This window comes from Scleropages formosus, chromosome 9, assembly GCF_900964775.1.
Source record: "Scleropages formosus chromosome 9, fSclFor1.1, whole genome shotgun sequence".
Lineage (NCBI taxonomy): Eukaryota > Metazoa > Chordata > Actinopteri > Osteoglossiformes > Osteoglossidae > Scleropages > Scleropages formosus.
In genome coordinates, this window is record NC_041814.1 from 2,846,190 (window position 1) to 2,972,211 (window position 126,022).

Below are 126,022 nucleotides of genomic sequence, written 5' to 3' on the forward strand. Positions count from 1 at the left end.
CTGCTGACTGCACTGGTTCCACCCCAGTGGTATCTTGTCAAAAACTACCCAAGTATGTGTGTATCCAGTGTCAGATTCAGTACATACGACATTGATCAGAAGACTGCCAGCACTTTCTTCTGCTGTATGAAATAACACAATCATCAGCCTTTTCCCTCTATATTATGTTGGAAGGATGACAAAACACCACTGGTTAAGGATATGATGCCACTGCAGGTGACATACTAAAAGCACATGGACCTGCTGAGTGGGGACAGAGTAACATGCTCATTTTTTTTTTTTAGCATACCTTGAAACAAGAATGAAGTTGTTACGGAGAGAACAACACCAACCCAACCTGTAAATAAAATCGTGTGTTGCTGTCTGGGCTTGAAAGAGTAGGATTGTGGTTTGTTCACTTTTCATGGCAACTGCAGAAGGCATGTTCAGTGCACATCCACAGCGAGAAACCCATCTCGGTGCAGCATTCGCACTCAGCTGACACATACGCCACTACTGACTCTGCAAAGTCTTCCACCACTATGTGTTTTGAGAGGTTTTACAGGAGGTTCATAAATACAGTTGGAAGACAGATTCCCAACTGCAAAATCCTTCACCTGCTTCAAGCTAGTATACAAAGTTACACTCACTGGGCAATTTACACTGTACTATTAAAAATAATTTAATTCCATCTCGAGGGGGGCAGCAGAACAGCCTGGCTAGAGTTTAAACTGAGTCTGCAACACTTAGCATGTCTATTTCATCTGCTGATGTCAGCTTAGCAATCTGACACCAACACTGTCACCTAGGGAAGAAACAGGATGTTTCAGAATTTATCATCCTTTCTTGCGCAAATGTAAACAAAATCAATTGCAAGCTGACTACCAAGTTTTACAAAGAAAAACTCGGTAGTTCAAGGTTGAATTTTGCTCCGCAACCTGAGAAGCTGTAACCTGTCAAGAGAAATGCATCACTGTTTGCTAACTACAGCTTGAACAAACGAGACCCACAAATGTGGACCCAATTCGCATTGATGTTTTGTTAACAATTGTGAACTCTACGTTTACTTGCGTAATATAGTGTCGATTGCGATGCATTTCGACTTCACCTTGTCAATTTGATCCCCTAGTCCCTCCAGGATGAGTCTGACTGCCCCTCTTGTTCACCCATACAGCTACATGTGCATGCAGGCATGCACACGTACCCACATGTGCATGCACGCACACAGACACATGCACACGTACTCCCGCACGCACGCCACGCCTTGACTGCCTGCACTCTGTGCAGGGTTCAGTGCCGTGTTGACAGGTGTTGAGTTTGTGAGCCCCAAGCTGGTCACCTGCCGGCAAGCCCATGAGCACCAGTCAGCGAGGAGAGCCCCTTGGTCCACATCAGTCCATTGCATAGGTTACATTGGGTTGAGGTAGATAGCTTCAATTGCCTGTCATGGAAAGATGACAGATGGATTACATGCGTTAAAATACAGGGGAAAACAAAGGGAAAGGCTTCTAACTATAAATGATACAACAATGGAATGTGAAGTGAGCATTTGTATCTGGCATTCTCTATTTTTACTGGTGGTAAACTAGTAAACTAGTAACAGCACATCTCTTGCACTGAACGCAACACATCTGTATCGTCACTTACCTTTTCTCAGACTGAACAGCAGCCTGGGAAGCAGGGCTTCCCCGCCAGTCTCTCCCCACCCCATCCCATGTCACCCTACTGCCCCCTCCCTCCTCCCTTCCCTTCCCCTCCCTGGGTCCTATCTGGGCCGAGGCCCGGGGACCTGTGAAACTGTATAAGGGGCCTGCATACCCAGTGCGCGCCACATACTCCCCCCACTTGCAACACTGCGGCTGTGAGGCAGGGCTGGGGCCACCGACACAGCGGGCGCAGAGGGAGTGTGGTGTACTGTGAAGGACGTACGGGAGGAGGATGTGGCAGTCGGGGGGAGTGAGGAGGAAGCAGAAGAGGAGGAGGACACAGAGACTGCAGATGAGGTGGAGGCAGAAAGAGACGCAGGTATTCTAGAGTGCTGAAGGGGAGCAAGGGGAGGCCGGGAGGACAGAAAACCCTCCGACTGGGAGGAGGCAGTCTCCGGTGGGGATGTGACATTGAGCAGAGGAGGGGGTGGGGGCAGGGAGAGGGTAGGAGGGGGCGGCGTGCGTAGCACAGTGTGTGTGCGGTTGTGGGGAGACTGTGACACTGAGAGCAATGGGGACACAGAGGCCAGGAAGGTGGAACCCGGCTGGGGGCTACTGTGCTGCTGCTGCTGCGGCGGCGGCTGCTGCGGCGGCTGGGAGGGGGAGGAGGAGGGAGAGGAGGAGGAGAGACTGATCAGAGAGCTGTGACCCCCAGAGGCTGGCAGGGCGGCCCCAAACTGCCGGGAGGAGACTGAAGGCACCACGTGGTGAAAAATACCTGCAGATACAGAGCATGAACGGGTGGAGGGGAGGGAGAAAAAGAAAAAGAGGAAGGGAGAGAGAACCAGGGGCTCAGCCAGTGCACAGCAGCAAGCCATACAGACAAGCACACAGAAAGCAAGCAGACACTCATATAAACAGTGATGTAGAGCAGTCTGAGTGAATATCAGCCCCAATGCAATAGGAAACTTCATTATTGTCGCTGTTCTAATGAAGTTTCCCAACAGGATGTCCTCTGCTGACTAACCAAACATTTCCGCTAACATCACAAACACGCAGCGCAGGTCGATGAAACCTCGCGAGCAGCAGTCCCCAGCTTCTACAGGGAACTTGAAAGCCTATGACTGGGTTCATAAACCATAAATCTGACAACAGCAGATGCTAATAATACTTAAATCCAGTGACGGATAGCTTCATAAACGGTGTAAACGGTATATAGCTTAGATCAGAGGTGTCCAAGCCACTGCCCACAGGGAACACGCAGCCAGTCATCTCATGTAATTTGGCCTGCGAGAACATTTCTAAGAAACTACAGTATATATGCACTATAACTAAAATACACACTATAAAATGTATTGGATTACCTGGTAGTAGTTACAGTTAGAAACACCGTGTCCAAGAAACAGAACAGCAGATGGCACAGTGGACCTACTGCCCCCAGTCGGGGCTCCGCTGAGCATGAGAATGTTGTTCAGCTGCAGCTCAGTCATCCTCAAAGGCAACAAAGTAGTCCTGCTTTGTGCGTTTTTCGCATGTCGTGACTTCATCGCTTTAATAAAAATTCCTACAGGAAGTTAATTACTCTTTGCTAATAACATTTGTATTTACTAGAACTAGAGTGCAGAAGAGATAAGTCTGAAGTGGGACATTTCAAGCAAGACGAACAAACTCCCACTTTATTGAAATGAAGAACAATCCAATTAGTTTGATATGCAACGAAGCGGTTTAATTTCTTCTGGAATAAAACCACTAAAAGACATCATGGCATGAAACATGCATCTACATCCGACAGTCCAATTTCATGAAGGCAAGATATACAAACTAAAAAGCTTTGGGGACAGGGATGTCTTTTTAGATGCATGTTTTCCCAGTTAGAATCGTTGCTCAAAGCGAGCTATGGAGCACCTGCATATATTGGCAGAAATATAAAATTGCTTTCAGATGATAAATCTGTAAAATATGTTGAGTGGGTTTACTGATATATTCAAAGTAAATTTATTGTGACAGACTATGACATGCCACAGTGATACATTAGCAATTAGTGTTAAAAACACTAAAAACAATAAGGTTACACTGTTGTTGTTATTAATACTAGACTCGTTCACTATCCATAAGCGATTGTTCGAATCACGGTCATGGTTTTCCAGAGCCTAATCCAGAAGTACAGGGTACAGCCTGGACAGAACACCAGTCCATCGCAGTATTATTAAAGTGTGTTCATTCTCAGTATGGGTCAAGTTTAATAATTCTTTGCTGGACCTTTACAAGAATTATGTCTGGTCAGACAAGTATCCTATATCCATCTTTATGTCACATAAATTACTTATTACTGATGATATGTTTCTCCAAAGTAGGCAGTGTATTAAGTAATGTTGCATTATACGTTTTTCCTACTTAGCCACTTGGACAAAAAAGGCTGGACACCCCTGATTCAGATAATTAAAATGCATCTCAGAAAAGTTGTTAGCGAGCAACGTCCAATTTTGAAATCCAAGAGGAAAATTTCAAACCTAGACAATCAAACAACAAAAAGGACTTTGATGCCCAGTGACAGCACATCCCGTAAGAGACATCATTCTCTCGCCATAACTCAAATGCCACACATACTGCAAATGGAAACCAGAGCGGAGCTTTTCACACTGCCCATTTTTATAAGGTCAAAGGATGGCTTGTGTGAACTTAAATAACTGACAAGGACTTGGTATTCACAGTGAAACATTTAAGCATTCAAATAAAATTATAAATAAAGGACAATGGCCAAAGAAAATGACACAGATCAACTTTTAAAATCTAAAATGACACACACCTTTTGAGAAGGCACGTGACTTGAACATAACTATAACCAAATTGTACCACAAAAGTGACAAAAAAAGGATGATGTTTACAGCTATCCTCAACGTAGGATGCTGGCTTGTTAGCCCACGTGCCATTTTAAGGCGGAAATGGGTTTCTGGGACTAACACCAGAACAAAACCATCTTTTGAAGGTGTGTCATTTTCTCTGGGTATGCAGCTGTGCTTGTAAACAACCAGCCAAACTGGAAGCAAGCAGCAGGGGCAAAGCCAGGCAAACTCTGGACTACTACTTACCTCTACCCAGCTGGGGGCTGTCTATGCCATGTCTTACCAATTATAATTTCACTTTCACCAACAACGCCTAAACCTTTGGTCTATATCAACAAACTAAACACCACCACCACCACCAACATGGAGAATTAAGGTGGCAGGTAGGGAAAGAGAAGAAAACGTCCACAGTTTCAGGACTCACCTCCCGCGGCACCCCCTGCCAGACCTGCGTTCGAGAACGTTCCCAGCGATGCGTGTCCGTTAACAAGCCGAGGGGCCCCGGTAACCGGCGGAGAGGTTGCTTGGGCACCAAACAGCACTGAAGTCCCACCCAAAGGAAACTGCGCCCCCAAGTACTGCCCAACGGAGGACCCAGGGGAAGAGGTTGCACCTGCAGGGGTGCCTGCCTTGCTGTTGAGGATGCTGCTGGCGGCGGCGGCCGAGATGAAGAGGTTTTGGCTGCCCAGGGTGCCAGCAGCCTTCAGCTCCCATTCCCGGGGCTTCTGTTTCGGCTGCCTCTCTGAGCCGGGGCGGCTCGCCGACTCCTGGGCCAGGAAGGGGTTGTGGTTTAGGTAAGGGGATCCTGTGGAGTGGGCCTGACCACATACTGAGTCTGGGCCCCCTCCATCCCCCCTCCGCTGTTGCTGCTTGTGGTCAGAGTCAGAGTCCGTACTGCCCCCACACCCTCGGGACCCCCCAACTCCGAAAGGGGAGCCTCCCTGTCGGAAGTCAGGTGGGGGCTGTTTGGGCTCTGATATGGGGGAGAAGGTAGACTTCCACTTGCTGGAAGAAGATGCGGAAGATGAAGTTGAAGACAGTGCTTCACTGGCAACGCTATTCATGCTGTTGCCAACTGACTTTCGCACAACTCCCCCACCTAAAAGAAAATGGCTCATGTCACGCCAGCACTAGTGCGCAGTTCATTCAAAGAATCCGGTTAGTTCAAAATGTACTTTTTGCAGTTTAGCAGAATCTAATAATCACTAGTACAACATAGTCTAATGTGTAAAGATTCAGAAATACCATTATGGCAAACAACACAAAAACTTCCACCATGACAGGTGTCAACTCACCCCTACCATTTTCTCCGGCTTTAACTGGACCGTCTCTGCTTTCCAAGGAAATGGTAGCAATCTTCCTCTCGATTCTAACACAGAAAACATTTATGCTATACAACCTGAGCAAAAGCAAATATCTGAGAAATTCATCCACTACAGATACACAGAAACACTGTGGGGAACAACCGCAATCAATACACACAGAAACTAAGACAGTTCTGAGGGAAAAATGTGAACTCTGGGTAACTCTGGATTTCTGAATAATTTCACTCTGAAATAGTTATGCTTGTTAAAAGGCACACACAAAATGTTCCTTGTGTCTTCGTTGAACATCTAAATATTAATCAAGGATGAAAAAAGGATGTTAAAAGCTTAGATTCTGTAATGGGTGAAACCAGCTTTAGCAACAATAACTTCTACCAAAGGCTTCCTGCAGCTGCTGATCAGACGTACAAAGTGGTTAGAAGGTATTAGAGCCCATTCCATAAAGGAACTGAAGATGAACTGCTTGCTTCGGATGATGCCACAGCACCTCAATGAGAAGCGTTTCATTAAAAATAAATTTTCAATAAGATTGAGGTAAGGACTATGACTGGGGCAGTCCAAAAACCAGAATCTCCTCTGTATGCGCCACTCATTTGTTGATTTACTCCTGCACTTGAGGTCACTGGCACACCACATGACAACTGCTTTTGAGCTTCAGATGCTTGACAGTCTCCTGAATTCCAGATTTTCTGGAAACACCTTGAAATGTAGCTTTTGGGCGTCTCAGTGACTGCAAGTTGCCCAAATCCTGAGCCAGCCAGGAAGCCCCACACCACTCTAGCTGGCATATAGAGTTGGCACAAGGATTTGGTGCTGGTATGCAGCATGTTGTTCCCTCTGAATGTACCACTAAATTCTTTGGAAAAAAATTAAGTTTAGTTCATCTGTCCACAGAAATAGTGTTGTGAAACATCCAGGTGGTCTTTGCTAAACTTGGTCCGAAAAGCTTCTTCCTCCCTCCTTTGGAAGAGCACTGGTTTCCTACATAACCTCCCACGGTCACCATTCTTGCTTTGCGTTTTTCTTATCGTACGCTGATGGATGGAGATATTACCAAGTAAGAGATGCCCACAGATCCTTAACAGTCACTCTAGGGTTCTTTGTCACTTGTCTGAGGATTGTACAGCATGCCCTTGTACCACCCTTTAAAAAACACCCACTCCTAAGAGAGCTGCAATGGTGCTGAATCTCTTCTATTTGTAAATTGCCTGACTGCAGACTAAAGAAGTCCTTAGAAATCCTTTTTGTGATGCTTTACAGCTCGATGAACTTGTGAGTTCAGCTCAACAACTCTTCTGAGGTCCTCTGTAACTGTTTTCAAATGGGTTGTACTGCAGTTCAACAAATTTTCGTTATGAAGGGCAGGTAACCAGCACTGTGGGATTCTTTTATAGGACAAGGCACTTCAGACCCACACATGAACATAATCTTATTTATTGGAAAACCTGACTGCAGTTACCCTCTTTCTGAGAAGTTCACATTCTTTTGCCACACTTGTCCTTGAATATTTGAACAATATGTTCAATGAAAACATGACATTGTACAATTTGTGTGGACTTTTTAAAATACCTTAATACAATTTAGATAAGACCACCTTTCAAGTCCTTCATGCAGACATTCAGATAATTAAAAAAGGTTTACAAAAGTTGAAATTTACTTAATTTTAGGTGATACATACCGTGAGCTGGAGGAGTCTGCCAAGTATCCGGCGGCTTCATCTTCAGAGCTGGGTGGGGAGGAGAAACGACCTGAGCCATTCAGCTCCAGAGGACGCTCTCGCTTAAGCACAGGTGGCTGGTCCAGGTCAAGGCCACAAGGACTGCGCACACACTGCTCTGGGGATGAGATGGCTGCAATCTCCAGGGGCTGGTTGATGTTGCTCACCTGCGTGAAAAAGTAGGGTTCATGAGACCAGCGCTCACCACAATTTAACCCCATTAGAGACACTTAGAGTGTCCCCCCAAGCCAGTGTGGCTCCCTGGGCTCACCATGGAGTTGATGTTGAGGGGGGAGCCAGATGGATGACTACTGCTGCCAAGGCCAGGGAAGAACCTCCTCTTGGGTGACCCACCTACAGCTTGTGCCCCAGCAGAACTGCGCTTCCTCCGACCACGCTTTCGGCTTTCGTGTGGGCCTGGGGAGTGTCGCCTGCTGCTGTGGTGGTGATGCTGGGATGATTTGTTTGAACTAATGTGTTGTCGGGACCCTGTACCAACTGAGGATGATGATGATGAAGAGGAGGAGGACGAGGAGGAAAAGAAGATGCGACGCTTGGTTTCACTGTCAAGAAACTCAGGGTCTGACTCTCCCTGCTTGCTTGGGCCAGCTTCAGGAAGTATCCTTGGGGGGCCATCAGCATACTGTAGCACCCCACCAGTTGTAAGACCTTGTAACCCTGCTGATGGCGAGCCATGTTGTGCTGGGGAAGAGGAGGTGGAGTCTGGGTCCATGGAGCCAGAGTGGGAACCACCATTTACCATGATGAGGCCAGAGGAGAATCCTACAGGGTGACAAACTCAATATGAAGTACATTCTTCCAATTACAAAATTTAATTACAAAAACAAGAACAATTGTCTCAAACTGCAATGGGATTATGAACATACCTGAGGTAGGAGTGTGGGGCTGCTTGCCATTGCTCTGATTCAGCTTGTCCGGCGGCGCTGGGTCTCGAGCCTGAGACACTGGGCTCGGTGTGTTCCTCTGTAAAAAGTGGACAAGAAAAGATACTTTGTCATTGTATGCAATACAATGAAATTTTGTGTGGCAGCCCTCAGAACAGCAGCAGCAGAAAGAACACTTAAGATAAACAAGCAAGAATTAGATTAAAACTTTGAAGTCCTCAGCAGCCTGGTGGGGGGGGGAGTATGGAGGTGGCAGCAGGCTTTTGTGATCAGTTCTCTAGTTGGGCAACGGGGTTATGATGGAGGCCACAGCTCTGGGAAAGAAGCTATTCTTCAGTCTATTGGTGCGGGATGTTATTGTCCTGAAGCGTTTGCCAGGCGGCAGCAGTTCAAACAGAGAGTGACCAGGGTGTGTGGGGTTCTTGATTATACTGCCAGCCTTCTATTTCAGTCGGCTAGCATACGTTGCATCCAAGTTGGGGAGCTCCACCCCAACAATGCGCTGGGCTGCCTTCGCCACGCGATGCAGATCCTTTTGCTCAGCGGCTGTACAGCTGGCATACCACACAACAGCGCAGTTAGTCAGAATGCTCTCAATGGTGGTCCTGTAAAAGTTTAGCAGGAGTTTCTGTAGGAGCTGGGCCTGTTTCAGCTTCCTGAGGAAGAAGAGTCTCTTTTGTGCCTTTTTGACCAGGCGGGAGGTGTTACAAGTCCATGTCAGCTGTTTTGACATAGACTCCAAGGAACTTTAGGCTTTTTACTGCTTCTCCTTGTATGTGGAGGGGGAGGTGGTCTATCGCCCTTGTTCTCCTGAAGTCCAGAATCGTCTCCTTTGTCTTAGATGTGTTACGGACCAGGTTTTTGTCCTTACACCAGCCAGATGTGCCACCTCAAGTTTGTAGGCCATCTCTGCATTGCCAAAAATCAGCCCAACTACTGTGGTGTCGTCTGCAAAATTTAATTATGGAGTTGGAGGTGTGGAGGGGGTGCAGTTGTGAGTGAAGAGTGTGAAGAGCATGGGGCTCAGCACACAGCTCCGTGAGGTTCCTGTGTTTAGGATGAGGGTGGAGGAGGTGTGGTTACCAATTCTGATTAGCTGTGGTCAGTTTGAAGAAGTCCATGAACACAGAGAAGAACCCAGGCCCAGATTATCCAGTTTGTGAGGGATGAGTGTTAAATGCAGAGCTAAAGTCCACAAATAGCATCTTCACATAACTATTTGGTGCATCAGAGCGAGCAGAGAGCTGTTGTGATGGCATCCTGTGCGGAGCGGTTTGCCTGGTAGGCAAACTAGTGCTTATCCAGATCAGGTGGGATGGTGGTTCTGATGTGTGAAAGTACGAGTTTCTCAAAGCACTTCATGACTATGGGTTTTAGAGCCACTGCGTAATAGTCATTCAGACACTTCACAGTTGATTTCTTGGGCACTGGAACGATGGTGGAGGATTTAAGGCATGTTGGAATTGTAGCTCGTTGTAATGAGAGGTTGAATATTTTAGTAAACACCTCTAAGTTTGACGACACGTGTTTTCAGTACCCGGCTGGGCACTCCATCTGAGCCTGCCGCCTTGCCTGCATTAATTTTCTTCAGGGTGGTCCTCACCTGGTAGTGCTGTGGAACCAGTGTCAGCTCTCCGGCAGGTGGGTTGACGAGTAGAACAGACTCCTCACTCTGAATGTCAAAGTAGACAAAGAACTGGTTCAGAATATCAGGCAGTTTGGCATCATCAATGGGCAGTAGATTGGTGGTCGTGGAGTCAGTCGGTGCCTTGATGCCGTTCCACATGCTGCGGGAGTCGTTGTTGAATCGATCCTCAATGCGCTGTTTTCACTTGCGCTTTGCATCTCCGATGCCTTTCGAGTTTCCCCCGTGCTGCACTGTAGGCTTGTTTGTCACCTGACCTGAAAGCTGTATCCCGCTACCCAAGTAGCATCTTCACGTTGCTGTTTATCCATGGCTTTTGGTTAGGAAACACCTTTATTGTCCTTTGTTTTAACACATTTTCTGTGCAAAAGTTTATATATCCTAGGACTGATCTAGCATATTCCTCAAGGTCTGTTTCTTTTATAAACAAATCCCAGTCTTTGTTATCAAAGCAGTCTTTGCAGCATTGAGGTAGGTTCCTCAGACCACACTTTGACTGTCCTGAGAGCTGGTTTTGTTCTGAAGATCCGTGGTCTGTAAGCTGGAGTTAGGGATCGAGAAAAATGGTCCGATTGTCCTAGATTTGGAGATGGGGTTGCTTTAAATGCACCTGGGATGTTCGTGTAGACCTGGTCCTGGGTGTTCTCTCTTGCTGGGAAATTCACATTTTTACAAACAAGACAAGAAGCTGTGTGCAGTGCTGTGCTGACGGGTGACAACCACTGAAAGCAAATCAAGTGAAAAGGTACTTACCAGCCTCTCTGCACGGCTGGGCAACACCACACTGTCCAGTGGGATGCTAACTGGGAGCTTGCTGGGGTGCACAGTGCTGAGGGGGATACTGATGGGCAAGCTAGTAATGGTGTCACCTGAGCTTGCAGGGCTTTTCTCCTTGGAGGGCTGAGGGCAACATATTGCACAGGTGCTAACTGCTGGATCTGAATCAGTAAATTCACAAGTGCAGCAGCTGACACAGAACACCAGAGGTGGCCAAAAACTTACCTTTTCAGTAACTTTAGGTGCAGTGTTCTGTTGCATGTCTGGGGAAATGGGTGAAGGGCAGCTTTGTTTGTTTGCTGCCAGAGGTGATGAGACTGTTCCCATGTCACCCCTGTAGAAACAAGCAACGCTCAGAAAGAGACCACTGACAATACATGCACGTACATAGCCGTTAAGACTGGTTTACAGATTACTATGCAAATATTTACCGTTGTTGGCTTATATGTCTTAAGACAAACTTGCTTAGTGATTTAACTTGAGTTTCAATAAAAATTGGAACTTGTCATCACGAGTCACAATGGTCAGGAACCCAAAAGGATCTACAATAATGACACTGTTCGAACAGATATGAAATATAAACTCAAACTATAACAATCATCGTCAACACAAGATTTTACATTTCTATAACCAATGGTTAGGTCTGCTGGAAAATTACAAGAGATACACTACTAAGCTGCAAAAATATGACTTGACTGAGAATTTATTACCCCAGCTTTGGCTTTCAATTCATGGCAACAATTTGGATTTCACACTCCTGTCAGCTGAGAGGCAGAATACATTTATTGACTTAGCACACACACTTTTCTTCAAAGTGACTTACAATGATTAACTAGTATTTGGGTGATGCCTTTATCCAAGGTGATTTACAATGCTGTGATACACTGTGATAACTCCCTACTATCATCCATCCATTTATTCAGCAGAATAATATAACACATGCTACCAGCAATTTAAAGTCACCAATTTGCCTGAACATGTCTTTGGATTTTTAGGGGGAAAAAACCCACACAAACAGAGAGAAGGTGCAAACTCCACACAAACTGAGTAGGGATCAAACCTACATCCAATAACACATCCCAGAAGCTGCGAGATACCACGTCCACTTTTTCCAGTTCAAGTTCATTTGCAATGTTTGTAGATTTTTGTCTTTACTGTAATTTTTTTGTATTGAAGGTTGGATTAACATCACAGATAAGTATTATGGTTTGTTTGTGAGTGTAAGTGTAACGGGGGGTGCGATGGCGCAGTGGGTTGGACCGGGTCCTGCTCTCCAGTGGGTCTGGGGTTCGAGTCCCGCTTGGGGTGCCTTGCGCCGGACTGGCATCCTGTCCTGGGTGTGTCCCCTCCCCCTTCAGCCTTACGCCCTGAGTTGCCGGGTTAGGCTCTGTTCCCTGCGACCCAGTATGGGACGAGCAGTTCAGAAGGTGTGTGTGTTGAAGTGTACATACATGATATGAAAGAGCTGAATGACCACAGGCAGGCAGCCACACGGTATTACAAAGAAATTAATGAAGGGAAACTGCCTTGTTACATTGTGTTATAACTGTGATAACTAATGTTAATTATTGAAGTGAGATTCAATTTCAATGGGATTTGATAGTATTTAAGCATGAATGGGTACCAGTTTTGAGGCTCGGGAATATGCATAAAAACTCTTACCATCGAAACTAATGAAACTTTTGTCTGAGTTAAGAGAATGCACCTTACAAAGGGTTTTTCAGGAACACATTACCTTCATAAGAGAAGGTAAAATTGTAAGTAGTTCTTTACCTAATCTCCCACACTAGCATTCTCTCAGCAGGACACTCCATTTTTCTGTGACTGACTGCCTCCTTTTAGGAATTAGCAAAGTCGCAGACATACCTGCAAAGCCATTTCCTCAATTTGTAGTGATTGCATAAACATTAACTATGTCTACAGTCCCTGTACAGCAAACTTTACTGCCCAGCAATGGTTTTTCTACTCCATGACAGATAGACTAGCCTTTTGCACAAATGTAAAAGGTGTCTGGTGATTTCCTTAAACTTCAAGTGCCTGACCTGTTAAATGTGGCTCCATAGCCGCGGACAGCAGAGGGGCTGGAGTCCTGGTTGAGGTGACGGCGCAGGACGATCTTGGCAGGTGAGAATCGGGTGTAATCGGGCAAGGGGTTGCCTAGGTGGCGGTGGCGGGCATCAGGAGTCGCAGGCACAATGTCATGGTCAGGGGACACCGGCAGGTAACGTCGCAGTAGCTCTTTGGAACGACACCTGTCGAAGCCTGGAGAGCCAGTGCCATTCATGGAGAGCTCTGGGCTGAGACCATTGGCTGCCGGGGCTGCGAGGCCCAGCTTCGGCATATCTGAGTCCAGCAGGGACGGCGGCTCCAAACTGGGCAGGCTCTTGCGGTAGGAGAAGTCTTCACATGCACTGTAAGACTTGAGCTGTAGCAGCTCCTGCTGCCGCTGACTCTTCTGCAGTTCAACTATGCTGATCTGAGATCATACACCAGGGGGCACCATTATTACAGGCTGGAGCTAAACACACTTAAAAAAAAGTTTTACGATTTATACACCGGTCAGTGTCATTTATACTTTTTGGCTGTTTTCACTCCTAGTTTATTTGCTGAGGCCAGAACCATAGACTGATTCTGTGGAAAAACCTGGCCTGGTTAGGTTTCTACTATTTTTCAAGTACCATATACTAAAGAATAATCCTGTGCAATCCACCAGAAATACCGTGGTTTTTTTTTTTTTTTTTTTTTAAAACACATTACATATGAAGGAATATTAGGGTAATGAGCACTGTTAGGATACAGCTACATACACTTCTATACTTGCCCAAAACATACAAAAAAAACCAAAATATTCATAATGTTTAATGGAACAGATGCCATTGTTTCAGTGTCACCAAGCCGATTGTCATAGGTACAAGTGCCATGTACAAGTATGTCCCAATCAACTTGAAATTGTACTTGTGTAAGTCAAACCACGCATGATTTGTCTGCAATGTACCCAAAACCACTTATTTCAGGTTACTTGGGTGTGTTCAAAGGGTAAAGAACTTCATCCAATCAAACTCAGAATATACACCAAGTGTGAAAACAGCCATAATTTCAACATAGCGAGCACTACAACATCCATCAATAAAGTTGCTATGGCCACAAACAGCTGGCAGCCTGTAAGTCTATAATGAGCGTAAGCAATACCTGCAGCTCGAGACAGTGACGCTGTTTCTCTGAGATCTGTCTGCGTAGTGCCTGCTTCTCCTTCAGCAGAGTGTCCAGGCACAGAGAGCCCCAGTCCAACTTCAGTTCCTCACAGCGAGACTTCAGCTGTCAGCCCACATGCACACCAACACCCATCAGCTTGTACAAAAAACCCTCAACTTCTGTTATTACAAACACGTTTCATGATCACACTAGAATGCACAAAATCAGTCAAAGCAGCTGCTGTTAAAGCTAAAAAAGGGTAAAGGGTAGCTTTGCTTATGTCGCTGATAGTAAGTCATGGTATTCCAGAGCTGTGACGTAAACTGCTTTTTATTTCAGGTAATGTTAACCAAGGGCCAATACCTCTGGCCTTCACAAGCCATGAGATGTGCTGGCTTTCCAACCAGGTGAGGGAAAGTGTGTCTCTTTGTTTGGGATTTTAAGAGGATATGTCACAGAGCTCATACACATTTGTTGAGTCAGCCTTTCATGTTTAAGGTCATCAACAAATTGTTTTGCCTAATGTTTTAACTGGGGACTAATTAAAGTGAATTCTCAAAAACCTCTGGGACCAGGGATGATCACCCTGACTTATGTCATGTGGTACAAATACAATGCCCTAGGGTGATCACTCCTGATTCACTGTAACTGAACCAATATTTTGCCACTGTACCAGCATTAAGCCTACAGTAGTAGGCAACTGTGGCAGGACAACCAGGACTGAAAGAAAATTGCCCCTTGTCACCTTGGACTTTGCTAACGGTTAATCAGGCATGTGTCGCATTAGTGCTTTTATTTTTATTTTTTTTTTAATAAAAAAAAAAAAAAAAAAAAAAAAAAAAAAAAAGATGTCCTTAACTATTTTTGAATTTTCACCCCACCCCAAAAAAAGATCTTTTAAAAAAAACCAGATTTACTGTTAACGTTCAGCTCTGTGAAAGTCACCCTCCTACAAAGAGCACATGGAAAAACCCATGATTCGTTAATGCTCTGATTGTGCCGTTCAAACGGCAGTTTTGTCTTATTAATATCTAAAAAAAAAAAAAAAAAAAGTGAGCACAAACAAATGAGCCCGAATTTGAGCGTCTACATCACAAAACGGCACAAACGTAGCAATAACGAATCATGCAATTTTTTCCCCCTACTTGTACTGTTCGTAGAGCTTTAATGTTCATGCATCAAAGATCTCAAGTATACCGAGAAAGTGAAGCAAGCTATCTTCAAGTAAAGCTAACGAGGCAATTTTCTGAAAATGTACACTGCATCCTGTTGGCCTCATGTTTATCATAAACATAAACTGAAGGCCACATGAGAAATTGTGTAGTCATGTGCCGCTTAACGACTGACCACGTATATGACAGTGGTCCCATAAGACAATGGAGCTGAAAAATTCTTGTCGTCTAGCGACGTCATAGTGCAACATGTTACGTGTTCTCGGTGGTACTGTTGTAAACAAACCTACTATGCTGCCAGTCGTAAAAGTATAGAACATACAGTTATGTACAGTACATGATAGTTGATCATAAACACCAGTTACTGGTGTATGTATTTATTGAGCTTATCGTTATTTTAGTGTACTCTTTCTACTGCGTCCTTTGACTGCATCAAGGCTATACCATCTAGGTGTAAGTCCACTCTGATGTTCACAAGACGACGAAATTGCCCAACGACGCATTTCTCAGAACGCATCCCCATCATTAAGCAATGCATGTCTGTATTGACGTTTCATGGATTCATGAACTAAAAAAAAAAAATTCCCCAATTACAAATTTTATAGTCAAATTTTATTTAAGGAACGGTTAATTCACGAGAAACAATTGGGTGTTTTTTCTATGCAAGTGTATCATCGACCTGGGAATATGAGGTAGTTTTTCCCCATAGAAGCGACAGATGAAAAGCCTAAAACCTCAACGCAAGCCCAAGCAAGTGTTAAAAAGTGCTAAGGTGTGAAAAGGATGAACTTCTCCTTTAAACACAGAGATAAGAGTCACTGTGATTCTAATTTTAATCCAACAAAACCATGGAGCTGCCACTGAACCAGCAGTAAGATCGCAGGGAAGAGTGTTGGAGCCTGCAGCCACACAGAATCAGCGTTAGGCTCGGAGCAGTGGGAGTCCAAAACAACGGCCACGCGGACCCTGCATGAGATTCACAGCGACGAGTGTCTGAGCCCACGGCTGCAGAGCACCAACATCATATTTCCAGCAGCAGGCATCCGAGCCTGTGGCTGCACACAACCGGTGTCACATCCGCAGCAGCAGGCATCAGAGCCTGCACCCATACAAAACCAACTTTAAGCCCACGGTAGTGGGTGTCAAATTCTGTACAGAACCACCTTAAGCCCACAACAATGGACATTGGTATCTGCACAGAACTAGTGTTAAACCCACAGCGGTGGGCATCTGTGCCCATTCCCGCTCAGACCACCCACCAGCAGCAGGCTCTGGTCCCGCAGCTCCGCCATGTCTCTCTCTAGCTGCTCCGTCTGCTCCCTCAGCCGCTGGTTGTGAGCCAAGATCTCCTTCTGGGCCTGGAGGAGGTCGTCCACAGTCAGAGCCCTCACTCCCAGCTGGGAGGGGCGGGGGGGCAGGAGAGAGACACGAAGTCAGAGGGACTGTACTGATAAGTGTGTCACACCCAGCAAGATGCTGAATATGGATACCATATCACAGAGATTCTAAACCCCCACCTTGGCATAATACCCCCATGTACGCTAGTTTTAGTTCTCAATGAGCTCTTAATTAGCCTGATCGAACCTGTTAAAAGATTCACTGTTGATTCACAAAAAAGAAAGTTCAATTATTTATTTAATCTGTATTTACTAGACTGTAGACAAAGCTTGAAAAACCAACAGCGAGTCTGAAGAATTCTCCTGCTTGGAAGTATATAATTAAGCAGTTTGTGATTCTTTAGAAAACAGGAAACCCTGTGTTAATTGGACAAAGTAAATATTTTCCACAAACATGAACTTAACCGACTGCCCTTTTCATGTAGTACCCAACTAGCACAGATGTGTCAATGTAGGGAATATTTCGCAAATGCTTTAAGTTTTACATGACTTTAATGTTTCCTTCTACAGACTACACTAATATGGCAGAAGAAGAGCTCAGCTCGATGGAAAGCCAGCATACACGGGGCTACAACAGGATGAGCGTCAAGAACCGCTGCTGTATCAGACTAAACCCAGCATCATGCAGCAAATGGACACACTGAAAACTGTTCACAGGGAAAGTTCACCTCGGGTTAAACTGGATACATCCAATAACTGGTCAATAACTGCCACCTATTCCAGTTTTTTCCTGAATCACACCAGGAATGTGGTATGGTATGATATTCTTTAAGGTCAATAAACATCATTGCTTTAAAAAGCTCCAACACAAGTTCTAGTAACACAGCAGCAACAGCCACTTTAATGTACAGAACACAGCAAAATTTAAAGCAATAATATTTTCCACTCAGAAATTTGCTGGTGGACAAATTACTAGCAAAGTTATGCAGAAAATACACATCTTTTTACATAGTAACAATTTTCCATATTGCACTGCTGGACAGAATATCAGAACCTCTCCTCCGCAATTTATAAGCAAACTGTCTAATGAATCCAGTTGTACCTTGCCTAACCGTCAAGTAGCTTCTGCCATTCAGCACAAGCAATTTCACTATTAAAAGATGAACTGTCTACCATGATTACCTCAAAAGCTGATTAATTCATAATAGTGTTCTACTGAATAATAGTGCCCAAATTTGCAATGCATCAGAACATCACAAACTATTTCATTTTAAAGATTATCAGGAAGCACTCCAGGTTTATGGGGAATATGGGGGAATACTGCTGTGCAGATAGTTGTGCGCGCGCGCGCGTGTGTGTGTGTATATATATATAAAAAAAATACACACACAGAGGTAAACTTTATGAAAATATTTTGACTTTGTAAGGGCTCCAGTGCTTGGGACTTTTGTAAATAGATGAACTAGTCAGTAAGACCTAGGTCAACAAAAAACACTTCTAAATGTTTTTTTCGCCACTGAAAGAGAGTCCTTACCCCCAATCTGTGATATATACACAACTTGAATGACCCACCTCCTCCAGTTTGCTCTGGACGAGCGCTTTGATCTTGTCCTTGTGGGTCTGACACACACTGTGCAGCTGCTCTGCTTGCCCTGACAGCTCACTGTGTCTAAGCTGGGTAGATGGGTGGGGGGGGGGGGGTTGTTAGTGGTTTGTAATTAAATCAAAGACCCATGCAGCCTTTAATTCTTGGTCAGTAAGCCTGTCTGCACAGGCCAGAGAGAATGGAAGAATGTGAAGAAATTAAACAGCCAGAAAAGGCAAAACATGATTGCATCCTGAGTAGAGGGCAAAACTCTCATGACTGAAGTTACACATATCCCAGTGCATACACTATACAAGTTTCACACCAATGGTGAAGGAACGGGAGAAAGTAAACATGTCTTTTGGTTGCATAAATTAGACAACACTGGACTTACCTTTTCCCTTTCCAAGACTTGCTGCAGATTAGCTCTGTACTGAGGTGTCTTCATGTAAGCCATGAACTGTAGGTACTCGACCTTTGCATTATCTGTTTGGTGAAGACACAAACATTCCAGTTGCATCCAATTTACCGTTCGCAGGCTACTGTACCTACCACTGAAAGTCCAATGTGAAACCAGACAGACGCTATATTAATGGGGGGGGGGGGATTTGGGAATGGGGCCTCTTACCCAGAAACTGCTGCAGGGCAGGCGGAGTGGGGCCCAAAAGCAGTTGCCCTGGCCCATAGTGCTGAACTTTGGGAGGTAGCTGGTAAAAAGGGCTTTGAGGTGACCGGTATGAATCTGCAGAAGGCAGACAGAAAAGTTTATAAATAAATAAATAAATGCTGTTTAACCAACTGTAATGCAACTTGTGAAAGACAAGGGTAGTACTGTGCAATGGTAAATGAGGTTCTGCTCTCACCCTGAGGGGGCACCGCAGACAAGGTCTTGGCATGGAGCAGGTCCAGGGCACTCTGGCTCTTTTTGCTCTTACGCTCAGCCGCGGCTTTCTTGGGGCGCCCCCTCTTCCTGTTGCCGAGCTTGCGGCTTTTGGCCATAAGCCTGGCACGACGGGGCTTTGGGGACGGCTTCATCACTGCCGGCAGCCCGGGCCGCTCATCTTCTCCGCACGAGTCCTGTGGGACGGCTGCACTGCGAGTCGGTGACTCCCCCAAACACCTGCTCTTTAAAGCCTGTAAAAGCCAGCATTTAAGGTACTAAATCCTCTGCTGATAGTGGTTCTCAAAGAAGCACTCCACAAGTAGCCATTACAAAGCTTCTCATCAATTACAGAAATAAAACACCAACATGTAGAACCTAGAGATGACACAAATCAGTAGACTTGGTAAAAAAAAAAAAATAAATAAATAATACGTCACCATACAGGTTAACTCAGTACTTGGTTAAATGGATTTTAACATTTTGTTATGGTTTTTACTGCATGTGGTGCACAACTAAGTGCTGAAAAGCAAAGACTAAGGGAGAGCATCACACCTTCTATATTACCCTTCTCTAATCTGAGTGTCAAATACCATACACACCAGCATACCTTGTGCTCCTTTGCCTTAGTTGGTGTGGTTGTGTTGCTTTTACTGTCTTTTTCTTTCTGGTGACGACGCCTAGCTGCCTCTTGCTCCTCCTACAGAAGAATTACAGCAATTTTCAAACTTTGGAAACATTTTGACCATTTGGCTCAAATGTTTATGTTAAAATTTACAAGACCGCTGCCAATGTCTTTCGGTGCAAAGCACAAAAATGGCAAAAAGGCCACTGTACAGGATAACATGCCTGGTGCATGAAAAGGGACATTTTCCATAATCTGCTGTACTGTGCAATGGTTCGAGTGTACTCTATCCATCTAGTACATTGGTTAAAAGAAATCTGTTTACAATTACAGAAGATTTTGGACATATAAACAGTACTCTTTACTTAAAGAGCATATACTTATACTGGACAACACTTAACATCTTATATTAAATTCTTCAGTCAATACAAATCAGACTACGCTCTGTAAAGTTGTTCAGTGCAAAACTTACCCTGAGTTTTGGATTTTTGAGACTAGAAAAATAGTTTTCAAGCTGAAAAAGAAAGGGTTGCATAGTAAGTTTGTGAATATGTTCTCTGGCACACTTACACCTCAATAATGAAGTCTCACTTGAATAACATATTTGCTTCTAAAGGAGCTAAGTCACTCATAATCAGGACTTAATCATACAGAGGTGCGTTAAAAGACCTTTTGAGACCTGGGAAACTTGTCTAACACTGCAGGGGGGGCCCTCTTCCTTTCTTTTCCACACACATTGCAAAACCAAAGACAGGTTCTCCATCCGATACACAAACTCTGCACCACACTGTTTTACACTTTCAAGAGTTACACAGCCAACCAGCGTTGTACTATACTATGCAGTGCAGCAGGGTAAGGATGGACTTGAAGAGAAACAAGAGCAGTACTCACTATAGTGCGGTCTATCGTATGCAGGTAGTAAGAAACTGGCTTCCCAGTCCAGGAGACTGAGCCCCTCAGTGGAGAGAGCTCCACAACTCTCATTATTGTGCCAATGTCTGCAAAGGGAGACAATAACACAAAAACATGTAGTAAATGTTTAAAGTACAAGTACAGTTAAACTTCCACACTAACAGTTACTGCTAGATATTTAGGTTAGAGCATTTCTTACCACTCAAGTTTCGGCTGTTTATTCTGAAGTTTAGAGGTGCAAAAGGTTTTGAAGATACTATTTTCCCACCTAAAAAAAAAAAAAAAAAAACAGAGGGATAGAAAATTTAGCCAACTGTTTATTATATACTATACAGACATGCAGTAAATATTGATTTCTGGACCAATGGCACATCTGATGGGCAATGCAGTGTTACTCATTCAAAAGGGATTTGAGCATGACCACAAACAACTAGTGATAAATTAATTTTTCCACAGACACAGTGCATCAAGTGAAAGGTTGAACAGCCGAAATGTCCCAAATCTGGTTTCTAGACATCTGCTGTGAAGTGCCTTTAGGTCCCCCCTTCATTTCTATAGTGATTACAGCTGTCCAAACAGCTTGTCAAAGTCATCGGGAAACGTTGCCTATGATTGTGCACAATTTTGTGGTTTCCTGTCCAACTCTCTAGATACCACATGGAGAAAGATTTCCCAATAGATGCAACACAGCAGCCCTGAGCCACTCACCTTCCTTCATATTAGCAAACCTCTCCTTCAGCTGGTGATCCACCTCGGGACCAAAGGCAAAGTTATTCACAAATATCACACTGCAAGAGAATACAAAAGTCAGAAGCACTGCCCATTCAATCTCTGATCTACATATGGTTATGTACATAAGGCTATGTCCCAGTGTCAGATTTACACAAGTATAAAAAGCCAGATTGTGCACAACATCAAGCAGGTCTGAAGCTCCCTGCTTGGGATCATGAGACAGTTAACTGCATTCCTCTACCTTGTGTTTGCTATCCTCTCTTTCCACTCTTCAGACAGGAAGTCTCCCTTCTCCAACTTCACAAGAAAATAAAATCAATAATGCTATCAACAGATTTAAAAGTAATCATCCAAACCACAGTGTAGTATACTGCTTCACTTACTGTGTACTCTCCATGTTTTTTCCCATACCACTTCATCCACTTCTTGAACTCCTTGTCCATTGACTGAAAAAGGGCCGAGATGCAAATTTCACATTACTATCATCTTTCTGTGTTCACTTATGCCATGGAAAGTGACAGAAGGCACAGAGATAGTACCTCTGCATAGCTGGCTGGAATGTCTGCTTTCTCAACACCATAGTAATGCTTGCAGTTTGTTGCAGCAGCTACCTGCAGCACAACCTGCCCGACTCCTGGAATTGAAGTTTGGGGGGTGAATAATGCAGTCATTCCTAAATACACATTACAGTCTGGAGCTTGAACCTGAGATGTATCATTCACAGACTGTGTCCACAATTCCTGCAGAACACTGAACTGTCCAACTGCCACCATTGCACTGCTGCAGAAAGGGTTTTAATGCACCAAACTTTTTAGGATGCCCATGGCACAGGAAACCTCATTGGTTTGTCAGGTGCCTGCAAAGTATAGGACTCTACCAGTGGGCTCTAGTTAGGCCTCACATAGAGTACCTAACAAGTCCCAAAGAGGAGGGGGAAAGCTGACCTGCAGGGTTGAGTCAGAAGAGCCCCTGTGAGCTTGCTTCAGCCTTCTGGCACGTATGGAGATGTAGTGGTGAAATCTGACATAACTACATACATTTAAAGAGCAGTATGTTCATACCTGTACAAGTGGAAGAAACTTACCACTGCCCAAGTCAACGAAAGTGTCATCCTCCATCATCTCCATCTCATCTATAATCTGTGCAACCAGGTCGAAGGATGTCTCGCCATAAACTTCAGGTGAGAAAGGCTCGTAGTTATTGAGCTTCTCAGGATCTGTGACCGAGTGGTTGTACACCTGCTGCAGGATGTGTCGGAGCAGACCATTGGATGGGCGTTTGTTCAGCTTCATGGGTTGGGTGGTACCTTTCCACTGTGGCACAAATGTCAGAAAGACAAGGTCTGGGCTTGGTGTGGAGAGTGCAGCTAAGAAGAAGCTAAGAAAGATATTGACGGAAACTGTTGCTTGCACATGGTGGGAGTTATGAAAACTGTCATTAAAAACAGCTTGTTATTTTAAAAAAATTATTAAAAAAAAAGGCAAACAGTAAACACACACACAAGCAAGAAAAAAGCCATGACAAATTTCTAGCCATGAACAAAGGTGATCTCTGCTAGATAAAACCTACAATGCTTAAAGTGGAAAAAGCTTAGTGTTTGATTAAATTAAGCCAAAAGCATTTTTTTTTTTTTTTTTTTTAAAAATAGAAGTGTAATACAAACACAATGTAAAAACACTAAATTTAGATTTAGTAGTGCCAGTCCCCTTGGGTTCCTCCAAATGATTTGGATCTTACCAGCTGGTGGATGCTATCAATAGCTCTGTTATACTTGTCACACAGCCTCTGCATACTCTCAAAGCTGTAAACAAACATAAGATGCACATATAAGAAAGAATATTTCAAATCATTATGGTTTGCCATTTACAATACAGTCCCAGTCTGAAGACACCCCACAGATAAGTGCCAAGTTTGACATTAAAGTGTGAAAAATGCCCCTCCAGAGCTCATGGGCAACTGCTACAGCATGAGGCAAAATAAATTCTTGCAGGTGGTATTATGAGTGTGTAAGGACTCTCATACCCAGGTGTCAGCACATAGCTTGACAGGAACCAGATTATTCATAGAAGTTTGTCTTATTATTGAAGTAAACAATGAAGGCCACACAAGGTGTTGCATTGCTAACACATTGTATAATAGTCCACAACATTAATCTCTTTTTAAACATTACTGAAATTTTTTTTTTTTACAAAATAGTAACATCTGTTTTTTAAGCACAAACTGGATAGACAGCTTCAGAAACCACTTATACCTAAGCAGTAACACAGTTCTCAAACAGCAGAGGAAATCCTGATGAACAAAACAACAAATGAAATAAATGTCAGTGCATTTGGCTGCATGTGGCTACCATGTCCGCTGCTCTGTGATAATGGCATAGCCCTTACCTCTTGGTATCATAGTCAATCAAGACATAGTTCTCCATGGCCAGTTTAAGGTCTGGGATTTCCTCACACACCCACCTGAACAGGAATGGACAGGTAATTGCATACTTCATTGGCTAACACCATAGGTTCATGCATAGGTAAAGAATATTGTTTCTTACCGTATAGTTTCAATAATTTCGTGAGCAGCGTCATGGTGTTTATCCTGATAAAGACAAAAAATAAGAAGGGTAAGTCGTATACAAAGCGGAATGCAGTTTTAAATATATAAACCACCAACTGATGGTAACTCTGGTCTAACTCACATTGGAAACGTTTAAGAATTAATGATCTTTTAATGAACAACCTTAGTATTTCTCCTTCACAGTTTGTTAATTACACATGGTGGAAGTTTCCTGGTCTACTACTTTGCTAAATTTTCAAGCAGCAAGTAAAACACCAAATGATTTCTGGATTCTCTTAAACATCTTCCTCTTCACCGGTGGAATAGCAGACTAAGGTTGTTTATTCCCTATTGGGGTCGGGGGCGCAGTGGCGCAGTGGGTTGGACCACAATCCTGCTTTCCGGTGGGTCTGGGGTTCGAGTCCCGCTTGGGGTGCCTTGCGACGGACTGGCGTCCCGTCCTGGGTGTGTCCCCTCCCCCTCTGGCCTTACGCCCTGTGTTGCCGGGTAGGCTCCGGTTCCCCCGTGACCCCGTATGGGACAAGCGGTTCTGAAAATGTGTGTGTGTGTGTGTATTCCCTATTGGTTGCAAACCCATGATTTAACTTCAGCACTCGCTCACTCACTGTGTAAGTCAGTTTCCTCAACAAAATATCTCCCATTATTTATAACAATTCAAAGAGTGATGAGTCATTTGCCTTCCCGTTCTTAACTTTTTTCAGCTTGTAGGTACAAACTAAATGAAATACAGTGGGTGGTTACAGACTGCAGTAACAGTTGTGCAGTTAGCTCCAGTAGGACGTTTGACAGGTACATATAGCAACACACAGGGAAGAAAGGCTTTCTAAAGCCTATGCAGCATTTCAGAATCAGTGACGAATTACAATGTATGACAGAATCACACACACTGGCTGAAACCGCTTGTCCCAAGCGTGGGGTTGCAGTGAACTTGAGCCTAACACAGGAAGCAAGGCTGGAGGGGGACACACCCAGGACGGGACGTCAGACAAGGCACCCCCAGAAAGACTCGAACCCCAGACACACCAAAGAGTGGGACTCTGCTAACCCCGCTGCGTCACCGCGTCCGCTATAACAAAACCAAAAGTGGCAAATTTTTGGGAAATGGTAGTATCACAAGTTAGATCACATAATGCAGGAATAGAAAGCAGTGAATGCTTAAAACTTACAGTTTTAAGTTACCTAACTGTGAAAAGGTTTAATTACACTGCTAGAAATATGAAGTTCCACAAAAGAAACTTGTGAAACTATTTGTGATCACTATATCCACTTTTCTCCATTCAACTAATGTTTAACAACTCTGTTGTGCTCAAAGCACTCCAGACCACTTAATATGTAACAAAAATAAGAAAAGAAAGCTAGGATAGTGGCATGTCCCCTCCCAATCTCTTTTTTAATCATAGAATTGACCATTTTAAAAAGTGTCAAAAGTAAGCCACACTGATAGTAGGGCTGCAAAAAAGCAAACAAACAATGAAAAGAACTGTATCCAGAAATAATCACAACAATGCAAACGGTATAATCTGCAAAACCAGGTTAACTTGTCACAGCAACACAACTACCATGCAATTTTTTCAAGAATAAACATGGGGTATTCAGCATGTTACAAATGATCAAGTAGCTGTCAAAGAAAGAATTTTCCAATTAATTTTTAATGGCATTTTCTTCACTTACCAACTTATTTTCTTTATTTTGCAGAAGAGTTAATGTGACCGGTGTTTATATGCCCAATAAAATAGACGTCTTTAAATCAGTCTGACAGAATTACAATTTGTGAATGGATTAATTTATCTCAAGTCCACAGTATCTACAGTATGGTGTCTCTGAATGTTAGTGATGTCACGAAGAGGAAGGATGCATGTTTACAGAATAAATCAATAAAGATTTCAAACTTAAGACTAAGAAGACATTTTCAGACATTACATTTAATAATTCAGATAATACTTCTCTCTAAAACAGCTCACAATGTCAAGCTACTTACACTGATTTACAAATTTGTACAGCTTGGTAATATTTACTGGACCAATTTACCATATGTACTACAGCAGAAGGCAGGATTTAAATCGATGTCCTTTAAATACAAAGGCAGCAGCTCTGACTATGCCAGCTGCCATCCCAATATTTATATTTATTCATTTAGCAGATGCTTTTCTCCAATGCGACGCACGTCTCATAGAAAATGTGTACATTACATTAGCAGGAAGAGAAATATAGATGCAGACATGTGATTCTTAAGTGCACTTTGTTTCTTTTCTCCACATGAACCAATGTTCATCACATGAGTAGCTGCATAAAACTTTTTCAGCTTTCTATGCACACAACTACATAAGAAGAATGTGCATCGAGATATAGTGGTAGGAACAAATAAACTTACTGGAATCACAACAAACTGCAGCAACAATCCTCCAATACAGAATATAATGCACAATATAGTTTCAACTTTATTTTATTATGATTTATAGCAGGAAGTCAAATCATTATTTATAGAAGGAAGTCCTATTTCTGTGGTTTTTACAGAACCTAACCAGCTACTAAATCAAGGACATTTGTTTATTAGCCTTTTATTGATCGGGACTTACACAGTAAAAATTACTTTGCAGTTACAAATAAAACAAACTACAGATGTTTAGTTCCAATTGTGTTGAGGAGCAGTGCAAATATTAAGAGGGCAAGCTAGCTAAAGTTCCAAAGAAGTTATTTGTCTTAACTTGAAGGATCCTGTCTCACTTCAAAAATTAGCTAAGAGCTAACAAACTTTGTATTTAAAAATATGTTAACCTCTCAATTCGCTTGGAATTTTACCTTAAAGTCACAGGCACACATCCATTTTAGAGTTGCATACATATAATCAATGCAAAAATATGTAAGTTAAGGTGTTTTTCTTTTTTTTTTTTAAACTTTACAAGGATTTACATGAAAACAATACTTGAATATGTTTAAAACATAAAAATTAGTCAATTTTGCAAATTGTATTTACATGATTACATTGGTAAAATGATATAAAGAATAAGTCAGCTACATTGAAGAAATTGTTTATTAATATTTTGAGTAACAGCAATATTCACTGTAACCGAATATGCAACAGTCCAAAGGGGAGATTATTTAGTCAATAAAAGACACACAAGGACCAGTTAAGACCATTTAGAAGAAGTAAGCAACTAGTTTTAACTATGAACAGGTGGTCTGGTGGAGCTCTTGTTCTTCTCCTCTGCCTCCCTCAACTGGTGTCCTGCAGGGCTCGGTACTGGGTCCTCTTCTCTTCTCGATCTACACCTCCTCCCCCAGCCTGGTCATAGCCTCCCATGGATTCAAATACCAATGCTATGCTGATGATACCCAGCTCTTCCTCTCCTTTCCACCTGGAGCATCAGACATTTCCGCACGCATTGCTGCCTGCCTGTCAGACATCTCATGGATGTCTGATCATCACTTCCAACTCAACCTCTCCAAAACAGATTCTTCACCTCCCAGCTGGCCTGTCCTCCTGTCAGGGTCTATCGATCAAACTGGGCAACTCACTCATTTTGCCTACTTCCTCGGCTAAGAGTCCGGGAGTGACGATAGACTCGAGTCTGTCTGTCTCTCAGCACATCGAAGCCACAACCTGGACCTGCAGGTACATCCTGCATAATATCCACAGGATCGGTCCTTACCTCACAACTGACTCTACCCAAATAGTTGTCCAGGCCATGGTGACCCGACTGGAGTACTGCAACTCTCTCCTATCTGGCCTTCCTGCTACTATCATCAAACCTCTACAGCTGGTACAGAATGCTGCTGCACGAGTTGTGCTTGACTTGCTAAAGCGCTCCCATGTATCTCCTCTACTCATTTCTCTGCACTGGCTTCCTATAGCTGCTCGGATCAAATTCAAGTCCCTGGTTATAGCCTAGAAATGCATCAACAGAACTGCTCCTACTGTAGCTATTTAGAAGTCTTGATCAACCGCTACACCCCAACCAGACCCCTTCACTCGTCTGCTTCTGCTCGTTTGGTGGTCCCGCGCACGAAAGGTAAAGTGCGGAGGTTCTCGGTTCTGGCTCCGTTGTGGTGGAATGACCTCCCTCTCTCACTCAGAACTGCAGAAACTGTCTACATTCAACAAGAGTCTGAAAACTCACCTTTTCTGGACTCACTTCGCCCATGATCTCTCAAGCTCGTGAATGGTGGAAATGTTCACGTACCGTAACTTTATGATCATACCCAGATAAGCATTTACATAGCTGCTATTGTATTGTACTGTATGTAAATGTTTGTGTACCTTTTATTAAATTGTAGGAAGGTGATCAGGATTAGTCTATCCTGACTTTTCTGCACCTACTCGTGCGATGAACATTGGTGCATAAAGTGGAAAGAAACAAACTAGATTTACTTAATCACATGTCTGCAACTACGTCTCTCTTTCTCCTAATGTAATGTACAAATTGTATTTTCTCTGAGGTGTACATCGCTTTGGAGAAAAGTGGCTGCTAAATGAATAAATGTAAACTAATCACTAGTGGAATTTTGAATATATCAGTTTATTTGGATTTTTGCCACTTCTGCTGTGTTGTACTTAGTCTTCACTGCAAACATTTTCATCTTAAGGGATGTTTTTTTTTTTTTTTAAATGATGCACAATAAAAATCACTGCGGTGAAGACTTTCGCAGTAAATTCATAATTGTATTCTGCCCATTGTTCACCAATAACTCTCGATTCTTGACACCTGCTATGCCTAACCTGATCTGGACGGAGACAGGCCCTCTCCTGTGGTTTCAATGAAAAGTTCAATTGCTTGGTCCAAATGACAGAGGTTGCCATCTATAAAGAGTACCCAGAAAAATCCAAGAAGTTATTACTGATTTCACAAGAGGAATGCATCTACAGTATTTAAAAACAGGACTCCAAAAATTACATTTTTCTATTTAAATCTATGTAACCATGAAATTGATTTGGGAAATTTTATTAAAATGGCTAACAGAGAAGACTAAGGCCGAAGAAGGTAACACTGGCCCTTTGTAATTAAAAGAGGCAAATTACAACAAATTCTTATCGAGATGTAATGACTAGTAATGCTAGACTAAAATGACAAAACTTGAAAGCAACGTAGCTCTTCTTGCATCCCTATCAATCATGCACCATTTCTCTTTTGGCAATGACTTAGGTGCGTAAAGGCACACTGTAAAAGCAAAACAGACGCTGAACCTTGGATGAATGAGTTTGAGACTTCGCCAACTACACTGCCCTCAAGCATCTCTTGTTGCAATGCTATGTTGCAGATACTATCAGGAAGGGTCAACTAAATGAACACATATCAATCAGGATCAAGACTGTGCAATCCAGATCCTTCGCTAAATGATTAAGGATTTCAACCTTTAAGACTATCCTATCTGATGACTGCTGATCAGCATAAGAAATTACAGAAATACTGCTGATTGACCTACTGACCCACTTTTAGCATCCTACCTCATAGTAGAGTGTAACAGAGCCACAGTGTGAGGACCTGAGACAGCTGTAAGACAGAGCTTCCAAGCCCACACATCAGTCCACCTTCACTGGAACAACCTACAGCAAACACCTACTTTGCTTGCCCCCGACACCTCCACCCTAGCATTTGCTCACAGCCAAACAGCCCCACCTTCCACCCCCAGCAGAAATTCAAATACACTCTAGTACTTGATTCCTGACATCTGTGACAGAGCATACTGACGACTGATACATCTGTGTCCTGGTAGAAAGAGACAATAAAAGGAGATCAACTGGAGCAGCAAAGTGTACTGAAGAGCTTATAACACATCGCTGACCATGAAGAGGATAAATCTTAAAGAGAACATTCCCTGTGGGTTGTGTGAGCACATCAGTATCCACTTTCCTATGCAAGCCCACGAGTGGGGGACGGGCAGCCAGGGATGACAGCTCACGCAAAGAAGGCACACCACAAACGGCACAGCTAAAAATAGTTCTGCCTGACAAAGAACGTAGACTGCAGCCAACTTCCCCCTCCTGTCTGCTTAGCACAAGCAGCAGGGACAACCACGAACGTGAGTCACGCTCTTTCTCCACGTCACCTTGTTTGCAGAGTGACTCACAGCCGGTGCACTTCTGACACATCACACCTTTTTACTACAGATTACTCAAGAATCGTGTCTCATGTGCGCCTGGCAGTTTAACCCAATAACATCACGAAAACAATCGCTACTAGAATGTCCCACCCCCTTTAAGTACTGGACTTTTCCAACTTGCTGTATCAGTTAAGTTCTTGTTATCCAGTGTGGTCTCAATCGGACTGCTCCGAGTGGCTTCCACTGCGTTTATCTTTTTTGCGAAGCTAAATGTTTACAGGATCATGTGGAAACCTATAGTCCAGAGAACATAACAGTGGCACTGGGCTACAGGCAAGTTACTCAGTGCCTTGCCGTTATTTCTGTTTTTTTGTTTTTTTTTTTTTTAAAAACACGGAAACCACCAGCCTTCACAGGCAGCAGATAACTTTCAAACATGTCATTACAGGTTAATGTGAATCATGGTGCAAGGGAGGCTTCGGGTGACTCAGGGCTTGTGAGGGCATTGGGATCACAAACATCCGTGGGATGAAGTCAACAGCAAAATGCCTGACATTTACCCTTCAAAAAAAAAAAAAAAAAAAAAAAGTAGGTTGTTCTTTTTCCACTATGACAGTCTTGTCAGAGGTGCAGCTGAAACAATACTGCAATGTCTCCAATGTATCAGTCGTGTGAATCATATGGAAGCATTTTTGAACAATTTAAATTCACAGATGGGAGCCAGCTGAATATGTACGCTATTTTTCATCTTGCACTGGGAGCACTTTATTAGGAGCACCTGTACAACTGCTCATTCATGCAATTATCCAATCAGCCAATCATGTGGCAGTAGCTCACTGCATGAAATCATGCAGATATGGGTGAAGAGCTTGGGTTAATGACAGGATCAAATACCAGCATGGGGAACAACTATGGCCTAAGTGACTTTGACCATGGCATGGCTGTCAGTGCATTAGCATTTCAGAAACTGTTCATCTCCTGTAATTTTCACGCACAACAGTCTCTGGAGTTACACAGAATGGTGTGAAATACAAAAAAAACATCCAGTGAGCAGAAGTTCTGAGGGTGGAAACACCTTGTTGATGAGAGGTCAGGGGACAATAGCCAAACTGGTTCAAGCTGACAGGAAGGCTACAGTTATAATCACTCTGTACAACAGTGGTAAGGAGAAAAGCATCTCTAAACACATATGTCGAACCTTGAGGAGGAAGGGCTACAAAAGCAGACGACCACATCGGGTTCCACTCCTGTAAGGTAAAAACACGAATCTGGGGCTCCAGTGGGCACAGTTGAAGACTGGAAAAACATTACCTGCTCTCAGGATTCTCAATTTCCAATGGGATATGCAGATGGCAGGGTTAGAATGTGGCATAAACAGGAGCAGCTGGTAGTGTAGGGGTTAGAGCTGCTGTCTTTAGACCAAAAGGTCGCAGGTTCGAATTCTCTAAATTGTTCTTAGCAAAGTGTCAGCTAAAACATAAATTAATCCATGGACCCAGCCTTCCTTGTGTCAACAGTTGAGTCTAGTAGTAGTGTAATGATATGGGGAATGTTTTCTTCGCACACCTTACGCACCCTAATACCAACTGAACATCACAACCATGTGCATATCCCTTTATGGCCACAATCTTTTAATGGCTATTTCAAGCAGGATAATGTGTCATGCAAGAAAGCATGTGTCATCTCAAACTGGTTCCATGAATGTGCCAATGAGTTCAGTGCAGGGTAGTGGCCATCCTGATCACCAGACCTCAATCTTACTGAATACCTTTATAATGCTGTAGAATGGGAGGTTTGCAGCATGAATGTACAGCAGACAAATCTACAGAAATTACATGATGCAATCATGTCAACATGTACCAGAAACTCTAAGGAAGGTTACCAAAACCATGGTGAATCCATGCCACAGAGAATTCAAACTGTTGAGAGCAGGAGGGGGGGGGTCTTATGGAATATTAGAATGGTGTTCTTAATAAAGCATACATTCTCAATGCCTTAACTTCAAATACATTCACACCAACTGTGTTTTTGCATCTTGAACAATCACAGAGCACTTTGTGTCTTACAGTTGTAAAGGGTAACAACATTTCATGAGTCTGAAATGTAAGGCAGGAACGCAAGGTAAAGGCTTCAACAGCAAGCCAATTAGTCACAACAAAGACAACTTCCAGGGAGTTTACTGTCATTTCCTTTGCAACAAAATAATCAACTGGCAGTAGAAGCTAAAATGTTGGTTTGGCTGAAATACGCAATAAGAAATATGAAAAAGTATTTCTCTGACTGGCATGGTAACTAAACATTTTAGCTTATACCCTTGTTAGCTTCCACGGTCAACTGGTTATTTCAGCCCGAGATCCACCAGTCGATCAAAGTGCTCTGCAATATGGATCTTATCTTCTTTCCTAATCACCTCCCCTCCCAGTCCTGGTATTGTTTATAGGGGAAAAGTGAAGCAAGCCAATGTTAGATAAAGAAACGGGAACGCACCCTCAAGCACAACCAACCACCCATGGCTCCTATCACAATTCACATTTACTGTAATCAGTGTGTCAATAGTGACTCTCAGAAATTAACCAAACAGCTACAGCAAAACTATTCTGTATTATTTTTTTAACAATTTTCAAAAACTATCACAACACTGATTGGATGATGCAAGCCCAAAACACCTAAGCCTATAGAATTGGAATTGTATTTTACATCCAGCAAGTGGTGGGTCTGAAACAAAAATGACCAACATCTAGAATATTTACGGTTAAGAGAAGCCAGCATTAGCACAATGAAACCATTTTCCTTAGAAAACATTTGTATGCATCAATACCAAACTTTATTACATATGTATTTTACCCATGTCTCTTCCAAGAGGAAAACTGAAATTGTGTATCAGTAAATACATGATGTAGCACCATGTCAACAACTTTGAGGGGGGATGTGGTCAGGCCAGTGCAAACCAAAACATGCCTTCCACGCCAAACCAGTGTATTGAATTCTTATACCATATCATCACTTAAAGGATTGAAACTACCTTTCCTTGCTTCAACAAGCACTATGCAGAAGACCGCTACCTACTACAGATATGCTTTTGTGCAGCAAGAACTGTAGGTTGTACACATGCCAGCGATAAATCCATAACAAACAGATACAAGGGCGTTCCTGGTGTCATGATGATGCTGCTTTGGAACAGTCTATGAAAATAACTGGAAGAAACATCTATGGAGTCAACTTTCCAGTTTCATGTGCACCAAAATCTTTCGCATAAAATCTCTGGAATCTGTGTCATGCCTTCACCATTAAATTCCATCCATTCTTGGATGCAAGGAGGAATCCTACAGCCCCTCCAGTGGCCAGTCCCAGAAGAGCTGTATTTAATGTCTTTCAACAACACAGCCTTTATTCCTCCCTTGCTTTCCTACAGCCTGTATTTAAGCTACAAATTTCAAACCCCAAAGCACCATTTTTAAACTTTAAGAAACTTCTACAGCAGCCAAAAACATGTAGTACGAACAATTATGAAAAGTCGGAATGCATAATTTAAAACTGAAACGCTTCATAATTTTAGAGTTTTTTTAACGTTTATTCATTTAGCTGATGCCTTTCATCCAAAGCATCTTACAATTGTAATGTTACAATTAGTACAGTTACAAACTTAGCCATTTATACAGCTGGGTAATATTACTGCAGCAATTTATAGTAAGTACCTTGCTCTCAGGGGTACTACAGTCGGAGGTGGGATCGAACCTGCAACCTTTGGCTCCAAAGGTAACAGCTCTAACCGCAACGGTACCAGCTGTCCCCAGTTATGAATCCTAAGGGGCGTGTCCAAAAGTATGACGATAACTTGAATCTCATTATTTCGCCTCCCAATCAGAATTCTGGCTTCGTTGGTGCGGAGATCTGTTCGTTTTCCTCTCTATATTATGAAGAAGTCGAGTACATACAATTATACACACAGAGTCAGCGCAAGAAACGCGCCTCTGCCTTGCACAACTTCCACTCTGGCTACAAGCACGTCTAGATCGCTTACACACGACAGAAGGATGACATCAATTAAAAAAAAAAAAAAAAAAAAAAAAAAAAAAAAAACAGGCGAGCGCACCGTGCGTGTCGCGTGCCTCCACGCACGCACGCGCGCGCGCGCATACACACGAACCACTTCTCCGTAAAAATAGCTACAACATCCTCCCCTCCCCCCAGCGCGAGGCGGCGCGTTACTCCGGAGGCGTAAACCATCACCCTACCAACGACAACAAGAACTGTTACTGAACAAACACACACCCCGGTTTCTTCATTAATCGATCATTCCGCGAAGAGGAGCGACTAGCTGCAGTGTACTCTCACACACACACACACACACACACACACACACACACACTCCGGGGGGGGGGTTGAGTGCAGGCTCTCGACTCGTCTCACTCACGCCGGGCTGTTATTGACTTCCACAACCGTGGCCCGATTACAGCTGTCGAAGAGCTCTCGAACAACGTTGAATGAAAGCGAACGAGACCCGTGTGTGTCAGCTACTCTTCTTCGGCCGCGCTGAAGTGCTGGTTGTTGTGGAGCACAACGAACGAGCCGAACCACAGTCAGTGTACAACACGGCACCGGGGGCGGCACTTGTCTTGAGTTGAGTCCCCTGCTGAACACCTGAACCAGGGGCTCGCCGAGCCACCGTAAAAGCCCGTGCCCGTGTGAGAGCGGGGAGGACAGCAGGCGAGTCAGTCGGGTCGGTCAGACCGTCTCCGAGTTCCACATCACATGGCCGGAGTAACGCCGGGTGACGAAGAGACGGCTAGCTTAGCTAACACAGCCCCGCTGTCATTCGACTGACCGGTCACTGAGTGACTGACGGCCGCTCCCTTCAGCGAGTGACAGAACCAGGCAGGGCAGAGTGCGGCTATGGGACGGACGGGGAAGGGTGGGAAGAAGACCACCAAGACGGGTTCCAGTCGCTCCCGTGGCAAGTGGACCAAGCCGAGGTGTTCAATTGCGAGACGATTGATTGTTCGCGCGTTCAACGTAACGACTCATCTCCAGTCCAGACTGTCAGCTGAGCTGTTCCGCGAGCGCTCCGCGTGCCGCCGCACCGCCGACGTCGCCGGGTCGGGGGAAGGCAAAACGAGACTAACTCGTTTTCGTAAATCACACCTCAAGAACCACATAAAGATCCTCTCCTGCCAGGCTTAATTCGACGCCTCCTGCTCCCTCGATTCCCGTTTCGCCACTTTCTTAGTAGGTCCGAAGACAAAGTTGAACACAAAGGTGTCGGCAGCAGCAAGCACAAGAAATGCGCGTGGACACTTACATATACTGGTAAGGGCCAGGGGTAGCCCGCCGCTTCGGCTCCGACCGGCGACTTGAGCTTCAGTTCCAGCTTCTCTCCCATTCTGTCCCTTTCTCCGGCGTCAGCTAGCTACAACTAGCTAGCTAGAAGGTGACCATTTTTGACAGAAAAACATGCAGCCCTGTAGTAGAAAAACGGTTTGTGGATATTCCGTGGGAGATGGGCGTTGTGTAAAATCTCTCCAGTCCAATTTCCTCCAATTCCCTATTGTTTTGTGTATATCTATTTAGGTCGAAAAGTATTCAGTCCCGAGTTCCTGCTGCCCTTCTATTCCACCGCCGCCATCTTGAACCGGCGTGAGAAGGCGAGTGAAATCGGCCACTACCAAAGGAGCACGGACGGCGGGGAGGAAAAGCTGCTGTTGTGCGGAGAAATGTGCGATGTCAAGAGCTAAATGTCGGAACTGAGATGGCCGGTCGCACTACAGCACCCTCCGCTCGTCGACGGTGACGACAAGCGGGGGATAGTACCCTCCACTGGAAAAGTTTGAATCGAATTTCCCGGTGCCGATAACGGCCGGTGGGCGGGCTGTACCATTTCCCGGTTAGAGAGGCCCCGCCCCTTGGATGAGTCGCGAGGCACAAACAAAAGCTGATGTGGTGGAGTGTCCCTTGAAAGCCCCGCGCGCGCTCCCCCGTCTCAGACGTTCGCGTGTAAAATGTTCTGCTGTAAATGGAAAAATATCATATGAATTCTGAACTCAAGCGCGTGGGGAGAAGTCCTAGGGTTCGTCAGAGGGAGCCCATACCAGTTCCATAGCTGTATCCCAGTGTTGGTGTCACAGTTCCAGCTGTACGTAGCAGTTATACACGAGGGATTTTGTACTTTACTACTGTTTTCATTATATTATAATATTTACAGTTATTTATTTATCAGACACTTTTCTCCAAAGCGACTTCCAACAAACTCTATGTAGTGTTATCAGCCCACACCTGCCTAAGGTGTTTATAGAAGTTATAGATATTTCTATAATACATAAATATTGATATACAATTATTAATTTCTATATTGTATTATATATCTATTCTGAAATACATGTATGTACATATATACTGTATATTAGACATATTTTTTATACTATAAACATTTTTGTAGTATATTACTCAATATTGGGTCATTAGGACTATGGAATTATCACTGATATATATCAAATGCTGCAAAACACTAACAGTAACAACAATAATAATTATACTTTAGAGGACACAGTCAATGTTTAAAATAATTACACGCGTAAAAAATGTGACCAAGACCGAGGTGACTTACACTGCTAGATACACTACTTACACTGGGTCACTCATCCATACATCAGTGGAACACACACACTCTCTCTGTCACTCACACACTATGGGGGAAACAGCATGTCTTTGGACTGTGGGAGGAAACCAGAGCATCCAAAGACTTACACTGCTAGATACAGTACTTACACTGATTCACTCATCCATACATCAGTGGAACACACACACACTATGGGTGAACCTGAACAGCACGTCTTTGGACCTTAAGACTATTTCGGTGGCAGAGAGACAAAGCAAAGAAAGTGTGCATTTCTTTCATTCCCACTGTTTCACAGCTCACAGCCCCATTTTACACAAGAGCAGGAGCTGGTGTGCTCTACACGGTTAACCATACAGTATTCCCATTTGTTTCTCCATGGCTACATGAATGATTCACATATAAGTGTACATTTTAATGGAGAACAACTATAACATGGGAGTAATTTGTTAGCAATTACGGAATAATAACTGCTATAAACTCGGTTAAGCTGATGCTATTGTCCAAAGCTGTGGACAGACAGTACATTTGTCTTTCCAAGTGTCCTGAGCAGGAAGGAGCACAGGAAGGGCAGTTAAGATTATGAACAATATTACGACAACTGTTGGCGAAGTACACGACAGTGGATATCACAAGATAAACCTAGGAAAAAAAACAATAGAGATGAAGACAATGTAACAAAGTTATTACATTACGGTATTATGACAAAACTATTAAGTCAAGCTATAACCAAAAGCCCGGTGGTTCAGCTATGTTATACAAAGGCCATTGATTTCAGATCAGTAACATTTCAGGAGAAAACGCAGAAATCTGGACAGCGTGTAATCAAAAATGAAACATAGTTCATTGTCATATTTCCATAGTATATTACTCAGTATTGGGTCATTGAGACGACTGAATTATCACAGATATATCAAATGCTGTAAAACAGTAACAACAATAATGATATTTTAGAGGAAATAGTCAATCTTTCAAAATAATTACACACTTAACATTATGTAATTTATAATACAGTATTTGTAGGAACATTATGAATAACAGCTGGTATAAATACATCCAGTAAATCCATTTACAAGACCAGGTTCGAGAATTTTTTTAAAAAATTTGTACCGATTATTATAATCTGACCATTTTATTGTTTCTTTGTGACGTTTTTCAACAGTCGTGTGGGTGTAACGTATGAGCAGCTATTAACATCTGGGCACCAGGGTTAATCCTAACTTCTTTCCTTTCCTCTTGTTGACAATTTGTGTTACCTGTGTAATGGGGAAGGGGGGGGGGGGCACAGTGGCGCAGTGGGTTGGACCGGGTCCTGCTCTCCAGTGGGTCTGGGGTTCGAGTCCCGCTTGGAGTGCCTTGCAATGGACTGGCGTCCCGTCCTGGGTGTGCCCCCTCCGGCCTTATGTCCTGTGCTGCCAGGTAGGCTCCGGTTCCCCGCGACCCCGTATGGGACGAGCGGTTCAGAAAATGTGTGTGTGTGTAAGAGGGCTGTTTTCCATCACCCCGTCACACTGTTACTCTGAAGTAATAACGTGTTAAGATGCATATATTGTCACTTTACCATTGACAGAGTTTTATTTGTATCTTTTGTTCCAGAGATGGTCACACACATATTTACAGGAGCGACCTCATACTGAGTGTTTACGGTGTTTGAAAAAACACACCTCGATGAAGAGTAAAAATGCAGTAAAAAACTACTCAGGAAAATGTTATTAAAATATAGTACATATAATACTGTAATGTACACATAAAAAATGTATGAGAAAGTAAAAACAATGACAGTAATACCCAGAATCCTCTTTTACAAATTTCAGATACATGTAATTTTACCTGAAGAAGTGTTTCGCATGAAAACGTCCTACAAGTACGGCGAATAAACCCTACGGTGTCCGCAAGATACTGTGGACTTCATTCGGTTTTAATTGTCAAGAATATCCGGTGCGAAAACTAAAGCCGGTGTTTCGAAATCTCTTCCGGAAATTTCCTGAAACGTCACAATGTTTTGAGAGGAAAATTATGTAAGGCGCAAGAGAGCACAGTGGCTCTATTAAAGTGTGCCAGTTGCTGGCCCTTTCGCATCTCTCGAGTCCAGGCCTCGCATTTCGGCGAACGATTCTGGTCGCTGCTCTATTTTCCGCCTAGGTGTGGAGGAACAGGTTGAGGAACAGCACGTCTTCAGCATCCCATGCTGTGCGCATCTCGCCTGCCAGTTCAAATTTGGTCATGAAAATAGTGATTTGGGCCATAATAACCTTGGCTGATAGTCCTTGTAAATGTTCCAGCAAGACTGCTGTAAGTCATGTCAGCGTGTGAGGTTATGCCATGAGCCCTTGGACACTGAAGTGATGTTTAAAAATGACTTGAGACAAGAAGAGCTTTTTTGTATAAGTTTAACGGAGAGGCAAGAGGTTACATTTCCCATCATGGCAGTGATACATGAGATCAGATATTAATTCCACTGCATTTGCTGCTGAAAAATTGCAACATTTCAAATCTCTCTCTGCAAACGAGCTCCTTTCAAAACGGTACTTTTTTGGCAAAATACGACGTTCAACAAACGTGTTTTGGATTTCTCTGCCTCAGTCAGGCATTTTTTTTTTTTTTTATTACACACAAAAAGCAATATTCATGAAGAAATGGAGTGCAACTAGCAGTGGAAGGAGATAATTTGCGGTGCGCTGTTTTCTTACGTCAAAAACTTAAAATACAACTGTATCTTGTCGATCTTCACTTCCGCTAGTATTTACTACGAAACGCTCCCTCGCGGCTTCCCCTCGCGCCGAATTTCCACCCGGGGTTTCTCGCCGCGAGACCGGAAGTGATGCGCATTCGTCGAGGGAAACCATTCGTGTAGGTGTCACGCTCACCTAATTTACGTCACAGTCACCGTCATCGCGTCAAAGTACGCTCGCGACAGAATTCCGAGCACGCCGTACGCCGTTTTTGAATCATATGCAAATGAACATTTCCAGAAAAAAAGTGCTGCGGGTCCCCTTGAAGGCGTTGCTAAGGACGCTGCGCGATGACCCGGATGCAAAACACACAAATACGGTGGAAGGAGGTGGAGAATTCCTTTCTCACATGTCGGACCCTGGAGCGCGTGGTCGTGCTCGGGCTGCGCGGCAACAGTAACCGCATGGACCTGTGGCACGGTTATTAAGAGTCGCGCGCCGCGGCGAAATAACCCAGCGAGCGAAGATGAACACGTTAATCGCACACATCATGTATTGTGCAGAAATGGGTCCGTGAGTTACAACAACTTGAACGAGAGCACCTCCCTGAGTCCCTGGTGGTGGTGTTTATGAATGGTGGCGAAACGCATCGCACTGTGTGGGGGTGATCAGCTTGAGAGCAGGGGTTGGGGTGTGTGGGGGCCCCCAGCCCAGCGAAAAACGTGTAACGCTGTAGCAAAAGTGTCCATCTGATCTGTTTCGTGGAGCGCGAGGCTCAACCGACGCGCGCGTCTCCGACTCACTCACTCGTCTCGTGCCGGGGCTGCAGCGTGATGGAGGTGAGTGTGAAAACGGAAGAGAGCGACGTGCGTATCTCGGAGGTGGTGGCGCGTGGCTGCTGGAAAGCGGAGCCCGATGATGATGATGATGGCCGCGTCGGGGCCGCGGTCAAGTGCGAGACGGACGACGAGCGTCACGCTCATCATGATGGCGCTGCGAGCGTGAGCGCGGCCGCCTGTGCTGCGCTCAAGTCGGAGAACGTGGAGGAGTGCGACGTGAAACCGAAAGTAGAACCTCCGGAGTGCGCGAGGCCGCCCCCCCTTAAAGAAGCCTTCAGTAAAGGGCAGTGTCACGCGGGGAAGCTGGAGGGGCCGGACCCCGCGGAGATCACCGTGGAGGTGGATCGGGACCCGGGACCCGAACTGCGCGCGCACCACAAAAAAGTGATTCCAAAGATCTTCCACTGTGACATCTGTAACAAGAACATCAAATACCTTTCGAGTTTTCAGGTAAGTGGCAGCCCCACAGGTGTTGTCCTCGTCACGGGGACGTCCGGTCCGCTCCGGCCTGTCTGTATTGCGGTAAACGTTACTGTGTCGCCATGGTGGCGCGGCAGGCTGGTGCCACGCGGGTTCGGATGCGGCTGGGCCGGTGTTCACGTGGCCTTCCTCACGCAGTCCAAAGGTGAATCGAAATTGCCCGTGCGTGCGTGCATGCGTCCGTGTGTGTTGTTGCCCTGTCGCAGGTTGGTGCTCCAACGGCCCTGTGCTTCTGGGATAGGCTGTGCACCACCGTGACCCTCAAGTGGATAAGAAGGCTGTTGGATGGGTGCGTGTGCGTGTGTTGTGGTTTCCACCACGGAAGGACCCTGAGCAGGCTGTCAGCACGTTGACGTCGGTCCCTTCCCTCCTTCCCAGTGCCACAGGTGTTGTTGTTCTTTTTATCCAGGAGCACCAAAGAATGCACAGCGGGGACCGGCCGTACGAGTGCCCTCAGTGCGAGAAGCGGTTCATCCGATGCGCGGACCTCATCAAGCATCGCCTGGTGCATTCCAACGTGCGCCCGCACGCCTGCCCCGTCTGCGGAAAGTGCTTCAAGCTGCAGGCCGACGTCAACAAGCACCAGGCCGTGCACACGCCCAAGTACCCGTTCCGCTGCTCCTCCTGCGGGAAGGGCTTCAAGCGAGCGGCCTGCCGGAACAAGCACGAGCGCGTTCACTCTGCCGAGAGCCCTTTCCGTTGCCCCACGTGCGGCCGCTCCTTCAAATGGGAGACCTCCCTCACGGAGCACCTGCGCACGCACAGCGGAGAGCGGCCCTACGTCTGCCCCGAGGAGGGCTGCGGCAAGAGCTTCGCCCACCGATCCACCATCGTGCAGCACCGCCGCACCCACCTCAACCAACGGCAGTTCCACTGCCGCCACTGCCACCGCGGCTTCAACCACCGCTCCAATCTGGTGAAGCACGAGCGCACGTGCAGACGCAACAGCCAGCCCGACAAGGGATCGGCCTGATGGCGGTTTGCGTTGAGCGCGACCGCGGCGGCGGGGTGACGTTGAAATGAAGGCCACGGGACGTGTCGTGTGTCCAAAGTAAACGATACTCGCTGTTTTGAAGCTATGAAAAATAAAGCATTTAGTTGTCCACATTTCCACAAAATCATGCTCTTTCTCCCTGCGTTTTTTAGGTAGGTGATGGTATAAATAGAGTAAAGGTAAATTTGTGAAGGCACATCTCAAATTTCAGCATTCCCATCTTTATTTCTTTGCTATTTTAATTTGTATTGCATTTACATGTATTTAGCAGATGCTTTTTTTTCCCCAAGCAGCTTCCAGTGAACTCTATATAGTGTTATCAGCCCGTACACCTTATTCACCGTGGTGACTTACACTGCTAGATACACTACTTACATTGGGTCACTCATCCATGCATCAGTGGAGCACACACACACACACACACACACCCCCTATGGGTGAACCTGAACAGCGTGTCTTTGGAGTGTGGGAGGAAACCAGAGCACCCGAAGAATTACACTGCTAGATACACTACTTACACTGATTCATGCACACACTATGGGTGAACCTGAACAGCATATCTTTGGAATGTGGGAGAAAACCCACACGGGGAGAATATACAGACTCCGCACAGACTGAGTGGGGATCGAACCCGTGTCCTCTCGCACCACCCAGGCGCCGCGACACCAATTCCTATTGCAGGAAAACATGCTGTTCCCTGAATCCGGCAGTGGAATCATTTCTCTCGCAAAATATTTAGGATGGAAGCAAAATCGGAATTTGAATCTAAACTGAGATTTGCTAATCTCTCGGTTCCAACCGAGAGGTTTACCACGCTCTCGCCCCGGCGGACACCGCTCCTGCTGGCTCTTCGTCGTTGATTCGAGTTTTCCATCCGCTGCGAGAAACCCTTTGGAGAGAAAAAGGGAGACTGTAGCTCAGCTGCGTGAGACGTTCTGCAATCCTGAGCTCGAACAAAACGAGTCCGGGAGTGACTGTCGACATGGCAGCTTGGGATGAATCGGCACAAACTAAGGGGCAGGTGGCAGTGGAGTAGTGAGGGATACTGCCTTTGGACCCAAAGGTTGCAGGTTTGAATCCCACATCTGGCTGTAGTATCCTTGAGCAAGGTATTTACCCTAAATTGCCCCAGTAAAATTACCCAGCTGTATAAATGGATAAATAACTGCAAGTTCCTTTCGAGAAAAGTGTTCCCACAATGAATAAATGTAAGATGCCTTAAGGTGTGGTCGAAGCCCAGGATCTGGGCACTCATTATGAAGATACCCACTTATCCAGACACAAACGGTAACTTCTGCATTCTGATCTCCAGGCACTGACCCCAATTTTGGACTTTTTGGTCTATGAGCACCAACACACAAACGGTGCAGATGATGGGAGTGGTATTTGTTCTCAATTTCCATTTGTTTCATCTATTTCTTTATTCCTTTAGTTTCAAATGAGGTTTTGGTTCATTTTGCTATTTGATTGAATTGTGGGTCTCGAGAGGGGGGCGTGGTGGTGCAGCGGGTTTGACCGGGTCCTGCTCTCTCGTGGGTCTGGGGTTCGAGTCCCGCTTGGGGTGCCTTGCAATGGACTGGCGTCCCGTCCTGGGTGTGTCCCCTCCCCCTCCGGCCTTACGCCCTGTGCTGCCGGGTTAGGCTCCGGTTCGCGGTGACCCCACTTGGGACGAGCGGTTTCAGACGATGTGTGGGTCTCGAAGTAGAGAAAAGAAACATTTTTTTTCTTTTAAAAAAAAGCCTTAAAAGATGTTGGGTCAAGTAGAAGAAGCAGGGCAGGAAAGTAAGTAGTGTACATGTAAAGATGCATTTTAATATGCCGCAGTTGGGCAGTTACATGTATCCATTCAGCCGACGCTTTTCTCCAAAGCCACGTACATCTCGGAACAACAGAGTGCATCACATCCACAGTGGGGAGACTCGGATAGAGACATGATTCTAGAGTACGGTCAAGCCGTCACACTCCAATCTATGAAGCAGTGTACATTACACCGGTAGCTGCATGCAGGCTTTTTTTTAATTATTAAACATTTACATTCATTCATTTCGCTGATGCTTTTCTCCGAAGCAATTTACAACGTTAACGATAAATGCAAATATTTACCTGTTTATACGGCAGGGTAATTTTACTGGAGCACCTTAGGGGAAGTACCTTGCTCAAGGGTACTACAGGCAGAGGTGGGATTCAAACCTGCAACCTTTGGGTCCAAAGGCGGAAGGTTTCATCGCTACACTACAAACTGCCCCACAGCTCTGATCTTTCTGAGTAACTAGGTGAGGCTCTTCACATGAGCTGCGGCGTGGGCACTTGAGCCTCGTTGCTCCACGTGAACTAAAAAGCTTCCGACCCCACGAAGCTGGTTAGCTGCTGCAGTCTTGCAAACACCGACACTGGTGTAATGGGGTAAGATGGACCGCAATAAAAATGTTCGAGTGCAGTTCCTTCACTTCCGCGCACCCCGTAGCCCTGAGTTCTCAGCTCGGCCGACGTTCCGGTGGATTTCTCCGTTGCTCGACACCTTACAGCGAAGGTACGTGACGTGATTGGAATTCTTCTCCAGCTGGGTGGAATTACAGCTGGACTTCCCAGTAAAACAGGAGGACGTTTGGTCGTTCCGTCGCGTCGCACTCCACCGTGTGAAATTAAGAGCGAACCGGGATCCTTGGAGTGCGAGGTGTCAGCTTGAACCACTACTCCCCCTGCTGGCCAGAGATGGTTGAGAAATTGCTTACGTCCGCCTACTGTCGAGTCCTGCAGATCACGATTCAACCAACACCGTTTGCTTTACATTGGAACTGAGTTCAATCGTAAGCGGTCACGGCTCGGTACCATCACGGCCATAAGGCGGGGCCACCGACCACCGTGCAACTGCCCCGGGCTTGTAGAGCAGGTTACCGCGCTGCGCCACATCACACCATCCACCATGTTGCTCAAGGAACCGCTGTGATGGCGACAGGTCCGTGCCCTTGTTTTCAAGGCGGTGGAACCGACAACAGTCAGGAGTCGCTCGTAAACAAGTGACTGAAGGTTTCCCGTGTCCACGAAGGCATTCATATTTTTTTTGTCTGCCTATGAATAATTCATTAATTCCCTCGCATAAATTATCACAAGATGAATTACAGTCGACCGCCTGTTTTGGCAGAGTCCGCGAAGCACGCGTACGGGAGCCCGAATCCTGAGAGTCGCGGGAAACGCGCGAGGCTCCCAGCCGGTGTGTGTGGGGCCGCCCTGCGATGGGATGGAGGGGCCGCGGCGAAGGCTGGCAGACGGCCAGGGCGAACTCGCTGACACGCCGCTGGCTCCTCCAGCGCACGCCAACGGCAGAGCGGGGCAGCCAACTGGAACGCGCGAGCGTTTCTCAGCTATTTCACACAGCGCGTCGGCCCGCTGCTATCCTTGCCTCCAGACGGCTTCATGGCCGCTCCCATCTCCTGTCAACAGCCCCACTCTCTCGGCGCGGCGCTCGCCTACTCGTAATCGTTACCACGTGCAATTGGGACAGAAGTGTGCATAAAAGGAACAGCATGTAGACTTTACTTGTTATTGCTTTTTCTCTCCCCGGCAGCCAGGTTACATTACATGTATTCATTTAACAGAAGCTTTTCTCCAAAGCGACTTCCAATGAACTCTATGTAGTGTTATCAGCCCACACACCTTATTCACCGCGGTGATTTACACTGCTAGATACACTGCTTACAATGGGTCACTCATCCATACATCAGTGGAACACACACACTCTCTCTGTGTCACTCACATACTATGGGGGAACCTGTATAGCATGTCTTTGGAGTGTGGGAGGAAACCAGAGCACCCGAAGGAAACCTACACACACCAGGAGAAGAGACGTTTTAATCAGCTGAAGGTCTGCTTACTGTATGTCCGCTAGATATTGCGCCATTTCTATTAAGACCACAAAAAGGGAAAAGAAACCGCTGCGACAGCCCCGGTGACCGTGTCAGGATGAGTCCTCGGTTCATCTGCTCTTATCTGCCCGACGATATTTCATCCTGGATTATCGTAATCTGTTCGTTTTTGCGAAGTGCACTTTGCCTTAGCATTAATGTCACACTGGAAGTCACCATGGGCAAAGGCACGAGCTGAATAAATATATGGAAAATAATAAATACAGTCCATGGAAGATACTGATGGTCACCTTGATGGCTACGTGGCAGTACACGCTGAGTTTCGACCATAGACACAATTGTCTCCTCCAGCGAACCCAGGCGTCCTCTGGGTTGCCGGCAGTCGGGAAGAAGGCAGAGGGAGACCCGCGGGGACACGGAGTCATGCGACGGCAGGCGAGGATGTCTGCGCCGCCGGGTTCCTCGGAGACTCGCTCGGAACTCTCCGAGTAAGCATCAGTTGTGTGCAGTACTTTGGGATCAAGCTTCTTGCCACTTCGGAATCATTTCCCACACTCTACTACCACTATAGCGCTATAACTGCTGCTGCCCCCTGGGGAACATTAAACAAGAAAAAGAAATTTCCGGAATTTCCAACGCAGCAGCCGGATTCCGTAGTCGGCCTCACATGTTTGTGCGTTACAGGAGACTGCGTTTAATGAGCGCAGGAGGGCGCGTTCGCTCGGCCCCTGCGCTCGTCCCGGGATGCCCCTCGCACCCGGACGGCAGCCAGAAGGTTGTTAGTGCTGTCGGCGACACCGGGCACGAGGTCACCGCGGCGCAGCGTCGGCGGTCCAAAACACACTTAGCCCACTACGCTCTTGTCCCGGGAGGCCCGCAGCGGACGGGCGTGGAAGAGAGGGTGCCGCAACCCCCTTTTACTCCGCTGCGGAGTTCACGTTTCGACTAACACCCGTCCAGAGAAATTCGTAACTCGCACAAAGATACAAAAATCTCGATCTGTCCGTCGTGTCTGCTGTCGCGCCACACATACTGCTGCCCTGCGCTGCAGTTACTCTTGCAGCGAGGCTACTGCCCTGTGGATGGAGGGTCGGGTCAACCCTCATCTCGATAGGCCGGAATTACGCAGGGTGGTCCGGTCCCCTAAGCGAACCGTCATCATCGGTCTGAGCCAAGTTCGCAAAGGATGTGCCCCTTTCGGAACAAGATCAAACAACCACAGGGGTTTTAGGGAGACAGACCTTACCATGTTCTTGCCATTGCCACCAGGACCATTGTTGACCCACGCTGGGTTTTGCAGACAGTTATATCTAAAATGACTCTTTTAACTTATAGCTGTACAGTTAAACCCAATAAGAATGTATGTTAAAACCCCCCAGAGCGGCCGTTACTCTTCACGTTGCTATTAAAGGTACCGTGGTAAGGTGTGAACCGGAAAGGGGTAAGTCGCCCATCAGGTAGCCTCCTCTTTGTCACGATGTGGATCGGAGAGCAGTTCGAACTTCCCCGCCCTCGGCTCCACGTCATCTGGGACCGGCAGCGCCACTCCGCGCCGGCACCGCGCCCCACGAGGACGCTGAAGAGGAGAGGGATGAAGAGCCGCTGCGTCGTGGACTCAGGCGAAGGAGCAAACCACAGCGAGTTCCAGCGAGAGCAGTGGATACAGCTGCTGCCTTTGGAGCCAAAGATTGTAGGTTCAAATCCCACCTCCTGCTGTGGAACCCTAGAACAAGGAAATTATCCTAAATTGCTCCAGTAAAGTTCCCTGGCTGTGTAAATGGGTAAAAGCTTTACACTGAAGCAAAGTGCAAGTTGAGTGAATAAATGTAAAAGTACTCTTTCCTTGCACAGTGACCTGAGACACACTCTGCCCCTCCAGCCTTTGAGTGTGTGGAGGAACAGAGGCAGAATTAAAGTAGAATCCTGAGGAGAAATTGGTACTGTTCACTAGATTTCCACAGAGGGTCAAAGAGCAGCATATTATAACAATGTGTGTTACTGTGTTTCAGTGGGAAATGTGTTTAATGTAAATAGTTGCATTATGGGAAAAATGAGTACAGCAGGTGTGCAACCATTGGGGCGATTTACAGGCAAAATGATGGTGGTGACTGATGGTTTGTGTGAGAGAGTGAGGTGGGGGTCACTAAGCAGGCTAGGAAGGGTGACTACCGCAGGTCCTCAGACGGAGAGCATTATTTCCCTGTGTGCCGCCGTTCAAATAAAACGTTCGAGACGACCGCTGGCTGCGCGTCCTTCTTCGCCCCATCCAAGCCCATGACGCTACGCTGCACGCTACAAGATCCATGGGGTACAAAGAGCAAGTTTGGCGTCGGTGGCCTGCTCGGCCCGACCCGGCTCCGCAGCGCTCATCCTTCTGCCACCCACCCAAAAATTCACAGCTCTGTTGTTAGGAGAAAGGAGCGCATGCAGGACTGGCCTGGGCAGCCCCTTTATCTGGGGAACGCTGTACGTTACAGAGTAACGCTCCTAAAATTAGGCGGTGTTTACATGCACACTGGAGTGGAAACGCACGTTTGGGCAGGAGAGGCTCGTGGCCCTGTCGCCCGGGACAGACCCGCACTCTCAGCGGTACCACTCTTCCCACCACGGGCTTTGCTGCCGAGCAAGGCCTGAGTGGCAGGTGTGAAAGGTGGAACACACAGTGGGCGCAATGTCACCAGTGGAGGTGGGTTGGGGGCGGGGGGGGGGGTGCGCAGGCACGCCACAACGGACAAAGAAATGAAGAAGTGTAAAGCACGTGCTTTGGGGGGGACAGTTTTTCCACGTCCCGGAAGCAGCGCGTGTCCGTCTGTGCCTCCGTGCGCATGCGCACACAGCCGCCCCGCTCTTCCGCAAGTTGCAGCGCACTGCCCTCTAGCGGTAGCGGACGCGCGGGACCACGAAAGAGGATTTGGGCACACGTTGCATTCCCCAGGCGTTTGCTATATTTAGAAATATCGTTAAAGAGTCACGTGGCTGCCTTCCAGTCTCCACCCCTGTTCATGTGACGTATTTCGCGTGTCGCTCTCGCGTCCCTTTGGAGAAAAGCGTCTGCGAACCCAATAAACGTAAATGTGACTCTAACCGTAAGTATTCTGTAGCGCAGGCAGGTGTTTATATGAGCTGTGGACACAGATCTGTCTCGGCAGGTATTTCAGCGGAAGTGAAATGCAGAGATTTATGGAAAATGCAAGAGGATACGTTGCACTGGTATTGTGTTGTATCCGTGACACATATCCCATAGCTGCCCCACACTTTGCTTTTAAAAAAAAAAAAAAAAACTTACATCATCAGCCTTGGCTTGTAGTGTTTCACATACAGAAGTACTGAATGATACCATAAAGTAGCAATAATAAGGTACCAAACAATTAAACTGTTTTATACTCTCCTTGTGGTTTACATTTATTCATCATAAATACTTCAGTCATCAAGACTGTGTGCTCTTACATTCCATTTATTTATTTAGCAGACACTTTTCTCCAAAGCAACTTCCAATGAGCTCTACTGTTACCAGCCCCCACACCTTATTCACCATGGTGACTTACACTGCTAGATACACTACTTACAATGGGTCACTCATCTATACATCAGTGGAACACACTATCTCTGTTACTCACACACTGTGGGGGAACCTGAACAGCATGTCTTTGGACTGTGGGAGGAAACCAGAGCACCCAGCAGAAACCCACACAGACACGGGGAGAACATGCAAACTCCACACAGACTGAGCAGTGATCGAACCCACATCCTCTCACACCACCCAGGCGCTCTGAGACAGCAGCGCTACTCTCTGTGCCACCGTGCACCCTGGGTCTCTTTTGTACATTTCACATTGTAGGTGCATCCAGCAAACATTAACATATCGTATGTATTTTTTTTACAACAGTTTTTTGCGTCGTTCTTGGCCTGTTGTCTTGCATCCTGAGGACTGCTGCTTAAAATCCAACCACTTACACTGTACCCTTAAGCAAAGAACTTGAGCGCTTCACTAAGATCACTCTGCTCTATAAACGGCGGTAAAACATGCTTACGTAACACCTTAGGTTGGCCTTGTACGAAGGTACCAGTGAAATAAAGTTCATAAGGCCAAGTTGCTATGTAGCAAAGAGCCCGATGACCTCAAACCTATATGGCGCAGGTGATGTTCTGTCCGCAGTGCCCACTCTGCTCCTGCAGCTGGAGGAAGGACAGTCACAGCACCAGGTCACAATGTCACAGCTCATAAGAACAGGAATCACCGAATAGAAGCAGCCACACCGGAGCAACCTAATGGAAATTTTAATTCGGGTCGCGTCCGAGATAAATTAAGACAGACCTCAGGGGATTTGTGTGCGGCAGAGAGTCTGCACTTCACTGAAACATTTCATTAAAATGACACTTTCTCCTGTTCCAGTTAAGTGGCAATTGTTTTGTACCTTTAAAACAACTTTAGCCATGTAAAGAACATGTTGGGTACCTTTGCTGCTAGAATAAATGTTGTGCATTGCACTCGGTATCAATTAACTTTATATTTACTTAAGACACTTTTGTTCAAAGTGACTTCCAATGAACTCCATGTAGCGTTATCAGCCCACACACCTTATTCACCATGGTGACTTACACTGCTAGATACACTACTTACACTGGGTCACTCATCCATACATCAGTGGAGCACACACTCTCTGTGTGAACCTGAACAGCATGTGTTTTGAGTGTGGGAGGAAACCAGAGCAAAGACTTACACTCCTAGATACACTACTTACACTGGGTCACTCATCCATACATCAGTGGAACACATACACACACTGTCACTCACACTATGGGGGAACCTGAACAGCATGTCTGGAGTGTGGGAGGAAACCAGAGCACCTGGCAGAAACCCACACGAACATGGGGAAAACATGCAAACTCCACTCAGACCGCGCAGGGATCGAACCCACGTCTTCTCACACCACACAGGCGCTCTGAGACAGTAGCTCTACTCGTCATGCCACCCAACCACCAAAAAAAAAAAAAAGGCAGCTAGAAACACATACACCCTTACTAAAGATGATAGTTGCTATTGCAATTTTCAGGTAATAGACAAATTTTGGAAGTAAACATTTTTCCAACCAAAATTCTTTTGATAGGATCTATTGTACGTTGGGGAAACACCTGCACCCTTAGAAAGTTACAAGAGTATTTTTACAGCAGGAAAAAAATAAAGATTGTCAAATTTCAGATTTTACTTCCAAAATATTTATGAATAGTTTCCAGTTTGGAGTCAGTCATGATAAGTGAATTTAATCAGTGGCAAAACTTACCTAGAAAAATTAATTACATAGCGAGATATAAGCCAACCTAAACTCCTATAGCAGAATTTAAACGCTTAATCTGTTCTGTGGAGGTTATGATTTTGACGCACATTTTCTATAATCAACCATATGGGTACCATTTCACATCTGCTTGCAATTTTTCGCAGCAGGGATATATTGCTAAAAGTGATGAAAAGGACAGGGGAAAAATTACCTGTGACAACCTACTGAATATCGTAGTTGTCATTACACTATGCATTTCTTTACGATCAGAGTATTTACAGTTAGTTTTAAGGCCAATAAATGAATCTGACACCACCGATCTATAACGTTCCACTGTCAACACAGCAGGTGTGCAGTGAACAGGGTTGTCAAGATAAAATTATAGTATTAGTATTTTAAAACTAGCCCAAATCTGCACACAAGTATCATACAACATTCAGATTTTCTGCATTAGTATATGAAAATGTATGACTAAAAGATATGAAATAAAGAAAATGATGTTCCATAAATACCAACAAAAATGCTGTCTCTTCACAATTCTGTACGTAGAGACAAGAGATTCCAGGCCTGAGAAATATTTATTGGCATTTCCTCAAAAGTTAAAATCTGTGCAGACCCTCTGCACCGCTAACCTTACCTTGTTCAGTCTGGTCTGTTTACTGCGCTATACTGTTAACCTGGAGTTGGAAATATTTTATGTGGCTTCTTTATAATTTTTTTTCATGATTTTGTCATCTTAGATTAATATTATAGAGATGTTTGTTAGTCCAAATGGTGACTTTCTAAAGGTGCACAAGAAAGTCATAGATCAGCTATTAAATACTTCCACCACATTATGTGCTCCAACTTCCCGTAGAAATTACATTCCAGGGATTGCGATAGTGAGTGTGAAATGAAATCAAAAATAAATGTACCCATCTCCGTTTCAGCATAAATTTGTGCAGATTTTATAAAATGCAGGCAAATTCTTGGGCAATTAAAAATTACACTGTAGGTTTATGAAAAAACGACCCTTTGCATAATTACGTTCCATAGCTACAGAAGGAATAACGCAAAGATCCACGTTCACAGCACTAGGTTAAAAGGTTTGTTGCCGTACACTGAATGACTACTACACATCTCATTAGATCAGTGCCTATAGAGAATATTATCGGGAAACCAAGGAACTTCTGTTTTACAATTTGTTGAGAACGGAAAAAAAATGGTTGTTCAAGTGCTTGGTTCAAACCAAGTAAGTCACCTTGCATCCAAATTCTGGGAAATTCATCCAATGCATCCAACATATATCTGTATATTATTTAAGCAAAATTTACTTTCCAAAAAATGCTGATTCCGAAGGAATGGCACTACCTGGCTCCATTTTGAACAGTATGGGAATTTTGAGAAAACAAAATTAAATGCACTGGGTAGAGAAAAAAGTTCAGGAATTTCATGTGTTGGTCTTCAATACAGCATGTTTTTCCAGTTATTATGGAGAGCAACAATGATCACCAAATCTTTCCAAACCTGGAACACGAACAATGCAACTATGACGACTGATGTGACTACTTGTTAGTAATTTGTATTGTGTTGCGTGAGTCTTTTTGTAATTACATTTTTCAGAACACAACAGTCTAAATTGTGCCAAGGAAGTAACCCGCTTGGTATCAGAAGTGGGATGAAGACAACCAGTAGCTTGAGGAACAGTTTCAAACTGGAGAGTAACAGATGACAAATGTATCAAGCTGCTCCAGGAAGTGATGAGAATCCAGTGGACTATGCAATAACTATTGTACAGAAATATGAAAAGCAGTCAACCGCCTGTGATTGTGCACAGGCGATATCCGGGTTGGAAGTCAACAGTCACCAGCAACACAATGTTGTCTGCCTGCCACATTTCCGGAGCTTAGGCAACATGACGGACAAGTGCAGCAGAACACTTTTACAAATGAGTGGAATGGAGTATAGATGGTCACAAAACTAAGCCTTGCACCATAGAACAAAGTAATGATTTTTCTTGACATAAGAGCACATTGACATGTGCACACTAACCATGTGACAGACATGGAATGTAACACAGGAAACAGCCAAACTACAAGACCCGTTGTCCACTAGATAACCTCAAGCTTAGCAAATGGAAGTCCCAACAGCTCATCATTATTTCGTAGCACACCGAGCCTTTTTCAGTACTAAATCTTCCATCTCAGTTCACCTGATCATCCAAAATTTTGTTGTGGCGCTTGGTAACCGTTGGATAAAGCAAATATTGAAGGCTGGTTATTGTAGCAACATCCACCTGGTATGCCTCATTGAATGGATGGCCTTACAGGTCTTGCTGTATACCAAGTCCATGTTCTGCATCATCAAGGTGGGTGTTTGGCGGATGACTCACCAGCCTGAGAGGTGGATGCCAAGTCACGAAGCAGACCACGCAGATGAAGGGTAGATTTGACATAAGCAGCTAATGCAACAAGTGGGTGTTCTAGTTAGCCCACGTCCAGAACTTATGCGTTACTGGCATGGAGCTGCATAGCAAACTGGGGCATTCCTTTACTTGGGAGTTTATTCTTCAGGACAAAAGGAAAAATCTCAAGGTATAACAAGAGTTGCTGATCACAGCAAACATCTCAGTAAGGGCTACGATGGGAGAGAAAGAGTGCACAGTGTCGAGGGACTGAAGAGCCGAGGTAGCAGAGGCTTTATGGACATTTTCAATGGCAAAAATGATTTTACCCAGCCTGATCTTGTCCACTGTCATAAAGACATGTGGCACGGTTGAAAATTTGATAAGTGGGAGTGACAGAACATTTTGGCAGCTCCTGGAAAGCCCTCACTATGTTAGTCAGAATGAGGGGACATGAGCTGGCATTTTTGTGGGTTGTATGAGTCACTGAGTAGCGTGGAGAGACAGAGCTCTTACCCCATATTATGACTTCTTGGATGAAAGTCACCGGTTGTCAGTGGTTCCAGTCCCTGGATTTTCCGAGTGGCGATTTTCAAGATGCACCGATTTCGGAGGTAAAGACTTTCATAACAGGGCAGTAACTGTGACCATTTAAAGACATGCAACTCAGTCTAAACAATAGACCAGCAACCTTTTAGCACCTCATGGAGGAGGTCTTTGTCAATGCACCGTGACCTGGTGGTACATGGGGTTATATTCAAAGTCGCTTTGTCTAATTTGAAGTGTTCTTTATCATCCATGTGGCCAGCATTTAAACTTTTTTAAAAGCATGAAAGGACCAAAATGTAGAAAAAAACCAAACCCAACAAAGAACACCTTAAAATGTTAAAAAATGAAGACATTGCATAAAACCAAAAAGTCCTTATCAGAAAGGGGGGATTACATACAGTAACAAAAATATCGGAGAAGCAAGAGTACTTTTTCACGTGTCAAACATATTTGCCATTAACTGCCTTGTTTTTGTCACTAAGAAATGGATTTTTTTTTTTTTTTAGATATATGTCTTTAATCCCTGTCCTTTAAGGACAAACCTTATTGAAGCCCCCCCTTCATCAGCACTGGAAAATTAACATTCCATTTCTTATATGAAAAAGCCTTGGAAACCAGCATTCCATCATTAGATGACTTCATATAATTAAGTGAATTTTTGTAGAACCAGTCTGTGCTGTTTTCACAATCCAACCTTATATGCAGTTATTACAAAAGGAAGTCACATTTTGTATCAAGGGTAATCAAAAAGTACCTCAGGAATACACTGCATATTCAGAGAATACCTTGGTGGTTTACAGTAAAAAGCAGCCACTGTACAGAACATTGTGTATAATTGTGCTGTATTAATATGCAACATCCCCATTTTAAAAGCAAAATTAAAAAACTGAAATATTTAACTTCAAAAGTAGCCACTGTACCAGATTTAAGGATAATAAGTTTAATTAAAAATAATTTGATTTATGCTGACATACGTAGAGCACAAAGCTTTTCAACGCAAGTGACCCCAAACAATAGCAGAAACCCACTGCTGACAAAGACAAAGTGAAAGTGATTTTTACATAGTTGTACAATTTTATTGAAATATCAAGATCAGTTCAATTCCCAATCCCTTCTTGTTCCACACAGTCTGATTTTATTTTTGCCTTAAAAATCCTACCCTCCAGTTTTCAAAGGGTAACCTCTGCTAAAGAGCAGCATGGAGACACACATACATACAACCTATACAACAGGTCATTTGGCACATTCAACTTACAGTCTTGTGTGCTGTTGCCACTTATAACAGATGAGCTCAACACTGAACTTCAATCCATACCTCCCTCAGTGGCTAACAGTTGCCTTCAAAAGAATACCTGGAGTGGCAATGAGCAAGACGAGTGATCTCAGAAGAATAAATAAGTAAAATAATTTACCAGCTACTCTCAGCGTAACCCAAGAAGAGCAGCTTCAACAAAGAATATTACCAGAAAGATATGAGCGGGGAAACAAGGGCACAAAATTTAGTAATAACTCCCCATCCCCCCTTTTCAGGACTATAGCAAGGGCCAGTGAGGCACCACTCTCCAAATTCAAGTGACAGTCTGCAATTAATGTCACAGACTGGGTGTGGGACTCGTGTCAGAGGAAAATGTGCTAGACCGTCACTCATCTGATATGAGGAGAAGCTACATGGCATGTGCTTTTAATGGGGAAAAAGGAAAAAAAAAAAAAATGCTTGGGTAAAATGTGACAATGCCTTTAGAAAATTCCTCACACTTCAGATCACTTAAGTCCCCCCCACTCAAGACTGGACACTCATGTTCCTGCTGATTAGAAAAAGCCTGCGTCTGACAGTTTAACTTGATCGAACCACAGCCGATGTGTTACCAAAGGGCCTCTTGAGTATACGAAGGCCTGACAAACAGGTCACACATGCATAACTGGTGATCCATATCTCAGCATTAAAATCAGAAACACTTGCCATGAATGACCACAGGTGATGTAAGTGTATGGTCAGGTGCACAGGGAAATGTTCTTTGAATAAGACTCAAGTAGGAGTACCTGCAAAAGAAGGTAAAACAAAGTGCTACAATTCTATATTGACACAGAATATGACAGAAAGCATTATGCTGAACTGGTGAGGACACTGACATCAGAAGAACCTTCTGTACACGTGTAGATTAGCATTAGTATTGCTCCTTTCACAATCACATGTCGTCGGTCAGGATCAACTCCAGCAACCAAACACAGATACGCATCTATGGAAATTAAGTCCGCTCATCCATGTCAGCAAGGAAGGTTTTTTTGCTAATGCTTCAAATGATTTGCAAATTACATTTGAGACAAAAGAAACCTTTACCTATCTGCCAACTGCCTGAACAACAGTACAAAATGAAACACAGTGTCATACCTGGAACTGAGTATGTTGTTCCCTTTCAAGCAGATCTTAGAATGTACTGATACAGAGCTCACATTTTAGTCGAAGACTTGCACTTAATCATTCTAGAGAACCCATTTGAATGGTTTGGGAAGGCAAAACTTTGCTCGTAGACAAAGTCATCTGCCGTTCTAAAACAGTACAGAGAACTGGTACAATTTTATGCCACCTGGTGAATTTTTAACAGTACAGTTTTGCAGTGAAGGATGGTCAATTTAACTTTTGTTTAAAAGATGCTCAAACAATGTGAAACTAGCATGTTACGGTATGGTGGAGTACAAAGACTCATTTTGTCACCTCTCTTTGTGTGACAAAGTTTTACTGTAGCTCATACTGCATAACTTTGCATATTTGTAAGTTTGTTATGGATATGTCACTGCGTACCACCATTAAACAAAAATATTTTCTCTGAGCACAGTGACAAACACTGGCAATTAACCAATACTCCAGTCCTCTCCGAAAAGAGGAGAGGAGAGCCAGGAAGAAGGTGAACTTCCCTGCAGCATTGTGATTTAGAAGAATAAATACACATCGCTCTCAGGAACGCACACAACGGCAGTCCAAGACAGTGTGACCACCTCATACTTTGGAGTTCTCCAGAAATGTAAGGTGTTTATACAAGATGCAAGAATTGCCAAAGAACCTGGGCATCTGCCTGTCAGCAATTTTACAGTGCCATCTTTATTTAGAGATGGGAAATGATCTCTTCAAAATGGAAGGAAAAAAAGTAATGGATGCAACAGATGGGCATTTTGATGGCCAAGGCAGCTTTAGCACAAACTACTGGCTCACATTCAGAGTGAGAAGGCAAAAAAAAAAAAAAAAAAAAAAAAAAAAAACCCACACACACACACAACACTGCTTTGTAGTATTGATACTGAGGAGTGTAAAATTACAACAAAACTTATTATTCCTATGGAAATCCAAAAATAAAGAATAAATTAAAAAAAGAAATGTAGTAAAATACATATTCACAAGTGTTCAGCAAGAGAACCTTCCATTTAAAAAAAAAAAAAAAAGGGGGGGGGGAACAAAAAAATTTGACCATTTCATATTTAATCATTTTTCCCATTCTCAAATCACTTTCTGCATTTGGCATACATTCAGCCACATTCTTTTCAGTGTTATCAGCTTCCTCAGTTCCTGACACAGAAAGGTGGAGAAGATCCTCAAAGAATGTGGATTATCCTTTCATACTCTTGGAGAGACCTCTGTGCACTATGGAAAGGAACCAGGTGGGGGAGGGGGGACAGGGAGTAAAACAATCACCACACAAGGTTTATCCAGATGCAGTGTAGCTACCAAGAGGAGAGTTAGGCCAATCACGCCAAGTCACATCCTCAAAATAAAATACAAGGTATGATCTGTGTCGTAATCTAGTGCTTTTGGCCCCCAGCGGAGGGAATGAACTCTCCCTTCGTGGCATCTTTGATAAGAACTTTTGGAGCAAAAAGAATCCAGATTTTGAATATCTGGTTTCCATTAAAAAAAAAAAAAAAAAAAAAAAAAAAAAAAAAAAAAAAAAAAAAACACACACACAAAAAAAAAAAACTCACACTAGTGCCAGCTTTGAAGTTGCTGATGATCATACTCTGCTATAAGTTTCTTTATATGTGCCAGTTTGTTGTGTAGGTATTCACAGCGGTTCTTCTCTTGGCTATAGTTTGGATTAGTCTGCAAGGGAAAAGGGAAATACAAAATTTTAGCAGACTGGTTCAACTAACAGATATATTTTTTGCTCTCAGTGCAAACAAAGCAACATTGACAAACTTACCTTTTTAATCTTATGATACTCTTGAAGTATTTGATTACGGATTGTCTGTTAAAAGAAGCAACTATGGTAAATAAAAACACAGTAACTTGTGTTCAGAAAAACAGGCAGTGTTGTGGTTACACAAATGAGCACCAACAAGCTGGGAGTACGTCCGGACAGATGACTGTGCCAGTGAGATGTACCTTGTACTTGTCTGTGCCTTGCTGGAGCTGTTTCAGCTCGGAGTCCAGCACAGTGAACTGGCGAGTGATGCCCTCTATCCTGGCGTGAAGGCCCCGGTACTCGCTGTACTCGGCATTGAAGTCATTCTTGTAGCTTTGCCGTTGCTCCTGTGATGCAATCGGTGTATATTTCCTATAGGGGACACGTGGTGGAGTTATAATAAATTAACTACATCTCGAAGTGTCAGTTACAATGTATAATAAGGAAAAGATTTAAATTCCTATCTGTAATTATTTGAAATGAGAATCTGAAAACAAAACCTGTTTTGGAAAACATGCAGCCAATTCAAGTGAAAACCAAAAAGCTTGCTTTCCCAGAGAACATTTTCTGCTGCAGCCTCCAGCAGCTTAATTTACTGAAATTACCACCACAATTTATAATGCTACACTTAACTTTACAAAAATGTAACAACATTGCACTGAGCTTTGGACAAAGGTGTTGCAAGTAAACATACAGGCTTTTACATTTATTTAGCAGACACTTTTCTCTACAGGGACTTCAAAGAACTATGTAGTATTATCAGCTCACACCTTATTCACCAAGGTGACTTACACTGCTAGATACACTTCTTACAATGGGTCACTCATCCATATATCAGTGGAACACTGTCACACACACACACACACACACACTATGGGTGAACCTGAACAGCATGTATTTGGACTGCGGGAGGAAATCAGAGCCCCTTAGAACACGCAAACTCCACAGACTGAGTGGGGATCGAACCCACATCCTCTCACACCACCCAGGCACTGTGAGACAGCAGTACTACGCTGTGCCACCTTGCCACCCATAGCAAAGAGGGACTGTAAAGACATGTAAGCACAAACAGCTGAATACAATAAATATTTTAAAGACTCTTACGATAAATAGTCAGCCATCTCCGATGACGACGTAGGAATACTATTGATGCACACCCCGTTCACATCTGTTAAAAAAAAAAAAAAAAGTTAATTACAGTGTAAAACTCAGTAACTGAAGCGTCACCATTCAAGTTTTTAAAACAAGATGTTAATGCAATAGAAAAGTACAATTTTATGGTAATTAATTCAAACCAAACTGGCCATAAAGCCAAGTGTACAGTGCTAGAGGTTAGTTTCGACCAGGAACTAACACTTCCAGACTCACAGAACCACTAGAGGACACTGTTCCACTTTATAATTTGTTTTCAGACAAAAGCAAAAAAGTGCTTGATATCTTTCAGGGTACTTTACAATTAACCTGCCATGAAGATGGAATCAGTTTCCTTGTTCTGAATGAACAGTTTAGAATAAATCATCAGCGACCCAAAAAACTGGCAAGCACAAAAAAAAAAAAAAAAAAAAAAAAAAAAACAACATGCATACAGGTGTTTTCGCCACTGTCGCTCCTTTCAGGTAGGAAATTACCTGATCTAAATGACTATTGAATTAAAGCATTTAACTCCCATTCCGAGCTCACAACTGAGCATTTTGTTAGCACAAGTCACGAGCCCTAGTTCACAGTAAATGGCACAGCTCTACCTGCAGTGCTTCCAGGTGGAACACTGTCCTTGGGGCTGGCAGCACTAGGCGGAAGCTCACAGGCCTTCCTGGGCTCCATGCCACGTTCTTCCACACCCTTCCGCTCCTTCTCCCTAGACCTCTCCTTGTCTTTGTGCTTTTTGGACTTCTTCTTGGACTTGCCATGGAGCGTGCCTGCAACCACTTCCTCTGATGGTCCGGCAAGGTCCAGAGGGCCAGGCCTCGGAGAAGAGGAGCTCAAACTGGGTGGAGGAGGTATGGGTGGCTGGCACAGCCTGTCCGTCACAGCTACCTCCTGGCCCTCACAATCCCGGCCATTGTGGCTGGAGTCGTTGCTGACATCAGACAGCGGGTCAAACGGCCGCGGGATTTCCAGGACTGGAAGCTGGGAGCTGGATGTCGTACTTTCCCCAGCCGACAACTGAACCCCACCTACTTCCTTCCCATTGGAAGAGCTCAGCTTGCCATTGATAGGCCCAGCAGTCTTAATGGCTAGGTGGGATATCCTTGGCTTCTTATTTGCTAAGGGATCTATGAATTCTGGAGCAGGCCGCTTCTGCAGGAGACACACCAGCAAAAGCTCGTTTCAAAAGAGAAACAAACAATTCAATATATTTGTAGAGTGTTACTCCCAACAGACTGTCTCAAAGCACTTGAATAAATCACTGGAGTCTACCAGCAAAAGGCTATGTACAATACAGCACTTTGTTGAAAAATGTCGATTTGGCTGCTCAACATCTATAAACTTACCCTCTGGAGCAAATTTTAATGAGTAAAATGTAACATTAAGAAATATGATTTACAGATTACTGAGTACTCCAGAATTTACACAGCAGTATTTACTACTGATGAAGGCCAAAACCTCTAAACATTAAGGATCGTTATAAAGTGCAGCTGATTCCAACAAGCCTTGACCTTTGTTCTTACTTCAGAAAGTAAGATTTATGGCTTTCTGATGAAAGTTCTACACCACACAAGAACCCAAACTAAATGATTCATTGCTGGTACAACATGATTATCTGTGTCCAGCCATTTATTTTATTTCACAAAAAACCCAGCAGCTACACAAAGCATTCGGTTGAGTTTAATGCCAGTAAAGGTGGTTCCAGGAGTCACTAAATAAATGGATTCACATACTCCCACCACCCCCGCCTGCCCAATCAGTAACCACCTATTAAAAGATTTGTTTAAAAAAACATGACAATGTAAAATGCATGCGTTTGTTAAATAAGACACATCATTATGACATAGGTGATCGCACATTTTAGGAGAGTTCACGTAGAAATCCAGATAATTCCAAAGGCTTTGCAAAGGTATAGGAGCACAAGAAATTGATGAAGAGCACCTGTGAAGGAGATGAATTGGACACCTCTTTTCCAGGACTGACTGGATTTTCCCCTGGAATACTCTGTGCGGTTTGGGACTGACACAGTTTCCTGGGAAAATGAGCAGCACAAAGAGCTATAGATACTCGTACAGATTAGACATGTACACAATTTCCAAACATGACTGTTGAGGAAATACAATTAGTGTTTACAAGCCATCTAACATACAGCTTTATAACAACCTGTTTTCCGTGATTAGCAATATGTGGCTGGAGCTTAGACTATGTTCATACATTTTAAAAAAAAGAAAAAAAAAAAGGAAAAAAAATACTGAATTTCCTTGCTGTAAAACAAACAAAAAAAGGAAAAAAATATTTTATTCTGGGCCTGGCAACCATGCACATACATCTTTTTAACTACTCGGCTTTCTGTTGGCTCTAACTAAATACATAACCCATTATGTCTTCACCTTGCTTACTTAAGCTAGTGTGGTACAGTGTGTAATAGGATAAAGTGGCACAAAAACAAGCTAGAAACTAGTGTACAGACTTCAGAGTTAACTTGAAATACGCAATTTAAAATCGCACTTAAAATGAACAAAAAATTGTGCAACTCTTAAAAGCTGCGCAATACTAAGCATCACTGACAATTTATTGCGCCCCCCCCGTTGGGGCCGCTGAAAACCAGAAACAAAGTAGACATGAAAGGAGATTTCTGTAGATCCCCACAAAGTCTGCTAATCCTGTGAGGCAAACAACTGCTACCCCAGCATATTTCCTCATTTTATGGCTATCTGCTCACTTCTTCAACAGTGGCACTTAATGTGCAAACACCATGTGAACTGGTAAACAGACTACTGAAAGTGACATCACAATCAGTAAGTGGTCTGAGGTCATAGTTAAGGGGTATATGGTCAGTGCACCAGTGGTTCAGGAACAAATCTTGTCCTCCTTGGGTTACATGAATGCTGCAATAAAAATAAAACTGCCTGTTATTAGAGGCATGTTTCAAAGGTCTTCGAACACCGTGTCAGACACCTGAAGTCTGAATTGGTGTCTGCAATCTACTGGTGAAGTCTAGTTTCATAAGTTAATCCCAACTGAAATCACCAATGCCAAATGTTAACAAAAAGCACCTTACAAAACATTTAAGCTCAAAGGGCTCAGAAATCTGGTACAAACATATTTACATTTATTCACTTAGACGCTTTTCTCCAAAGCGACTTACAATGAACTCTATGTAGCGTTACTAGCTGACACACCTTGTTCACCAAGGTGACTTAGACTTCTCGACAGACCACACACAATGGGTCACTCATGCATACATCAGTGAAACACACACACACACACACACACAAAATTGGGGAACCTGAACAGCATGTCTTTGGACTGTGGGGGGGAAACCGGAGCACCCGGAGGAAACCCATGCTGACACAGGGAGAACATGCAAACTCCACACAGACTGAGTGAGGATCAAACCCACGTTCTCTTGCACTACCCAGGTGCTGCGAGACAGCAGCGCTACTCGCTGTGCCACCGTGCAATATTTGGAAAACAACGCGAGCTGAGTGTGAGAGGGGTCAGTCTTCACAGGGTATTGACAGAGGAGGCATCATATGGAACGGTATGGCACAGAGATGAGGCAGTGTGAGCAGGGCATTGTGTGTCACACCCAAAGGGGGCATGATTGAATGGGCAAAGAGAGGGTGATGGGAGCAGCCCAGAAAAGGTTCAAGAAAGAAGTTGAGCTGTGAGATACCCAGGGACCAAGGCTGCTCACACATGGGTCAGCATGTGTTGGAAACGGACACCCTCTGCCTTTCATTTGAACAACAACCAACTCAACTCTCCAGGGCCACCTAATAGACCCAGCCAGCTGCAGTGTTCAGAGTACACAGATATAAACATTAAAAAAAAGCCGTTTGGGGGGGGGGGGGGGGGGCAAACAATTGCCCAGCGGTGCGCTGATATCGCAACGTGTCATTGAAGGACTGGGACTGTCGCCGTTTACCCAGTTGAGCACATTTCCATGCTGCTCTAAATATAGCCACCATCTCCTGTCTTTCCTGCCTGAGTTCATGAGAAAACAGATTTTTCCACTAAGCCCACCTGGAGCAGAGCCAGCTGGAGCAGACAACTCGGGGCAAAAAAGAACCTCCACGGGGCTGTGGGGCAGAAGAGACGATGGCAGCTGCAGCGTAAAGTCCTACAGGCACGAAGGCTGCCATGACAAACCACAGGAGCAACTCTAAGGGGAATCCTGTTACAAAAGCCCTGGCTTTAAATGTTTCTTGCCTTTCCATGCGCAAGTGAATTCAGCAGAATGCATATTAACTGCCAAAGTGAGCCTATCCAGACAAAAATGTGCACAGCAGGTCAATTATGCTGTTTAGCACCTGCAATCACACAACAGTGTTATACATACACACAGTACATAAATTTAGTGTATATAAACTTAAAAATACTTAATATGTATACCATACATAATTTGATACGTTTATATTTTGTGCATTCTTATAGGAATGCAAATTATTTGTTTTCAGTACTCAGTGGATGATTAAACTGATATTTATATGACATACCATTTGCACGTTTTGAGCGATGGTTTTTTTAAACATCTGCATTAGTGATCTCCCTCCAGTCCGATACTGACAGCCTCCATCACACTCCCACTCGTTCCTCGACATTACACTTTTACAGTAAATGTTGCATACCAATCTATTCGCACAACATGTCTCAGAGTCAACGTCATCTTGGATTGCTGTTGAATTGCCACAGGCCAGAATGTGAAGTGGCGGCAAAATAGCGTCACGCTACAGATGGCATAGAACGCAAACTGAAGTAACAATTCTAACACCAATAAACATAATTACAAATTAAAACCAACAAGTTAATAAGTACTGCTGATAAAATTAGCACACAAGTCACCATAATCCATCTCCACCATAAGCAAATGTCAAGATTGAAAACGAGGTAGTGTTTACCTTTCTTCCTGAATTCATTTCCTTTCTCTGTCCAATCAGAATGACACGCTTAACTGATTAAATCATAGGTTTGCACTGGTAAAAGTGGAGGGGTTGGCCTGAGGTGTCACCCCAAATACTTCAACAACTGCACCACAGGAGAGCCCCTCTGGTACTCAGCATCCCCACAATGTGGTTACATTTAACCTATGTAGTCCTGCACATGGGCCTTGGCATGAAACTCTCTCATAATGCAAAATAAATTGTTGCTCAATACTACAAAGCAAATTCAGCTCAGCAGTTTTCCCTTGATGAAGCATTGAGCGATAAAAAGCTGTTTTTTTCCAGCGAAATCGAGCCGCTCAAGTTCACTATGGTACCTTTTGTGTTGAAAGCAGAATTCTCTAGGGACATGGTTTAATTAGCCAGGCAGCTAACATAACCGTTTCTTTCAATGGGATCACCGAGGAGTCAACAGCCCTACAGTGAGAAAGCGGGGGGAGATGGCTAACTCTCCCTGTCTCTTTCACACACACACACACACACACCTCTCACTGCATTCTGACTACGAGTACCCTCTGTGGCACTGGAGTTGAAGCAGTCTGTAAACCAGAGCACTCAGTCGAAAGACGGAGTCCAGCACATTCACCAACCAACCATAATGGAGGGAAACACTGCTGAAAGCTGCCATTAAAAACAATTCCCACAATTCTTCTGACATTGGTACATTTGTATGGATTTAAAACAGTCTTGGTGAGAATTTATTTTTTAAACAATAAATGTGGAAGTCATTATGACTAGCTTACCGAACAAGGATCCTTTTGAGAAGCTGCTGGTCTCCTTCAGTATACCCAGGCCAGTCCTTCTGCACCTCCTTAAAAACACTGTCCTTCAGCGTGAAGGTGTTGTCTCTACCGTTCAGGTTTGCCACCTGCACACGTCCAAATTTCCAGCACAAGGGTTAAAAGTTAATTTAAAAAATCCTTTATCATCAGTGACAAAATTTCAGTGCTGAAGTAGTTCATGCCAAAATACTCAGACAAAACCCACACTTCTTTGAAGATTAGTACAGAAACAGAAGATGATATGAGCAAATCTTGGGCTTTTTCCTTTAGATTGTGAGCTTTTCCCTAGAACTTTTTGTGGTGTGCAAACAACCAGGCATCCACTTTTCAACAGTGATTAGAAAGCTAATCAGTAAAATCACTAATGCAACCTCTTTGTATACGCATACCATTACTGTTGGTCCTCAGCCATGACTACTCGGTCCTCAGACCAGATTAGAAAACATGTTGGGCTTGTGTCCACTTGTCACACTACATGTATTGCTAGAGTGCATTGTTACTGCAGTATTTTATTATATTTGTTTTAGAAATACAGTAAATAAGCCTCACAGCAAAATATTCTCATTCAAAATTCATTGAGATGAACTTAACGTGACCTACACTAGTCATTTAAGAAAAGGAACCATAATTACTTCAGAAATTATAGTTAAGACATTACTCCCTCTGTCTCTCAGAATTGCTGAATCCCTTCCAAGGATCTCAAAACTCATCTCTGCTAGACAAGTTTCCCTCCCAAGCTCTGAAAACCTCAAAGTTAATCCTTTACTAACTGTTACTATTTTTTCTTCAATCTAACCAATTTCCCTACTTGTATGTCACTTATATAGGTACGTCCCGGAGTGTGTGCGCTGAGACAACAGTAGAATGAAATCGACAAGCACTGGCTTCAGTAAGTAGGTACCCAAGCCCTCTGTTGTGGAATGCACTTGTTTACTCAGTTCAATGCTTTGGAGAAAAGTATCTAGCAAATGGATGTTCGCGAATACTTTGTTGGTTGCAAAAATGAAGGATCTTTGAAAAAATAATTGAAAATGACAACAGATAAGCTGATCACATAGATGACCCACTATATTCCCCCTTTTAAGGCAGAAACAACAGTCTGACACTTTCTGCAGGAATGGTTACTTCTGCTGACCTGTTGCAGGAGGCTGTCCAGTGTGTCCTTGTCCTGGGGAGAGAGGCCATCCTTCTGCAGGCGCAGGATAAGCTCTGGCTTCTTGTAGGGCTTGAGGGCCAGCAGGTGCACCAAGCGTTCACGCAAGGGCCTCTGTTGTGCTGCCGTCGCCCCACCCTTCTTCATGGTGCTGGAGATGATGACAGGCCGCGAGGATCGCCGCGAGGGTGCAATGTCTGACAGGCCGGGGGCTGGCTTCCGGATCTGCACCTTCTTGCCTGCACAGGTACATATGTAAAGCACGTATTACGTACAAATGCAAACGATAGGGCAAGTATCGCTCCACAAACTACACAGCAGAGTACAAATATACATGGGGGGGGGGGAGTATCAAGCGGTGGGAAGGAAGTCAACACAAAAAGAAACAAGGACCTTGCTTGACCAAACTATCCGGTCAGGATACCACTTATAGACTGAATCTGACACTGCTGGACATCAAATACAGTTCATTGCTCTGTAGCATGCTGCTCACATCCAACAGCAAGGAAAACATTTAAACAGCTGCTGACTCTGATAAGGACAACTCCGATAACCACATTTCACTAATCAGACTGGACACACCTTTGCATTGCTCATGGCAGCACAAACATGTTCAACAGGTTTGCCCTCATGAGCAACAGGGTAACACTGGGCTACTTTTTTTTTTTTTTTTTTTTTTTAAATTAAATCAGTTGTCAGTTCAGCAGTACTTGCAGATAAGAATCCAGGGCTCAGGACAGGGCACCGAAAAACACCAATGCACAGGTGCACAGAAGAAAGGAGGTGAAGCTCCTTTCTGAACTGGTGAGGAAAACTTTTTGTGCAGCAGTGGAAACACTCTGCCTTCTATTGGAAAGCCACCCTCAGGCCTCCAGTTCCCTCTGGCTGTGAGAGAAAGCTGCCGAGTCAGCCTACAGCCTCCTGCAGCGCAACCGCACACTTCCTCCTCTCTACCGGTCACATGGCTCTACACAGGGAGCCATGGGCCTGCAATTAGCCCCGTATGCCACAAACGCAAGGTCACACTGAGAGGGGGCAGGGAAGATAAACATGGTTTACACCCCTTTAAAGAATGAGAAGGAAAAAAAAAAAAAAAAGTCAAGCCACAGCATTATTTTTGCCTTTCCAGACTCCCTCTTTAAATTGCATGATACATACAATAGATCCAAAAATAGGATTTAAAAAACCAATGTTGAATCTGGATAATGAAATGTTTTGCAACATAATTATCAGATGCCATGTACTTCTAGAGTACTAGAGTGGCCTGGGCTAAGTGTGTTGTCTGGAAGTGCTGCTTCACAAGGGAAGGAGATTCAGGAATGCTGAGCTAGACAGAACCCTTTGGAATTACAAACTGGAGATGGCCCAGAATGTCACTATGAGCAACCTTCAGCTGAAATCTGCAAAGGGAAGTGACCAGTACCACACCAGACAATACCCAAGTATTAAAGCAAACCTAACCACACATTTTAATCTAAACTTGAACAGTGCTGTTCAAGAAAACAAGGAAACAACTTATTAGCCAACAGCCAAAGGTGTCAAGTGATCAACTGCCAAGGCGGCAGAGAAGGAACAGAATGCCAGAGTCTTACCAACATATCTCCCTCCCGGTTTGATGACAATGGCACCACGGCTGCGTGTCTCCTCCTCCACCTGGGCCATGCTCTGTCGGGCCTTCTGGTAGGAGTCATCAGTGGCGCACACAGTGATCTTGTCCTGGATCCCACCCAGGCAGTCCAGCTGGATCCTCCCATCACTGCTAAAACATGGGGGGGACAGACTGGATCAACACAAAGCTGGGAAGCACTGGCAGTCAGAAACAGAACCAGTGCTGCTGCTTTACAGCAAAGCATCACTGATACAAGTGACATATCCAACATAATGGAATGAAAACCTATGGCTTCACACTCGTACAGGTATATAAAAATCAACCAAACATCCAGGGAACTGTACATTATTCAAATAAAAACATTTATTAGCACAACATTCATTAAATGGAAAACGGATGTTACTGATGTGTTGTATTTCAACATAATGTTCATGTATTTATGTTGCTTGACGTTGGAGTCATCAAAAACAAGGCACGAAGCAGGAGTCCACTTGCTGTGGACCTCTGGCTTAGCCTTAAATTGCTTTGGGACTGATTTCACTCGGCATATTAAAAAGAACACACATAAGCGCGAATTGCACTGACACAGATTCAATGAGTGTCAACAGGAAGCTTCGGATAATTGCAAAATGAGGAAGAGAAAAACTAGAGCAGCACAAGTCCTGCCATAAAGAAGGGCACCAAAATGCAAGCTGACTCCACTTTTATTACAATGGCCTTTACACTGGAAACACACACAGACTGCAGCAATTTCTGTATGAGTGTCTTTGGGACAGAAACCAATATTGCTCTCTCAAGTTAAAATGCTTTTTCTTGGCAAATTAATCTTTAATATGGAATGTTATTAAACTCATAAGGAATATTTATTTTATTAAAGTTGGGTCCAAAGTAGAGTCCACACAATGGCAGGTAAATAATGGTGACTCTTACACACTTGCCCCACTTACCTGCTGAAATACTGCTGAATGCAGTCAAAGCTGCCTTGGGGATTATCCCTTCCAACATTGGACAGATAGAAGGTAAAAGTTTGAAGATCATGAGGGCTCTCTGGTCGTGGTATTGTAATTTTCTGTTGGGGGAGGGGGTGAAAAGTTACAGAACCGCATAAGACGAAAAAGAATCTATCAAGGTCATTAGTTCTACGTGTGAAATTAAAACATCTGAAGATACCAGAACTACTAATCTTCAATATACAGTTTATTTCAAAAGTTCTTGAAGTATAATTAAATGTTTTTAGAAAACAAATACAAAAAAAAAAAAAAAAAAAAAAAAAAAAAAAAAAAAAACAGAAAATTAAAACTTAAATTTATTTCTGATCAACCCAATAAATACTAAAAGTTTATGCACAGAAATTAGGTAATAAACCAGGGAACCCAAATGCAGAGTGACATGCTTTGACAATATCTAAACATGTTCACAGTCAATTTAAAATACAGTCTGCCTCCCTCACTGGCACTGCAAGAGAGTTAGTCCTCCTGGTAAACCCTTCCATGTGGACAGAGTGGGCTGCATAGGGAAACCGTATGGAAGGAACTAGAAGAGCTGCCTGGTACAGTAGGAATGTGGGCTGACCTGAGTCTACCATCCATAGGTAGATAAGATGCACTGTTACCCTGTGGGAAGGTCACCACACCAGACAAGCATGGATGCATATGCAGTAAAAACAATGACCGGGTGAAACATATTAAAATGCAACCATTGCTGCATTATGGGTCAGGGCATTGAGTTCTAGTAGCGGGGGAGGGGAGGGGGGGAAAAAAAAAAAAAAGACAACAGCAGAGATTTAACAAAGAACAAACCCACTGCTAGACATCATGCTACAGGTCAGTTCAGTTGAGAATAAAGCTCCAAGGTCAACCTGCTGCAAGAGATCTGCCCCAGTTGCTTTCTAAAGCCTATGGCAAAATCTCCACCTCGATTTTTACTGGTTGCAGTGCACACAGGTTTTCAGTCTACCTCAGCTATTATGCAGTCCACTTAACTAATCATTATCCTAACTGTCCTAATTTAGGCTTCACTCTCTGTTCAGCGATGTCAGCAGTTTAAAGAACAGGCCAGCACTACCAGCCAGGACAGTGGCGAACTAGTGGCTCACAGCATCAGTAGCTGGAGAGCTAGTAGCTCACAGCATCAGTAAATAACAAAATTAGGATGAAAATGGCTACTGGCCACTGAGGGGCAAAAACCAGAAGACAACCAAAAAACATTGTAGCTTTTTTTTTTTTTTAAAAAACCTTAAGACAATAACTCAACTTCTCTCTTGAAACAAATATTTATGGACGTGAACAGGAAGGAGGAAGCAGATGTCTCGATTTCTCATAAACACATCCTTCCAAAAAAATACAATTCCTATAATTAAATACAAACAGCCTTTTGACAAATATGCATTTCCAGCCCTGTGCAAGACCACACGACTGAACATACAGCAGAGCTGCGTTAATATGAGTGACAGGAACAGAGCTGTAGGCTACTGTAGTTCTAAACCAATGTTTCTAAATCCTAATGCTTGACACATGAGATAATCTGCTCAACTTTAATAGATCGTCTGTTCTCCGTTCTTTTTCCTTCTGGTTCTTCTTCCAACATCTTATCCAGTCGTGTCCAACTCTCCTGTAGCAGCGACTTCCTGCTTGCCAGGAAGCATATTACCCTGTCACTGGTGGGTAAGTCTCTGCCATCGGTTCAAAGAAAGCTCTGCAGCAACAGGAGGGGCAATGGGTCTGGTGCAACTTGCAACCAGCGGTTCCCACGCACCTGATAGGCCAGAGGAGCTACTCTGCAGCCAGCAGCAAACATACCCTAGCGGGTTAGTCCCTCCCACAGATGGAGGAACAATACCCTTTTGTTTTGCTGCCAGAGTCACAACCAGTAAATGACAATCAGGAAATTTAAACTGATTTGAGCCGTAAGGGCCTAAGCCATCATTCAGTCTTAGATGAAGCCACCTGGAAAGCCTATGGCCTACTTCTGTGAAACCCTGCCTGAGAATAAGGAAGGCTCACATGAGACTGCCTGATGAAACATGCAGAACATTGCTTGTGTATGTGCTGCCTTGCTTTGCAGTTGCATGTAAAAGGCGCCACCTGTCAACACATACGCTGTCACCCATTGACTCATGTTTGGGAAGGGTCTTCTCTGACAGTGCATCAGAAAACTGTAGCAAAAAAAAAACCTCACTTTATACCAGGAAAACTAAGACATTATTCAAGTAAACATATCAGAAAGATTGCAAAAAGTTTCCACTGTAATCTGATGTTTTTCATATTGTGAAATCCCAAGAGCTGACTTGTCACAATCTGACCACTTATTCATGCTTCATCACCGCAGCTGTTCTCATGAAAAAAAATGGCCATGAGCTACTGCATCACGTCCTGTGCATTTCAGACATTACACAAGCACTCCAAATGTCTGTCAAGTGCTACAGTGCAGCACATTTGATGAAATCCTGTCAGGAAGGAGCCTGCCACACACACACAGATGACATTATGCTTTGTGATGTAAAAATACATAAAGTGATGAATCCAAGGTTCAACAAGAAGCTCCAATAAGTAACAACACAGCTCCCAAGTGTCAAACTGGTGGGGTTATTCAGAAGGGTGCTCAAGTGGGGCACAGGGTCACAAGGCTGAAGCAAACAATTTCCTTCCCCTCCCCTAGCAACTCTCTGTTTGGTTCCACCCAACATCTGGCTCTGAATTCCAGTAGCTCAGTTTAATAGACCTCCCACAACAGATCAGTATGACTTACATGAACACTACCGTGTTCACTTGTTTACGCCTGAAAAACTTGCCACCACTTGTGCAGTTGTATTGATACATGCTGCATTGATACTGTTGTCAGCAAGTCTTCAAAACAGCCTCACATGCTAAATGGGGGGGAAAGGGGAAAAAAAAAAAAAAAAAAAAAAAGTGCTGTGTGCTTCATCATACCTATTGTGCAATATGACGCAGTGCTGGCTCAGGAGATATCAAGTTCTCTGCACATGGACCAGACAGAAGAAGTGAAGCCGAGGCCAGCCCTAATCCTGTGACAGGCAGCAGCCAGGAGCCACCCCAACCCCCTTCCCTTCCCCTCCCCCCCCTTTTCAAAAAGAGAACGGGCTGCAGTCCCCATTGCCCTTCTCCCGTGCATGGCGACCAGGAGACAAAGCCCCTTTTCATGCCGGGCACTTGCAGTCTCCCCCGCTGAGCCGGCTCCTCTGGTCTTCTGGGCAATTCACAAGAGCCTACAATGGCAGTCCCCGAAGGGAATGGGGGATGGCAGGCTTTCTCCTACGGGATGCCTCCTGGCAGGAGCCCCCCCAGCTGTCCCACCAGACCACTGGGGTGACCAGGAGGTTGAGCCACAGGAGAAGGGGAGTCTTGCCATAGCTTCTGACACAGATCATGGGATGCAAGAACATGGCCCACTCATTCACAACCCTGATGCCTACCCTCACACCCTGTCAGTCATAGAGTAAGAATCATCTGAACAGGACTGAGCCAAAGCATCCTCAGTTTGGCCATACAGCACGGTTCTTCTCCTCCCTGAGCACTTATTAATAAAAATGACTGAATGCTTCCCAGTGCATATGAATACATTCAGTATGAGGGAAGCAGCAGATAGGGGGTAAGGGAAACTGTGAATACCCCAAATTACTGCAAATGTCCAATTTCCTTTACCCACTGCCCTCAAACCAGAGAACTGAATGAATTACCAAAAGCAAGGGCCACCACTGACTTCATCTCTGTAGTCAGGACCTGAGGGAGAGCTTAAGGGGTGTTTCAGACTGAAATTTATCTTTCAAAAGTATCCCCCAAGTTGTTCACAGTAGTGTGTTCGCCAACAAAAACAGGCGAGTAAGAAGATAACAGTGTATATTTCAGTTTAAGTACTGTGACGCAGTGCAGACTGGGGGGCATTACACTGAGAAGCAGCAGGACTGTGACGCGTCATTGAGGCCTGCGGCTCATGCTTCTCTGCTGCTGGCTGTGTGCGCTTGCACCTACACTGTAGGGAAGCCACATGGCTTCTGAACGTTTGCTACCATGACAACTACTAGGAGTTCAGTGTGTATGCAGAGAAAATGTGTGTATGCACTTAAACTAAGGAGATGTGCACAAGCATTTACCCCATCAAAAAGAAAAATCTAAACAGGACAAACAATAAGACTGATGTTACTCCAAGAGAATGCACATGAAAACCTCAGGTTCATCCTGCCAGACTGAAAAATATGGCTCTTTTCTCCAACTCAATTTTTTATTACACAACGCGAGAGGCCTGTGGCTACATGGCGAAGTGCAAGAAGCTTAGTGTGCTGCACAGACTGCTGCACGTGACCTCAGGCAACTCCACACCGCACACACTCCTGAACGCGTGCAGGTCTTTGGGGCATCGAGCAGCTAAAATGCGCAGAGCTAGGAATGGCAACAATGCTCGCCTCATACCAAATCCACTTTAATTCCACTGTGCCGCTGCTGGCCGATTTGTGTGCAAAGCATGTGATGCACTGTCTGAACAGGCTGTCTGCGGCGGGCTCTGGATGCTGAGGGGACCACAGGGGGGCACAACAAGTGTCATTCTGCTACCCTAGTCCATCACTGTACCCAACGACACTCCCTGCACTATGCAACAGCACTGATTAGACTGCAATCCACAAAGTGCCCTGCCTCATATTTTCCAACACAAGTGCTCCTTACAACCACAGTAATACATCTACGATGTAATCAAAAGCTTTAGCAGAACCTGAAACCCTCGATTCTCTGAGGTACGTAAACTACAGGACCTGTCACCTGGCTTTCTGAGCAACAGACAACATGCATTTCTTGAACAACTCATTCATAAAGACAAAACTAAAGGCTTCCAAAAACACTGAAGGCCTTCTCTTCAGCAACCTACCATCCACAGAAAAGCATAAACAAACAAAAATTCATCAATTAAACAAAACTGATATTTTGGCCATATTACATCCTGCTGGATTAATTATCACATGTTTAAAGATTCACCAGGTCAGCATAAACAACTCATTACCAAACTTCATTAGCCTAAGAACCCTATTCAAGCACAAGTCAAGATAAAGCTTCTTCCACAACACAAAGTAACCCTCAAATATGTCAAAGTCCTGCAGTCATCACAGAACTAGATAATGTGTGAAGTCCTTTAAACTCTCCTTTCAGTCACTCTTGAACGTGGGATTTCTCCAAGTACATGGAATATACTGGATCTGAGAGTTAGATGAATTCCTACAGCAGCCACTGTAAAACCAAACAAGCCCTATCAGTGATTATTGTTAACAGGGACAATGTTTGAGAAGTATACTCTAAACTTCCATATCCTCACTAAACATTCAAGGGAAGTGTTTGCATCACTAAGTCCAAAAAACATACTCACTCCAGGTGAAAATGCATGTGTGACAACTGCAGTTTCAGATATCCAGTGTTTTAGATTTTTGGGACAAAGTTGAAATTTCTTTTAAAAAAGTGGACAAACAAAACATTAAGGCAGTTCAGTTACATTCCTGGTTTGAGGCAGTGAACTAAATTTTCATATTAACTCACATTCGACAGATACATCTCTCCGCCAATATTCAGTGCAATTTTTTTCCCCACAGTTTTATTGTGTGGACCATTTAAAAAGCTGCATTTTTTACCAAACTACAGTTTTGGCAACCCTAACACAGCCACCTGCTGAAGAGACAAAAAAAACCTTCAGAATGAAGATTTTTTTTTTTTTTTTAAAAAAAGGCAAAATTATACCTTTAAAGGATGACAGGAGAGGCCACAAAACCTTAAAATATTTGGATTTTCTACAGAACAGGGTCTGAAACACTGGACTTCTCATAATTCTTAATGATGAAAATACACAACAGATGTTTATCATGGACAACACAAAAATCAACATCATGAAATGAAGCAGGCTCATCCTTACCCCTTGGTTTCCAGTAAAGCGGATCGATGGCTGTACAGACAGGCTCTGTAAAGGAAAGAGAACAAAGTGTGAGGCAGTGCCAACGATAAAAACACTAATAAAAACAGTGAGGTGGAGAAAGAGGGCCGACTGGCAAAGGGGCTCCAGGGAGCAGCAGCAGGAGGGGCTGCAGGTCAGGGTCAGGCCATTCCCATCCACCCAAAAGCTTTCATGTGGAGCACATGCTTCATTTGTAACGTGACACAGCTACAACTTGCGTGTGCTTAAAGGCTGCTAGCTGGCTCAACTGAAAACATGACGTGTGGTTTGGGCTTCAGTCAGGCAACGGCCCCATCCATTTGACAGGACACCATGTTCTGAGAGGTCTAGTTACAGTACCGTTTTAGTGACACCAAGAAGCAGCCAAGCTGCAGGCCTCCTGTACTGTCCTGCCAAATCCTCAAACCTGGGTTAAGAGTATGCAGCCCTCTCTGACAGAGATTCTTACAGCAGGGTCACTGCGGTCAGTGTTCTGCAAAGGATGGACTTCAGAAGGAAATGCCGCAGGACCAGCAGTGCATCATTTCACACTGAACATGCAGCGTGCCTGAGGATGACAGTCTGCAGTAGCATCCTGCTGTACACCCACTCTGCACGCACAGTCCCAAGAAGGATCTGTACCCTGCAAATTCATGCATCTTCTTCCTTTGTATGCAGATGTACGAATAAATTTTATATATGTGTATTTATACACACAAATATATATACACACACAGATATATAACATTATAATGTATCATTTTGATGGACTGCTACATCCTTAATATAGTAAGTAGTGTATGTCTTTTCTAGGACCCAATTCAATTAAGGGCGCGATATCTCAAGTTTTTTGGCATGGCAAACACCATCCCATCACGACCAGTTCTTTGGATAGGGGAATAATCTTGTCACTTGTATAACTAGGATGCAACCTTGTTCGTGGAGAACCAGTGTATCGGTTTTAGTTCTGATTTGCCTATCATAATTGGCCCATAAACCAATTCCCTCACAAAGAGAAATATGTTTCCACTCTTTTGGTTTGTTTTTTTTTTCTAATTTAAAGAATTCTGATAACCACATACTCTAAAGCCTGAGTTTTCTCAGGACTTCAGGTGCAGCGGATCAAGTTAAAAAGCCACATACACCCAGGCTCTTGAAACCATGGATAAGAGAAAGATAGCTCAAAGGGGAACACTTGTACCCAGCCTGCAGCCAAGCAGAGGAGAAACACAGCAGAGCTCTGCAAAGGGTTTTATAAACCGTCAACTGTAGTAAAGTGGCTATGACTGCTGGCTGCTTTCATACATTACCATATTCCAGATGAAGTATAAAGTTTACACTGGCTATGCTCCATCGCTAACGTAACTCCCAGGCTATGCAGCTACTGCCATTCTTCAAACATACTGTCAGTGCCATCGAATAGCTAACCAATTACATAACATTTTCAGAAAGGGAGAGGATTAGAACACAAAGCAGTGAGCAACCCTTTACTGAGCTATTCACCCTGTTTTTAAGCTTCATGTCCTAATTTTGTATTTTCAACACAAAAGGCCAGCCAATCTGAATAATTTCCCATGCTTAATGTAAATCCATCTAAGCTGGTAGGACAGACATTGTTATACTGAACATTTCATACAAACCTGGAGGTTTGACTAGGAAACATCTCACTTAAAACCAGTATGTTGAAATTAAAGCAACTGTAGTTTTCCATAGGTCATCAGAACAAAATGCTTAAATTGAATTACAGATGACAATGTATGAGTACTAGAAAAGTTATTGCAAAAATCATAAATAAGCAGCAGGGCTAGAAAAAAGGTGTGCATTTCTATCCACAACACATAAAGATGAACATTTATTCATTTAGCTCACTTTTCTTAAAAGTACCTTACAATGTCTGGTTTGCATATACAGGTTATTTACAACTATTTACTCATTTATAAATCTAGGCCATTTTTACTGGGTCCATAGAGGGTAAGCATGGACTTTATTCTCAAGGGCATTATAGTGGGAGCAGAGATTCAAATCCGGCTTCGAGGGGAAAGTGATGACTTACCAGTGCCCTGCCTGCATGCCTCATGTACAGGACGGTCAACAAATACCGTCAAACATACCAAAGCAATTTTCTTCAATGTCTCCGCAAGACTCCCTGAACCATACATATTGTACGTTCACCTATTGCATATGGAAATATCACCTCTACAATGCTTTGACCTATTTATAAATATTCTGTTCTAGCAATTTTAGCTTTTTGTACTGACCACTACTACAAATAAACTCGACACAGTTTAATATAAAATTCTATATGCATTATAGAACAGAAGGACCCATTGATTTTGCAGCCAAAATATGTAAATATTACATGACAGCTATTTGCATTTTTGGTTATGTTTCAAAATCCATTTTGTGCTATGAAATATCAGCACAAATACACACAACTATATGAAGTAAGATTTCTCAATATGTTGATTAAAACTTGCACAGTTAACATTTAATCCTAACTAGTTAATAATTGTCAGTGTGACATTTTCCACATGCTAGTACCCTTCGGTTGCAATGGTAAATTGTTTTGTGAAATATTTAACAGTCTACGATACACAAACTATTAACCAGATGTACCAAATACATTTATCCTCTTCCACTCAACACAGAAGGAAAACAAGTTTACTGGTATTACTACATTACTCAATGTAGCTCGGTTGTTTGTCAGGATAAAATGACAGATTCAATAATACCACCAAGCCATAAAGATTCTGATGAGACCTAGGCTCTTAGATGTTTACCATCACATTTTTAAGAAAAAAAAGGGGGGGGGGGAGATGACTGAAGTTCAGACATTTGGAATAAGCATGGACTACACATTTTCTTAATATCACATTTCAGGCTAGCAAGGAGCAGGCAACATATCATGGTTAAAAGTTATGAGCAGGAGCGTGTGCTCGGTGTGACAGGAGAACTGCTCATGCAGGATACACGAAATACAGGGCAAGGTTAGAAACCAGTCGTGAGCAGTCCAACACGGAAGCTGCCGAAACTGCACTACCCAAAGAGCAGGATGCCATGCTGAAACCTGCAGCGATGCACATTCTGCACATGCAGCAGAGACCAATGGGCAACGAGAAGCAGAGATGATCAAAATAATCCTCCTGAGCAGTCACTGCATTCTTGGACTTGCGCACGTGGGGAAACAGATGCAAGAACCCAACAAGAATAAGCTTCCAAGAGAACAAGGTCTTGGGAGCATCACGTGATGCATTTGCCCTGAAAGGGGGTCCACGAGGCAGTGGGCTTCTGCAATAGGCTTTGCAGTCAGACACTTCCTCACCTAAAGCCTGGGGTATTTTGAGTAGCAAAATTGCCAACCATAGTACATATCCTGTCATCCAGAGGTCTGAGAATCAGACTCAATGAGCACAATCCTTCCTCAAACACTAGATACTGATCCAAAGAAAAACCATAGTGCATACATGGCCAGGAGTTATGAAGGTAAGAGACAGCTTCCATGGACACCAGTCAGTGACATGCACACCAGTCAGTCTCTAGCTCAACTAAGAGGTCATAGACCCCACTGTGTGCTACCGTATAAAGGTCTTGTAACAATGAAAACAGATCATGCATTCTCTCCCTGACAGGTCTTGCAGCACAGGCAAGGAACTGAAGGTACAATTTTTCATGTTTTTAAATCATGCCTAGAACATCTTATGAACATCTAGTTATATAAAACATTTTCACTTATTTTCACCACACCAGCCCTAAAAAAAGTTTAACAGGAATAAAATCTTTGTGTTTGTGAAGGAAATGTTTTAAAAATACAAATTCTGCCATAATATCCCAAATGTGCTCGAGTGCAAAAAAGAAAAAAATTTGAAATTAAATTCCATGTTTCATGTCACCATGTCCTGACTAACAGACATTCCCAGGGAGATCTGTTTTGGCGTGATCTATAAACAGCACGTCTTAGCATGTATTAATAGGATGGGTCTGTGAGCTGGCCATTTGCCTCTCCTTGACATGTAAAAGGTGCATGATCATGGATCAGGAGAGCCTTTGTTTAAGAATATACTTTGCAAACTATGCAGATTGTGCAGTAGTTAACTGTATCCTCAAGACAGCTTATCCACATCTCCGGAAAAGCTCTGCTGCAGTACCCTTAAATTTGGTAATACAGTTAATAATGCTTCACAACACCCAGCTGTATGAATAGATGAAATGCAATAAGTGCAAGTCTCACTCTATTAAATCATTATTGGCAATAATGCAATGTACATTAATAAGCACAGACAGCAGCTAATTCTGCTGGAAACCAAGTGCAAATTCCCCTCTCTGTATTAGCCATGGCTGCTGTGCCATGATGCTCATGGCATCAACACCAGCAAGTGACAGCAATGTCACTCACATCCCTCAAAATAAAAGATGTGCACAATGGCATGTGAGAAATACAAATGCCAGTCCAAGTATTTACACAGGTAACAAAAGTAAAGATTTGGGCTAATCAATTCCATTGTTAGAATCCTCTATGGTTGCAATGACAGGTGCACAACTGACACAGTTCTCCCTCCAAACAGCAAAGAATGGATTACTGAAGTTAATGAGAAACATGCCTACACTGTGTTATGCAAAGTTTTGACATCCAGGCTTCTCTCGACAAAAAATAGCCTAATATAAAAGAAACTTTCAATCATATTTTTATAATCAATGTTGTAAAAAGTATTGCTAGCGAAGTACATGCGTATAACAGACAACCTGATAAACAGCATGAGTTAACCTAGCCCATGACCCCATCATCCCATTTCACAAATGCTAAAGACGACAACACAATAGTTCTTACTCTGCCCACTGAGGAAGCTGCACAATTCATAGATAATTGGCTATAAGAGGGATCCTACTAAATGTTTGACACCAAAATGAATGTGAATGAATGTTCAGCAAGCAGCAACCATGAGAACACAGTACTCAACTAAGAGCTCATTCTGATTTATAAAAACTGCAGTGGGAGTTTGGTCCTTTTGCTTTCCAGTTTGAGATTACTACAAACCACACACCAACACCACAAACCACTAATGCTGATGTGCCTCCAAGCTTAAGCAGTATCCATTTTCCCATCATTAGTAACCATTTGCCCATTACAGGGTAGTGGTAGCCAGGAGCCTATCCCAGACGCACAGCAAGCAAAGCAAGACCCACCTTGGATAGGAGACCCGTCCATCATAGTCCTACACACAAATTCACCAGTTCACCTGAAACAAATGCATTTGGACTATGGAAGAAAACAGGAAAAACTGGAGGAAACCCACGTTAAGTGATTGGCTATTAAGGGCGTGCAAGCGTGGGCGCGTTTAACCCTCCTGGGCTACCCATCTTCCCTCTTATTTGTAAACAAGTGAATATACAAACTCCACAAAGACTGGAGTCTCATGTCAGAAAGTACACCGTAGAAGCTGTGAGGTGGCAGCACTACCCGACACACCGTGTCGCACAGCTCTAACAATATTTTATTAGTTGATTTAATCTTAGAGATTTGTGGGTCATTCAGTTTGTGACCTTACGTATGCCATGGTACAGGACATCCAGAAACAGAATATTCCTGATTTACCAGGAGTCCCTCCCCCCCAATTTCCCTCCCAGGTCCTTACTGGGGTACAGGTGCAAATACAACGTATGTTCACTGCAAAGGTCAGTTCAACAATGACACCGTTCACACATGAACAAGGTGAACAACAATTGCAACAATGAGGAAACAATCTTAGCTGGAACAGTTTTGCTAGCCTGGCCAGAGGAAAGAACACAAGAGGCTGCGACCCCAACCGTTCCTCCCCCCTACGCACACTGGGGCACTGAGTTTAACCTCCACTGTCCCTCAACCCCCCACTGACAGACTGCAACCCTAAGCCCGTTCATTTCAAAGGGCTGCTGACATGTCACTATTCTGTGGGCTTGGAGCCCAGAACGTTCTACGGGGGCTAACCTGAGGACACAGCATGGCCCACGACCCGCTCCAGGAACCATGGTGTGTCACATGCTGTGCACGGCACATGGTCATTTGTCAAGTCAAGGGAGGCCGCAATTGGCCCAAGCGGAGGAACACACAACATGAGAGGTATTTTTAGCTGTCCACCTTAGACTGATAGTCCTAAGAACAAAATACGCTTCAGCCTGATGTAATGGGTTGTCGAACAACATACTACAGTGACGTACAGTATGTTCTTCCAAAACAGAGAAATGTTATGTAATGGTACAAACTATAAATGCATTGATTAATAAAGACCTTTCTTTTTTAAATAAGCCACGTTAGATATGTATCACAGATTACCATGAAGTACACAGACCGTTTAACACAATGATATATCACTAAAAATAACTCAAAAGTGAATCCAACCTGAACTTTTCTCCTCTATGCTCCTCTTTATAGCCACTACACTTGCACATGGATTAAAGTCCTGCAAAAGAATAGACAGGAATAGCTGGGCTTAACTATTCAATCCCGACTCCCCTGAACCAGTCTGCACAAAACTTGTCCTCCTCTGTCAAAGAGCTGTCAACATACAGCGAAAACTAGATGTTTCAGTGATGCTTACTGAATACTTGTTAGAGAGGCCAAGACTTGATTCAAATCAAAAGAAACACACTGCAGCAAGCAAAAATGTTTGATAATTTGGTTACAGCCTTTAGAATTAACTGAAGAAACAGGCTGGCACATACAGAAAGTACAACACAATACTTAAGTGCATCAACCTACCACAGCTAAGTATTCATTCAGAATATCTGGGCAAATAACCTAAAACATTAAATTGTGCATGAAGGGCTGTAAGAATGTCCTGATTTCCTTTATGCTGAAGATTGAGATCTCACATTTCCCCATTAAAATAACTGTCACTGCTTTCAGTAAGCAAATTTGTTTTATTTAACAAATGCAGATTAAATACCAACATGTCTCAGGGATTTTACATTCAAATACAAAATGCAGAAAGAAAAAGAAAAACTAATGAGCAAATAATTCACAGGGGAAAAAAAATTCTTGGCTTTCTGAAATTCATGAAAGCAAAAATAGTTGCAAGTAGTAACTTCAGGAACTACGCAAATGGACAAAAAGGCTGAACTTTGATTACTTTTATAGTACTGTGCTAGTGCACTACCATGCACTTTCCCTCCAAAATTTCAAGCTATTTGATGTACACCAGGGACCAAATGGGGCATTTCAGCAAATTCACATCAGTTTTGTAAGCTTATGTTCGCTGACTTATTTCACACCGATTTCTTTTTAACATCCATCACATTTCATTCCATATAATTTTGTGAAAGTCACAACTTCACAAGATCCAAAATGGCCGGTGTAAAATCCAGGAACATTTGCAAAGTTTTAAAAAAAAAAAAAAAAAAAAAATTCCCAAAATGGTGGAGAAAGGGGGGGGGTAACAAAAAATTGCAGAAGCCACCTTACATGGCTGCCTAACTATTCCACAATCGGGGGGGGGGGGGGGGGGGAATCAAGGCTGTTTTACCACTAGGACATCAATCAAATGCTCCACTTCCACCTTGAATAAGTAGTTGTTGATCAGACCCCTATGACAGTAAACTACTCCCAAAACTGAAGGCAATAAGGTAGAGAATTTCATTACCACATGAGCCATACATAATGCAAGCAGCAGCCTGAAGTCTTCCGTGACACTCAGTTTCCAGGTACAACTCAGACCGTGTACAGTACTGGGGTTCAGGCCACACAGGATTCACAGCACAAGAGTAACACTGCATACTAACTCAACATTAACCATGTTAGACAAAAGGGGGACATCTGAGCAATTGATCACCACATAGAGGACAATACTGACATGCAGCAAGTGGTCGAGGTCGGGGAAAGTAGTCAATCTATACAGTAAGTGTACATACATTTTTAAAAAAAGCATTTTAACATCTTTCCTCCCCATTAACTTTTCTCCCCCCACCTCACCATTTAGCTGATCTTTTCCTCTGAAACAGCTTACCTTAGTGTATGACCCTAACATTGTAAGTCATCAGCTAGCCACATCTATAGCTGTGTCATTGTAAACTGGGATCTTCCAACTGCAACCCACCTTACACCTGAAAGGCCATGTTACACATCCTTTTCATCTATCAAATTTCAGTTCAAGTATTGCAGGATTAACAAACATTATTTCAACTTTTATCAAATAAAGTAAAAAAAAAAAAAGGAGCATGGCCAGTTGCGGCCTGTATTAGAGAGGACCAGGATGGAGCACCCTAGAACCCTGCTTGAGCACAGGTCTGAGGTGACCAGATAGAACCTCTTCCCACAGTGGACACTTTGAAAGCACTTTCGTTTCACTCAATTTCCTTCTACAGTGAGTGGGGCTGCACAGAGCTAGTCTGGGCAGAGAATGTCATCTGGCAGCCTCTGAATGGGGAAGGAGCCGTCAGATGCATCATCCCACACATGGGGGAAGGGCCGAATTCCATTTCTGTGTCCCCCTTTCATCTGGAGGTGGCCAGCCGTGGCTGGACATGTGAGAATGCATGGGATTTGGGATCATGTTTGTACGCTGAGATGTGACCTGGTGCATCAACCCCCTTTCTAAGGAGGTGCACACCGTGCCATTTTACCCCAGGGGTAGCATCTCGACATTGTGCAGCACAGTGTAACCTGAGATATGGTGATGGGACAGCTTCTGGGCTCAGGCTTAAAGATAGCCCTGATAGACAGTACTTGTTACTGAATAGGAAACTAACTTAGAAACAAGTACCAATCTTGTTCCTCCACTAGATTAGGTATTCTGAAATGAAGCTCGAAAGATGCCAAGCGTTACAAAAACAAAGAAGGCGTTTACCTCAATGTCACATTTCAGGGAAGACTGCTATTTTTAAGAAAATTCAAGTGAAGTTCAAACCACCTTCTTTGCATACCAGACCAAAACAAGAGGCTTGTACTCCACAAGCACTGTGCCCTTCAAAACGTGCTAGTGGCAGCTAATCGAAGGCCAACATCTGCAAAAGAAAACTGCACCAACCCAGTGGCAAAGAGGGCACTTCTCAAACTCAGACCCAGTTCTCTTGGGACTCAATAAAAAGAGGTGATATCTCATGCTTCAGGGCAGCATTTTAAGCAATTATCAGGTATGACGCAGATATCTAACTTTTGCAAATTAATATTTCTAGCCTCCAAAGTATTTCCAACAGCACACTGGAATTTATGGGTGTACGCATGTGTAAATAAAATCAAACCTTTTAATTGTAATTATAAATTAAATGTGTGAACTTCATTTTAGAGCTCGATACAGTAAAGTTTTTGCACTCCCCATATTCTATCTGGTAAAGTTGGTTGTACAGGTTCAGGAATGTAATAAAACCCTCACATCTTGAAGAAAAGCCAAGAATAACTCTGGGCTTTCCTTCGCCCAGTGATACCGGAAGCTTCTGCTCCACAACACATAGACCAATCAACACTACAAACAATCAGTTTCTAGGTGAATTCTGGTTTAAATTGAAGCCACAAAGGCAAAATACTGTCCAAATTATGAAGCGCATATAATCCGCTCCCTTAAAAAGATCTACTTTTAAAGGCAGTTGCGTGCTCTGCAATCCTTATTTGTGACAACAAAAAAGGCACTTTCTGTACCATACCACCAATTTCTAATTAAATAATCTCTGCTGATATATAGCTGTATGCAAAAAATACCAAGGTCCCTACTGCTGTAAGAAACTAGATGGGGGAGATCTCACGTCATATCAGTTCATTGACATCTAGCACAGCTATCTTTCCTTTCACAGAAATGGGGAAGTCTGGTTACATAAATGAAAAATGCACGCAAACCATATTTATACATCGTGTTTAAAAAGTGCGTAAATTGTAATTACACATTCAAAGAATCACAGAAATACACAGAAAGTGAAGTACATTATAATACAGTGCTAAACATTAACGAAGGTTGAAAGATTATCAAACATAGAAAAGCACACAATGTTTGGTTTTAAAGGAAAATGCTTCTTGAGAACTACTCCACAGAATATTTTGAGAGCTAGAATACGAAACCTCTCAATTTCAATATGTGGACACAAAGCTCATCTACTGGCCTGTGGAAGTCACACTGGTGCAAAGGAACGTGAAACAGCATCTCAAGACATCTTTCCAGCCAGAACGGAACGTTCTGACTGCAAAAGATCGTACCCACACACATCAAGTTGAGGAGATGGCACTGTGTGGCATGACTATACCTAAGAGCATATTCAAAACCGATTGTGTTTAAACAATGCAAATCACAAACAGTGCTTTCAAAAATGTCTCACCATTCCATTTTAGGAAAGTTCCTTTCCTTTCAGAAGGGGATAAAATGGCAGAAATGTTAGGAATTGAAGATGACTAGTTCTGCTAGGGCCATGACTCAACTTAGAGCCGTGATTCTTAGGGGCAAATTACATTTTTTACATGGTCATCAACCCAACTTTAAAGGATCTCAAATGCACATTCATGCTCTGCTGAAACATTTGATCTCAAGTCATCTTGTTGAAATAGAGAATGGAAAGCCCAAAAGTGTGCTAAACCTCTCAATAAGGCACACAAGATAATTTTTGCTCATGAAACCCAAAATTTCTCATTTATTGTGGTGCCTGATGGAAGAATGACTTGATGAGATGAACCTTCAGGAAACACTTAAGTGGTCAGTATGGTTCACACTGTTCAAAAGATGATGCTTATGGTTACCGGCTAAAGGTAATATTCAGACCAATTGACTGATCTGTAGTCCCAAAAAGGCAGAAGGTGGCTCCTTCAAAAGCAGCTTGCAAAATGGGCTTTCCCCTGTAGGATGAGGAGCCTGGCTGGCACAGACAAAGGTTAACCACCCAGGCTCACCAATCTCCAAACAGAACACATGTGCCATTAGCACTAACTAATCTAAGTGGCCTTATTAGACTGAGTAGAGCTAACACTGTCAATTTGAAGCACATTTACCCTGCTGCAGGAAAAAGGGTGAACTTGCAGGGTCCTCACATGACAGACTGATCATCCAAGGCAATGTCAGAGTAGGACCTTTAACAGCTCCACTGTTGCCTTCACTTTCAACCATATGTAATGTTCACATTTGTGGGTCAGCAGATAGACTCAAGCAATTTCAGAAGTGTCATATTACTTGGTAAAGAGACAGTGAAGAGAACCATCGTGGTCTCCCCTCACACCAACAATGTACCAACAACATGTAAAAACTTTAAATCTTACAAAATGTCTGCTGGCTTCCAGACCTGGCAGGAGAACCAGGATTTAAAAACATTTCACTGCACCCCCCCCCAAAAAAAAACCCCCAAACCAACCACCAGCTGTGACTTAAGTATTCAAATGGATTAAGAAACCATGTACTGTGTAATCAGTATAAGTAATTTCAACACTTGCTTTAGGGGAAAAAGAAAAATGCTGAAAAAACAAGGCAATACCACCACTGGACATATTTTTTACTTTGAGTTAGCTAATGAATCAACAATCTGGTTCATTCTGATTCAACCAAAAAACTTCTTTGCTATTTCTTTATTTCAAATGGATTTACCTCAGAACCCCTGAAACGTTAAGGAATTCAACAGCAATATACCAGAATATATGGCCCAAAAGTCTAGAAGCTCAGCTGAAAAGTTGCACAATCCTTTGAGAAATCACATTCCCGGTCAAACTAGACAGATCCTCATCAATTCTGATCAGCTGCTACCAAGGGCAAAAACATAAATTAAACCACACCTCCTCAGGAAATTTAGCAGCATGAGTTTTAAATAAACATGATTACAGTTCCTAATCTGGGCTGTAAGCGTACATTATTAATGTGGTAAACAAAATCAGGTCCACCCCAAAGTTTAAGAAAAAATAAATAAATCTATAAACAGGTCCATCCCATCGCTTCTAATGTATACCAACATATTCCATACTATTAAACACCTCCACAACGTGAGGCATGCACCCCAGTGGCCAGCTCCAGGTTAAATGGATTGTGTTTAGTTTAAAGTGCATGAGTCCTTTTCATTGCACCCTCAAAGTCTGACAGCCTACTGACCAAGTTTGTGGAGTCTGACCCATGAAAACCCAACATTGCAGCTCTCCACTACAGCTGTGAGGAAACTCTGATGACATACACATCACCTTTGTGGTGAATCATAGTTAAAAACTGGGGTGATGAACCAGGAAAACAACCTATTCTTTGAGGAAAGCAAAGCCAAACCTGCGGAATAAAGCAACCTCAAGAAACATCTGCAGGTTTCCGCAGCCATCTTCCTACCTGGGTCTCAACCAAACCCATGCAAGCAGTTTTCCCAACATTAGTCACGTTGCCATTTCTCCAGCCCAGCTGAATACATGGCCTTTCAGAGACAAGAGACATTTAAACCAAAGGTGAGTCAGGACACTGCAAGGTTAGGAAAGGTGTTCTCACTGGACTCCAGAAATCAGCACAGGCTGAAGCATCCATCCTGCTCATTGCTACGGGTTCTAAATGTCTACACAACTTGTTTTACTGTTTGGAATAGCATTAATTCAGGCTAGCCAGAATTTATCTCCACAACTCAAACATGTTTTGGTTGGTTTAGTTACATCGTTGATTAAATCCCCAATGCACATTTTCCCAAAGTTCTGTTTGCTGTGGGCTCAGTGATCCAGATCTCCCTCCATTTCTAAACTTTACCTGCACTCTTTCTCAAATGTAACAAGCAGCAGCAGCACAGAAAATATAGTTGAACAATGTATTAAAAACTGTCAATATTAATCAATGCAATATTCATAAAGCCAAGGCTCTGACTGTATGGTAAAGTAATTTTCCTTCCTGCAGCCAACCACAGGCACTCCTTTACCCACATTTTAGTGAAATTTCAGGGTTTGATACAACATCCATTTACACACCACAGTCACAAATTTAAGAAAATATAAATTTATATGAAAACATTAACCCTAAATAAAATTCTTGCTACAAGGAATCACATTCTGCAGCTGCTTACAAAACTTAATGAATAGTGGTAACCCTGTCAGACAATGTGGTCTGGCAACTAACATATGAAGTTTGAGACACATAACAGAGACCTTTTACACCAGGCAAACCTTGGCCCTTGTAGGCTGTACTCGTGTGTTTTAGCTCAGACCTGAATTGGGAATTCTGAATGCAATACACAACTCAAAACAAATCAGAAGCAATAATCCAGAACTGTTTGTTAGGGGGAAAATGAAATTAAATGCACATTAAAAATGTCCTATTAATATGTGGAATTAAAGCAGAAAAATACTTTATACAGTTTAGGTTCATCAAAGCTTGGTAGGCATTTTAATTATTCAAGAGACAAGAACAATTACAAAGCACCTGATTAAATCATCTGCTTAAGGAAAAGAATATAAATGCATCAGAAATCTTTTCACCATGAAGGTGCAGTTTTCTTCAACTAACATTTAACAAAACTGACAGAGCATTTTTAACATATTTCATTAAACTTTCTGAATTGTGTAATGCATTAATTCAACATTAAAATCTGAGAACCAACAAATAACTTTGGATTACATATGAAGTTTCTGTATGACCCACTTCAAACCAAACTTTTGACTGGGATATGAGTTACTCGTGTACACGCGACGTGTATTACACCTAAAAAGTTGTTAGATTATGGAAAAACTGCTGAGTGACGGTTTGTTACCATTCAATGCAGTTGATTATAAATGAATAAAACAGTGACTTATGTGACCCATCTCTTAATGGCTCTTCAGAAACAAGGGAAAGGAATGGGGAGGAAGAGTGGAAACCCTAAAAGCTAGGCTGAAAAAAACCCAGAATGTGCTCTGTCCCTTATTGACGGAGTGTCAGGTTACTTAACTGAGTGTTTCTATAAACTAAGAGCCAAGGAGTCAACTTATGGAAACAATGCAAATAAAAGGTTTAAGTAAACTGATTGCAGTACTAAAAATATTGTAATAAAGTGAGTGAATATCATTGCGGGGGGTGTGGTGGCGCAGGGGGTTTGGCCAGGTCCCACTCTTTGGCGGGTCTGGGGTTCGAGTCCTGCTTCGGGTGCCTTGCGACGGACTGGCATCCTGTCCTGGGTGTGTCCCCTCCCCCTCCTGCTTTGCGCCCCATGTTGCCAAGTTAGGCTCCGGTTCACTGCGACCCCGCTCGGGACAAGTGCTTTCAGCTAGTGTGTGTGAATATCATTGCTTTGGTTCATAACACGCTCCAAAAGCTTTCCACTGCAGGGGCAAGACAGGAGAGAGGGGGGGGGGGGGGGGGGGGGGGGGAAAAAAAAAAAAAAAAACTGTACAAAATTTATTTACAACACTTGCCATGTATAAAGAACACAATTCAATACTAGAACACTGAACTCCTTGTTAGTGTTGCTGACAAACATACATGCCCAAATTAACAAATTAAACATTCAATAACTTGCATAAACACAAATAGGAGAGGAAGAACACTGTCAAAATGTTCTTCAATTCAATTAGTCATGGTATTTTTGATCTCATTTACTGTCAACCAGAGCAGAAAATACACAAATGCAATGACACTCATGTAGCACACATTACAGCAAACAATCCAACTGTGTGCTTCACTATAAGCCTGGGGATTCTAGGTTTTGCATGGCCATAACAAATCGGAGACGAGATCATAAGGCGTCTGAATTTTTCCACCTATACGTTGAGCTGGGGCAGGGAAAAAAATGATCTCACATCCAAGACCCAAACCCCACTCCACCGCTCACAAGCATGCAGTTTGTTTCACACTTCAATTGATGCAACCAAGTGTTTTTTTTTTTTTTTTATATCAGGTTTTACATCTCAAGGAGATCTGTCATTTACAAACTTTGTACTGAGCCTCATGCTGTGTGGTCCACTGCAAAATGGCAAGTGAATAAAAGTACATTAAAAATTGCATAAAGACCATGTCCATTTTGTCAATTGATGGCCATAATACATATAAACTAAGTCATACTTATAATGTACAGAATACATAGGTATTCTGTTGTACAAATGATTCCCCCCAAAAAGAGACAGATACCCAGAAAAGTAGACCATTTATTCCATTTAAACCTGCTAACCAACCACAGCTACTGCAGGGGTCTAAGTTTAGAAGGCTGGTAGAGTCAAATGTCAATCTTGCAGTTCCACCAGTGCTGAGAACCTCTTAAGGTAGTGAGTAAGCAATACTTTAAAGATTTCATTGACACAGCATGTCTTTTCCTCTTACCGAATAAAGGATACCATTCACTCTCTTGAAATCTTAGAACTTATGTTCTGTGAAATTAAAATGTTGGCTGTGAGCAATTCATACTTTTCATAAATATTCTCAAAATGCAAACCACTTCAAGCCACCTTTCTGAAGGTTACCAGGTGCAAGACATTTTAGGATGAAGTTACTACTGGATTTAGAGCCAACTAAGCAGAGAAGACTACCGTCCCATGGTGCTTTGCAAATCCTTTCCAAACATGCACTGTGCAGCTGAGCCTCTCAGCTCACAGCAGAAGCTGCCTGTGGCCACGCTCCCAGGTCCAGCTCTCACAACGGAAATTCTCGCTGCAAATCAAATTTCAAAATGAGCCTCAGAATAGCTTTCATGGGCAACTTAGAGCTGTGATCACCTGCAGCTGGGCCTACAGTTTGCTAAGAAACCATCTGTGATCTTTCACTTCATTGTGAACTATATACAGGTGCGGTAGACAGATGCGCACGACCCAGGGGGACAGGATCACTTTTAGGAGGACTTCTTTATTACACATAAGCAGAGATTCGGGACATAAATGTTACATTCCACACGTAAGAGAAGAGTTTAGTTATTAGTGTAATTGTCCTTTATATGGCTCTCTGGAGACCCGAGTGAGGAACACTATTTATATCACAGGGACAAACCCTGAGAGGGAGAAACGGATCCCACGTGTACGACACTTGTGTTATTCTGAATTTTCTTGACATGTTTGACAAATCCAACAAATATGCAATACATTTCCGGCTCTGCACCGCCACAGATCAGCCAATTTTCTGCTGCTTTGCATTCCCCATTGCGGTCCTGTTTTTTTTTTTTTCTTTAAAAAAAAAAAAAAAAAAAAAGACTGGCAATGCATACAAATCCATTTAGCAGGTCTCCACGAAGAAATGCAGCCTCCTACAAATTTGCCATGTAGGAGAAGCTCTTGGCAGCACAATCCCCATTCCGTGGCTCTTACGTTCATTCTTAAAGTCCAACAAAGTTGATTTCATTATTTTAACAGACCTCCATCGCTTCGGCCTGGGTGTTGAATTCTACAACTCGTAGGAATACACAGCGAAGCCTTGAGGTGTCAAAACTCAAAAATAATCAGTAAATACCAAAAAGAGAAGAGAAAAAAAAAACATTAAGAGGGAGACAAATGTTGACGTGGAAGAGTAAAGACCAGACTAAAAACTGAGCAAGGGCCAAAGTTAAGATGAAGGCCTGAAGTAAAAAGTCGTGTTGCGTGTAACTGATACGGAAATGTAAGCTAGGGGTGAACCAAAAAAAAAAAAAAAAAAAAAAAAAAAAAAAAAAAAAAAAAAAAAAAAAGAAAACGAGAACTTGAAGCAAAAGCCAGAATATGAGCAGCGCAAGAGCTCCCGCTACACGTAGTCCACGTAGGTGAGACAGAGGCCGCGCTGGTGGAGGCACCGCCGGGCGGGCGGGCAGAAAAGTACCTTCAATACAACATATCCGACTCCGCAACTTGTTGCTTTTTGTCTGGCACGCGCAGCACGGCTTAGATGATACATTAAAAAGTTATAATTTATGATAACATATCGAGATGTGTATCACGTATATCTATGGATATCGCCAGGCGCCCACATGGAAGGGCCGAGCGCAGCACGGACCATTTTTTCGAGAAGTTCAGTGGAGAGGAGGAGGGGGGGGAAGTACGAGTTAGCCGGCTAGTTAGCCACTTTTACCCGTTGAACCCATGGTTGGAAAAAGTGAACCGGGCTGTGTACCTAAAAAGCGCACGGCTCCGTAGGCAATAAATATGAGTGTCTTTCTGCTTAGCGAATTTTTATTTTTTTTTTTAAACAAAGTTTAGTTTTATTTCTTCTCCAGGGCTTTTTTTTTAACTCAAACTCGCCCGAGCCGGACGAGCTAACGGACAGACTTGCTGCTGGCTGCTGCTGGTGAACTACTAGTTCGTGACCACTCATGATTGGAGTTGGAGTAACCTAACGAGCAGACACTTCCAGCGCGCTCGCCTCCTGCCACGTTTCCGCGCCGAGACAGCGGAAAAAAGGCACAGTGAGTGGAGCTCCGCCGGAGCCCGCAGCTAACGAGCCGAGCTCAGCTGAGCCGCGCCGCCGCAGTTCGTCGCCCTTCTCTGGAGGTTTGTCAGCTCCGCTCTGCTCCTCACATGATGATGATGACTGCTCGGGCTCAATCCAGCGCGGGAGCCAAGCGTCGGGCGAGCAACTACCGCCACTTTTAAAGACCGCCGTCCACCACTGAACAGCGCACGGACACAGACAGCTGGCGAGATGCCGAGGAGCATAGCCGAGCCGAACCGAGCCGAAGCGAAGCGTCGCCACCGACTCAGACAGCCGACCCCGCGGCGGTCTACAAGTGTAACGGCTAAGCTGACGCGCGAACCACCTTCTTACCTTACTGCCCTGGTAGCTCTCGAAAGCTTTTAAGGCGCTGTCAGTCAGCTTAACGTGAAAGACGGACACGTTGCTGCCATTGCTCACTCTTCCACAGGACAGTCCGTAGCACTGCTCCTCCTTCAGGGCCGCCATCTTGCTACCATTTCCACAACGCTCGCGCGTCCCCGTCGTAAGCGCAGAACTCCCCTCGGACTTGAGTGAATATTCATAAGTCTTAAGGTGCACGCATGACGACGTGGGCGTGGCTTGGGCACGTAAACGCGGCCGAAATATCTATTAATCGTCAAGCGGCGCCGTGTCGCCGCGCCCACCTCATGAATATGCGAGTGCGGCTTCCACGGTTGCGTGCGCGCGCGTGTGCGCGCGCGCGAAGGCTCGTGCTCGGGTCGGATGTCACGCTGCGTTCCTTGCGATAGCGAGGCCGCGCGTCATTTATTTTCGCTTTCGTAGTCGCGCTCGGGTAGGATGGGGCCGGTGTCACTAATTATTAATAACGGGGGCTGAAATACGAGAAAGCTCCTCCCGTATTATTTCACCTCCGGCCTCTGGGAAAGTGCGTAGGAAGGGGGAAAACATGAGGCCGGTGACTTGCGTCAGCGAGGCGTCAGCGTCTGACAGGATCCATATGACGGCCCTCTCGCAGCGAGTGCGCGCGCGCTGTCACAGTCCGCTCCGTTATGTCGGAAGAGTCGCGTAAGGCAGCCTGCGTGTGTGGTTAAAATAGCAATAATTGTCTGTGTCAGGACTTCTTAAATTTGTTCTCATTGACATTCCTAGTTTATCATATTCTCTCTAGCCGTTTCTTCCTTGAGTATTTTTCAAAAATGTAAAATAAAAAATGTTAAATGCTTAACTGAGTAGTCACTCAGTATGTTCTTATGACGAATATGTTCGTAGGTGTAAACGTGGCGTAAATAAGACGTGTGCCCCTCACCGGTGAAGCAAGACTGGTGTCTCTCCAATGTTTCTGTAGCCCCACCGAGACTATTTTTGGTCTTTGCAAGTTGTTCCTCTCGCACACATTACTGTCTTTTTTGGAAGACAGATTACCATGTTTTTGAAATGTACTGTCCTTGCCACCATGTGCAACTTCTTAAGAAGAGACCCTCCCTCTTCCCTGTACTTGCTGTCAATGTTCAGACCCGCCGATGGTTGTTTTATTTCCCTCCACACAAGCATCTATAGTTATTCCATATTCAGAAGCTTGAATGGCTCCTCTTCAGGACCAGTTACTTTGAAGGATAATGATCGTGTTTCCGTCGCATTTCTCCGAGGAGCCTCTCACAAACATTTGCCCTTGTTTTTATTTCTTCTTCAAATGTACTCCTTGACCCTAGTCAAGCTGGGCTTTGTGTTCTGCCCATCTTCCTCCTATATCACCCAAATCCTCTGGAACCTTCATCAAACTTGGATGAAGTTAATAACTTAAACTTGGGGCACTTCAGTTTGCTTTCCAGATAATTTTCATCTGCACCCCCTTTGAAATCCTACATCGGAGGCCTCCTCCTGAAGAGCCAAAAAGCTCTGGGAGTCTTTTTTAGAGCAGATCTTTGACTCGCCACAGATCTGGAGCTCACCAGAAGAAGCCTGTCCGATATTCCACCTGCTGAAACGAGGCTTTGCAGCATCACTCATCCCTCTGTTTACAAGTTACCATCCAGATAACATTTAAAATACTGACTTACTGCTCTAACCGTGACACCTCTTAGCACTTGCTGAGCATAACGCCTTTCTTGTCTTATTATCTAGATTTCTTATGTCTAATGCAGTAAATTTAATTGACAGAGGTAGTGGACAAGAGGTTTTTTTTGTTTTACAATCACTGAAAATGTTATTTTAGTAATGCACATTTTCATAATTCATGCATGAGCTATTTTAATGAAAATTTACTTGTAAGAGTTGTCTTATTCCGAGTGATGAGCATCGGCATGCTTAGTGCAATTTGCGGCCTGTCGCTTGGTTGCTTAAACACAATGAATGACGTTATATTAGATGTGTCAGTGACTCCTTTAATCATGACAGATGGGCATTGTTACCAGACAAGCGGTTCTGGTTCTAGGAAGACACTTTGATTTTCTGTGGAAGCAAAAGGGATTTTAAATGTTATGTTTCAAATGCCACTGCAGTCCACATACCAGTGCTCCCTCTGCATGAAGTATTACGAAAATGAAAAATCTTTGAATCCACTAGAGAGGAATTTGTTTCTTTAAACTTGATTGATATATTTGTTCATCTAATAAAAACAAGATGCAGAACAATACAGACATGACTTTTTAATTACACTTTAAATTTGTAAATAAAATACGTCAAGGGCATAACAATCAAGCACTCGGCAATTTCACAGGCAGTACTATCTTGTCTTTATTCAGCGAACCACACAAAACAAAATTTGTTTTGTTAGTTTACATATTAGTGATTGTATTCTTCTTCTGAAAGACAAAAAGTACTGTATTCCTTGAGACAACACTCTCGCAAGGTGACTACCGATGTTCTTTTCTCTTAAGTGTGGCTGATAAGATTTTTCGCAGCGCACATCTAGAGACCTGTCTGCACTTGGCTGAAAACGGAGCAGTATATTCGACCAACCGTAGAGTCATCTGGTAATTCTATGTACCACAATTTGACATGTTTATTTACTTCTGGGAATATATCTGCTCTAAGAGTTCTATGGAGCAGCATCAGATGGTTTACCAACTCCAGGAAAACATGACTTACACGAACACATATATCCTGCAGAACACACAGGACTGCTTTGTACTGCTACTCAGACCAAGTCATTTCATTGCTGTAACAAATGACAAATTATTTTCTTGAAACTTCATGTTGTGTTTAAAAAACAAAGCTGAACTAAAACATTAAATGTGGAGTCACCTATGTACCTTTTCAGAACTGTATTACCCATCGTGGTATCCAAGAAGCTTAAATTCTTCTATTTATTCATCTTAAGACTAATGTTATTGACCATCATTCTCCTTAGAGGTTATATGCAGCCCTCCACCCCCTAGAGATGAGAAAGGTGATAAATCAATATCTACTGCAGCGTAGTGTAGTTTAACATTACCTGTGGCTCCCAGAAATTAATGGATTCAATGCACTTCATATTTAAACACTGCATAGGTTTGAAAAGAAAAAAAAAACATCTTGTTTTGCAGGGTACTGACAATTTTTGGTTCAATTTCAAAGGAATGGGCAGTTTTATTAGTTAACATCTATAACAGAACAGCCAAATGACAAATATACCAAAACAATATATATCACAACATATATAATCAATTGAACTGGAAGTTGGTAATGTCTGGAAACCAAAATGTGTCTTTATTCACCAAGGTGAGTTGCAGAGAACAAATAATTTCTCATTTGCAGATACGACATAAACAAATCTAATAAATTAAGATGACAATACCGCATTGGTCCTTTTAATATGAAAAAAGAAATATGAAAAGGTTTTTTAAAAAAATCAAAATTCACTAAATCTATAAACCTTTCTGAAAAGGATGCCCCGAAAATGTTTGTTCTCAAAGCAACATTTGCCATCCCTCTATGTAATCTAAATACAAAATGCATGATAAAAATCAATATCTTTACAAAAAACAGTAGTCACAGAAGCCACAGTCACAGCATTTTCTAGTAATGCAAGGTCCAACACCAATCCACAGCTGACCACTTCTTATATTTGACAGACAGGACTCCTAAATCTCCCTGCAATTTATTTAGGTCTGACGGTCAGGTAACATCTTAAGAGGAAATCATTTTTTTTGGGATTTTTAGAAAGTGATAAACTACTGCATTAATACATTTTAAGATGTTTCAGAGACTGCATTACTCTCAAATTAAGCAGCATTTACTGTATTTTATACTGCAAAATTGAGCAAACTCTCAGGACGTGACTGGAGTCTTCAGTAACGAAACTGTTCCCGTGAGCCATTTCTAGTGTACAGTCGAGTATTCAGATAATGTAGAGTAGCTCATTAGTGACGTGGAGAGAGATTCACAACATTACCTACTGATAAACATGCCTTTAAAACAGTAGTTAATCACCATCCATATGATTTCCAAGGTATGAAAGATCATATAGTATAATTCTCCAGCTTATCTTTCAAAAGATAAATGAAACCGTAAACATTGCATGAAAAATCCACCTTGTTTCAAGCAACTCAAGCCCAAGTACCATTACAGCGTAGTTCAGTTCCTGCTCAGCTACCTACCAAACAGAGCCGACTGTCAAATTACTGTCCACATGTCTAGGCTTAGGAAGGGGTTGTAGGGGGACCAAGCGCCACCCTCGTCACGCTTAGTTCCGAGCTGCAATGACAACAGACAGCGCCACTCCTCCAATTGCGACAGCCGTGGCACCAAACAGCCATTTCCAGCTGAAACTCTGATTCGAGAGGGAACAAAAGGCAGGGGTTACGTAACAGGGAAACACTAAAGCCACAATTAGAAATTTCTCAAGTCTATGGGAAAACATTGTCTCTCTAAGCTTTCTGAAATATTCTGATGAGACCTGATAATGCCAAGTGGGCCTTTAAGGTTGTGCTGTACTCTAAGTACTGTCAGAATTCACAGCATATGTAATGGTGATTTTACACGGGGAGTAGCTGGACAGTTTGTATAATCCTTCCAAATCTGCCTCTGGGCCAAGAAATCCTTTAATGAGAAGGCTAAATTAGAGCAGTGAATCAAGTAATGGTTTTCTATGCTTTTCAACTCACCCATGAGGACTTAGCTTTGTGTTTCTGCACAGTGCTGCTGGATGGATTGCCCAGCATCTTCTTGTACATAGCCTGCTCGACACCCCTCTGCTCTGTGTGCTTCTTCACCAGCTTGGAGAGCTCTGCATGAATGGTCTATGCAGTTTGAGGGACACAAAGAAAAGTATGGTGGCCTTTAACCTGCAAACAACTAATCTTCACATTATCCTAATTGAAAGTAGACCCCTTAAGTACAGCTCGGTTCTAGAACACTTTTTTGTAGGGGGAGAGGAGAAAGAAAACATAAGAATACAAGAACGACTGAGCCATGCAACGTACCGATCTCAAAGTACACCGGGGGTTATAAAATAACAGCAATTACGTAACCGCCACCTGCCGATTAGACTGCCCAGTGTTCGACTCCCCTACACGGTCAACCCAAGTTTCTCTCCGGTGCGAATGGGGGTTAACGCTGCTCTCAGAGAAACCGGTGGAGTGCAGCACATGTGTTATGTAACCAGCCACGGTCACATACAAGCCCTGCAGCTCTCTTGCCCAAGCTGGATTTTCAATGTTTCTGTGCACAGAGTAGATGTGACAGTAAAACTGGATTCATTACTTTCTGCACTGGCAAGCAAGAAGAGACCCGACACCCACTGCAACGTTCAAGTTCCTGAGGTGCTGCTTTGCCATCAAGCTACATGCACCAGATGCCTTTTTTTGAAAACTGCTGAGGCACTCTGGCAATATCTGAAGGGGGCACGGGCACAAAGTCTCAGCTTCAGCCCGAGCTCTATTCGATAGCTCCACGTTAGGAACCTCATCCATTTGCCTGCATAAGCAATACAGATACGGGGCGTCTGATATGGTAAGTGTGGTGGGGGGTAATGTCCTATTTTCAGCAGCAATGAGAAATTAGATCTACCAGCATGAGGAGTGTGTGCTCCCTCAGGCCTCTCAAAAGCACCACTGTGCTACCTGGCACCACCTGGTGGACACTGTGTGTCACCAACCGTGACTGTGCCATCCACCATACTATTTGACAGGGCAAAGGACTTCACTTACAGTAAAGACTACTCACCATCTGAAGGACATAATATATAATAATGTATATAATGCACATGAACGCACATTATATACTTAACACATATTTCAAATTCCGATCCATGTTTATCGCCATTGTGTCTGTGGGCAAATGCTTTATTTTTGCATCACTGCAAGGCTCTTAGAATGGTACAGTGGCACAGCAGGTAGTTCTGGTGCCTGACTTGATTGAAGGCAGAGGCTCAAATGTAGCTCCGGCGCAGTATTTTGCATTTTCTCTCCGTGTTTATGCGGATTTCCTCTGGGAGCTCATTCCCTCCCAGAGTCCAAAGACGTGTTTCAGGTAAATCGGTGACTACGTAATCTGTGACGCGTGTATGTGAGTCAGCAGCTGTAAGTGTGATTGCCCTGTAATGGACTAGTTTCCCATCCAGGGTGCATCCTGCTTCATGCCCTATGACTCCAGGATAAGATCTGGACTGATATTGACTTAGACAAATGGCTACTGATAATGGACCAATGGATAAAAGCATCAATGCTCACAATCATAACTTCACACACTGTTCTGAGTTAAAATACAAGTTTTCTTCTTTACCTGCTAACTTAATTGCTGAGCTATTAATCTGTTGGAATGCTTCGGCCTGATTGTGTAGTAGAAGTACTTCTGGCATCCATGAGCATTAACTATCCCAGACTGCATGATTTGCTTAATTATCACTGTGCTCTGTTTACTGTGACCAAGTTGCAGTCAATTCTAGTAATTAATGCCAACTATTTGGTTTGGTTATATTGCTGATTCAAACTTACAATAAAGCATTAGCAATCTGACCAGGCACAGTGACAACATTAGCTGCTGTTTATAGGGGAACAAACCTGGTGTGAGTTCAGTACTGCTGTGAAGTGAAAACAGTTACTTTTCAATGCATTTTTTTAATTGATTCTATGATGAAACTATAATCGTTCATTCTGACTGTAAGATTTTGAAGGATTAAAACAAAAGCTAATATTCGATGTCAATTCTGTTATTTCTATGTGTAATTTTTTCAATCAAACATACCAAGTTACAACAGATAATGAACTATATTTATTATGAATTATGTGCTTTTTATATAAACCAATAGCAGTGGAATAATATTTTGCCAACATGTAAGCACGATATATTGACCATCAATTTCGAATGTGCATATTCTGAATATTTTCTGTGTGAAAAAGTGGCCAACCTTGTATTCTGTTACTAGTTAACAGTTGGAAGCCTTTGAGGGGAGTAATCCATGACCCACGCATGGCTTGGGTCAGTGATCAAAACCAAGATTAATGTTAGTGAGTTTGCGTGGCAGTGCACAGGCTTGAATCAACATCTAAACCAGGGATCAGCGCTGATGCTCATCATTTACTGCAGTTCATCAAAATCCACGGTTTTGCCAAGGTGCTCCCCAATCAGCCAATAAGTGTCACAGCAGCAAACAGTGGGCTTAATTACATTCTGACTTACAGTATAAAATAATATTGCTACAGCTCCGTTTCTCACGTGTTATTTTGTTCACTGTAATGTAGGACAAATAACTCCAAAAAATGGAGAAATGTTTTTCAAACAATGGGGGTGCGGTGGCACAGTGGGTTGGACCACAGTCCTGCTCTCCAGTGGGTCTGGGGTTCGAGTCCCGCTTGGGGTGCCTTGCGATGGACTGGCGTCCCGTCCTGGGTGTGTCCCCTCCCCCTCCGGCCTTACGCCCTGTGTTACCAGGTAGGCTCCGGTTCCCCGCAACCCCGTATGGGACAAGCGGTTCCAAAAATGTGCGTGCGTGTGTGTGTGTGTGTGTGTTTTTCAAACATTTTCTCTTGAAAACTTCTAAAAGCTACTTCTATAGAAAAATTTTACATAGATTTGACTCCAACTACAGCTAAGCAATAACATTCTCCTCCCATCAGAAAAAATTACAGGTTTTGAACTGTACCTTATTACTTGGTTCCAATTTAAGAGCAGACTTTAATATTTTGATTGCTTCCGCATACTCCCCTTGCAAGGCCAAAACCTTAAAAAAAAAAAACAGAGTACATATTACTAAATATAGTGAGTGCCACTCAGAAGGACGTGATGAAAACAGATGTAACAGTGAGACACTGCTAGCTGTGGTTCTCGCACGTCTACCTTTCCCTTGCGGAAGAGGGCCTTGATGTTGTCCGGCTGGTGGGCCAGCACAGACACACAGGAACGCAGGGCTGCATCGTAGTGGTCCAGCTTCAGCTGAGCAGCAGCCATGTTGTTCAGACACTTCACTTTCATGTCCAGGATCTCCTTCTCCTCCTGTGGAGTGATGTCCACTAGAAAGCAGAGGGGATACTGGTTATGCTCACAGACTAGTGACGTATGCATGTTAGCATGTCTAAACACTCTTCTCAACAACCATCATAAGAAGAAGCTAGACCTCTTCAAAGTGGATATGTAGTAGTTCAACTTTTTTGAATTTTTACCGGGTTGAAAATCAGCAGAAGCCGTACCACCTATTACGTAATAATCATATCTTATAAACTATTCAGAACGTGAAGTCATTTCACTAGTTCCACGTTCATCATAAAACTAACTTCTATTTAAAATACTTACAAAATAAATCTGCAGTAATTGCAAGCTTGTTTGGGTAGTGCACTTTAAAACAAAACCAGTTAAGTAAATGTTAGGGTAAATAAGTAAGGATTGTCTCCATGGTATCTAGTAGGACTTTTAACGTACAATTTAAACAGCACAGGATGAGACTGCCTGAGAGGCGACCGCAGCTTCCTGCAAATGTTTATTGTATATGTGGGGCAAACATTTGATTTTAGTGAGAGGCTACTTTTATAAGGTCATTCAGTTCATCCAGCCACACTGGTTTAGCCTTTCTGCAATTCGACATTCCCATGGTGAGAGAGGTGTTGAGTCCTGATTTGACTGACTGACTGGTGAAACTGCAAAGAGCAATTTTATGCTGTAAGAGCAGTAGCTGTCAGTTTTGCAAAGGAGTCACAGTCAAAAACCATTGTACAATGGTTTCTTTGCATACATGTTTGAATTAAAGGGTAAAAATACTGATTGGAATAGGACTTGTAATTTAGAGATGACAAAACCTAGAAAAATACGCTCATGCCTTGCTTAATGGTAAATTTGCTCTGTGAAATCACACTGTTAGGTGAATTCCCACTGTGAAGGGATCAAATTAATTTTTATAGAAAGAAAATAACTGGTTCCTGAATGAAGTGTGTCACTTAAAATTAATTAGAAAGCCAAAATAAAAGGTATTTTGATGACGATGAAAATAACATTTTATGATACTTCTAACAAAGTGTTTCTACCTTCTCTTTTAATGTAGTTCATTCATTCATTATCAGTAACCACTTGTCCAGTGGAGCATTGTTAAATAAATGATAATAATAATAAAAATAAACACCAAAAGTCAGTTTCAGTTGTGACACTGGACTGGCATTAACTGGTGGCTGTGATGGGTTGAGATTGTCAGTCCGACAGGATATTGTTCTCTTCTCTCTTAAGCTAAGCATAATTAAATTTCTCTACGTAGTTAAATGAATTTACTACATTCTGTAATTTTCTTAAATGTTCCCATGAGTGTTTACTCTATGCTTACTTTGCAGCTGTTGCGTTAATGACTGTGCTGACCCGATAACCAAGGACTCGGGGTGTGTTGTTGAGAATTGCCTGTCGGGTTGAGTGCACACCTCTGGTTCTGTTGCCTTCGTGCCTTTCAGGGTTTGCACAAAGTAAATTTAGGGGCTTAGAATGACTGCAAAACAGGCAAAAATGCCGCTGTACTGAATTTACAAACCTGTTGTATGGAAAAAGGGTATACATACATTTCCACAAGCTGTTCTAGCGATTTTTCATTGTACAGGATTGTGTGAGGGCTGAGTGTTCTGGTTTTTGTTAAACAGACATTCTGTGATGGCATATGTCTCTTCTGAGGTTTGGGGGTTTAATTTCCATGGCAACACAAGGGTTGAAAAGCACATTTAGAAAGGGCTGAGAATTTACTTCCATTAGATAAATATAGGGCCGAATGGTGGTAAGCAGGTAGCGGTGGTGCTTCACAGCTCTTGGGCTGCAGATTTAGTTGTGGGTTTCAATCCAGCTCAGTCTACGTGGAGTTTGTATGTTTTCCCCAACTTGCCCTTAGTGTGAGTGAAGGAGTGTCTCTTTGCTTCCGGTATAGGTCCTGGACCACAACGACCCTGCACTGGACAAGCATTTACAGACAACGAAGGCATGAAAACAGAACATATAGCCTTCAGTGAGAAAGACTGTATTCAAAACAAAAACAAATTTAACTTGAAAATGTACAGTAAGGTTCAACTGCAGACCTCAATTTAGCAGTGGGGGCAACAGGTGGCATAGAGGTTAGAACAGATACTCTTCCCCTGAAATGAACTAAGGTCCAATGTTGTTGCCTGCTATAGTACCCTTAAGCAATGTAGTTACCCTAAAATTGCTCCAGTAAAACTGCCCAACTGTGTAAATGACAAAATCATTGCAAAAGTTTAACACTGTAAATTGCTTTATAGAAAAGCATCAGCTAAATAAATACATGTAAAGTACTGTAAATATAGTAGTAACCTTGTCACAGTATCAAAAAGGTGACAAAAGTTATGAACTTAGGAAGTCCTAGAAACATAAAACATTATCAGTTAAATCTAGATGTCAGCAGCACTGGAAGACACTGGTTTCAGTTTCTTCACTACACTGAAACACGGTATTTAGCCTTTGCATGCTACAAACACCACGGTGTTTCAGCAGAGGGTTCCGCTACGATTGAGCAAATGCAAGTGTCCCTGAAGACAAGAACGGAGCAGAAAAAGCATGTTATCAACCCAGTCCCACACACAGAAGACTACGCAGCACATTTTTAAACAGATCCAGAGATACTGAGGATACAGCTACACATCCTGTGCAAAATACAACAGTACTGTGCCACCGGGTTTCCCAGGCTGGCCATCCAGAACAAAGTCAGTATTTAGCAAAACCATTTAAATGGCTTCCTTCAATCACACTGCAAAATCTGAGTCACGAAAGCTGAAAAATTTTAAGTTAAACAAGAAGCCATTAATGGCACCAATGTTAAGTACATTCTAATTACAATAATAATATATATTGTTAAGTACAATATTATTACGTGAACAACAGGATTATGACTTCTAGGCACATATGTTTAAATTACTTTCACCTAATTTTTCCAATTATCAGGAGTTCAATATCAGGATACTACATTATTACAGTATTCTGCATAATATGAAATATAATCATTAACAGATTAAATGACCATTTCTTCAATCTGTAAGGAGATTGTTACTGCCACGAAATAAGACTGAATACCTGCTTAACACCTGCCATTATTATTATGATTATTTTTACATTCACTGGCTGACATTCATAGCAACTTACAGTTTTACCCATTTATGCACTTGAATATTCCACAGCAGCAGCTCAGGTTCAGCACCTTGCTAAGGGGGACCACAGCACAGCCGATCTCAGGCCTCAAATTGTTAACATTCACTGTAAATTTAATACAGACCATTTGGTCACATGGTTGCACAGCAGGTAGTGAGGTTGTCTCACACCTCCTGGGCTGTGGGTTTGAACATGGGTTCAGCACTGGCTCAGTCTGTTAAGAATTTGCATAAGTTTCTTCCAACAGACCATAGACATCATTCAGGTCAATTGGTGACTAAACTTCTCGTGGTATGTGAGTGTGTGTATCTGTGGCTACCTTGCAATATACCAGTGTCCTGTGCAGGGTGCACGTCTCGTGCCCTATGCTACCAGAAAAGGCTCTGGACCAGCGTTATTCTGCACTGGACAAGCAGATAGATAGTCAATATAGATAATTTATGTAATCTTTTTGTATGTTGTCAGTCAACCTCAAGCTTTTCATTTTTACCTTAATTTAAAACTTTGCTGAAACTTCTCATCGTGGCTTGTTTGTAGCACCCCAAAGTGGGACTGGAAGCATTGACTAACTGTCAGTGCCTCCCTGTCTTACCTTTAGAGCTGGCCTCGGTGATCTGCAGAGCAATGCTGTAAGAATTGACAGCAAAGGCATAGTCCCCACGCTGGTAGTATGTGTTCCCACGCTCGCGCTTCTGCCCTGCCAGGGCAATCCTCTCCACTGGGGCCATCAGCTCGAGGTCCAGAGCCTCAACAGCTTCCAGCAGCTTCAGCTCCAGGATGAGAGAAGCATCAGGAGGCACAGCTGGGGTAGTACTGCCCAGTATACATGGCACAGAGATGCACAGAACAGCATTAAACTTGGTCTAAGACAAGCCTGAAAGCACAAAGTAGCTCTTCCACTGCAATACTGGACTTGGCATTCTAGCTCCATCACTCCAGTTACAGGCAGTCCCCGAAATACGAATGAGTTCTGTGTCCTCAGTCTGTCTTTAAATCGGAACAGTTAGGTATCCAGTGTCAGTTTTTCAAATGTTTGTCTTAGTATACAGTATACTGTGTACCTTTCTATGCATGAAAACATTAAAGAAACACTTTGGATACACTAAAACATCTTTACTATAACAATACTGTAATAATAATAATACAATGTAATGATCATAATAATAATAATAAATATAACTACAGTATTTATAACAGAGAGACATAGAAAGAGATAATAGTAAATGTTACTACTGTCATGATGAACAGAGGACACGGAGGAGGCCGAACCCAGGTACAGGATCGTTTATTCAGAATCAAAAGACTATTGGCCAGTCGACTGGCGAACTGAGCACAGGTGAGGATCCAAAATCGTGGTCGAGGGACAAGGCAGGCAGCTGTTATCAAAGAGATGTGGAACGAAAAGGGACAGGATTTGAAGAGAATAGCAAGGTGGGGGGGGTTGTCTGGAGTGAGATTCCACAACTGGGAAGAACTGTCTTTTGTAGCCGAGTGCTCTCTGAGGGAGGGAGAGGGAGAGGGAGAGGGAGAGAGAGAGAGAGAGAGAGAGAGAGAGAGAGAGTGCGCGTGCATGCATGCGCAAAACATTAAAGAAACTTTAACGTTTGCTTTTCCATTGTTTCTTCGAGTCTCACCTTCCACTTTATTATCGACTCGTTAGTTTCAGTCGTGATCGTTTTCCTTTTCTTTGATGCATCACATTTATACTTTGGTGCCATGGTTAGGAGGGTAAAAACAAGAAATAAAAAAAAAAATACAGTAACACGAGACACTTAACAGGAAAAGAAGGAAGTCTGTCCTACCTCGGGCTCACGTGCCCCACCCAAGCACCGACAAACCGCTACAGAGGTGCAATGTTTTGATGCGCATCACAAAGTAGCGCCCCTTTGTTATTACGAACCATTGTTCAAATAGTAACTCAAATTTTTAATATAACAGGCTTAATTATGAAGTTTCATTTGATTGTTACTTAGGGGTGACCAAAAAAAAAAAAAAAAAAAAACAAAAAACCAATAACTTCCGGTCAGTAAGGGGGCAGTTCGTAAGTATGGGTTGTACGTAAGTCGGACGTTCGTAACTCAGGGACTGCCTGTATTTATCTGCTGTGTATCATCTTAAGCCCCTCGATCATTGCAAACTCCTTGTTAAATATATCTCAGTAGTTTGTCACAAAATGTGTTTCTGTCCTATGGAAGTCAGACTTAATAAGAAAACTGGCCTTGTTCATAACTGTATCATGTCACAATGCTTTTAAAGTGGCAACAGGAGGAACATTGTTCATAACCAAGAACACATTTTTCAAATCCAATGAGGAAGTACAAAAATTCACTAAACTACATTTAGATAAAAATCTGAAGGATTTTCTAGTAACAAAGGAAAATGTGTTTTTTGTATGGAACACCTACCAGTGTGACTTTGTTAAACAAGCCAGACACTGACTGACTCATAGTGAGATACTTTATATGAAAAAGAACTTTAAATATATCCAGAACACTGCAGTCATTTATACGCTCAAAAGGTTTTACATGATACTATATTTTCATTGAAGATCCATTGTTTCACTGAAGCAATGTTAACGAGTATTGCAGTTGATATTATAGTTTATTACATTATAGTTTATAAGCGACAGCTGGTAGCGTAGTGGTTAGAGCTGCTGCCTTTGGACCCATAGGTATCCCTGAGCAAGGTACTTACCCAAAAAAATTGCTCCAGTAAAATTACCCAGCTGTATAAATTGGTAAATAATTACAAATAACTTAATGTAATAAATTAATGTAAGTAAATAACATTAAAAGCATGAACACCGTCAACTTTTTAATTGAGGTGCTTATTATGTGTTGACTTTTTGTCTTTTGAAAAAATAATATGTACAGCTACATAGAAATTTAGAAGTTCTTATGTTTGAAAAGAATGGTTGTGTGAATTGTGAACACATCAGGTTTTTTTTTGTGATAAAGATGCAGTTTTTTTCTCTACCTGCCCAGAGCTCCATAAGCATATTTTGCATCAGTCTGGACCAGGGCTCTTTCGTCCATCTCCATTAGCAGCACTGTGAGATCAAGTGCCTAAGAAATCAAAAACAAACATCTAGGTGAACAGCTATGGTGTAGCTCAGAAACAACATAACTCAGTATGTATTTTTCTTCAAATGATTAAATCCAATTGAAAATTTAAGCATGGCAGCAAAGAACAGGAAAAAAACTGGGTTTTTAACCCCCAGCTGTCCATGGAAGTTGCAGTAGTCGCATTTTCTTAATGTAATAATGCCATAAGGAGGGTCCGGGGTTCTGGGTCCTGTTTGGGGTGCCTTGCGACAGACTGGCGTCCCATCCAGGGTGTGTCCTCTCCCCCTTCAACCTGATGCCGGGTAGGCTCCAGCTCGCCACGACCCCCACTCAGGACAAGCGGTTGTTGACAGTGAATTGTGTGTGATAATGCCATAAATACCAATGTATACCTGGATGACATCACCATCTCCAACAGTGAAGGACAGACAAGGTTCTTCCACCACAACAGTGCCATCAGCCAGGGATGCCTTCAGGTAAATTTTCACATTTTGCCCTTTAGTTGGCTTGCTGTCTGGACCTTTGCCTGCCTCCAGGACCTTCTTCTTTAGCAGTCCATTCCCTACACAGAAACCCATCTCACTTACTTTATCTGCACATGGATCCTATGTGCATAATGCCAGAGATCATCATAAATCCAATAAAACCATGTCAACTGTGAATAACTGCTTTACAACGGAACACATTAAACAAACTCCCATCCATTCGCTATGGGAAGGGCTGTCTCCCAATCATTGCACTGCCAGACTCCAGACTAGCCAATAGGATCCCTCGGTGGGTGGGAGAAGAGAAGCTCCTGCTCTATCATTGGGGTTTCAATGTGTCATTAGTCCCTTATGACCAAATCAAAACACCCAACCGTATAAATGGTGAAAGTGTAATCTGTGCCACAGTCTAGGCATGTGCCTTCTGACTCCATGGCAAAGAAAAGGTACCGCAACTTGCACCTCTCTCACGTTAAAAGAGAGCAGGGCAAAACCCAGCTCACCAGGGGCTGCTAGTACTAGTAGTAGGGAACGAGACGAGATCGTTGTGCTTGTTGTGAACGGAACGGAGTGTCTTTCCTACCCAGAACATCGAGCCACTCGTCCTCGGGGTCGGGCGCTGGGCTGTCGCTGCCTTGGTTCTCGACCCCCTCGGCCCCATCCGGCGCTCCTTCCCGGTTCTTGTTGTTGTCCTTCTTCCCGCCGCCCGCGTCCTCCAGCGGGGGAGGCTCCCCATCCCCGTCGCTGTCCTCCGCATCCGCGCTGCTCAGCACCTCCAGGTCCTCCGCGCTGTCCAGGCCACTCTGCCCTGCGTTCTGCGCATCGTCTCCTCCTCTCGCAAGTTTCTCATCCTTGTCGGCCATTCAGGCTGCAAAAACAAACACACACGACGTTCCGAACGTCGTTCGTGACCAGGGAACCGCTCCGCGGGAGTCGCGGTAAGTAACGCGTTTCATGCAGCGGCCCCGGTGACTCTGACGGGACGAGCGGAGTTCCATCCGAACAACTCACACAGACAGAGCGAACCCGTTTGTAACTTAAACCAGCTTAGAAAGCAGAAGAGACGCGCAGCAAGACAGCGCACTTGTTTTGCCAGGGAAAAAAAACTCCTCCTCTGCTGACACTTCTGGCATGTGTTCGAGAACTTTCCTGGAAGTTTATCATAATGATCTGCTCACCGACCGTCCCTCTGTTTTACTGACAGCTAGCTACAAGAGCGATAAGAATGAGGCCAGTCTACCCGTTCCCGACCATGGCATGTTCTGTCCGGTGTCAAGATGAAGAGCATAACAAATTTACCTCCTTTTTTTTCAGAGCTTCCTCCCAACCCCCAGCCGATGACCGAGAAACACGGACTGTTTCTGCTTCCTGGTCACCTCGCAACCCCGATGACAGAGCACGAGCTCCTCGCCGCCCATCCAGCGAGCGATCCTATTGGTCCGTGCCGCACTGTGCAATACGATGATTGGTCAGACCGCCCCTCGTATGCGCTCCTCTCTTGTGAAGCGTTTGTTCACGGCTGAAAAATATGTTTCCGTTGAACTGGTTTTGAACAAGGGTGGCGTTTATAACCATCTCTGTCCGTTTAAAATGCATAACATGTCGACGGAATGTCTGTTTTTGTGGCCATGTATTTAGCAGCAGTGTTTAAACGGCTTGGGCTGTTTCAGTGAATGAGGATACGAGGAGGTTAGGGGCCCACCCTGACAGTACAGTGTACAGTACAGTAAAGTACAGTAAAGTTCTGGGGAACCAGGGATCAACGTCTCTTAGCTTAACACACTCTTGCTCACACCTTATTGTGGGCACAACTGCAGCTAAGAAATTCCATCCACATGTAATCCTTGCACAGCTTCCATGCAGTTAGGTACCATAAGTGAAGAGTCGCCTGACATCTATTTTATTTCTCTTATTGGGTTATTTATAACGCAGTGTACACCTTATCTCAGGGGTGTCCTACCTTTCTTGGCTAAGGGCAGCAAACATTATTATGTGCTGGTCCAAAGGCCACACGTGTTAAAATAATAAACAGGCTGAATATGAAATGTCTAAATTGAAATATTATTATTTATTTTATTGTATCTTATTTTGAGTGCAGTATTTATTCAAGGGTGTGTCCAACTCTAACTCTGTTATGGTGGGGTTCAACAGAATTCATAGTATTAATGGTATGTATGTATAGTATATACCAACAAATGGGGTAGCTGGTAGCATAATGGTTAGAGCTATTGCCTTCAGGCCCAAAGGTTGCAAGTTTGACTCTCACCACCTGGCTGTAGTACCCTTGAGTGAGGTGCTTACCCTAAATTGCGCTGGTAAAAATTACCCAGCTGTATAAATGAGTAAATAGTTTTAGGTATCTGAACACTGTGAGTTGCTTTGGAGAAATGTGTCAGGTAAATGTAGAAATGTTCTTCTTGGACACCCTTGTCTTACCTCTTTTTTCCAACGCACCTAAAGCCATATAGTGAAGGCTTTGAAGATCAAGGTGTATACCACTTCATATGTATAGACAGTACTTCTGGCAGTGTGTAAGTATTGCAGCACTTTCAATTCCTGATGCTCACTGACACTTACTTTCATTAACCGGTTGTTTTTGTCAGGGTTGCGGTGGTCCAGAGTCTTACCTGGAATCACTGGCTGTCAGGGTAGGAGGACTGGATGTCAGTGCATGGCAGGGTAAACTCCAGATACTTTATGTACTGTATGAAATGAAAATGTATGCATTTTTAGTAAATCAGATATTCAAATAGCGGTTTACTAGACGTGTATGTAGTTAATCTAGGAAGAGTGAGACCAGTTTGACCAAAAAAATAGGAAATGATAGTCAGAAGCAGTAGAACATTATTGTGTTCTGCAATGGAAGGATGGTTTAAGTTGGTGGGAATTCCTGTTGTTTGCTGCTTTGCTAAGTGCTACAGATCTTTCAAGTGTCCACATGTTGCCAGATGCCAGATGGGAGCAATGAGAACTCGATGTTGGCTTTCTTTCCTTACAACCCGTACTGTTTCAATGAAGCAGTTGGAGATCGCACATTCTGCCTATTTTGGAACATCCAGTGCAGCTAACACTACAATCAGAATGAAAATCAGAAAAGATTATTTTTTAATTCAAGAACAACCTAAAAATCAATATTCAAATTCTAATAAAGAATACAAATGGAACATCTGGACTGATTCATTTTCAGACAAGTATAATACAAGTTACATTAATATATTGCTTGGATTTTCTCCGAAGCAGCTTTCGGAGAACTTGTGTTCAGCTAGAAATTCAGACTAGGTACCTGCTCAATGGCCTCATGGGATGCTTACTGGCAAACTTAAGGCACACAAGGCATTGTGCTACACTCTACTGCCTTGAAGGTCAAAAAATATGTGTTGGTCAGTTTTTATATGTTAATTTCAGATTTAAGACCATGGTTATTGCCTACAGTTGCATCAATAGAACTGCTCCTAGCTATTTAGAAGTCTTGATCAACCGCTACACCCCAACCAGCCCCTTCACTCGTCTCCTTCTGCTTCTTTGGTGGTCCTGCGCACGAAAGGTAAAGTGCGGAGGTTCTCGGTTCTGGCTCCGTTGTGGTGGAATGACCTCCCTCTCTCACTCAGAACTGCAGAAACTCTGTCTACATTCAACAAGGGTCTGAAAACTCACCTTTTCTGGACTCACTTCGCCCATGATGTCTCAAGCTCATGCATGGTGGAAATGTTCACGCGCCGTAACTTTATGATCATACCCAGATAAGCATTTACATAGCTGCTACTGTATTGTACTGTACTGTATGTAAATGTTTGTGTACCTTTTATTAAATTGTAGGAAGGTGATCAGGATCCGATTAGTCTATCCTGAGTTTTGTGAACCTGCTTGTGCCATGGACATTGGTGCATAAAGTGGAAAGAAACAAATTAGGTTTACTTAAGAATCATATGTCTGCAACTATGTCTCTCTTTCTCCTAATATAATGCACAAATTGTATTTTCTCTGAGATGTACGTCGCTTTGGAGAAAAGCGTCTGCTAAATGAATAAATGTAATGTAATTTATTTGTTTGGTTACAGTGACCATCAGCTATTGTGTGGTAGGAGCACTGTACTAGTTCACGTTAAACAGCGACCCCACTGTGGCAGCAGCTTTCTCATTGTTCACAACTGATATTGATCTTATGCAAAGTTTAATTTTCATACACACAAAGCGATGAACTAGGGTCCGGTTCTGGAACATTCCTCAACCATTTCAACTCAAAACCTTTTTTGTTCTCTCAGTTGCGCTTAATACGTGTTACATCTGCCACACACTATGTTGCAGATACTGAACTAGTTTGAAAGAACATATGTATGACATTCATGGCAGTGCTTGCAATCTTCAGTCCTAAGATCTTCACATCATCGTTGTGTTCCTCAACTTAGGTAGTGATCTGGCTCACATGGAGACAAACACAGCTACTCTCCCCATGTCATCCAGAGCAGAGGGAATGGGAATCTTGCTTATCCGAACCACTGTTTTCGAGGACTGCGGGTTTATGCTGTATAAAATGTTCACAGGTACACCCCCACAGCTGCCTGCAGTGTGAGTTGTATCTTCTTAGAGCTGGGCAGCATTACGTGCGTTAAAAAGTCTGTTTTGAGAAAGTGAAACATCATCTTGTTGGAATCTGCTGGCCTCCAGATGGTGCTTAAAGAGTAATTAACTATCACAACAGTGTATTTGTTACCTCATGATGTGCAAGCTAAACAAACCACAATAAGTAACAGAATGCTTATAATGAATATGGAACCAAACAGTTCATCATTGGCACTCTAGTTGCCCGATGGGAAAACTTCCCTGCTGCTTTATGTACTCAAGGCCTTGACACAACAACATTGAGTTTACAACTCTATAACCAAAGCCACAACCCTACCAGCTGTCCTGCTTTTTATGTTGCTTCTTTAGGTCAACCCCGTGGGATTCTGTTACTGCTTGTGATGAAGCCCTGGCTGAGGACATGATGGATGGTAACTTGGTTCAAAACGTCTTATTCTGTTACCATGCATGAATCTTCAGCTCCAATGCGCACAAGTCAAGTCTCACAAGTGTCACACACTGAAACTGTTCCTTTTTATACTCTAACAGTGGCGTGTCTCGGCAGAACTTATCCACGACTAGCATTCTGTGTTGCTAAAAGCGTTGAGCTTATATAAAAGGTGAGTACATTTGTGTGGCATACCCGGGTTGCGGAAGAGGGGGTGGTGAGGAGGAGGAACTTTACCACACCTGTGGGTCATAATTGGCCCTATTTTATCTCATCTTCCCCAACAGTAGGCTGGACAGACTCGGGAAATCCAGAGGGATGCCTGATCCGAGAGAGTGAGGAAGAGAGAGACTCAGACCCAGAAGTCTCGACGACCCGCACCGACCGCACAACACGGCACAACCCAAAGAAGAGAGCACCGCCCCCCTTTCACAGTTTCCCTTCACTGACGCACCGCACATGTGATATAAAAGAATCTTTCCGCCTACCGGAAACATCCAGCACATTAGTGCCACAATATAATAAAAGCTCCACAACATTTTTAACACCCAAAAGTATTCTGTCGATATTTTCCCTTGGTTCCAGAAAAGCAGTTGGGTCTGCTCTTTTCTTTCAGCCCCAGCACTGTTTTCTGGAACTCATCACAAACTGTTTTCTTTTCACAATTGCAAAGAGCTTAAACCTTCAGCAAATTTCAACACATCAGATGGAAATCAGAGTGAAACCTGGGCGCCACCCTTGGAGATATACCAAGCACGGCCAACTGGGACGAGACCCCAAGGTTGGCCCAGAATCCGCTGGAGAGATTATATCTCCCAGTTGGCCTGGGAGCAGTTGGGGATCCCCTGGAATAAGCTGGAGGTACTTGTGGGGGACAGGGGCATCTGGGCTGCTCTGCTCTACTCTCCCTCTTGTCACCACAATCCTAGTAGGACAACAGGTAAGAAAATGGGTGGATGGATGGATGGACAGATTGAAATCAGACACATTTCAGATTGGCCTATATCTGCCCTCCCCCCCAACCCTGTCCAGGTTTGTTCTAAAATCAAACTGAGATACAACATGCTAAAAATATTTAAATGTGCCTGAAAGTCTAGAAGAAATTTAGAAGGTTTCACTTTCAAAATCATTTCCTTTGAATTTAAAACTAAGGCAGTATAAACTGTAAGGCCAGTGAGGTTGACATGCTATCTAAGCTGAATCAACCAAGACTAATTGTATAAAACAATTTAATTTGTGTATTGCATAAAAAACACTAAAAATCAAAACACAATCCATGCCAAAATTAGTCTTTTCATGATTAGAAGCATCACTCGCAGCTTGCCAAGAGCCGTTTCCTACCTCTTTAAACATCTAATGTTTTATCTTTTGGCAATTTAATGTAAATGGTAGATTCTTTCTGGCACATGCATGGATAAGAGGTTCTCTTGTCAAAGAGGTAGGTGATCTGAACTTTAACACATGCCGTGTTAGCTGTCACTGCTTTCTGAAGAATGTTTTCAGACCAAAAATGGCGTAGAAGCTCATTTTAGATGTTCTGAAGCTTTTTGTGCCGCTTCTGAGGCATTTGCAGACCTTATGAAACATTCAAAAAGCTATTCAAGTACCCTTTCACAGAGATCTGATGAATTTGCCAGTTGGGCATCTGTCCCCAGAGTAGGGGACTGAATCCTAATGAGAAGCAATCTAACCACTGTCATAATCAGGGGGAGTTTTCAAGAACATAGAGGATGAGTAGAATGCAACACACAACTCCCAGTGCTCTGTGGAGCATCACCAGGTGATGGGCTCTGGATGTGCAAATAAGGAGCGTGTGGAGACATCACTGGTATGTTATTGCTACACATCCTGCCAGTTTCTGACTCTGCACTTCCATTGTTGTAGCCAAGTTTTGTGACTTCCAAACTGGTGCAGTAATTCCCTGTGGACAGCATCTACCCACCAGGACAATGCTGAGCAAGGTGAATCCTGTAGAGTCCAAGAGGAAAGTCAGCCACAGATTCGGTGACGCTCTCCTCTGGCTGCTTCAAGGTGCGCTGGTTTGACAGTTCAGATACTCAGAGAAGGAATTGTGTGCAGTCTGCAGCTGGATGGCACACGATAAAGGAGAAGGACACAACTAATGGGAACGAAAAACTCCCATAGACACATCCTTTAGTTTGTGACAGGGAGCTCAACTAACTGCTAAAACACTCTTTTGCCTTTACTTCAGCAGAACACAGTATCCCCAGAGCATGACTCCTCATTATTTAAGTTACAGATAGTCAGGATCAGCCTATTAGAAGAAAGGAAACCCATCTGAGGAGTGTTTCATGAAGTGAAGAATACTTGGTAAGAGGGTCCTCAGAAGGGACATTGCTTTGGAGGATATGTCTGATGAGGACGAGTAGTCTGATATGTCAAACTTTTCCTTTGCTAAGCGGTAAATATTAGAAGTGGCTGTTGATGGAGAGTGAAAGAAGTCCCGGGTTAGCTCACCTCAGACGACTCTTTCAGTGAGCTTTCCGCATAAGTCATCTGGTAGGTCAGTAGGTCAATAGTCTCGGATGAAAGGCTGGACCGCAAATCACTCTACATGTCTTTCACCATTTTTTATTGGCAGAAGATTGCACATTAGAACGAGCAAAGTCAGATACAGCCTTTTCTGGACATAACTGAACACTTTTGTACTCTTGATCATGCCTTAATAATCACACACACACACACACACACACACACACACACACACACACACACATTTTCAGAACCGCTTGTCCCATGCGGGGTCGCGGGGAACCGGAGCCTACCCGGCAACACAGGGCGCATGGCCGGAGGGGGAGGGGACACACCCAGGACGGGACGCCAGTCCGTCGCAGGGCACCCCAAGCAGGACTCAAACCCCAGACCCACCGGAGAGCAGGACCCGGTCCAACCCACTGTGCCACCGCACCCCCCCCCCGCCTTAATAATCAATATACAATATCATTTCATTTGCAGTTCCGAAGTCCAGTGTAGAGGAAGGTGTGCTGGGTTGTATCTCCCTGGGGGTAACTTTACTCAGGGAATTACCCGCAATATTTAAATACCCAGTCCAAGAAGCTCTCCCATGTGATTCCAAAAAGGGAAAATGAAAAAAAGATTCACAGCCCTGTTGAGTTATCAGCATATAGTGGCTGTTTAGGTTACCTCTTAATACACACACACACATTTTCAGAACCGCTTGTCCCATACGGGGTCACGGGGAGCCAGAGCCTAACCCGGCAACACAGGGCGTAAGGCTGGAGGGGGAGGGGACACACCCAGGACAGGACGCCAGTCCGTCACAAGGCACCCCAAGCGGGACTTGAACCCCCGACCCACTGGAAAGCAGGACAGTGGTCCAGCCCACTGCGCCACCACACCGTACTGCAAATAAAATGTTTATGATGTCACACATTGAAATAAATTACTTGGCTCTATAAATGAGTTGGGGGGTGTGGTGGTGCAGTGGGTTGGACTGGGTCCTGCTCTCTGGTGGGTCTGGGGTTCGAGTCCTGGTTGGGGTGCCTTGCAATAGACTAGCATCCCGTCCTGGGTGTGTCTCCTTCCCCCTCCACTTTATGCCCTGTGTTGCTGGGTTAGGCTCCGGCTCCCCGTGACCCCGCATGGGACAAGCGGTTCAGATGGTGTGTGTGTGTGTGAGTGTATAAATGAGTTTTACATTGTAAGTTGCTTTGGAGAAAATCAATGAATGTAAATGTATAAGGGGGTGCGGTGGCGCAGTGGGTTGGACCACAGTCCTGCTGTCCGGTGGGTCTGGGGTTCAAGTCCCACTTGGGGTGCCTTGCAGCGGACTGGCGTCCCGTCCTGGGTGTGTCCCCTTCCCCCTCTGGCCTTACGCCCTGTGTTGCCGGGTAGGCTCCGGTTCCCCGTGACCCCGTAAGGGACAAGCGGTTCTGAAAATGTGTGTGTGTGTGTGTGTGTGTGTGTGTGTGTGTGTGTGTGTGTGTGTGTGTGTGTGTGTGTGTGTGTGTGTAAATGTATATTACATTTTATTCATTCACTACTCTGTACTTAGTCTGTTTTTCTGTTTAAAAGGCTCAAAATGTTACGAAAACAAAATCAATATAGTAATATGCACTGTTGACACAACTTTAAATAAATTTATATTAAACTTCATCACCAGGCACCTGCTGCATCACAACCCCTGGGTGGTGCGAGAGGATGTGTGTTCGATTCCCGTCTCAGCCTGTGGGGAGTTTACACGTTCTCCCTGTGTCTGTGGGGTTTCTTCTGGGTGCTCTGGTTTCCTCCCACAGTCCAAAGACATGCTGTTCAGGTTCCCCCACAGTGTGTGAGTAACAGAGAGAGTGTGTTCCACTGATGTATGGATGAGTGAGCCAGTGTAAGTAGTGTATCTAGCAGTGTAAGTCGCCTTGGTGAATAAGGTATGTGGGCTGATAACACTACAGAGAGTTCATTGGAAGTTGCTTTGTAGAAAAGTGTCTGCTAAATAAATGTACTCTACCTTACACCTAATTTGGTGAATTAAGTAATCGTGACATTGGACAAATACACATGTATTGCTGTATAAGATAGCTGGGGTTCTCAGCTGTCAGCTGAAGAAACCTGCAGACCACAGAGTGAAAAGAAGTGAATGGTTTACAGCAGGTGCACCATGGGGGGTATGTGTCTGGGTTCACTCCTTCCTAGCTGGCATGGCTCTATAGCTTTGATGGAGACAGCAGAGCTGGATAAGTGGTAGCAATTAAATCAGAGGAAAAAGTAATACAATACACAAAAAAGCATTCTTCAAAATAAAAATATATCTCGAGAATTTAACTGCGCATCTGACCTCGTGTTAAAAAAAGGCGGTTTGGCACAGATTATCCCCGGCTGTCGAATTAATTAGCCACGTGTCTGTCGTGATCTTCAAAGGCTGGCTGAGAATGGGACGCCTACAGGGACGTGTTGAGGAAAACTACTGAAATGCAACTTGACTTTCTGATCATACCAAAATGGTGAGAAAATTAGGGCTCCGTTTAAAGCTGACATGCGAAATTAGAGATGCCATAAAGGATAAAGCGGAGGATCCGGGTAGGCAGCAAAACAGCTTTGGTCCTCACGTAGCTGTCAGGTGAAGGGTAAAATGCTCCTTCCTTTAGGGGTCTGGCACACAGCACATGGAAAGGAATTTCTCACGTCCCCCTCGGCGCCTTTTAGCACAGGTTCCAGACGAGGCGCTGACTGCACATAGGTACGGGGATGTGTTTGTGTGTTTCCCACTGGCACCACTCCCCCTACTGAAGATCTCCACTGAAAGGGAAGTGGGATTCAAACCTTAGCTTGGGGGCCTCGTGTCAGTTGTGACACTACCTTATTAACATAAATTATAGTAATTATAAAATAATACAGGTGGTCCCCGGCTTACGATGGGATTACCAGCTCACCATCGTAAAGTTGAAAAGTCGTAGGTAAAGCCATCGTAAGCCGAGGAGCATCTGTATATTATAGAAAATTTATATAATAATATTCCATATTATTATGGAAAGAAAGAAACTAACTGCACTTAAGAATCACACGTCTGCATCTAAGTGTCTCTTTCTGCTAATGTAATGAACACTATTTTCTACGAGATGTTCGTCGCTTTGGAGAAAAGCATCTGCTGAATGAATACATGTATATATAAATGTAAATTACCTCCATTTCTTTCATGATAATGGCTGACTTTTCAATAATCATTTATCAATCACTGATATGTAGTAAGGGCGGGGGGGCGTGGTGGCACGGTGGGTTTGGCCAGGTCCCGCACTCTGGCAGGTCTGCGACTTGAGTCCTGCTTGGGGTGCCTTGCGATGGACTGGTGTCCCGTCCTGGTTGTGTCCCCCCCAACCTCGTGCCACCGGGTTAGGCTCCGGTTCACTGTGACCCCGCTCAGCAAAAGCAGCTTGAGATTATGTGTGTGTGTGTGATATTCAGTATAACAAATATTTAATATAATAAATACTGTTATATAATGTTCAGAATATCAACTATTCTGTGATATTCCCTGGATTTGACTGAACTAACTGGGTTGTGGCACAATGTTTGAGCGTTCGTAGCTCAGTGTGCATCATTGCTTCATACACACTGTCTGAACCATTTGTCCCATATGGGGTTGCAAGGAGCTGGAGCCAGAGCCTAACCCAGCAACACAGGGTGTAAGGCTGGAGGGGGAAGAGGACACACTCAGGACGGGACGCCAGTCTGTCGCAAGGCACCCCAAGCAGGGCTCGAACCCCAGACCCACTGGAGAGCAGGACCCGGTCCAACCCACTGCGCCACCGCATCCCCCTTTGCATCACACAAAGCAAACAAATTGTAATGCAGAGCTGTGCTTTTACACGCTTTAATGACACTGGTTTAAAGATGACAGCAACACTTCTGAACGTACTGCACTACGCTCATACCATCAGATATGCCTAGAAGAATTGCAACAACTTGACTCGAAATACCTCTATTTCAACATGCAAGAGACTTTTTGTCTTTACGAGGACTGAATTTTGGTTTTGTGTTTGGCATTACAGAGTGGATCTAGCATTGCCAGTTGAATGGAATAAAGGCAGAATAAACTGCACGTGGGGGGGTGTGGTGGTGCAGTGGGTTTGGCCGGGTTCTGCTCTCTGGTGGGTCTGGGGTTTGAGTCCCGCTTGGGGTGCCTTGTGATGGACTGGCGTCCTGTCCTGGGTGTGTCCCCTCCAGCCTTATGCCCTATGCTGCCAGGTTAGGCTCCGGTTCGCTGCAACCCCGTTTGGGATGAGTGGTTTCAGACTCTCTGTGTGTGTAAACTGCACATCTCAAACCCTGTAGCATTTACATTTACTCATTCAGCTGAGGATTTCCTCAAAAATGACTTGCAACATTAAAGAATTTACCCATTTAAACAGCTGGGTAATTTTACTGGAGCAATTTAAGGTAAGTACCTTGATCAAGAGCACTACATCTAGAGGGAAGACTTGAACCCGCGACCTTCAGGTCCAAACACGGTGACTTTCACCACCACGCCACCAGCCGTTTACAACTGTACACTCTTTGACTGAATGGATCTGCTATACATACAACATGAAATTATATTTTAAATAGGATAACCAGCAGTGAAAACTGCCAAACAGGGGTTACGTTTGGTCTGTGTGGCAGATATCAGTTGCGACCTACAATTTATTACTCAACATATTTATTTCTGTGTTTCTGGTGGACATAGAGCTCTTCATATGGATTTACAGAGACTCACAACAGGTTGAACACCGGTTCACTAGCAGCAAACTAGTGCACGCTGGCAATCATCCCCACGGAGGCTGTCCGAGCTGGGGCTGCGACAAAGGAAGCGTTAGCGAGGGCCTCGGCATGTCCGTCCTGCACGACACGCGAACAAGCTGGATGGAAACACCCCAAACAGCAGTCATGCAGGTGGTGTAGTGGTGGCAGCTACCACCTCTAGACTTGGTAGTTAAAGATTCAAATCCCACCTCCTGCTGTAACAGCTCTGAGCCAGGTATTTATTTACCTGAACTGCTCCAGTAAAAATGGCCCAGCTGTACAAATGGGTAAATCACTGTATGTGGCTTTTGAGGAACATGTGTGTGAAATAAACATAGACCCTTTGACAGCTGGACAGAACTTCTTCACGCAACCCCTCCGGTAGGCAGCGAGGAAGGATGTACACATGTGTGCACAATGTTCTCTTCAGTAATTGCCCTTCAGCCATCCAAAGCAGTAAGGACAGGCTGACCCCGAGGGAGGAAGTCCAAAGAATTCATCCCTACCTGACAGACCCCAGTGTCCTATCCCAGAGAAGAGCACCCATGGTGGTGAGATGGTTAAGAAAGTTCACTGACCCTCTTGATAATGTTGGCACTGGGAATACTTCTGCTGGCTAAACCGTTTAGACTTGCCAGGCCAGTGAATGAATGATACCCGAAAACTCGAGAGGTTGTTAGACTCAAGTGGACAGATACTCAGGTGGGTCTAGAAGCAGACGGGTTCCCTCGTTATTAGCATTTGTGAACCTGTATCAATAATGTTAAAATTTTCTGTAGTTCTTAAACGTTTTTACTTTGAATTCTATTGTTTTCTTACCGAATTTACATGAAACTATGTAATTAATGTAAATACATTTAGGTTGTGCATATGATATGGGTGCAGTGGCACAGCGAATTTAGCTGGTGCCTGCTTTCTGGTGGGTCTGGGGTTCGAGTCCTGATTGAGATGCCTTGTGATGGAGTGGTGTCTCGTCCTGGGTATGTCCCCTCCCCCTCTAGCCTTGTGCCATGTTGCCAGGTTAGGCTCTGGCTTGCCGTGACCCCGCTTGGGACAAGCAGTTTCAGACAGTGTGCATATGATATTGTAATTTAAATGTGTCATTTTAATTTTGCTAGTTGTTTGTGCCACTAATTTTGCTATTACATTCAGTGATATAGGGGAATTACGGTTTACGAGTAACATTAGTAGAAAAAGCATCAGTAAGGATTCTGTGGTCTGGTAGGGGAGGAGGTCTATGGGGGGGGGGTGACACCTAGTGACACCACTGTCAAACGGGGGTGGGTGGGGATCATGTATCCCATTTATACACAGTGCCTTTAAACAGCAACACTTGCAACAGGGGGTCTTGCCAAAATGCTCGATTTCTGCCCAAGTTACTTTTAATCACTAGTCCATATGAGTCGTTCTAAAAGCGTGCCCTATATTTATTCATTTAGCAGAAACTTTTCTCCAAAGTGACATAAATCTCAAAGAAAATATACACACTGATTGAAACTGCTCATCCCGAGTGAGGTCACCGCAAACCAGAGCCTAACCCGGCAACACAGGGCACAAGGCTGAGGGGGAACACCCTGGACGGGACGCCAGTCTGTCGCAAGGCACCCCAAGCATGACTCGAACCCCAGACCCACCACAGAGCAGGCCCCGGCCAAACCCGCTGCGTCACTCCACCCTCCATAGAAAATACAATCTGTTCATTTCACTAGCAGGAAGAGCCACTTACATGCAGACATGTGATTCTTAACTACAGTTAGTTTCTTTCTTTCCACCATATAAATCAATGTACATCACACAAGTAGCTGAGTACACAATGATCACACCTAACACTCCTACAGCAACTGACAATAAACCACTGGTTACTTAGAAGAAAGCCAAGGAAGCTGAACCAGGGCTATGGATGTTTTCACAAGTGGTGCTGAGCAGTTCCCGGGGGGGGGGGCGCTTTGCATACAGGTCCTTTCCAAACTCTGTTCTTGGCCAACTTGGGGAAAAAAAAATCATTAACACCCATTGTCCTTGCCGGCATACCACTAAATCTGGTATATACGCAGGGTTAATGTATTTTTTCCAGAAGTAGCTCATCAGTGTCTGAAGGAGATCAGTGCCGCTGTGTTGCTGCAAAACCCTGTACAGGTGGTCCCCAGCTTACGATGGGGTTGCCTTCCAATAAACCCATCGTGAGTCGAAAATATGTCAAAAATGCATTTAATGATCAAAATTAAAAAAAAAAAAAAAAATCTAAATTCAAAATGCGAAGTAGAGGTTTCTGCTGAATCATAAAGTAGAAAAATCGTAAGTTGTACCATCTAACTCGGGGACTGTCTGTATTTAAGGAGACAAGTCAAGCGAAGGATTGAGCTGTACACCGCTGGCCCAAAGCAGAGAAGTTAACGTACCTAGGCAGTGGAACAAAGTGTTCTGGCTACCAACAACAAGAACCAAAGGTTAGTGGTATTTTGTCCGATTTCTAGAACATTCCGTGTCCGGACCAAAAGAACCTGCAGTCATCAATAGGTTCCATCAGTACCTTTGCTTTGAAGGCAAAAGTACAGAAAGTTGAACCAAAGGGCATCAATATGGGCACCAGGTGGTGTGGTGGTTAGATCCAGAGCCAGGTTCAAATCTCCACTCCTACCGTAGTACCCTCGAGCAAGGCGTTAACCCCGAATTGCTCCAGTTAAAAAATTTGCCAGCTGAATAAATGGGGAGTGGTGCAGAGGGTGGTGTTGGTTGCTCATGCACTTCCCAGTGGGTACAGATGTGGGTTCGAAACTGGGTCAGTCCACGTGGAGTTTGGGTTTTCTATGCACGTGTCTGAGTACTTGTGCTGTGACCCTGCAGTGGACAAAGTGGTTATTGACAAGAGATTAATCTTGAAATGCTAAAAACCTCTTTCTCTTCAATGGATGGCCCTGACATTGCAGGTAATAAGAGGACAAGTGATAAAACACTGCTACAGCACAGCGGTGTAACCCCAGTGGTACGGTGTGCTGGATCAACAGAAAGAGTTGAAACGAAAAACAGCGAAGAAAGAGAAAGAACAATGGTGAATTTGAAACAAAGAAATAAATGTGTGCAAGCATAGTGGTTAGAGCTGCTATTTTTGGATCCAAACGTTGCTGGTTTGAATCTCACCTACTGCTATAGTAACCCTGAGCAAGGTACTTAACCTAAATTGCTCCTGTAAAATTACCCAGCTGTATGAATGGGTAAATAACTAAGTTGCTTTGGAGAAACACATCAGCTATGGCAGCTGGTAGTGTAGTGGTTTATGCTGCAGTCTTTGGATCTGAAGGTTATCAGTTCCAATCTCACCTCCAGCTGTAGTACCAATGAGCAATGAATGTGCTTATCCTCAATTGTGCCCATAAAAAGCACCCAGCTGTATAGAAGGGTAAATAACTGCAAGCTGCTTTGGAGAACAGTGTCAGGTAAATGAATAACTGCATGAGGTGCCCCAGCAGCATGAATCCCTCCCTTCCTGCAGGACAAATCTGGGTCATGGTGCAAGATGTGGACTATGGAACTGTACAGTTTCATTTATTGAATGGACTGAATACAGGCTACAGGTGGCCCAGCGGACTGGGGTGGGTCTTCAAGACAGCCGAGCACTGGTAGGTGATGTGGTGGTGCCTGAGTGCAGCCTCTGCTTCGTGGCACCGATGGCTTCCATCTTGAAAGACGTCATGGAGATTCGCGGGAGAGTACGAGAAGGGTAAGACATCCTGTGCCGTGAGCGGAGACCCCTGGGTAGCAACTCCTGACATAGGAGGTAACAATCAGAGGAGGGGGAAGTTCGTCCCCATGAAACTCGATCCCCTGACCCTGGGCAACGTAGCAGAACTTCTGTACACAGCTGCCGGCAGACGGGTACTCTGCATGATCATCAGGGATCGTGAAAGAAGGCTCGCTGTCATTAACCGCTTGTCCGAGTCAGAGTCACGGTGGTCCGGAGCATAGCCTGGAAGCACAGGGCGCAAGGCTAAGCAGGGTATGTCTCAGACACGATTGCCAGTCCAGTGCAAGGTAACCACACACTCACAGGACATTTAGGCATGGGTGGCACAACGAGTAGCGCTGCTGTCTCGTAGCGCCTCAGTGGTGTGAGACAACATGGGTTCGATCCCTGCTCAGTCTGTGTGGAGTTTGCATGTTTCCTCTGGGTGCTCTGGTTTCCTCCCACAGTCCAAAGACATGCTGTTCAGGTTCCCCATTGTGTGTGTGTGTGTGTGTGTGTGTGTGTGTGTGTGTGTGTGTGTGTGTGTGTGTGTGTGTGTGTGTGTATTCCACTGATGTATGGATGAGTGACCCAGTGTAAGTAGTGTATCTAGCAGTGTAAGTCACCATGGTGAATAAGGGGTGTGGGCTGATTACACTACATAGAGTTCATTGGAAGTTGCTTTGGGGAAAAGTGTCTTCTAAGTGAGTAAATGTCATCAATCCACCTGCAACATGGCCTCAGACTGAGGGAGGAAACCAGAGCACATGTAGGAATCCCATGCAAACTATACACAGACTGGGTTGGGTTCAAACCTATGCCTGAAAAGCTGAGGCACTGTGCTGCCTGTGCAAAAAAAGACTGAGCTTTTTAATCTCCTAAGAGTACAGTACTTGTGCTGTGAACGGTTTTGATGAATGTTGCCTCTTTGGAACGCCTTTCACCGGGAGACACTTTGACCTTGGAAAAGCAGCAAACGCAATTCATAGGGCTGCTGCTGGCGCTGCTCTGGGGCCGCTGCTTCACACCATTAATGATCACACACACACACACACAACAGAGTCCGAGAATTGGAAAGGGAAGGGCTCACATCTGGCTTGTGGGCCCCACTCATAGACCTGTGACTGCCGGCAGTTCGCATGGGAGGAAGACACTCCTCCAACGTGTTGAACGCTTACGGCCCACTCCCTGAAGAGGACGGGGGGGGGAGGGTTCGTGGAGACGCCTCCAGCACGAGATCTCATTCTCAGCAACTGATAGCAAACGTGATCGGATGAACGTGACCGACGACATCCGAGCTGAGGTTCTAAGACTTAGAAGGCGAGTGCAAGAAGGTGGCGTGGAAGAAAGAGGTGTGATCAGACCTCTAGGCATGCAGAAAAGCCACATAATTTATATTAACACACTAAAAAGTAGCTCTGGTAGAGTTTCTCTGACATTTGCATTTATTCATCTAGCTGACACTTTTCTCTAAAGCGACTTAGAAATGTTAAGCTATTCAGAACTACTTACCCATTTATGCGAAAGAGTAATTTTACCGGCGCAATTTAGGGTAAGTACCTTGCTCAAGGGACCTACAGCCAGAGACAGGATTCAAAGCTGGGACCTTTGGGTAAAAAGGCAAGAACTCAAACCACTACACTACCAACTCTTCTGTCAGAGGGGAAGAACTCCAGCAGATTTACAGAAGAAATGTATAAACATGGGCGGCACATTGCTGGGCTCCAGAGTTTGCGGGTTTCCGAGGTTTCAACGTACTCGAGCTGAATTCTAAACGGCTTTAAGTTGCCTTTAGTGAATGCGTGCGCGAGTAAACGAGCGTGACTGCTGTGCAACGGACTGGTGTTCAATCCTCGATGTATCCTGCCTCTAGCCCGATGCTTCCAGGATAGGCTCCGGACCATCATGACCCTAAACCGAACAAGCAATTATTCAGAACTGATGGATGGATTTTGCAAAATGCAGAATTCCAAACAAGCCTGGCCGAGGACACACAAATCCTAGAAACGCACACACGTTGTCTGAACCGCTTGTCCCATACAGGGTCGCGGTGAGCCGGAGCCTAACCCAACAACACAGGGCGTAAGGCTGGAGGGGGGACACACCCAGGACAGGATGCCAGTCCATCCTAAGCCACCCCAAGCGGGACTCGAACCCCAGACCTACCGGAGAGCAGAACCCGGTGCAACCCACCGCGCCACCACGCCCCCCTAGAAATGCATCTTACTCAAACTCGGTAGCTGGATACATGAGCTGAGAGCAGTGGTCACGCAGCCGTCAATGTTGAGAAACACAGAAACATGTCAAAAATCCTCATGAGGTTCACATCTGACCAAAAATCGAGCGACAAATTCATTTCCGGCGATACACAGGAAACACAAAGCAGCGAAGCGCATTTGAGAAAAGACGGCCTTTGCAAACCGAGCCCTCTTTCGGACACATCAGCGTGTGCGTGTTTTGTTCAGAACACAAGTGTGTTTTCTCCAGCGTCGACAGGCAAATGAAAAAGCACCGACTCAAGGGAAAAAATCAAGGTACATTTATTATTGATGCAGATTTCTCATCTTTCTTGATAAGCAACTTTTTTCTTTCCGTCTAAAGAAACTTTACAATATAAAGAAACATACAAAGGACAACTTTATTAACTACACAAGACACCTAAGTCCCTAAGACAAAGATCTGAACTAACCTACCATGAAATACAAAGCAAACCCAAGAGACAGACTGCTTCTTATTGAATACTGCCATGTCGTTTGAAAGGACAATGAACAGTACGGGACAATCTGCTTAGCACCCTCCCTGCCCCCTCCCCCCACGCTTCAAAAATTCTTCCTAATGTTACAGTATTATACATCATCACAATAGAAATACAGAAATGGCCAACATTGTCATTGTTATACATAAAGGGCCAGGAGAGGTGGGTGAGCATCGATCTATACAACACTATTTCAGGGGAGAATAGCAAGGAAACAGTTCTTTCCCCCATTATTACACTTTATGTTTTCTTATTTAAATGAGGTTCATATGTAATTCTTCCTTTTAAAGTTTTATTTTAAATAGATAAAAATCCTTCATATTAAAGAAGCAATATGTGGTCCCTTGTTATTTTAAAGAGACGATGTCCTTTATTCGCTGTTCGTTTCGCCAATGTCACCGTTGCGCTTAAGGGACCAAGGCGTGCGGCGCGAAGATGCAGATGAAGGCCCTACCGATTCCGTCACTGGTGGATTCGGTCTCTTGAGCTGCTCCCATAATCCCTTGCAGCCCATCAGCTCCTTCACAATGTAAAGCATCGCAAACCCAGGCTCTATTCTGACTATTTGCCCCTAAATATGCCAAATCGCCATCACGCCACACCCACCATCTCACCCCACACCACAAACTCGCTGGCCTGAGACAAGAAGCTCAGAGCACCCTTAATGCAACTTTTAAATAGCGCTTGAAATCCTACAACAACGAGTGTACTTTTTT

The 126,022-nt window shown here is 43.7% G+C and overlaps 4 protein-coding genes and 1 long non-coding RNA gene across 10 annotated transcripts; 2 read left to right on the forward strand and 3 right to left on the reverse strand.

Annotated features, from left to right (window-relative positions):
* Positions 1-270: 270 nt before the first annotated feature.
* On the reverse strand, positions 271-35,451 carry dot1l (DOT1-like histone H3K79 methyltransferase). 5 transcript variants are annotated; one of them, XM_029254570.1, is made up of 28 exons: positions 35,176-35,451; positions 23,815-23,858; positions 23,657-23,731; positions 23,010-23,073; positions 22,357-22,585; positions 21,812-21,906; positions 21,656-21,718; positions 21,514-21,569; positions 21,249-21,328; positions 20,740-20,808; positions 20,520-20,626; positions 20,101-20,142; positions 19,614-19,703; positions 18,987-19,257; positions 18,752-18,865; positions 18,518-18,609; positions 18,111-18,212; positions 16,461-16,598; positions 14,027-14,152; positions 12,880-13,313; positions 11,063-11,171; positions 10,814-10,960; positions 8,398-8,494; positions 7,782-8,293; positions 7,472-7,677; positions 5,764-5,837; positions 4,893-5,567; positions 271-1,420 (listed from the first exon to the last, which is right to left on the reverse strand). In XM_029254570.1, the coding sequence occupies exons 1-28, from the start codon at positions 35,254-35,256 to the stop codon at positions 1,413-1,415; spliced, it is 4,200 nt and encodes a 1,399-aa protein (XP_029110403.1). In that variant the 5' UTR covers positions 35,257-35,451; the 3' UTR covers positions 271-1,412. The 5 variants fall into 5 exon arrangements, with proteins under 5 accessions (XP_029110403.1, XP_029110401.1, XP_029110400.1 ...); XM_029254568.1 differs by lacking the exon at positions 271-1,420 and adding an exon at positions 1,675-2,403 and having other exon boundaries at positions 5,770-5,837; XM_029254567.1 differs by lacking the exon at positions 271-1,420 and adding an exon at positions 1,675-2,403.
* Positions 35,452-39,539: 4,088 nt separating this feature from the next.
* Positions 39,540-41,595, forward strand: LOC108919821 (zinc finger protein 13-like). The gene is made up of 2 exons (XM_018728108.2): positions 39,540-40,447; positions 40,887-41,595. The coding sequence occupies exons 1-2, from the start codon at positions 39,992-39,994 to the stop codon at positions 41,448-41,450; spliced, it is 1,020 nt and encodes a 339-aa protein (XP_018583624.2). The 5' UTR covers positions 39,540-39,991; the 3' UTR covers positions 41,451-41,595.
* A 15,388-nt stretch (positions 41,596-56,983) lies between these two features.
* Positions 56,984-92,114, reverse strand: ell (elongation factor RNA polymerase II). 2 transcript variants are annotated; one of them, XM_018728288.2, is made up of 13 exons: positions 91,851-92,114; positions 74,257-74,301; positions 68,298-68,419; positions 67,334-67,497; positions 65,724-65,980; positions 64,550-64,674; positions 60,802-60,892; positions 59,457-60,012; positions 58,819-58,882; positions 57,915-58,086; positions 57,733-57,777; positions 57,515-57,632; positions 56,984-57,176 (listed from the first exon to the last, which is right to left on the reverse strand). In XM_018728288.2, the coding sequence occupies exons 1-12, from the start codon at positions 91,983-91,985 to the stop codon at positions 57,516-57,518; spliced, it is 1,893 nt and encodes a 630-aa protein (XP_018583804.1). In that variant the 5' UTR covers positions 91,986-92,114; the 3' UTR covers positions 56,984-57,176; position 57,515. The 2 variants fall into 2 exon arrangements, with proteins under 2 accessions (XP_018583804.1, XP_018583803.1); XM_018728287.2 differs by having other exon boundaries at positions 67,334-67,500.
* Positions 92,115-94,687: 2,573 nt separating this feature from the next.
* On the reverse strand, positions 94,688-108,054 carry fkbp8 (FKBP prolyl isomerase 8). Its single transcript, XM_018728277.2, has 9 exons — positions 107,869-108,054; positions 107,153-107,437; positions 106,477-106,646; positions 105,996-106,084; positions 103,612-103,832; positions 99,738-99,910; positions 99,544-99,621; positions 96,566-96,700; positions 94,688-96,231 (listed from the first exon to the last, which is right to left on the reverse strand). The coding sequence occupies exons 2-9, from the start codon at positions 107,430-107,432 to the stop codon at positions 96,145-96,147; spliced, it is 1,233 nt and encodes a 410-aa protein (XP_018583793.2). The 5' UTR covers positions 107,433-107,437; positions 107,869-108,054; the 3' UTR covers positions 94,688-96,144.
* Positions 108,055-111,215: 3,161 nt separating this feature from the next.
* Positions 111,216-112,121, forward strand: LOC108919853 (uncharacterized). Its single transcript, XR_001964961.2, has 3 exons — positions 111,216-111,559; positions 111,678-111,748; positions 111,864-112,121. It is a non-coding gene; the product is annotated as an uncharacterized LOC108919853 (long non-coding RNA).
* Positions 112,122-126,022: the final 13,901 nt, after the last annotated feature.

What these genes read in the sequence shown, in the direction of transcription:
- dot1l (XM_029254567.1), bottom strand. Translation starts at nt 35,256, where the DNA reads ATGGGAGAGAAGCTGGAACTGAAGCTCAAGTCGCCGGTCGGAGCCGAA. An exon ending in AAAAACATGGAGAGTACACA is followed by an intron (nt 21,570 to 21,655) that starts GTAAGTGAAGCA and finishes TTTCTTGTGAAG; the next exon opens with TTGGAGAAGGGAGACTTCCT. An exon ending in GCCCCACACTCCTACCTCAG is followed by an intron (nt 8,294 to 8,397) that starts GTATGTTCATAA and finishes GTCACCCTGTAG; the next exon opens with GATTCTCCTCTGGCCTCATC.
- LOC108919821 (XM_018728108.2), top strand. Translation starts at nt 39,992, where the DNA reads ATGGAGGTGAGTGTGAAAACGGAAGAGAGCGACGTGCGTATCTCGGAG. An exon ending in AATACCTTTCGAGTTTTCAG is followed by an intron (nt 40,448 to 40,886) that starts GTAAGTGGCAGC and finishes CTTTTTATCCAG; the next exon opens with GAGCACCAAAGAATGCACAG.
- fkbp8 (XM_018728277.2), bottom strand. Translation starts at nt 107,432, where the DNA reads ATGGCCGACAAGGATGAGAAACTTGCGAGAGGAGGAGACGATGCGCAG. An exon ending in GCTTATGGAGCTCTGGGCAG is followed by an intron (nt 103,833 to 105,995) that starts GTAGAGAAAAAA and finishes TATACTGGGCAG; the next exon opens with TACTACCCCAGCTGTGCCTC. An exon ending in CCCTCTTCCGCAAGGGAAAG is followed by an intron (nt 99,622 to 99,737) that starts GTAGACGTGCGA and finishes TTTTTTTTTAAG; the next exon opens with GTTTTGGCCTTGCAAGGGGA.
- ell (XM_018728287.2), bottom strand. Translation starts at nt 91,985, where the DNA reads ATGGCGGCCCTGAAGGAGGAGCAGTGCTACGGACTGTCCTGTGGAAGA. An exon ending in AAGGCACAGACAAGTACAAG is followed by an intron (nt 57,778 to 57,914) that starts GTACATCTCACT and finishes TTCTTTTAACAG; the next exon opens with ACAATCCGTAATCAAATACT. An exon ending in AGTATCATAAGATTAAAAAG is followed by an intron (nt 57,633 to 57,732) that starts GTAAGTTTGTCA and finishes TTTCCCTTGCAG; the next exon opens with ACTAATCCAAACTATAGCCA.